Source organism: Bombina bombina, chromosome 2 (assembly GCF_027579735.1).
Source record: "Bombina bombina isolate aBomBom1 chromosome 2, aBomBom1.pri, whole genome shotgun sequence".
In the NCBI taxonomy this organism is placed as follows: domain Eukaryota; kingdom Metazoa; phylum Chordata; class Amphibia; order Anura; family Bombinatoridae; genus Bombina; species Bombina bombina.
In genome coordinates, this window is record NC_069500.1 from 410404592 (window position 1) to 410548770 (window position 144179).

Here is a 144179-nt window from a genome sequence, read left to right on the forward strand (position 1 = left end):
AAACAATGTATTGTGTTTAATCAGATCTATGATTACGGCACCTGCCGAAACGCGTAGGATCTGATGTTCCTGTGATATATTTTTTGTACACAGTATTGGCAATTTTAACTCCACGAGTGTCAAAGTTTGAAGTACTTTTATATTCATCCGACTGCAAGGCTATTTTTTCTAGAGGTAATCCACCTCCCTGGTGTTGACACCTGGTATGTGAAATGCTAACTGGGAGCACTGATTCTTAACCCATATTATTATTATTATTATTATCGGTTATTTGTAGAGCGCCAACAGATTCCGCAGCGCTATAAACAAAGGGGGAGTACAAAACAAAACAATTATAGGGTAGAGGGCCCTGCCAAGAGTTGCACTCTTGTAGTCAGCTCTTAAGAAGGTGATCTACAAACAGCTGGACTTTTAGGCTTACATGCTAAGGGGGTTCAGGAGATTGCAGTGGAGGAGAGGAACTGGTATAAAGAAAGGTTAGCGTAGGTTGTATGCGTCCCTGAACAGTAGAGTCTTTAGGGAGCACTTGAAGCTTTTAAAACTAGAAGAGAGTTTTGTGGAGCGAGGCAGAGAGTTCCACAAGATGGGAGCCAGTCTGGAGAAGTCCTGTAAACGGGAGTGTGATGAGGTGACAAGAGAGGAGGAGAGTTAGTAGGTCATGAGCAGAGCGAAGGGGACGGGAGAGTATCTGGAGACAAGGTCTGGGATGTAGGGGGGAGCAGTGCAGTTGAGGGCTTTGTATGTAAGAGTGAGAGTTTTGTGTTTGATCCTAGAGGCAAGAGGAAGCCATTGAAGGGATTGGCAGAGAGGCGCAGCAGATGAAGAGCGACGTGTAAGGAAGATGAGTCTGGCAGAGGCATTCATTATGGATTGTAAAGGAGCTAGGTGACAGGTGGGGAGACCAGAGAGTACAGAGTTGCAGTAATCAAGGCCGGAAAGAATGAGAGAGTGGATTAAAATCTTAGTTGTGTCTTGTGTAAGGAAGTGTCTAATTTTAGAGATGTTTTTAAGGTGGAAGTGGCAGGCTGTAGCCAAGGACTGAATGTGAGGAGTGAAGGAAAGATCTGAGTCAAATGTGACCCCAAGACATCGGGCATGCGGGGTAGGGGTAATGATGGAGTTGTCGACAGTTATAGAGATATTGGGGGTGGAGATTTTGGAATAAGGGGGGAAAATGAGGAGCTCAGTTTTTTAGAGATTTAGCTTGAGGTAGTGAGAGGACATCCAGGAAGATATGTGAGAAAGAGACAGTTAGTGACACGGGTTAGCAAGGAAGGAGATAGGTCTGGTGCAGAGAAGTAGATTTGGGTGTCATCGGCATACAAATGATATTGGAAACCGTGGGACTTAATTAGGTAACCTAGTGATGACGTATAGATTGAGAAGGGAAGGGGACCGAGGACAGAGCCTTGCGGTACTCCGACAGAAAGTGGTGACGGAGCAGAGGAGGCCCCAGAGAAGGCTACACTGAAGGTACGGTTTGACAGGTAGGAAGAGAGCCATGAAAGCTCTGTGTCACAGATGCCGAAGGATTGGAGGGTTTGGTGCAAAAGAGGGTGGTCAACAGTGTCAAAGGGTGTTGGCAGATCAAGGAGGATAAGCAGAGAGAAGTGGCCTTTTGATTTAGCTGTAAGTAGGTCATTGGTGACCTTAACAATAGCTGTCTCTGTGGAGTGATAGGGACGAAATCCAGATTGCAGCGGGTCAAGAAGGGAGTTTAACGTAAGGATATGGGATAGGCGTGCATATACTAGTTTTTCGAGAAGCTTTGAAGCAAGAGGGAGGAGGGAAATAGGGCGGTAGTTGGATGGGTGGTAGGATCAAAGGAAGGTTTTTTGAGGATAGGTATGACCAGTGCATGTTTCATCGATGAGGGAAATGTACCAGTTCTGAGGGAGAGGTTGGAAATGTGTGTTAGTATAGGGGTAAGGGTAGCAGAGAGAGAGGGGAGCAGCTGTGAGGGGATAGGGTCAAGGGGACAGGTAGTGAGGTGAGAGCGCAGTATAAGTGCCGAAACTTCTTCCTCAGTAACAGGGGAGAATGAACTAAGATTCAGGTTATGAGGGTTGTGGTTGAGTGAGAGTATTTGAGGGGGGGAGAGAATGGAATTATGTTGAGAGCTGATTTCATGTCTGATGGAGTCAATTTTGTTAATGAAGTGACTGGCAAAGTCTTGAGCTGACAGAGAAGTTGTATTAGGAAGTGGGGGAGGGCGGAGGAGAGTATTGAAAGTGGAGAACAGACGTTTTGGGTTTGAAGAAAGATTAGAGATAAGAGTAGAGAAGTAGTGTTGCTTGTGGAGATTAAGGGCAGAGTAGTAGGATTTCAAGATGAATTTGTAATGAAGAAAATCAGCTGAACTCCGTGATTTTCTCCAATGCCGTTCAGCAGTACGGGAACATCTGCGTAGGTACCGTGTCAGAGGAGTATGCCAGGGCTGGGGATGAGTGTGTGATTTCCGAGCAGTGGTAAGAGGGGCGAGATTGTCAAGGACGGATATAAGGGTGGAATTATAGTGGCAGATAGATTGTTCAGGGCAGGAAAAGGAGGAGAAGGATGAGAGGAGCGGTTTAAGGGAATTAGCAAGTTGTTGCTGATCTAAAGACCTAATGCTTCTGTGAAGTTTGGTTGGAGGAGTAGAAGGTGGGAGAGTTGTAGGAAGGGATGATATGTTGCAGGTAAGGAGATGGTGGTCAGAAAGAGGAAAAGGGGAGTTTGAGAAGTTTGAGAGAGTGCATCGATAGCTAAAGATCAGGTCAAGAGAGTGACCATCTTTGTGAGTGGGAGAATCAGTCCATTGTGACAGACCGAAAGAGGAAGTGAGTTGCAGAAGTTGTTTAGCAAATGAGGCAGTGGGATTGTTAAGGGGGATGTTGAAGTCGCCAAGAATGAGGGCAGGGGTGTCTGAGGAAAGGAAATAGGGTAGCTAGGCAGCCAAGTGATCTAGAAATTGAGTTGAGGAGCCAGGGGGTCGGTATATGACTGCAACACGTACAGAGAGATGGGAGAATAAGCGAATCATGTGGGTTTCGAATGAGGGAAAAGTGAGGGAAGAGATAGGATGTATTTGTTGAAAAGTGCAACAAGAGGAAAGTAAAATACCTACACCACCTCCTTGTCTATTACCAGACCTAGGAGTGTGGCTGAAGTGGAGACCCCCATGTGACAGAGCAACAGTGGATGCTGTGTCTAGGGGAGAGAGCCAGGTTTCTGTTATGGCCAGAAGGTTGAGGGAGCGGGAGATGAAGAGGTCATGTATAGAAGTGAGCTTGTTGCAAACAGAGCGAGAGTTCCAGAGTGCACAAGTGAAAGGGGTAGTGGCTTTAGATGCAAGAGGAATGTGAGTAAGGTGTGCAGCTGTTTTCCAGAAGGCTACCTGTAGTAAGTTAGAGGGCAATTGAAGCAGTTGAGTGAAAAAGTCTGTGTTTTTTTCTCTGTTTCCTGAGAGAGATTGTGTCTGAAGGAGAGAGATATATTGGTTAATGAAGGCCCAGAGAAAGTGTGTTAAAATGAGTGGGAGGGTACATTTATGGACATTTTAAGCTAAGGGTCAATCATGCAGAAACCAAAAAAGAAAAAAAAACATCAAAAAACAAAATATTACAGAGATAAGACAGACATACAAGGGGTGAAATAAAACCATTAAAACAAATACAGATAAATGGACAAGAGCTGCTTAAACTATGCAAATTATGACTAGCACAGCCTGTAATATATACATTTAAAATAAAAACAAAACAAAAGGGATTATCTCTAAATATACAAACACATACAATAAAACAACTTAGTAGGTAAAATATAATGAAGCTGTTTTCCAGAAGGCTACCTGTAGTAAGTTAGAGGGCAATTGAAGCAGTTGAGTGAAAAAGTCTGTTTTTTCTGTTTCCTGAGAGAGAATGTGTCTGTAGTAAGTTAAAGGGCAATTGAAGCAGTTGAGTGAAAAAGTCTGTGGTTTTTCTCTGTTTCCTGAGAGAGAATGTGTCTGTAGTAAGTTAGAGGGCAATTGAAAGGTGTTCAGTGGGGATTGAGTTAACTTCTAAGATTTTTAAACAAATTGTGATAAAACATTCTGCTTCATCCCAACTTAGTAATTATTAGTATACAAAGTAGCAAACTAAATATATACTCACTATTGTGGTGATGCTATTCAAAGTAAATACTAAAACTAGTGTAATACTGAGTTTAACTAGCTGTAATATGGGAGAATAATTGTAGCGTGGGAGAAAATGTAACAATCTCTCATTGTTACAAATTTACTCTAGTAATTCATTTGTATAAGTTATTGCTGCAAATAGCAGTCAAATTCCCAACTATAGATCTCTAACACATTACATGGTATTGAGCTCTTATAATAAAAGAGAAATACAATTCTACAATTTTCTTTGCAAAGTGGTATCTGTTATCAAAATCTTGATATTGCTAATTAAATACTATGACTGTTTTATATCACATCTATAGACCTAAATAGGTATTAACAGATGACCTATGTTAATATATTATTGTAGATGTTCTCAATAACTTTATATTTAAGCTGTTCCAGTGTATGCTTCACGCATAGAGTACTTTAATAAACTTTGCATTATTACTAACGTTGTGCATTAATTATAGCAAAATGTAGGTTATGAATATTTAAATTAGAGGATTTGATTATCTTTACATCTCCCCATGCCTATATGCATGTTCTGAGACACCTTCATAAGTGATGTTGTAAATAGCTCTCTGCTAGAAGTTTATAGCTGTGCAGAACAGGATGTGTTTACATTGCATAAGGTAGTTTGGCGGGTCTCTATTCATTATCGGAGAGTGTGTTTGTACTTAGTCTCTTAGCCGATATAGTTATAATAGGTGGCCATGATCCACGCCCATAGATCATCCGTAATGCTATTCTCCACACACTCCTTAAAGGGACAGTCAATCTCCAAAATTGTTGTTGTGTAAAAAGATAGATAATCCTTTTACTACCCATTACCCAATTTTGCACAGCCAACATGGTTATATTAATTTACTTTTTACCTCTGTGATTACCTTGTATCTAAGACTCTTCTGACAGCCCCCTAACCACATGGCTATTTATTTATTATCTATTGACTTGTATTTTAGCCAATTAGTGCAGTACCATACACAACTCGATGGGAAAGAGCACAATGTGAAAAGCTAATAAAAATGCATGTGATAAGAGGCTGTCTGTTGTGTATTTGAAACAGGCAGACATTTAGAGGTTTAAATATTATAAAGTGTATTAATATAACAATCTTGGTTTGCAAAGCTGGGGAATGGGTAATAAAGGTGTTATCTATCTTTTTAAACAATAACAATTTTGATGTAGACTGTCCCTTTAAAGGGATACTAAACCCAATTTTTTTTTCTTTCATGATTTGAATAGAGCATGCAGTTTTAAGATACTTTCTGATTTACTCTTATCAATTTTCGTTCTCTTGGTGTCTTTATTTGAAAAGCAGGAATGAAAGCTTAGGAGCCGGCCCATTTTAGGTTCAGCACCAGGGTAGCGCTTGCTGATTGGTGGCTAAAATGTAGCCACAAATCAGCAAGGGCTATCTAGGGTGCTGAACCAAAAATGGGCTGACTCCTAAGCTTTTATTCCTGCTTTTTCAAATAAAGATACCAAGAGACAAAGAAAAATTTATAATAGGAATACTTTTGAAAGCTGCTTAAAATTGCACGCTCTATCCGATTCATACAGGAAAAATCAAATAGACCCTCTCAATCAGTCATCATACACCCATCCACCTTTTTGAATAACTGCTAAAGTATCTAAGTCTAATAATTACGAGTCAAAGTCTTAGTGATTACTAAAAAGGGCTCCCATTCTCTCCTCCCCCCCCAAATATTCTTTATTGAGGAGGCAAATGCAAACAAGGACATAAACATCCAGATAAAAGTACAAAAGATATAACAAACAACATAAGTAATAGCAGTGGAGGCACCTCGGAGCACTTTATCACGTGAACCCCCTGAACCCCCTGAGAAAAAAAAAGAAGAAAAAAAAAAACATTTTTGGCTGAATAAATATCATTTCTTTCATGTAATTAGCAAGAGTCCATGAGCTAGTGACGTATGGGATATACATTCCTACCAGGAGGGGCAAAGTTTCCCAAACCTCAAAATGCCTATAAATACACCCCTCACCACACCCACAAATCAGTTTTACAAACTTTGCCTCCCGTGGAGGTGGTGAAGTAAGTTTGTGCTAGATTCTACATTGATATGCGCTTCGCAGCAGGCTGGAGCCCGGTTTTCCTCTGTGTGCAGTGAATGTCAGAGGGATGTGAAGAGAGTATTGCCTATTTGAATTCAATGGTCTCCTTCTACGGGATCTATTTCATAGGTTCTCTGTTATCGGTCGTAGAGATTCAGCTCTTACCTCCCTTTTCAGATCGACGATATACTCTTATATACCATTACCTCTACTGATTCTCGTTTCAGTACTGGTTTGGCTTTCTACTACATGTAGATGAGTGTCCTGGGGTAAGTAAGCCTTATTTTCTGTGTGACACTCTAAGCTATGGTTGGGCACTTTTATATACAGTTCTAAATATATGTGTTTAAACATTTATTTGCCTTGATTCAGGATGATCAATATTCCTTATTTCAGACAGTCAGTTTCATTATTTGGGATAATGCATATGAATAAAACATTTTTCTTACCTTAAAAATTGACTTTTCCCCCTGTGGGCTGTTAGGCTCGTGGGGGCTGAAAATGCTTCATTTTATTGCGTCATTCTTGGCGCGGACTTTTTTGGCACAAAAAATTTCTTTGTCATTTCCGGCGTCATACTTGTCGCCGGACGTTGTTCTGTTTGCATCATTTTTTTGACGTTTTGCGCCAAAAATGTCGGCGTCACCGGATGTGGCGTCATTCTTGGCCAAAAAGATGTGGGCATCATTATTGTCTCCACCTTTTTTCTCACATTATTTAAGTCTCATTTTTCATTTGCTTCTGGTTGCTAGAGGCTTGTTCATTGGCATTTTTTCCCATTCCTGAAACTGCCTTTTAAGGAATTTGATAGATTTTGCTTTATATGTTGTTTTTTCTCTTACATATTGCAAGATGTCTCAGATTGACCCTGGATCAGAAGCTACTTCTGGAAAAACGCTGCCTGGTGCTGGTTCTACCAAAGTTAAGTGTATCTGCTGTAAACTTGTGGTAACTGTCCCTCCGGCTGTAGTTTGTGATGAATGTCATGATAAGCTTGCTAATGCAGATAGTATTTCCGTTAGTAATATTCAATTACCTGTTGCTGTTCCATCAACATCTAATACTCAGGATGTTCCTGCTAATATAACAGATTTTGTTTCTAAATCTATTAGGAAGGCTATGTCTGTTATTCCTCCTTCCAGTAAACGTAAAAGGTCTTTTAAAACTTCACATTTTTCAGATGAATTTTTAAATGAACATCATCATTCTGATTTGTCGGTTTCTGATGATGATTTTTCTGGTTCAGAGGATTCTGTCTCAGATATTGACACTGATAAATCTTCATATTTATTTAAAATGGAATTTATTCGTTCTTTACTTAACAAAGTTTTAATCGCATTAGAAATGGAGGAATCTAGTCCTTTTGATACTAAATCAACTAAGCGTTTAAATTCGGTTTTTAAACCTCCTACAGTTATTCCGGAAGTTTTTCCTGTCTCTGATGCTATTTCTGAAGTAATTTCTAGGGAATGGAATAATCTGGGTAATTCATTTACTCCTTCTAAAAGTTTTAAGAAATTGTATCCTGTGCGATCTGACAGATTAGACTTTTGGGACAAAATCCCTAAAGTTGATGGGGCTATCTCTACTCTCGCTAAACGTACTACTATTCCTACGGCAGATAGTACTTCCTTTAAGGATCCTTTAGATAGGAAAATTGATTCCTTTCTAAGGAAAGCTTATTTATGTTCAGGTAATCTTCTTAGGCCTGCTATTTCTTTGGCTGATGTTGCGGCAGCTTCCACTTTTTGGTTGGAGGCTTTGGCACAACAAGTGTCAGATCATAATACTCATAGCATTGTTAAACTTCTTCAACATGCTAATAACTTTATTTGTGATGCCATCTTTGATATCATTAGAGTTGATGTCAGGTATATGTCTTTAGCTATTTTAGCTAGAAGAGCTTTATGGCTTAAAACTTGGAATGCAGATATGTCTTCTAAGTCAACTTTGCTTTCCCTTTCTTTCCAAGGTAATAACTTGTTTGGTTCCCAGTTGGATTCTATTATTTCAACTGTTACTGGGGGGAAAGGAACTTTTTTTTTGTTTTTGTTTTTTTCCTTAGGATAAAAAATCTAAAGGTAAATATAGGGCTGCTAATCGTTTTCGTTCCTTTCGTCAGAATAAGGAACAGAAGCCTGATCCTTCCCCTAAAGGAACAGTTTCTGTTTGGAAACCATCTCCAGTCTGGAATAAATCCAAGCCTTTCAGAAAGCAAAAGCCAGCTCCCAAGTCCACATGAAGGTGCGGCCCTCATTTCAGCACAGCTGGTAGGGGGCAGATTATGATTTTTCAAAGACATTTGGATCAATTCGATTCACAGTCTTTGGATTCAAAACATTGTTTCACAAGGGTACAGAATAGGTTTCAAGGTAAGGCCTCCTGCAAGAAGATTTTTTCTTTCTCGCATTCCAATAAACCCAGTGAAGGCTCAAGCATTTCTGAATTGTGTTTCAGATCTAGAGTTGGCTGGAGTAATTGTGCCAGTTCCAGTTCTGGAACAGGGTCTGTGGTTTTACTCCAATCTATTCATTGTACCAAAGGAGAATTCCTTCAGACCAGTTCTGGATCTAAAAAATTTGAATCGTTATGTAAGGATACCAACATTCAAAATGGTAACTATAAGGACTATTCTGCCTTTTGTTCAGCAAGGGCATTATATGTCCACAATAGATTTACAGGATGCATATCTGCATATTCCGATTCATCCAGATCATTATCAGTTTCTGAGATTCTCTTTTCTAGACAAGCATTACCAGTTTGTGGCTCTGCCGTTTGGCCTAGCAACAGCTCCAAGGATTTTTACAAAGGTTCTCGGTGCCCTTCTATCTGTTATCAGAGAACAGGGTATTGTGGCATTTCCTTATTTGGACGATATCTTGGTAATTGCTCAGTCTTCACATTTAGCAGAATTTCATACGAATCGACTTGTGTCATTTCTTCAAGAACATGGTTAAAGGATCAATTTACCAAAGAGTTAATTGATTCCTCAGACAAGGGTAACCTTTTTAGGTTTCCAAATAGATTCAGTGTCCATGACTTTGTCTCTGACGGACAAGAGACGTCTGAAATTGGTTTCAGCTTGTCGAAACCTTCAGTCTCAATCATTCCCTTCGGTAGCCTTATGCATGGAAATTCTAGGTCTTATGACTGCTGCATCGGACGCGATCCCCTTTGCTCGTTTTCACATGCAACCTCTTCAGCTTTGTATGCTGAACCAGTTGTGCAGGGATTATACAAAGATATCACAGTTAATATCTTTAAATCCGATTGTACGACACTCTCTGACGTGGCGGACAGATCACCATTGTTTATTTCAAGGGGCTTCTTTTGTTCTTCCAACCTGGACTGTGATCTCAACAGATGCGAGTCTGACAGGTTGGGGAGCTGTATGGGGGTCTCTGACAGCGCAAGGGGTTTGGGAATCTCAGGAGGCGAGATTACCAATCAACATTTTGGAACTCCGTGCGATTTTCAGAGCTCTTCAGTCCTGGCCTCTTCTGAAGAGAGAATCGTTCATTTGTTTTCAGACGGACAATGTCACAACCGTGGCATATGTCAATCATCAAGGGGGGACTCACAGTCCTCTGGCTATGAAAGAAGTATCTCGGATACTTGCTTGGGCGGAATCCAGCTCCTGTCTAATTTCTGCGGTTCACATCCCAGGTATAGACAATTGGGAAGCGGATTATCTCAGTTGCCAGATGTTACATCCGGGCGAATGGTCTCTTCACCCAGAGATATTTCTTCAGATTGTTCAAATCTGGGGACTTCCAGAAATAGATCTGATGGCCTCTCATCTAAACAAGAAACTTCCCAGGTATCTGTCCAGATCCCGGGATCCTCAGGCGGAGGCAGTGGATGCATTATCACTTCCTTGGAAGTATCATCCTGCCTATATCTTTCCGCCCCTAGTTCTTCTTCCAAGAGTGATCTCCAAGATTCTAAAAGAGCGTTCGTTTGTTCTGCTGGTGGCTCCAGCATGGCCTCACAGGTTTTGGTATGTGGATCTTGTCCGGATGGCTACTTGCCAACCTTGGACTCTTCCATTAAGACCAGACCTTCTATCGCAAGGTCCTTTTTTCCATCAGGATCTCAAATCATTAAATTTGAAGGTATGGAGATTGAACGCATAATTCTCAGTCATAGAGGTTTCTCTGACTCCGTAATTAATACTATGTTACAGGCTCGAAAATCTGTGTTTAGGAAGATATATTATCGAGTCTGGAAGACTTACATTTCTTGGTGCTCTTCTCATCAATTTTCCTGGCATTCTTTTAGAATTCCTAGAATTTTACAATTTCTTCAGGATGGTCTGGATAAAGGTTTGTCTGCAAGTTCTTTGAAAGGACACATTTCTGCTCTTTCTGTGCTGTTTCACAGAAAGATTGCTAATCTTCCTGATATTCATTGTTTTGTACAGGCTTTGGTTCGTATAAAACCTGTCATTAAGTCAATCTCTCCTCCTTGGAGCTTGAATTTGGTTCTGGGGGCTTTACAAGCTCCTCCGTTTGAACCTATGCATTCTTTGGATATTAAATTACTTTCTTGGAAAGTGTTGTTCCTTTTGGCCATCTCTTCTGCTAGAAGAGTTTCAGAGTTATCTGCTCTTTGTTGTGAATCTCCTTTTCTGATTTTTCATCAGGATAAGGCGGTGTTGCAGACTTCATTTAAATTTTTACCTTAAGTTGTGAATTCTAACAACATTAGTAGAGAAATTGTTGTTCCTTCATTGTGTCCTAATCCTAAGATTACAAAGGAGAGATCTTTACATTCTTTGGATGTAGTAAGAGCTTTGAAATATTATGTTGAAGCTACTAAAGATTTTAGAAAGACTTCTAGTCTATTTGTTATCTTTTCTGGGTCCAGAAAAGGTCAGAAGGCCTCCGCCATTTCTTTGGCATCTTGGTTAAAGTCTTTGATTGATCATGCTTATGTTGAGTCGGGTAAAACTCCGCCTCAAAGGATTACAGCTCATTCTACTAGGTCAGTTTCTACTTCCTGGGCGTTTAGGAATGAAGCTTTGGTTGATCAGATTTGCAAAGCAGCAACTTGGTCTTCTTTGCATACTTTTACTAAATTCTACCATTTTGATGTATTTTCTTCTTCTGAAGCAGTTTTTGGTAGAAAAGTACTTCAGGCAGCTGTTTCAGTTTGATTCTTCTGCTTATAATTTCAGTTTTTTTCATTATAAGATTAAAACTTATTTTGGGGTGTGGATTATTTTTTCAGCGGAATTGGCTGTCTTTATTTTATCCCTCCCTCTCTAGTGACTCTTGCATGGAAGTTCCACATCTTGGGTATTAATTATCCCATACGTCACTAGCTCATGGACTCTTGTTAATTACATGAAAGAAAACATAATTTATGTAAGAACTTACCTGATAAATTAATTTCTTTCATATTAGCAAGAGTCCATGAGGCCCACCCTTTTTTTGTGGTGGATATGATTTTTTTGTATAAAGCACAATTATTCCAATTCCTTATTTTTATGCTTTCGCACTTTTTTTCTTATCACCCCACTTCTTGGCTATTCGTTAAACTGATTTGTGGGTGTGGTGAGGGGTGTATTTATAGGCATTTTGAGGTTTGGGAAACTTTGCCCCTCCTGGTAGGAATGTATATCCCATACGTCACTAGCTCATGGACTCTTGCTAATATGAAAGAAATGAATTTATCAGGTACGTTCTTACATAAATTATGTTTTTTCCAATAGCCTGCCTATTGCTAAAATTATACTTATTCAGCAAAAAAGGTTCCAGTCCAGTTTTGTGATAGAAGTAAAAATGGCATTTTTTTAAATTTAATTTTTTATCACACCGCACGTGCGATAGATAGAAGTATAGGCTTCAAGTCCTCTGCACTTATTTCTAGGTGCCTGTTAACGCCGCGCCCAACCCAGCCCTATACCTTCTTAATCACACATCTTTTGATGTGCAAGTGAGAAGAACCAGCCTAAGCCTTCACTGTCGTGCTGACGAGGCTCCTCCTCCCACATGTGCGTGATGACGCATACCCCTCAACTGCCCACAGTCACTGTTCCATCAAAGCAGGAGCTGGAGTATGACTGTGAGGACGCTGAAGGAGGTCTCCACTGTGGTAATGACTGACAAACACAGAAGTCCGATCCTCCAGCATCAGGGGCAATGTGTGATGTGCTGTCTCAGTAGGTGATATCTGGGGCAGGGGCGCCATAATGATTGTGAGTAGCCGGTGGTTGAGGGCTCTTATTGCACTGTATTTGGGGATCCCAGCCACAGTGTCTTTATCCTGCCACAGTTGAGATAGCTCTGCTGGCCTGCTTTGTAACGCATCACTATTACTGTGGAGCACACTGGAGTGGCCTTTATATTATCCCCTATTGTTCGTCAGGGGTTTTTCTGCTTAGATGTCTTTACTGTGGCAAAGGGATCATGAGCTAGCAAATGCATAGAACTGAACGTGTCCTGGTGGCATGGCAGCAGCCCCAACATTGACATCACAAGGGGCTGCTCGGAGACAAGCTAAGAGTGCATTTGGGGAGGGGGCATTAATGCACACAGATCTAGAGCTCGCCACTTTACAGAGATTGTGGCACTATAGTAAGGTTAGGGAACCAAAAGGGGATTTTTGACATTAAAGTCAAGTGTAGACTTATACACTAGATAAATCAAATAGCAAATATATTTACATTACACTTTTATTAACAAATATGCTTGAAACAGACGTTACCAGAAGGGGGGGAGATAAAGTGAATCCAGGGTTAAGCAACCTCTGAACTAATTGTAAGTATACATTACAAAATCTAGAAAACCCCCACCGGTAATTAGACAAGTAAAATAGGGATGTTTATAGAAGGCTAATGAAGAATGGGATGGGTCACTTCCATAATTCAAATAGATAATAGCCAAATTCTATAGCACCCAAAATTAAAATAAGGGCTAGTGGACAGGGTGTAGCGTGTCTAATCAAATAATCACACAGGGTAGGGAAGTTAGCAAAAAGGTAGTTTCATACGCAAAAGGTAGGTACATTCAAACAGGCATACAAATGCTCAAGCTATGCGCTCAAAGGCGTCCTCCTACCTGCGTACTGCTCTGATTTAACAGAGTCAGCCGATTTCTAGCTAAAATCCCTATCAGATAGAGCTAGCTCACATACAATACAGTTTGTAGAAAACTTCTCATATACACGATGGAGGTATTATTATGTTCAATACAAACTGTCAACATTTATTCCTCTAGGTTAAGTTCAAGTAGATACATTAAATCAAAGTCAAAGATTACTGTGTAGCTTATAGCGTAATAGCATATAAAGCTTAACAAAAATGTTGCTGCTTGTTAACCTGGCATTAAAGCGTACTCCTAAATAACAGTTTTTTTGTATATCAGCATCCCCCCTATAGTTGCAAGTAAAGTGCAGGGTTATAGCGGTATTGAGTTATAGCGGTATTAGGTTTAAAAGCCGCTAATGTTAATTTAAAGTATGTGACCAGTTCAGTTAGACCACGCTTGTTCCACCCAAGGCCACGTCCACAAGCGTGGTCTAACTGAACTGGTCACATACTTTAAATTAACATTAGCGGCTTTTAAACCTAATACCGCTATAACTCAATACCGCTATAACCCTGCACTTTACTTGCAACTATAGGGGGGATGCTGATATACAAAAAAACTGTTATTTAGGAGTACGCTTTAATGCCAGGTTAACAAGCAGCAACATTTTTGTTAAGCTTTATATGCTATTACGCTATAAGCTACACAGTAATCTTTGACTTTGATTTAATGTATCTACTTGAACTTAACCTAGAGGAATAAATGTTGACAGTTTGTATTGAACATAATACCTCCATCGTGTATATGAGAAGTTTTCTACAAACTTTATTGTATGTGAGCTAGCTCTATCTGATAGGGATTTTAGCTAGAAATCGGCTGACTCTGTTAAATCAGAGCAGTACGCAGGTAGGAGGACGCCTTTGAGCGCATAGCTTGAGCATTTGTATGCCTGTTTGAATGTACCTACCTTTTGCGTATGAAACTACCTTTTTGCTAACTTCCCTACCCTGTGTGATTATTTGATTAGACACGCTACACCCTGTCCACTAGCCCTTATTTTAATTTTGGGTGCTATAGAATTTGGCTATTATCTATTTGAATTATGGAAGTGACCCATCCCATTCTTCATTAGCCTTCTATAAACATCCCTATTTTACTTGTCTAATTACCGGTGGGGGTTTTCTAGATTTTGTAATGTATACTTACAATTAGTTCAGAGGTTGCTTAACCCTGGATTCACTTTATCTCCCCCCTTCTGGTAACGTCTGTTTCAAGCATATTTGTTAATAAAAGTGTAATGTAAATATATTTGCTATTTGATTGTGGCACTATAGCCATAAATAGCTAACCAGTACTATTTATTGTAATTTACATAACAGTTTGAAATCAGTGACCAGGGGTGGTGAAAAAGATTTATAAAGGCTATTTTTATAGTTAGTGATGTAACAAAGCTGTCTTTATGTTGCAAACAATGTTTTAATTTTAAATTACTGAAAACCTGTATAGATCTTCCAAAATTTATCATCTATCCTTCAAAGGTTATTTTAGTTTCTTTCATGTAATTGGCAAGTCCATGAGCTAGTGACATATGGGATATACAATCCTACAAGGAGGTGCAAAATTTCCCAAAACCTCAAAATGCCTAAAAATACACCCCTCACCACACCCACAATTCAGTTTTATGGAGGTGGTGAAGAAAGTTTGTGCTAAGATTTCTACATTACAGTAAAGGGTAGGGAAAAGATGGGACAACAAGAGGGGTTTGTAGCACTAACATTCCTATTGAAGTCACACCATGTATCTAAACAATGGATAGAGTAATGTAATAGGGTAATAAAAACAGTAAAAGTTTATTTGGTCAATTTAAAAAACTGGTGGGGACCACACATTCCCCTACACACAAAACCGTGCAAAGATAGATAGTGAAATAAAAACAACCTTAATAAGCTACGCCAAAGAACATACCAAAGCCCTGTGGTGTATGCTCCCCTGTATTCCTGGCCGATAGCTGGATACGTCGGCTTCAGATGACAGGAGCACAACCCCAAGGCACAGAATTGGTACGTGTGGCTGGGTAAAAGAACAGATAGAATCCCTAAGTTACAAGGGACCTCGTGGGTTCAAAGAACCCAAAACAAACGCGTTTCGGCCGTGGAGCCGGCCTTTCTCAATGTTTACTGCAAAAAGTTATCAAGCCGAATGACCGAGAGCGGCTTCTCTTTAAATCCCATCAATGTCTTAGTTAGCCAATCCAAACCCTGTTCTTGACACACCTCTGTTATATGCCAATCAGGGTGTTGTGTTACGTAAAACCGCCTCCCTTGTATTAGGCATAATATGTCACACTACAGATCCGTGTTTATTTATTCAACAACTTATTACTTAGTTATAAGCACACATTCATAGGTAAGAAGATGAGAAGATCGAGATCGTAGTTTCGCCTAAATTCCTACACTTGTGTACATTATCTCCTCAGGATGCCGCAGTGTGTTTAGGATAGAGGTGTCAATCAGATACCTTATTCCTGATTGGTTTGACACAAAGACCGGTAGAGGTGTATAATTTAACACCCTCTTGTATACACGCCCCTTGTTATAACTGTACAATTATACAAGTGAGAATGCGTATGGGGCCAGCTGACTGAATGAGGAGGACCTATCAGCAGCTTTCTTCGACGAGGACGTAGACCGGAAGTGAGGCGGCACGGACCCACGGAGGTTCGTGGGTATAGAGAGCCTGGATTGCTGTTTATGGGGAAGCGTTGGTGACTTTGAAAAGGACACCGAAAAGTTACCGAATGAGACCCGGGTGTACATCATGGTAAGATACAACCCACGATAAGAGGTCTGCTCGGCTTCAAACCATTTAGTTAAACGCTACCCATAGTTTACATACACTATATGCTCTGTATTACAGCCTGCACTGGTCTAACTGTTTTCTTTATTGTACCGTGTTACCACCATATAAACGGTCACTTAATAGACTGCCTTACGCCTTGAGCTCTTTTTCTGGGAGACTTCTCTTGATTATTGTGGGTACACATTACTAATTTTCTCCCCTGAGGGCTCGGCGTTTCTAACACATACGCTTGCAGTGTTTACCGGCATCTGTCTCTTTCTTCTTTCATTGAGTGACTACACGTCATAGAGACACTACATTGCTTTACAATGGAAACGACTGACTTATTTTCACTAAAGACATTACAGGATATGGACATTGAGAGGCTTTCCTTGGAAGACACTTTCACTAAACAGATAGAGACTCTTTCAATAAGTGAGGTGTTTGTACAGATGGAAAAGACTTTACTTAAAGAATATAAAGCTTGGTGGGACAAACGTGCATTAGAGAAGTATCTCCTAATGGACTTAATACCTAGGGGCTTAAGGCTGAATAAATATCCAACCTTTCAAGTTGAAGACCAAGATTTCATCAAAGAATGGAATATGATTCTTAGTGATTGTTCCAAGAGACTTATGTGCCTTATTATTAAATTTAAGGAAATTCAATTGGTTAAAGTGAGAGAAGAAATGGTGAACATACAAGCCAATTTAAATGCTTATATTGAACATCCTAAATACACAGAATTTGATAAAATTTTGCAAGATACAGTTAAGAAGTTCAGGACAGAGCTAGATAACTACAAGCTCAGAAAGTATAATAGAGATCTCACGGATTATACCAATAATAGGGTTTACACCTGGCATAATCGCACAAATTCCTTAGATAATAGACACAGAAGGTCTAGATCTAGATCTAGGGTACCAAATATCAATTCAAGTGACAAACAGGATAAGAGAGTAACATTTTCAGACCCAGAGGTATCTGATGAGGAAAGACCCAGTTTAGCAGATAGTGATGCAAGTGACAATCAATCAGTAGCAAACACACAGGTGGTCATATCCACAATTCCCAAGGTTATCAGGCCTGAGCCAGTTGTCACCAGAAACTCCCTAAAAAATAAAGAATGTACTCAGCTGTCCATTTCTAGTGACCAAAGGGACTCAGATTTTCTGGGTAGCAACGACTCAGAACAGAGACCCTCTAGTCTCCCCACTAATCCCCTAAATAGACAGGATACACATCAGGGTTTTCAGAGTGCCCTAAGATCTACAGAAGGGGGAGGAAACGCAGAAAGAGGCACAAGAGGCAGGTGGGGAACAAAAAGAGGCAGAGGCAGAGGCAGAAGGAACAAATACACTCTTTAAAAATAATCAATTTGTCTTCTACAATTCTAACTGAACCAGAAACACAGGTCCTGAGTTTTGGATTGGGATATGTTCCAACAAGTGATTTTAATTTATTTGACACCATAGTAGACGTTAATAAAATGATAAGGGATTTAACCCTGAGAAAATTCTTTTGGAACAGATCCTCATCCAACACAACTCAGGAGGGTAATGACCTTGCCATAAACACTGACATAACACCTAACAACATCATTAGCAACCAGGAGATTACCGACCTAGTATCCTTTCAAGAAACCTGTGATGTGATGAGTTTACAGGATCTGTATGCAGAATCCTCACTAGACACACAGAACCTTAAGGCCTCACACGGAGGCTTTAAACCACGGTCAGTGTTCTATCCGACAAAGGAAAGGGGTCCTTTTTTGGAAGCTTTCCACAAAAGGATAGAGGAAGATTTAATATATCTTTCACTAAATCACAAAAGAACCTATCCTAATCTCACCATCTCGCAAAGAGAGGCTCTAAAAAATCTAAGTGTCAGACAAGATATAGTCATTAAAGACTCTGATAAGGGTGGGAGTATTGTTATCCTTGATAGATCTGATTATGTCTCAGAAGCACACAGGCAACTGTATGATGAGAATGTATACCAAAGATTGAGTAGTGATCCGACTGAGGATTACAAGAAACAGCTCTGGGACATGCTGGATGACGGACTGGAGGAGGGTACTCTTGATGCAGATACAGCAGAGTATCTATATGTCTCCCGTCCGGTGATGTCGGTCTTCCACCACCTACCCAAAGTACATAAATCTGTGGTAGCAGTGAAGGGAAGACCGATAGTCTCCGGGATAGGGTCTTTGTTTGAGCGACTTTCTAGTTGGGTTGAGTCCCTCCTCCAGTCTCTTGTCCTCCAGATACCGTCCTATCTAAAAGACTCAAAGCATCTCCTAAATTACTTACAACAGGTTAACTGGGATAGTAACTGCTCATGGCTCACCATAGATGTGGTGGGCCTTTATTCGGCCATACCCCACCAGGATGGCCTAAAGGCAGTGGAATTTTTTCTTACAAATCAGAGTAACTACGATGCCCCATTGATAGGATATATATAATGAGGGTTCTGGACTTTCTCCTGACTCACAATTATTTTAAGTTTGAGGGGGAATTCTTTCTGCAGAGACGTGGGACCGCCATGGGGGCCAAGTTTGCCCCATCATACGCCAACATTTTTATGGCGTGGTGGGAGCGGTCCCACGTCTATGCAGACAGTAACCCCTTCAAGGACCACATCAAAACATATAAAAGGTACATAGACGACCTTTTAGTAGTATGGACAGGTACTGAACAACAGATGAGAGACTTTGTTCAATACATTAACCGGAATGATCTTAATCTACAGTTTACCTTCCAACATGAAGTAGAACAAATTCCATACCTAGATCTTATTCTTATTGGTGACATGGAACTTGGTCAGGTGACAACCAGCCTTTACAGGAAACCGATTACCTCAAATACATTGTTACATGCACGCAGTAATCACCCCAAGCATACAGGCTTTGGTGTGGCCAAAGGGCAATTTATGCGTATGAAACGCAATTGCACGAATGAAATAGACTTTAAAAGAGAAAGTGAGATATTGAGTCTCAACTTTTTGAGAGAGGCTACTCAGTAAAAACTGTCAATAGGGCACTTACGGAGGTAAGTCGAATGGACAGAAGTAGTATGCTAGCCCATAACGTGAGCAAACAACATATTACTAGCTTTGATAGGTCACAACCACTTTTTGTCACAACATATAGTTCACAATATAAGCAAATTTGTGACATAATAAATAAACATCTCCCTATTTTGACAGCGGAAGATAGCCTCAAAGAATATGTTGGCAGAGGTTGCAAGTTTTCAGCACGAAGGGGCTGCACACTTGCTAACATTCTGTCTCCGAGCATGCTAAAGAAATCAACAGCTACCGGGAGTAGCTGGCTTAGTGTGAAAGGCCACTACAAATGCCACTTTTATAAGTGTATAGCTTGCGGCCACACAAGAGTTACTAAACATTTCCAATCGAAAGTCACCCAAAGAGTGTACAATCTATCTAACTGCACCAATTGTCGTTCCTCAAACGTGGTCTACCTGGTGGATTGCACCCAGTGCAACAGACAATATGTAGGATGCTCCACCAGAGAGGCCAGGACACGTATCAGAGAACACCTTAATAATATAGACAATGGTGCAGAGGTGTCTGATTTGGCGAGACATTTTATTAATGTTCATGGAAAAAATGTAAACAGTTTTTCTTGGCAAATCATTGAACAAGTGAGGACTCCTGAGAGAGGAGGAGATGTCACTAGTAGACTTCTGTACCGTGAGGCCTTCTGGATATTCCAGCTGAAAACCAGAAGGCCACATGGTTTTAACATAAATGGTGACATCATTAACTTTTGGCAGCGAGAGAAATAACAGCTTAGGGTACATAGCTGTCCCCCCATACATTTGACAGGTTAAGAGATTAGGACATCATATACGCATCAGACATACCAGATACTATACATACCTTTACTGTATTTCATTACCAATAAGCACCCATGGTAGATTTTGTACATACACATACTAGTTATTTTAAAGTGCAGTACTGGTGATATTTCATTATTAATACGAAAGATATGTTTTTATAGTCTTTTGTGTAATAATGCTCTGATTATATGTTATATGTTTTTTGTTGAATTTTTGGATATTTTTAATTCCAGCTCTGGCCTGAATGTAAACCTCTTTTTGGCTATTTACCGCAGCGCAGATAGTTCTATTTAGGACACCTATGGTCTGTATGCACATGGCTATTGCCAAACTGCCTCAATATATATGTAACATTACAGGTTAGTGAATTTTATTGGCAATACCTTTTTGGCAATGTTATTTTACCGCACTGTTTTATGTCCATCATAAATGATCACAAACCTTTCCCTGTCTTTATGCTCAGCTGAAAAAACTGTCTATACTAATGATAGCACTGAATCCCTTAATAAGCCGACAATGTCCATTTCCTGCTCTATTGTCATTACCTTTGAATACTGACAGCTGCCTTTAGCTCATGACCCTGGACACTGGCTATTTAAGCTGGCTGTTCCGGGTCATGAGTATGTCTATGAGTAAGGCTTGTATAGCCGAAACGCGTAAGACACTTTTGTCTGGGAGCTGTCATGCTCTGCTAACCCAAGATTTTAAAGTTTCCTAAATAAAGCTGACTTTTGAATTATTAGCGCCTTGAGTCCTGCCTGGTCTATTGCTTGCTTGAGAATGTGTATGTAACCTGATCACATATAATAAATTGTCAGTGTTAATATATGTTACAGATCAGCTTTACTAGGTTAGAAGCTTTAAGTGCAGTATTGAGCGTGTGCCCGTCTCCCCAACAGCAGGGCGCAAACCCCGCTTTTGTCTTTTATGTCATAACATGCTTCGGCGGATCCGTGATCACTCCATCAGATACACCTAAAGGCATCTAGTTAGTTTCAATTGAAACACCATGACATTCATGTGTATAATCAGCCCTCAGAGCAAATAATAATATACATTTGAGTGAAACATGGGAATCAGAATAGAATCAGAGTTAAACAGGTTGGCTTACAGTACCAATAAGAGGAAGTTTTCTAACCTTAATAAGGAATTTTTTTTTACCCTTAACAAATTACAAGGCAATCACCAATTGGTGATACGATCAGCGGACAAGGGGGGGTCAGTGGTGGTAATGGATAGGAATTTTTTTATCCAGGAAGCATTACGACAACTCACTGACCCCTCGCAGTATCAGGTATTGGATTTTAATCCTGTACACCGCTTCAAACGTGATTTGGCACAGTTATTGGATGATGGGAAGGAAGAAGGTTTTATAGATCAACCCACTTTTGATTTCTTAGTGGTGGATTGCCCAGTCACTCCCATCTTTAATTTTTTACCCAAGATACACAAGTCCCTTGTGGATGTCAAAGGAAGGCCAATCATCAGCGGTATTGGTTCTCTGTTTGAGCCCCTTTCCCAGTGGCTGGATGAAATCTTGCAGCCACTGGTAAAGGGCCTAAACAGCTATCTCAGAGATACCAAGCAACTACTGAATGAAATGGATAACTTTGTGTGGAAAGAGGGGTACAGTTGGCTTACAATTGATGTTGTGGCGCTGTACTCCTCCATTCCGCACAATAAGGGCCTTGAAGCACTAAATTTTTGTCTATTGAGGTTTACTAACTTCAGTCAGGGTTTCCGCAGATTTATTCTCAGAGTGACAGAATTTCTACTGACGCACAATGCCTTTGTTTTCGAGGGAGTTCATTACCTCCAAAGATGTGGGACAGCCATGGGGGCAAAATTTGCCCCTTCCTACGCCAACCTATTTATGGGTTGGTGGGAGCTGTCCCACATCTTTGGATGTGATGAACTCTGGAAATACAGAATAATTTACTATAGGAGGTACATTGACGACCTGCTAATGATTTGGTCTGGTACAGAAGAGGAAGCTCAGAGCTTTGTATCTATACTTAATGTTAACAGTATAGGCATAAAATTCATATATGAATTTAACAAAGTCAGTATTAACTACTTGGATGTCACTCTGACAGGTATTAGTGATAAGATCGTTAATACCAAAGTATACAGGAAACCCATCACAGGGAATACTCTCCTCCATGCCAGGAGCAATCATCCGAAAAGAGTCTTTAATTCTGTCCTTAAAGGGACCTATAACACCTTCAAAAAATCTTTTAAACTAACTTATACTGATAAATAATAACACACTACGCATGAATCTCTATTCTTGAGGGTCAGTTTACCTCAAACAGTTCAATTAGAGTGTCTTCAATCAAACTGCTGATCCAGCACTTGGTAAAACTATGTATGCCGCCATATTGCCACACAGGCACAGCAGTCATGTGATGAACATAGCATATACTTTTATTAATCAAGTCAGAGGATTATCAGAACACTCACTCACTGTGGAGCTGTGCGAGTGCTACATTAGCTGTATATATTATTATATTTATCTTATGTGCCTCATAAAAAAACATTCAGTTTGTGAAGGCATTATAATAAAAGCACTGCCACTTTTTTTTGCATTATAAATACATCTGCACTATTGTCTGCAGCACAGCTCCAGGAATGCACAGTCACACCTCCGTGAACGGTTGTAAATTATCTTAGCATACTACAGAGGGGAAGAAGGTGAGGGGGCATGTTCGTTGGAAGATAGCTCTGAAGTGAATAACTAATGTATGCACTGTTAGTTTTTCAGCTGCTAGTTACAACGGAACATACCTCCTCCCCCTCCAGGAATGCATATCTCCATGAACAGTTTGATTTCTCATAGCAAACTACGAGAGGGAGGGGGAGGAGGCATGTTCCGTTATAACTAGCAGCTGAAAAACTAACAGTGCATACATTAGTTATTCACTTCAGAGCTATCTTCCAACGAGCATGCCCCCTCACCTTCTTCCCCTCTGTAGTATGCTAAGATAATTTACAACCGTTCACGGAGGTGTGACTGTGCATTCCTGGAGCTGTGCTGCAGACAATAGTGCAGATGTATTTATAATGCAAAAAAAATGGCAGTACTTTTATTTTAATGCCTTCACAAACTGAATGTTTTTTTATGAGGCACATAAGATAAATATAATAATATATACAGCTAATGTAGCACTCGCACAGCTCCACAGTGAGTGAGTGTTCTGATAATTCCCCTCTAAACTGGATAAATAAGAATATGTTCATCACATGACTGCTGTGCCTATGAGTAAAACGTGCGTTACAATATGGCTGCAAACATAGCAGCATTGAGAGCAGTAACAGCATTCTATTTGACAACATTATTTTGAACAATACTGGGGGTAAACTGCCCAGAGTGCAAACACATCCTTGATTACTATATATGAATTATATTTATGTTTGACAGCAGAAGTTAGTTTGGAGAATTTGCAGCAGGTGTTTAGTGTCCCTTTAAAGGACAATTTATTAGACTCCGGAGAAACTGTACAACGGATGAGGAATATGGGAAGCAATCTCTTGAGCTGGAGGAGAGGTTCTGTGAGAGAGGCTACAAAAGGGAGCTTGTTAGCCATCATAGACTCAATATTGGGGTTAACCCAAGAAATATCTATCTTGAAAATAAAAATAAAGATAGGCAAGGCAAATTTGAGGGGGTTTCTTTCATCACCCAATACAGTCACCAATTCCATCAAATTTGTAATATTATTAGAAAACACTTTAACATTCTTAAAGCGGATGATGGATTGGTAAACATTGTTACAAAAGGGTGTAGATATGCCTTTAGACGTGGTACTAGTCTAAGCAACTTGCTTGCCCCCACACAACTTAAGAATGTAAGTAATGATGTTTCATCATGGATTACATTCAAAGGAACTTATAAATGTAATTTTGCACAGTGCATTGCTTGTGAATTTCTGCAACAGGGAGAAGGCTTTAGGAGCACCAGTACTGGAGAGATTTTCCGACACTCTTCTTGTCTAAATTGCAGAACTAAGTTCGCAATTTATTTATTAAGCTGCATAGAGTGTGGAATACAGTACACAGGGCTCACAACTAGGGAAACAAGAGAAAGGATTAGGGAACACGTTTCAAACATCAAAGTTGGTAAACTAACCACTCCCCTGGTCCAGCACTTTAAGACATGTCATAATACAAGCACTAAGACACTAAGATGGACCATTATAGAACAGGTTAAGCTGAATAAGAGAGGTGGGGAAAGGAAAGGTTGCTGGCAAAGAGAGAGGTGTTTTGGATACACAGACTCAGAACCAGAGTCCCTGAAGGTCTAAATTCTGAATTTGACCTGATAAATTTCTGGGAATGATATTCTGGCTCTGGGTCTGTGTATCCAAGATCCAATCCTAACTCATATGAGTACTTGTTGTACAACTTGCATACCTTTGTACTGTGCATATGTCGTTAAAAGTTATTGTGGGCAATGGTACAATCTATACAAATATGCATTTAAATATATGCATATATGCTTATTTACTCCTGAAACTTACTAATTGCACTCTGTGTAATCTGTTTCTCACTATTTTTAATTCTTGCATTACTAATATGACTTTCACCGTATTTGTTAATGTTTATCTAATGGATTCTATAAAATTGTTAGAATGTTTATCCACATTAATAACCTTAATAGTAACTGATTGTTTATGTGGTTTAGGTTTCACATAAATGTGTATGTCATACCATGTAATAGGTAATTGTTATCCTATTATATTATATGTGTTAAGAGAGTAGGGGTTAACTTCACTCTAGGTGTGGTTTTAATTATATTTTTAAACCAATCAGGTACCAGGAACCGGTTTATTAGACTGGTGAACACCTGAGACTGCAGCTACGATTACGGCTTCATCGCCGAAACATGTTAGCAGACAGTCACTAGAGTGAAGCTATCTCCACTCACTACTAAACTTGTGATTCCTGTATCCCTGGAGGGAACCAGTAATTTTACTTGCAATAAAGAAAAGAATATTTGTATTCACAACTGGCTGTCTGTGCACCTCATTTGAACTTTGTTGTCTTTATCCTGTGGAACCGAGGTTGCACCAGTTACCAGTGTGTTACATCTGCACATCTCAGCACACCGATCCTGGTCTTGGTGGTTGCAGGGGAACGCATAGCATTACCAAGGAGAAAGAAGTTCCGTGAACCGGAAGTCCAGTGACGTCACACGCCATCGTAGAGTGATCGAGCAGAGGAGACCGGAGCGGTCAGAGAGGGCGCCAAGTGCCGGACCGGCTCCGTGTGCACCTGGTTTGCACACAGAGGGTTGTTTTTCTGCTTTCCTACAGGTTAGGCTGGGTGACACTGGACATTGCGTGACCAAGAGGGGTGAGAGATTCATTTGATACTTAAAAGCATATCACCAGTTGTCTCAGGTGCCGACACATATTGACTGTTTTTGGATAGGGGTTTGTCTGCAAGTTCCTTGAAGGGACAAATCTCTGCTCTTTCTGTTTTATTTCACAGAAAGATTGCTAATCTTCCTGATATTCACTGTTTTGTACAGGCTTTAGTTCGTATTAAGCCTGTCATTAAATCAATTTCTCCTCCTTGGAGTCTTAATTTGGTTTTGAAGGCGTTACAGGCTCCTCCTTTTGAGCCTATGCATTCTTTGGATATTAAACTACTTTCTTGGAAAGTGTTGTTCCTTTTGGTTACCTCTTCTGCTAGAAGAGTTTCTGAGCTATCTGCTCTTTCTTGTGAATCTCCTTTTCTGATTTTTCATCAGGATAAGGCAGTTTTGCAGACTTCATTTGAATTTTTACCTAAGGTTGTGAATTCTAACAACATTAGTAGAGAAATTGTTGTCCCTTCCTTGTGTTCTAATCCTAAGAATCCCTTGGAAAGATCCTTACATTCTTTGGATGTGGTGAGAGCTTTGAAATATTGTGTTGAAGCTACTAAAGATTTCAGGAAGACTTCTAGTCTATTTGTTATATTTTCTGGTCCTAGGAAAGGTCAGAAGGCCTCTGCTATTTCCTTGGCCTCTTGGTTTAAAGCTTTTGATTCATCAAGCTTATTTGGAGTCGGGTCAAGCCCTGCCTCAGAGAATTACAGCTCATTCTACTAGATCAGTCTCCACTTCGTGGGCTTTTAAGAATGAAGCTTCAGTTGATCAGATTTGCAAAGCAGCGACTTGGTCCTCTTTGCATACATTTACTAAATTCTACCGTTTTGATGTATTTGCTTCTTCTGAAGCAGTTTTTGGTAGAAAAGTTCTTCAGGCAGCTGTTTCGGTTTGATTCTTCTGCTGATGTTTTAAGTTTTTCTTTTCTTCATGAGAATAACTTATATTTTGGGTTGTTGATTATTTTTCCAGCATTTGGCTGTTTATTTTTATCCCTCCCTCTCTAGTGACTCTTGTGTGGAGTTCCACATCTTGGGTATTGATATCCCATATGTCACTAGCTCATGCACTCTTGCCAATTGCATGAAAGAAAACATCATTTATGTAATAACTTACCTGATAAATTCATTTCTTTCATATTGGCAAGAGTCCATGAGGCCCACCCTTTTTATGGTGGTTATGATTTTTTTGTATAAAGCACAATTATTTCCAAATTCCTTTGTTGATGCTTTTTACTCCTTTCTTTATCACCCCACTACTTGGCTATTCGTTAAACTGAATTGTGGGTGTGGTGAGGGGTGTATTTATAGGCATTTTGAGGTTTGGGAAACTTTGCCCCTCCTGGTAGGATTGAATATACCATACGTCACTAGCTTATGGACTCTTGCCAATATGAAAGAAATTAATTTATTAGGTAAGTTCTTACATAAATTATGTTTTTCAGCCAATGATAGAGGTTTTATGGTATTTTAACTTGAATGAATATACAGTGTGTGTGTGTGTATATATATGTATGTATGTACGTGTATATATATATATATATATATATGTATGTATGTATGTACGTGTATATGTATATATATATATATATATGTGTGTGTATGTATATATATATATATATATATATATATATATATATATATACACACACACACACACACACACACACACACACACACACACACACACACACACACACAAACTATTTTACATAACTTGTCCCCCATTTGAATAACCCAATAGATAATAGATTATATGTACATGAAACACCACTTAAACAGTTTTTATAGTTCAAACAAGATAGCCAGAAAGGCATTGTTCATTTGAGGTGAGAGGGAAAACAAACACAGTGGCGCTGTACATTTTTTTTTTTTTTTTTAAAATATAGAATGTTCATCTTTCCTTTCCATTTTTTCACATTTGATAGATTTCATATGTCCATACGTGGTCGTGTGAGATACAAGAACTTCTCATATTACCTGCGCACCTTATCTATACTATAATTGCCTGTCTGCAGTTGCACACGCATCCTCAAAGGAATGTTGGCAGCGCGAGGCAGCGAACAGAATGTTGGCTGCGCGCGCAGCCAAAAGAATTCACCTTGATGCAACGAAGCTGCATCCAGGTGAATTCAAAAGATGGCAGGGTGGTGAAAGAATCCACCACCTGCGGTGGATTCTTTAACCACTTTGCCATTTTCTGAATCCACCGTGATGCAGCAAAGGCAAACGGAGCATTACAAAAAAAAAAAATAACCGTACGCAATAAGTAATAAAAAAAATAAACTAACTGCCCGCACAAAGTATTAAGAAAAAAAAAAAAACCTAATAAAATTATTAACCCCTAAATCTGCCAACCACAACATCGCAAACTACATAATACATCTATTAACCCCTAATCCGTCAACCCCCACAACGCATTAAACCTACTTTACCTAATAATTCCTTAACCGCCAACCCCCACAACGCAAAAAACTGATTTAATTACTAAGCCCCCTAACCTAACACCCCCTAAATTAACCCCTTAATTACAAAAAACCATTACAATTAAAATAAAAAAATTAAAAATTACATTACATTAATCTAAAATTACAAAAAATAAAAAAGGCTAACATTACAAAAAAAATTAATAAACACTATCCAAAATAAAAAAATTAAACCCTAATCCCTATGAAAATAAAAACACCCCCTAATCTAAGAATAAACTACCAATAGCCCTTAAAAGGGCTTTTTGTAGGGCATTGCCCTAAAGAAATCGGCTCTTTTACCTTAAAGTTAAACAAAATCCCCCCTAAAGGGGCATTTGTATGGGCAATGCCCTTAAAAGGGCATTCAGCTCTTTTTCACTGCCCTTAAAAGGGCATTCAGCTCTTTTTGAAATTGCCCAATGAACCCTACTCTAAAAAACAAAAAACAAAACAAAAATAAAACCAACCTAACACTAAAGCCCCAAATAGGTACTCACAGTTTCAGAAGTCGGACGGAGAAGGTCTTCTTCCATGCGGTCCATCATTTTCATTCACAGTGAAGGCGGCGCGGAGCAGAGGTCCGGATCGGTCTTCCCAGATGTGGCGATCCTCGGTGGTGGTGGTCATCTGTGGGGGCATCAGCGATCCTGCGTGGTCCCATGATTTGCGCATGTGCAATGCGTCATTTTTGCTAAAGGGGGATAATTCAGTAAGGAACTAAAAACAACCGCAACAAATGTCCAGGATACTGAGGTCAGGACTCTCTTGTGTAAACACATTGCAGCCCTATAACGGTGATAAGACCTGCTGTGGTTATGTCTCTGATATAATTTATCAATGAGCACACATTAGAAGCAGAATGAGACCTAACCACAGCTTCACCAGCAGCTTCACAAATCAAGAGGAACAGGAAACAAAGTTAGCAAAAAAAAGTAAAGAGGTGATTGGCCATAAGAAGCGGTAGGCACTTGGCCCGGGGCTGTGCACTGACAGACTTGGAACAGAGTCAGAGAGCAGAGTTTTCATATTTTGTGCGCCTAAACCTTTTCTTTAGTGATTTAGTTTTAGAGTGCTCTGTTTATCTTTCATTTTATGCTCTGCAGAGCCAGGGAGCAGCTCTAGGCATGAGCTTTATAATTAATGCAGTGCAGTTTACATATTTTGTATGTGTGTGAGTATCAGAGTGTTTTTGTGTGTGTCTGAGTGTGTTTTTAAGTGTGTGTGTCTGAGTGTTTTTGTCTGTGTGTCCCTGTGTTTGTGTGTGTTTACTTTCTGTCCATTGGAGAAGTTTGCCTTTTCTATTAAATTCTCTTTTTGCAGTAAAAAAAAAACATTACTGAGGGGTGGGGGTGACACCAAACCTAGTGACGCCATTGATTGTATGAGTTTTAAGCCACAGAATTAATAATTTGTCAGATCAATAACTCAGCCAAGTTCTTGTTTATTGATTTGTTGCTTTTTTTTAATTTATTTTAAAGCCAACCTAGAATACTAAAGGAAGCTTGTTTTTTTTAACGGTTTTACAAAGCTTGCCTTTACAAAACCATTTAACATTATTAACCATTTCTGCATTCTGCACACACTGGTCCGCTGCATACAAGAAATGCTATGATACTGATATAGAGCAGTTGTTTTTTGTTCCTTACTGAATTATCCTGCTTCAGCATAAATGGCGCATTTTGCATGCATAAATCGTGGGACCGCGTATGATCGACTAGTTTCATTTAGTGGACGTTGAGTACAAGATCAGGATGACGTCGGGTAGGAGGGCTCAGGTGGCCATCTCAAAATGATCGAAGATGGAACTAGTAAGTATTTTTACTTTCACACTATATCTATTAACATTGGGATACTATTTGCAGTACTAATCGTTGCAAACATTATGTAAATAAGTTGGACATTTTTTTTAAGGGCAGACCAGCCCATGAGAATAGACATCTCTCCAATGTTGTTAAACCCCAATTAATCGGCTAGTTCTCTATTCCACTCTGGGAGATGAATGTCCTGCAATATATGGTCCGGAAAGGCATCAACCCCCTGACGGCCTCTGCACGTTAAACTGGTCGAGTTGGACAATGACAGTGTCATGATCCGACCACATGCAAGGTAAGATTCTAGCATTCTGAAATCACTCTAGTCTCCAAGAATTACAAAATAAATAGTTGATTCTTAAGAATGACAGCTGGGGAGCTGAGTAGAAAGTGTGATCAGGGTGAAGGGGCCTTCAAATGTCATAAAGGCCAAACTGGGACATTAGCCTTCTGAAGTTAATGGACAATCCATCTTTTTTACTATCTTTTTTACTAACCTGGGTGCCTCTCAAATCCTTATGGGGGTCCAAAAGCATGTTTTAGTCTCTCCCCCCTTCAGGATATGGCCCTGTTTGACTCTATCCACCCTTCCCAAAAGTTTTCTGAGAAAGCTGACCTGGTTTGTATTGGGCAAGTATAGAGCCACCAATAGTTATAGAATGCTGTCTAGGTGGCATGCACAGATAATATAACGCGCAGCTGGGTCCTTTTCAGTATAAATTTGTTTGCAAGCTACCTGGTTGCCGATAAGGATAGTGACCCCTCTTATTTTTTTTAATGGTATGTGGATGAGATGGAAATAGGGTATGAGCGTGCCTGATATTTAGTCACCCTATCTTCTGTCCAGAATGACTCCTGCAAGTAGGCAATGTCAATTTTATGAGTCGCTAAATATTTCAAAAGCAGGCTCATTTTGGTGGGGGAATTCAATCCCTTCACGTTTAAGGTAACAGTATGCTGCTAAAAAAAAAGAGGGGGTAAGAAAGTGATAGAAGGGAAAAGGGGGGAGGGAGGCGAGGCGAGACCATTCTCCCTTTTTAATAATCACTGACTGGAATACACTGGAACAACTTAAAGTGAAGTTAAAGTTTGAACTACTGAAATACACTTAATAATTCGTCAATATTTTAATAAGCTGATCGCTACATTTTTATCCCCAATTTTTGTGAAATTTCAGAATAAAAACATATTTTATTGCCTACCGTCGCACATCTTTACTCCTCCCAACAGCTATTTCCTTATTTTCAAGTCCCACCCGCTCTATACGTGCCTCCAAAGTGCGTTTACGATCCTCCGATGAACTGCGCATGCGTGACTCTGAAATTCTCTCCCTAACGCACATGCAATAATCGTATACTCGTTTTCCCAAAGCGCATGCGTTATTCTGTCTGCCAATTTATTATTGAATTAATTAAAATTTTCATTCATTACTATGTTGTGCGCGAAAGAGAGGAGCTGCATTCTTGATATTTGCTAAATTAAATCGTAACTATTGTCAACAGTGATTTTAGTCTTTGAAACAGTGTCTCAATAATATCAAAGTGATTTTAGCGTTTTAATTCTATTATAGTTGATGCTCAATATGGTGTAAAATTGTTAGATTAAAAATTGAGAATATTATAAAACTTATAATCGGAAGGACATCGGTACTTGCTTGCAAATAACTATTTAGGTATTAGAGTGATGATGCGCTGTAACGTTTTTAAGCCGTCAGGATTTGTAGCCGTCTTTAGCAAGTCTATGACGTATTATGGGAATTCCATAATCAAACAAATAGGCATGCGCGAAATGAGTGCGGATGGAGTCAGAGCAGTACAAAAAAATCTGTGCGCATGCGCACATCATCATGGAGGCAGGTGACCAAACTTGGAGGAAAAAAAAACGGGTTGATTTAGCGGACCAAGAAAAAGTAAGTAAAAACGGCGAGTAAATATTTAATCATGAGATTTAAAAAAATCATGAATTTATTTTGGGCAACTAATATTATTCCAGTATCATAGCGAGGGAACTTTACCTTCACTTTAAATATAAGGTCATTGACAAAATCTCCAATAATAAATTAACATAGGTCATCTGTTAAGACCTATCTAAGTCTATAGATGTGATATAAAACAGTCAAAAGCTCAATACCATGTAATGTAAAAGATCTATAGTTGTGAATTAGACTGCTATTTGCAGCAATAACTTATACAAATGAATTACTACAGAGAAACAATGAGAGATTTGTTACATTTTTGGTACAATTTATTCTTATATTACAGCTAGTTGAACTACTAGCCACTAGATGGCAGTATTACACTAGTTTTTAGTATTTGCTTGGGAAAGCATCACCAAGATAGTACTGTATACAGAATAGCAAACTAAATATATACTAACAATTACCAAGTAGGGATGAAGTGGAGTGTTTTATCACAACAGGTTTAAATATCTTAGAAGGTCACTTAATCCCCATTGAACACCTGATATGAGAATGTCTAAGAATCAATATTTCAGAACATTGAATGAGACTGTTATAATTGAATATATCCAATTCGGGAGAATCATACTGTAGTATTATATCACCTACTGAATATTAGAGTCAACCTCTTTGTGAATGTTTTTAATTTTAAAACCCATTTTTAGGTCATTTTCCTAAGATTTTTTTTTGTTTTTCATTAACCATTCTAAGATTTAATTGATATCTAGAAGGACCTAGAGTGCTTGTAATAAACTATCCTGTTCCAGTATCTATGACTGGAAAATGTACATAGCTAGTTAATTGTGATACATAGCTGCTTGCTCTAAACAATAGTAATAGAAATTTATATGGGTAGATATGGAAATAACTACCTAACAATATAATAAGATCCTTCCTTGAATGATTAGTGTAGTGCCTGTGGCCCCTTCAGAAGCACAGATTGTTCTCTGCCCAGGACAGGATCCGAGACTTTCTGCATAGCCAGTGGAAAGCAGGTACCTCCTTGATGATTTATATAGGCCACCGCTGTGATTTTGTCCGACTGGAAGCAGAAACATTTTTCCTCCATCAATAGAGCTTGAAGAATCATCCAAAGTTTCAGAATGTTTATTGGTAACTTTGCCTTTAAAGGAGACCTAACTTCCTGTGCTCTTTGAAAATTCCAATCAGCCCCCCAGACTGGCATCAGTTGTGACTATGGCCCATGACGGATGAATAAAAGGTGCCCCAAGGGCCAAAGAAGGACTTTGTGTCCACCAAGATAGAGATTCTATGAAGGATGAATCCAGAGCATTTTATTTCTTCAAAAGTAGATAATTCTTTGACCATTGACTTGAGCATGTAAAGTTGAAGGGGACACAAGTAAAAGTGGGCAAAATGAACTGCGTCTGAAGTGGCTACCATAAGACCCACTACCTCCATGTACTGAGCTACAGACGGCAATAGAGTACTCTTCAGAAAGAGGCATGCTCTCTGAATGTTTAACCTGCGTGGTTCCATCAGGAACAGATGCATACAGACAATCTATTAAGACTCCTAAAATTTTTACCCTTGTAGCAGGATATGAGCTTTTGGGAACACTGATTTTCCAACCATGGTCTTGGAGAAATAATAAAACCTTGCGAGTATGAGTGATCGCTAATGAAAGAGAAGGAGCTTGCACTAATATGTCATCCAGATACAGTGCAATTGAAATACCCCGAGTTGTGATCACCGCTAACAGAGCACCTAGCACCTTTATAAAGATATGTGGATCTGTAGTCAAACCAAACGGAAGAGCAACAAACTGGTAATGTTTGTCCATAAATGCAAACCTCAGGAACTATAGCGATCCCTGTTGATGGGAATGTGCACGTATGCATCCTTGAGGTGTATAGTAGACATAAACTGACCTTGTTGAATCAAGGGCAAAATTGTGTGAATGGATTCCAACTTGAAAGTGGGAACCCTGACAAACATGTTCAATATCTTTAGGTCTGTCAGGTCTGTACGTCCTTTCCTTCTTTTGGACAATTAACAGATTGGAGTAAAACCCTTTACCCTCTTGAGATACAGGTACTGGGATAATTACCCCCATATTCTCTAATTCCTGAATGCAGATTAGAAAGGAAACCGCCTTTGACTGAAGTTTGGAAACATGAGACAGAAGGAATCATCCTTGAAGGAGGTCTGGACAGAAAGCCTATTCTGTAACCCTGTGAAATATTTCAAACCCAGGGGTCCTGGAAAGACCTGAACCAGGCCTCCTGAAAAAGGCTGTCTGCCCCTACTAGAAAAGAGTGTGGTTCAGGGGCCACACCTTCATGCTGATTTAATGGTGGTGTTGGAGTTTTTGGATTGCTTGATCTTTTACCATGAAGAACCAGGCTGACTTGGAGGTCTCAGGTTTCTGAGAAGGGTCTTCTGACCTCCTGAGGAGATAAAGGAACAAAGCTGAATCCGTAGTTCGTTCTTTCCTTTTGGATTCTTTATGCTGAGGCAGAAAAGATCTTTTCCCACCAGTAACTGTCTTAATGATAGAGTCCAAGTCTGAACCAAATATAATCTTCCCCTGATAGAAAAGAGTTATCAGTCTATTTTTATATATCATGTCTGCTGACCAGGATTTCAACCATAAGGATCTCCTTGTCAGCATTGCTATAGACATATTTTTGACATTGATCTTAAAGGACCATTAAACTTTACAAGTCAGCAATGCAAAAAAAGTTTAATTTTTGCAAGTGAAACATTATTGCAATATACATTTATTTATTTTGCAGGTTTTTGTTGTAAAATAATCTAAAAAATGTTTTTCACTTTCTCTCAGAGAAGCTTGGGTTGATACTTTAAGGCAATTTATGCAAGATTTTGTTTACTTTTCCCTCCCTAATCTTCTATGTTCTTATATGCTTTTGAAAGGTGGATTAATTATCAGTTTTACATCAACAATCATGATAGGCAAATCATTCTTTGCAATAGTAATGCATATAGATTTCTGCTCTTTCAGTTTTGTTCCACTTAAATATTTCTAATCTTCCTGATCATAGTTTTGTTCAGGCTTTAGTTCGTATTAAACCTGTTATCAAGCATATTTCTCCTGCATAGAATCTTAACCTAGTGTTAAGGGTGTTGCAGGCTCCTCCTTTTGAACCTAGGCATGAACTGGATATTAAACTACTTTCTTGGAAAGTGTTATTTATTTTGGCCGTTTCTTCTGCTAAGAGAGTTTATCTGCTCTTTCTTTTGAACCTCCTTATCTGATTTTTCATCAGGATAAGGCTGTTTTACAGATGTCATTTAAATTTTTGCCTTTGGTTGTTTCTTTAAATTACTTTAGCAGAGAGATTATTCCTTCTTTATGGCCTAATCCTAAGAGTGCTTCTGAAAGATCTTTGCATTATTTGGATGTTGTTAGGACATTGTAATATTATGTTGATGCTACTAAGGTTTTTAGACAAACTTCTATCTGTTTCCTCCGTTTGCTCTCCTTCCATGAGTATTTACTTGTATCAAATAGGAGAGAGTGTCGGTAATTTTAATAGCTCCTGCATGGTCACCCAGGATCTGGTATGCAGACCTAGTGAACATGTCATCTCTGCCTCCTTGGAGGCTGCCTCTGAGGGAAGGATCTTCTAACTTGGAGTCCTTTCTTCCATCCAAATCTTGTTTCTCTGAAACTGACTGCTTGGAGATTGAACGCTTAGTTTTGTCTAAGCGTGGTTTTTCTGAGTCGGTCATTGAGACCATGATCCAGGCTCGCAAGCCTGTTACTTGGAAAATTTACCATAAGGTATGGCATAAATACAAGGGCTACTCTTGGAGATTCCTAGAATTTTGTATTTTCTACAGGAAGGTCTGGAGAAGGGGTTGTCAGTCAGTACTCTGAAAGGTCAGATTTCTGCTTGATCTATTCTATTGCATAAGTGTTTGGCAGTTGTGCCAGATGTTCAATCTTTTTGTCAGGCCTTGGTCAGAATAAGGCCTATGTTTAAGTCTGTTACTCCTCCTTGGAGTCTTAACCTGGTTCTTAAGGTTTTGCAGCAGACTCCGTTTGAGCCATTGCATTCCATAGATATTAAATTATCTTGGAAGATTTTGTTTCTTGTTGCTATTTCTTCTGCAAGGAGAGTTTCGGAACTCTCTGCTTTGCAGTATCATTCTCCTTACCTTGGATGTGGTGCGTGCTTTAAAATTCTATTTACAGGCGACTAAGGATTTTTGCCTTCTGTCCTTTTTGTTTGTTTCTCGGTAAAGCATAAGGGTCAGAAGGCTACTGCTACTTCTCTTTCCTTTTGGTTGAGAAGTATGATTTGTTTTGCTTATGAGACTGCTGGACAGCAGCCTCCTGAGAGAGTTACAGCTCATTCCATTAGGATTGTCTCCTCTTCTTGGGCTTTCAGAAATAAAGCTTCTGTGGAACAGATTTGCAAGGCTGCAACTTGGTCCTCTCTCTCTGCACACTTTTTCAAAATTTTATAAATTTGATACTTTTGCCTCGGCTGAGGCCTCTTTTGGGAGGAAGGTTCTGCAGGCGGTGGTGCCTTCTGTTTAGGACTGCCGGTCTTGTTTTCCCTCCCTAGTCATCTGTGTCCTCTAGCTTGGGTATTGGTTCCCACTAGTAACTGATGATGTCATGGACCCACCATATCTTAGGAAAGACAACAAAATGTATGCTTATCTGATAAATTTCTCTTTCCAGATCTGTTGAGTCCACAACCCCACCCTTATATTTAAAGGGACACTAAACCCAAATTTTTTCTTTCATGATTCAGATAGAGCATGCAATTTTAAGCAACTTTCTAATTTACTCCTATTATCAATTTTTCTTCGTTCTCTTGCTATCTTTATTTAAAAAGCAACAATGTGATGCATAGGAGCCGGCCCATTTTTGGTTGAGAACCTGGGCTATGCTTGCTTATTGTTGGGTAAATGTAAGCCTCTAATAAGCAAGCGCTATCCGTGGTGCTGAACCTAAAATGGGCTGCTAAGATTTACATTCCTGCTTTTAAAATAAAGATAGCAAGAGAACGCAGAAAATTTGATAATAGGAGTAAATTAGAAAGTTGCTTAAAATTTCATGCTCTATCTGAATCATGAAATAAAAAAATTTGGGTTCAGTGTCCCTTTAAGACAGTTATTTTTGACTAAACCTCAGGCACCTCTACACCTTTGTGTTATTCCTTTTACCATTTCCCTCCAGTCGAATGACTGGGGATTATGGGTAGGGGAGTGATACTTAACAGCTTTGCTGTGGTACTCTTTGCCGCCTCCTGCTGACCTGGAGAGATATTCCTACTAGCAATTGATGAGCTTGTGGACTCACCATATCCGTAAAGAAATTTATCAGGTAAACATAAATTGTTTTTTAAAGTTAGTGTTGACTGTCCCTTTAAAACCCTTGTTTTTTTAAATAAAGTTTTATTTATATGTTATTGCTTTTTCTTGAGTTGCCTACTACCATTTGCAAATTATGAAAGTAGTAAATGAGTACAGCACCTGTTGGTTCCTTAAAGCAGGTTTTAGTTCTATATGATGCCCGTGGAGAAAGGGTTACTGCCACCCTTACAACAACATAGACAAATGGAATCCACAGCACCAATTAGGTAAAAGAAAATACCTTTATTTTCACATTACATGCGACGTTTCGGCCTTCACAGCCTTAATCATGCATACAAAACACTTAAGCCTCTGTCCACAGTATATAGGCTGATCAATTAAAACATTAATTACAAACAGATTTGACAAAATGTTTCACACAGAGCAATTACTCCCTCTAGTGTTAGTCATATTTTACTACATCCTATAAAATTTAACTCTCAAGTTACCAAAAATACAATTACTAGAGGAGTTTCCACTGAATGTACAAGTGTCATTAAAAACAAGAAAATATATAGGAACAAGTCTTACTGCAATCTTATATCTCTATAGTAACACGTCTAAAGTATATTACTGACACATTTTACCAATCTTACTGATAAACTTTACCTACGTGTTTAAGTGAACAAGTGACTTTACCTATGTGTTTAACTAAACCAAAACTAACTAAAAAAATTTTTGAAGAAAATATTTTTTGTTTTGAATTTTTACTTTGTTACATTTAGAGAAAGACAGAGAAATGTATTTCTCTATTTAACCCTTTAGGGTACATACAATCTAATTTATGGATCCAGTAAGTTCCTTAAATAAAAAGAAACTTACTGGATCCATAAATTAGATTGTATGTACCCTAAAGGGTTAAATAGAGAAATAGATTTCTCTGTCTTTCTCTAAATGTAACAAAGTAAAAAATTCAAAACAAAAAACATTTTCTTCAAAAAAATTTTTCGTTTTGGTTTAGTTAAACACATAGGTAAAGTAACTTGTTCACTTAAACACATAGGTAAAGTTTATCAGTAAAATACTTTAGAAGTGTTACTATAGAGATATAAGATTGCAGTAAGACTTGTTCCTATATATTTTCTTGTTTTTAATGACACTTGTACATTCAGTGGAAACTCCTCTAGTAATTGTATTTTTGGTAACTTGAGAGTTAAATTTTATAGGATGTAGTAAAATATGACTAACACTAGAGGGAGTAATTGCTCTGTGTGAAACATTTTGTCAAATCTGTTTGTAATTAATGTTTTAATTGATCAGCCTATATACTGTGGACAGAGGCTGAAGTGTTTTGTATGCATGATTAAGGCTGTGAAGGCCGAAACATCGCATGTAATGTGAAAATAAAGGTATTTTCTTTTACCTAATTGGTGCTGTGGATTCCATTTGCAAATTATGAACGAGTTTTGGAATGGCCCAGGCAGCTAGCTGGGTGATGGAGAGGAGCCACCACGCTGACACTGCACCACATGGGTGCTTGTTCTTATTCCTATCTTCCCCCTTTATTATCCCAAATACTACACCTTTTCTCTCTTTGCAGAATTTGTTTCTTCTATACTGTGACCCCTGTATGGTTGGAGAGTGCTGCCATTGGTGTATATTGGAGTTTAGAGACTGTTCAGAGGGTGTTTTCTGGGAGTGTTACACCTCTTAATTTATAATACTTTTTATTTGTTTGCATTAGGAATGGAGAATCTGATTTGCAGCTAAAAGAGGGGCCTATGGGATGTGTTGGAAGGTTACACATATCTGGTTTTTGAAATCCAAAATAATGTCTCTTGTGTACTACAATCATTATTTAATCACTAAAACTAGTCTGTTTTCATTTTACAGTCACAAGTAACTAAACTCTTAGGAGTTGTTATGAGCAAGCAGGTTTGTGGGTGATTGGAGGTTATTGTATCTATTGTATATATTTTCTATCATGATTCTAATCAGGTAGAAACCTATATACATACAGATGAAGAAAACAGTCATTTTAAAAAGTTTTTTTTATTCTTGTCATTTTAAGGACAAATATTTGATTACAAAACAAGCCCTTCTAGTTACATTTGCTATTTTTTTGGGAGAATTTGGCTCCTTACAAAGCCATTAAAGGACAACTCAATGCAGTAGAATTGCATAATTAACACGTGTATTATAAAAAGACAATGCAATAACACCTACTATGAATTTCACAAAAGCAGTAAAAAAAAGAATCTGTCCATTTTCTTTTCTCCTATTTTCTGTCCCACTGTATCATGTGACAGATATCAGCCAATCACAGACTAGTATAAATATACTCTGTGATCATGTGCACATGCTCAGTAGGATATTTCCCCCCTCTGAAAGTGTGAATATAAAAAGACTGTGCAAAATTGATAATGAAAGTAATTTGTAAGTTGTTTTAAAACTGCATGATCTTTTTGAATCCTAAAAGTTTATTTTGACTTGAATGTCCCTTTAACTTAAAAGTCTATCCCCTGAATACAGCCATCTCCAGTGCATCTTCCTTGTCTGAGTACTCCAGATGAGATGGATAGTTAGTGCAGTCATAGCGCCCACTTGTCCTGACGTGTTCAAGGAAGTCAGGGGAGCCCGGAAACAAGACATTGTCAGCTACCAACACCGAGCCTTTTCTCAACAAACCACACGTCTGTTTAGGATAAAAGAGACAAGGTTAAAGTGAAACAAACATAGAGGGAAATGTGTGACTTACAGAGCGACCATCATTTAAATATCAGGGCACTTTACAAATGCCCCTAGGCAATCAATACTTTATGTATGGCATACGTGTCTCATGCAGGTGTCAGTCATGTGACCATAGGCATTGGCTTTTTCAAGTAACCAAAAAACTAATAAGCATCAATAACTTTTCGGTCATTCCCTTTGTGGAGAAAAATGTTGGTTGGTAAATAAAAGCACTTTTTTGACCACTCAGTTTTAGAAAATATCATATTAAATGCCTAATCTTTCTATTATCACACCTTTACTACGGAATATACAGATTTAAAGCTAAGGAGCTACTAAGATGCTAAACTTAATGTGTTTACAAAAACACCTATTTGCTATAAATATGTTCTATTAGCACTTTATTGATAGCAGTGCGGCCTAATTAAAAAGGGTTTCAAGTTTTCATCTATTACATACAAAAAAAAGATTTTACAGGGACTTTTTTTTTTTTATTTAACCTGATGGAGTGTGTTTAATTGTTTGTAAACAGCTCTAAAATAGCTGCAATTGCCTGTAGAAACCTCCACCTACATTTACACCTACAAAATATGAATAACGTACTCACATTAGAAAAGGTATGTAAACAGGAGACACTAGCACTGATTAATCTCCTAGTGGAGAGGGACATTTTTCAATCTGAAACCGCTGGTTGTGCCCAGCCATAAATCACTTTTCAATACCTAACCATGATATAGATAGATAGATAGCATTAGAATGAGCTTGACCTGTTTATGGCCATGTTCTTGAGAAGAATGGGTGATGGTTTAAATGAGCAAAAACAGCTATTTCAAATACAAAAATAAACCTGATTTAATACTCTGCAGTAAGTATAACAAGTCATATTGAACACATTAAGGAGAAACACCTGTTACAGAAATAAGAATGTTAGAGAGGTTGAAAGTAATATAAAAGCAATGTGAAAAGAGCATACAGTACCTCCAGAAGTATAGTATCAGGTTTGTATCTATTCCCAAAATGATCAATGAACACAAAGTCAAGATGGTCCACATCATAATTAGTTTTCAAGTTGGGTATAATATTCTTAGAGGAGCCCTGCAGCATCTGCACCTGGAGAAGCACAGCATAAATGATTATTTATAAAGTGAATAAAAAAAAAGAAAACATGACCAGATCTGGAGTACATTAGCTTCTACATTTGACGATATTGTATAAAATTCTCTATCACAAGACAAATATTGAGATCAAAAGTTCGTTTAAAGGGACACTAAACCCAAATTTTATATTTCATGATTCAGACAGAGCATGCAATTTTAAGCAACTTTCTAATTTATTCCCATTATCATTTTTTCTTCATTCTCTTGCTATCTTTATTTGAAAAGCAAGAATGTAAGTTTAGAAGCCGGACTATTTTTGGTTCACAACCTGGGTTGTGCTTGCTAATTGGTGGCTAAATGCTGTCCAGTGTCCTGGACCAAAAATTGGCTAGCTCCTTAGCTTAGATGCCTTCTTTACAAATAAAGATAGAAAGAGAACAAAGAAAAATTGATAATTGGAGTAAATTAGAAAGTTGCTTAAAAGTGCATGCTCTATCTGAATCATGAAAGAAAAAAAATGGGTTTAGTGTCCCTTTAAGCTCCTCCAATGGCATAAATCTTTTGTCAGTTGAGCAGATATAGGGGGGTAGTTATCAAGCCGTCAACCTCAAATATGCTGGAATTCCGTAGCGTATTTGTGGCGAGGCTGATTCGCCTTAGTTATCAAAGGTTAGAGACCGGCAAAAGTAGAATTTTGTGACGTAAGCTTCGATCCGCCGGACTCAGTCCGACACAGATCGATTCTTACGTCACTCCAGATGTTCCGCACACAAGTGCGGCACAATCTGACTACTTTTGCTAGTTATCAAATAACTAGCAGGTACTCTCGGCACTTTTCCGGCCCAGCGTATCTGGTTTTCAATCTGCCGCCCTGGAGGCGGCGGATCCCATAAGAATCAATGGGAGTCTGACCATAGCGAAAGTTCAGGTTAGCTGCTGCCAGACAACCCATTGATTCCTATGGAAGATGTCTGCACCTAACACCCTAACATGTACCCAGAGTCTAAACACCCCTAATCTGCCCCCCTACACCGCCGCAACTAAATAAATGTATTACCCCCTAAACCGCCGCTCCCGGAGCCCACCGCCACTATAATAAACTGATTAACCCCTAAACCACCGCTCCCTGACCCCGCCGCAACTATAATATATGTATTAACCCCTAAACCTCCGCTCCCTGACCCCGCCGCAACTATAATATATGTATTAACCCCTAAACCGCCTCTCCCAGACCCCGCCGCCACCTACATGATACCTATTAACCCCTATCCTGACCCCCATACCGCCGCCCTCTATAATAAAGTTATTAACCCCTATCCTGCCGATCCCGGACCTCGCCGCAACCTATATTAAACTTATTAACCCCTAATCTGCCCCCCCACACCTATAATACATTTATTAACCCCTATACTGCCCCCCCACACCACCGCCACTGTAATAAAATTATTAACCCCTAAACCTACGTCTAACCCTAACAGCCCCCAACTTAAATATTAATTAAATAAATCTAAATAACATTTCTATTAACTAAATTAATCCTATTTAAAACTAAATACTTACCTATAAAATAAACCCTAAGATAGCTACAATATAAATAATAATTATATTGTAGCTATCTTAGGATTTATTTTTATTTTACAGGCAAATTTCAATTTATTTTAACTAGGTACAATAGCTATTAAATAGTTAATAACTATTTAATAGCTTACCTAGCTAAAATAAACAGAAATTTACCTGTAAAATAAATCCTAACCTAAGTTACAATTACACCTAATACTACACTATACTTTAATAAATTATTTCTATTTAAAACTAAATACTTACCTGTAAAATAAACCCTAAGATAGCTACAATGTAATTAATAATTACATTGTAGCTATTTTAGGATTTATATTTATTTTACAGGTAACTTTGTATTTATTTTAGCTAGTTAGAATAGTTATTAAATAGTTATTAACTATTTAATAACTACCTTGCTAAAAGAAATACAAAATTACCTGTAAAATAAATCCTAACCTAAGTTACAATGAAACCTAACACTACACTATCATTACATTAATTAAATAAATTAACTACAAATAACTACAATTAAATACAATTACATAAACTAACTAAAGTACAAAAAATAAAAAAAGCTAAGTTACAAAAAATAAAAAAATAAGTTACAAACATTTAAAAAATATTACAACAATTTTAAGCTAATTACACCTAATGTAAGCCCCCTAATAAAATAACAAAGCCCCCCAAAATAAAAAAATTCCCTACCCTATTCTAAATTATAAAAGTTCAAAGCTCTTTTACCTTACCAGCCCTTAAAAGGGCCTTTTGCGGGGCATGCCCCAAAGAATTCAGCTCTTTCGCCTGTAAAAGAAAAATACAACCCCCCCAACATTAAAACCCACCACCCACATACCCCTAATCTAACACAAACCCCCCTTAAATAAACCTAACACTACCCCCATGAAGATCATCCTACCTTGAATTGTCTACAGCCAGCTGACCCACCGATGGAACCAAAGAGGAGATCCGGAGCGGCAGAAGTGATCCTCCAAGGGGCGCTGAAGAAGTCTTCCATCCGATGAAGTCATCATCCAGGCGGCGCTGAAGAAGTCTTCCATCCGGGCGATGTCATCTTCCAAGCGGGGTCTTCAATCTTCTTTCTTCAGTATCCATCTTCATCCCGCCGATGCGGAACATCCTTCTTCCCCGACGGACTAACGAAGAAAGAAGGCTCCTAAGGGACGTCATCCAAGATGGCGTCACTTCAATTCCGATTGGCTGATAGGATTCTATCAGCAAATCGGAATTAAGGTAGGAAAAATCTGATTGGCTAATTGAATCAGCCAATCAGATTGAAGTTCAATCCGATTGGCTGATCCAATCAGCCAATCAGATTGAGCTCGCATTCTATTGGCTGTTCCGATCAGCCAATAGAATGCGAGCTCAATCAGCCAATCAGATTTTTCCTACCTTAATTCCGATTGGCTGATAGAATCCTATAAGCCAATCGGAATTGATGGGACGCCATCTTGGATGACGTCCCTTAAAGGAGCCTTCTTTCGTCGTTAGTCCGTCGGGGAAGAAGGATGTTCCGCGTCGGCGGGATGAAGATGGATCCTGAAGAAAGAAGATTGAAGACCCCGCTTGGAAGATGACATCGCCCGGATGGAAGACTTCTTCAGCGCCGCTTGGAAGATGACATCGCTCGGATGGAAGACTTCTTCAGCGCCGCCTGGATGATGACTTCATCGGATGGAAGACTTCTTCAGCGCCCCTTGGAGGATCACTTCTGCCGCTCCGGATCTCCTCTTCGGTTCCATCGGTGGGTCGGCTGGCTGAAGACAACTCAAGGTAGGATGATCTTCAGGGGGGTAGTGTTAGGTTTATTTAAGGGGGGTTTGGGTTAGATTAGGGGTATGTGGGTGGTGGGTTTTAATGTTGGGGGGGTTGTATTTTTCTTTTACTGGCAAAAGAGTTGAATTCTTTGGGGCATGCCCCACAAAAGGCCCTTTTAAGGGCTGGTAAGGTAAAAGAGCTTTGAACTTTTTTAATTTAGAATAGGGTAGGGAATTATTTTATTTTGGGGGGCTTTGTTATTTTATTAGGGGGCTTACATTAGGTGTAATTAGCTTAAAATTGTTGTAATATTTTTAAAATGTTTGTAACTTATTTTTTTTATTTTTTGTAACTTAGCTTTTTTTATTTTTTGTACTTTAGTTAGTTTATGTAATTGTATTTAATTGCATTGTAGATATCTTAGGGTTTATTTTATAGGTAAGTATTTAGTTTTAAATAGGAATAATTTATTTAATGATAGTGTAGTGTTAGGTGTAATTGTAGTTTTTATTTTACAGGTAATTTTCTCTTTATTTTAGCTAGGTAGCTATTAAATAGTTAATAACTATTTAATAGCTATTGTACTTAGTTAAAATAAATTGAAATTTGCCTGTAAAATAAATATAAATCCTAAGATAGCTACAATATAATTATTATTTATATTGTAGCTATATTAGGGTTTATTTTAAAAGTTAGTATTTAGTTTTAAATAGGATTAATTTAGTTAATAATAGAAATATTATTTAGATTTATTTAATTAATATTTAAGTTGGGGGGTGTAAGGGTTAGACTTAGGTTTAGGGGTTAATAATTTTATTACAGTGGCGGCGGTGTGGGGGGGCAGGATAGGGGTTAATACATTTATTATAGGTGGCGACGGTGTAGGGGGGGGCAGGATAGGGGTTAATAAATGTATTATAGGTGTAGGGGGGCAGATTAGGGGTTAATAAGTTTAATATTGGTTGCGGCGGGGTCCGGGAGCGGCGGTTTAGGGGTTAAACTATTTATTTAGTTGCGGCGAGGTCCGGGATCGGCAGGATAGGGGTTAATAACTTTATTATAGAGGGCGGCGGTATAGGGGGGGCAGGATAGGGGTTGCTAGGTATAATGTAGGTGTCGGCGGTGTCCGGGAGCGGCGGTTTAGGGGTTAATACATTTATAAGAGTTGCGGCGGGGTCTAGGAGCGGCGGTTTAGGGGTTAATAACTTTATTGAGTTGCGTGGGGCTCCAGGGGCGCCAGTATAGAGGGTAGAACAGTGTAGTTTAGTGTGGGTGCTTAGTGACAGGCTAGCAAGAAAGCTGCTAAAAAGCCGAAGAGCAGCGAGATCGGATGAGTGATATCTATCACAGTCCGCTGCTCATCGCCCCGTACTTGGTGCGCGGCTTTTTGACAGATTTATTGATAACTTAGGCGAAATTTTGCAGGTCCGCGGCGGCGATGGTAGGCGGGCTTATTGGGCCGGCGAAGGCAGGTAAGTTGACACGTTGATAACTAGGCCTCTTAGTCATTGCTTCCTGTTCGAACTCTAAGATACAGAAGTAGGCAAAGGTTCAAGATAATAATCCCTAGGGGCATATACAGATTCGAGATCAGTATCATAGGAACAGGCTTAAAAGGACATAAAACCCATTTTTTATTTCTTTTGTGATTCTGATAGAACATGCAGTTTTTAATAACTTTCCAATGTATTTCTATTATATAAGTTGTTTCGTTCTCTTTGTATCCTTTGTTAAAAAGTATACCTAGGCAGGATCAGAGGCTGCTGATTGGTGGCTTCACATATGCCTCTTGTCATTGGCTTTCAGCTAGCTCCCAGTAGTGCATTACTGCTTCTTCAAAAAAGGATACCAAGAGAATAAAGCACACTTAAATAATAGACGTAAATTGGAAAGTTGTTTAAAAATGTATGTTCTTTCTGAATCATGAAAGGAAAAAATTGGGTTTCATGTCCCTTTAAGTTTAGAATCAGAGCTCTCAAATGTAGATAGAATGCTGAATAAAAAAAGGAAGCAATCAAAAATACATCACCTGGACAAAAAATTGAACATTGTAGCTTCATCTAGGCTTAAAGGGATAGTCAACACCAGAATTGTTGTTGTTTAAAGAGATAGATAATCCCTTTATTACCCATTTTTGCATAACCAACACAGTTATAATAATACATGTTTTACCTCTGTAATTACCTTGTATCTAAGCATCTGCAAACTGCCCCTTATTTCTGTTCTTTTGACAGACTTGCATTTTAGCCAATCAGTGCTGACTCCTAGGTAACTTCACATGCATTAGCTCAATGTTTTCTATATGACAGACATGAACTAATTCTCTCTAGTGGTGAAAAACTGTCAAAATGCATTCAGATTAGAGGCGACCTTCAAGGTCTAAGAATTTAGCATATGAGTCTACCTAGGTTTAGCTTTCAACTAAGAATCTCGGGGTCACATTTGACTCAGATCTTTCATTCACTCCTAACATTCAGTTCTTGGCTAAAGCCTGCCGCGTCCAACTTAAAAACATCTCTAAAATTAGACACTTCCTTACACAAGACACAACTAAGATTTTAATCCACTCTCTCATTCTTTCCCGCCTTGATTACTGCAACTCTGTCCTCTCTGGTCTCCCCACCTGCCGCCTAGCTCTTTTACAATCCATAATGAATGCCTCTGCCAGACTCATCTTCTTTACACGTCGCTCTTCATCTGCTGCACCTCTCTGCCAATCCCTTCACTGGCTTCCTCTTGCCTCTAGGATCAAACACAAAACTCTCACTCTTACATACAAAGCCCTCAACTGCACTGCTCCCCCCTACATCTCAGACCTTGTCTCCAGATACTCTCCCTCCCGTCCCCTTCGCTCTGCTCATGACCTCCTACTCTCCTCCTCTCTTGTCACCTCATCACACTCCCGTTTACAGGACATCTCCAGACTGGCTCCCATCTTGTGGAACTCTCTGCCTCGCTCCACAAGACTCTCTTCTAGTTTTAAAAGCTTCAAGTGCTCCCTAAAGACTCTACTGTTCAGGGATGCATACAACCTACGCTAACCTTTCCTAATACCAGTTCCTCTCCTCCATTGCTATCCCCTGAACCCCCTTAGCATGTAAGCCTAAAAGTCCAGCTGTTTGTAGATCACCTTCTTAAGAGCTGACTACAACAGTGCAACTCTTGGCAGGGCCCTCTACCCATTTGATCCCTATAATTGTTTTCTTGTACTCCCCCTTTGCTTATAGCGCTGCAGAATCTGTTGGCGCTCTATAAATAACCGATAATAATAATAAGAATACCAAGAGAACAAAGCAAAATTGGTAAAAAAAGTAAATTAGAAAGTTGTTTCAAATTACATGCCCTGGTGCGGAGCCGGAAGCCGCCATGAGAGCAGCTTAAAACCGGAGCTCCGATGCACTAGATCAATAAACCTTACTGAATCCTTTAAATTCTACCCCATACCCTATAGAAATGTAGGGTATCGTCTTTTATATCACTCGGGGACCATACGAAGGTGGATATCTTATGACAGAGATAATTAAATCCTGAGATAAGAGCCGTCATTGGAACACTTGCCTACCTGCCCGCATATCATCCTGTGACCTGTGCTTGTCTTACGGTGACACTTGCCACCAGCTCCCTGGGGACCTGCTACTCAGCTTTTTACCAGCGGAAACAGCCGATCCGGCCACGCTGAGAGAAGACCGCATTTCAAAGTACTGAGGAGGTATTTGGGCCTACTAACACCACACAGGCCCCATACAGCTGACAAAACTCTAAATCTGTGGCACACAGCAGACCTTGAGTCTCCGGTACACCAGCACTCTAGGAGTTCTCACAACATCACTTTCAGGTATATGTCGCAAGCAGCTGTGTATATATAAAGTCAGCGCTATCACTATTAAAAACTAGTAACAATTTTAATTGCCTGCCTGCCCGCCCATAAAATTACCCCAAGGCTTGTACCTGCTCCCTGATAACGTCTTCACCACCCACTCCTTAAAACTCTGTTATTCAATTCAATATTGGTGGATACAGCTGTCCTGGGGAGAGGCCTGCAGTAAGAAAGTAAGGCAACTGGGCCTACCTTCAGTATACAAGCACTTCGCTGCTGACGCAGCTCCGCATTCCACAGCCTTTTCTAGGCCCTACAGTATATCACAAATATAAAATGGCTACCAGGAGAACATTAAAACCTGATAGGCCCTCCAAACAAAACTTTTCCAAAAACTTTACAATTTCATCTTTCCTGCAACCTACAGAGAACCTGCAAAGCTCGCCTACGGTTCATAAGAAACAGGACCAGGCCTCTGTCACGCTTACGCCAGAGCCAACCACTACTGCACTACAAGTTCCCATTACCACTCTTCAAGACTTACCCTCAAAAAAGGATATAGCGGATATAATCCGCATGTGTATGAGAAGAACTTGCCTCTGTAAAACAGGACCTCCATACTTTGAATTTCCAGGTAGAATCACTGGAAGCACATCAAGATACTATAACAGAAGATGTCAGACAACAGGAGAACCTGGTTGAAAACCAGAAAGAAACATTGGATTTTCTAGAGGAGAAAATCGAAGATTTAGAAAATAGGAGCAGGCATAAGAACATGCGGATAAGAGGAACCCCAGAGTCTGTTTTGTAGAGGGATTTCCCAGTTTATTTACAAGCCCTATTTTGCCATATGATAGATTCAACATCTACAACAGAAATTCCATGGGTAAGTGCACACAGGGCACTAGGACCGAAACCGCCAGATACCGCACCTCCTACATTATCCGCTTCAAAAATTTTCAAGACAAGGAGATGATTCTCTCACAATCGCGGAAAAAACAGCCTATTTGCTTTAGAGGTAATGGATTGTATTTCTTCCAAGATTTATCACCCAAAACACTGCAAAAATGAAAAGAATTCCATGCATTAACAACCACCCTGAGAAATAAACGGATACCCTATAGATGGGGTTTCCCCACCCATTTATCGACACTGCAAAATAACACCAGGATCATCTGTAAATCACCTGACGACATAGCAAGGTTTTGTAATACCTTGGGCATTGAATCTCTGGTGGAAATGCCTGAACAAAGGAAACAAACTTAGTCGAAGAGACCTAAAGTCCCTTCCAGTTCCTGGCAGACTGTTCATAATAATAAGAAAGGCAAACTTTCTGAGTCAAGATCACCACCTCACAACTCCTCGGCCCCTAGTTCCCCTAGCCCACCGGCCTCAGAACAATCTAGATCTTAAACCGGGACACTCTTATGACTTAGCCTCCTTCAGGGTGGCAAGTATACTTAATCCAGTTAATTGGTAGTTTTAACCTAATAATGTTATGTATATATATGTTTTCTTTTCAGAGCGGATCTAAGAGATGTACAACATGTCTGAAAAGCTGTGATACTGAAGCAGTATGCTTCCCTTTCTACCATGAAAAATACTGTCAAGTAATTACACATATACCTTTACCTTACCCGGAATAGGCTCCCATATGGGATACACTATACTTCTCATGTAGAATATCCTAGATATTAACCTGAGATGCTCTTCTGAATGAGCCCTCTTCAGGGTAGAAAGTATATCTGACCTAGTTTATTTGTAGTCTCTGGTCGATAATGTTACGCATGTAAGTTTTCCTTACTGTAATAATTTGAAGTTATTGAAGTATTATGTCCATCTTTCTACTATGACAATACGGTTAGACAGCAGGACAATATGCATGAGGAACAAGCTATAGTTTCCTTTTACTCTTTAAAAAAAGTGAATGAGAGGGACAAAGATAATTTGGAGATTGATCACATTTTTTCTCTAGACCGAAACCACTATGATTTACCAATGCTATTTGAGCATATGGAACATCTAATGCTTAAGGAAAAAAAGCTGAAATGGGACATTTGGACATTAGAAAAATATACTGCACTAAAAATGATACCAAGGGGCTTGCGTATCAACAAGTTTCCTACTTTTGAGACCGATGACAAAGAATTTATTGATATGTGGAACACTGTTTTGAGTGAATGCTCCTTGAGATTGATGAAATTACTGATTGGTCATAAAACACATATGTTGGTGAAGATTAGATCAGAAATTGATGAAGTGCAGTTATTATTGAATGGTTTCTGCAGTATGACTGACTACTCCAAATTTGATTCCTTGTTACAGAAGGTAATATCAGAAGCCAAAAGTGAATTGTTCAATACCAAACATACCACATTTTTGAGAGATAAATCTGATTATGATATTGGCAAGATATAAATCTGGAACAAGGGCCAAAGATTCCAATATAGGAGAAATCAGAATAAAAATAGAGGATTCAGGAGAGGCATAGCAGGACGACAAAGAGGTAGGGGTAGCAGAACAGTAACATTTTCAGACAGTGAGGCTGACTCGGGTGAGGAAGGAGCACAATCGGGCAATGAGGATAATTTCTCACAAGAACAAACAGTTAGGAATACAGAATATAATAGATTTATGGCGAGGGACAACACCGCACCCCCGAAAGTGAATGCATGGCAGGGTCCAAATAGAGCACATGCGATACAACAGCCAAAACCCTCAGGAGCATATACACAATCACATGGAAGATATCAACCTACACAAAATTATAGGTATTCACATGACCCCCCTAATGCTGGGGCCACAGGAACAATAGATGAAGAACGTGCCCAGTTGGAGCAGGTTTTTCTGGTGGACAAGAACACCAGAGAGGGAGGAGGAGGTGTGATAATCTAACAGACTATCCAACAGGGGAGGTACCCAATGAGACAAACTTGGGTACCATCCAAATACAAACCATCATAAATTTATCTGACCATAGACTCACTAGGGATGAAGAAAGGGTCCTTAGGCTAGGTCTAGGTTTTGTGCCCTCCACAAACTTCAACCTGTTTCGTACTATGTTGGATGTTAATAAATTTGTACGTAATGTAACTTTACGCAAACATTTTTCTTCTGTACAGACAGGCCCAGGAGTTAATTCTGATCAGGAAATTGAAGATAATAGGGGTTTTGCTTTTACAGAAATTTGTGATCTTATTGCCCTAAAGGATCTAGAGAGGGAGAGTACTACAGAACAAGATAGAGGAAGGTCAGTCATGAGTAAAAAAATATAAGAATCCATCAACCTTTTACCCCGTACACACTAGGGGTAATATAATCAAAACTTTTTACAAACGAGTAGAGAAGGATCTGAGAACACTTTCCAACACCCAACATCAGCCTAAACACAATTTGACAAAACAAGAACAATTAGCATTAATGAACTCAGGCCAAAATGAGAACATAGTCATCAAACAGGCTGACAAGGGGGGCTCAGTTGTACTCATGAACAGATCCCAATATGTTGATGAAGCATTAAGACAACTAGGGAACACTGAGAATTATGAAAAACTGAGTTACGATCCCACTAGAAACTTTCAGCGCCGACTTATGCACCTTTTGGATGGGGCATTGGAGCAGGGATTGATTGATTATGATACATTGAAATATCTATATGTAGAACACCCCGTGACTCCAATATTTCATCACCTACCAAAGGTGCATAAGTTGACAAGTAATGTGCAGGGCAGGCCTATCATAAGTGGAATAGGCTCTGTTAGAACACTTAGCCGAATGGCTGGATGACATCCTACAGCTTCTGGTAAAACTATTGCCTAGCTACATTAGGGACTCCAAACATGTCCTTAATGTGGTGGAACAGATTGAATGGACTCAAGATTCAGGATGGCTCACTGTGGATGTTGTTGCCCTTTATTCATCTATACCCCATGACATGGGATTAAAAGCGATCCACTATTTTTTGGTTAGGGAAACAGCATACAGTGAGACATTAAGAACATTTATAATGGAGGTTACTAAATTTCTGCTGATGCATTTTTTTTCCAGTTTGATAATGAGTTCTAGCTGCAGAGATGTGGGCCAACCTACGCCAACTTGTACATGGGTTGGTGGGAGCAGTCCCACATCTATGCACATAGTAATGTTTATAGACCATTTATTGGATTGTACTGTCATTTCATAGACTATCTACTACTTATCTGGAAAGGCAATAAAGAAAATGCAAGGGATTTTGTTGAGCTACTGAGCTGTAATGATCTAAATTTGAGCTTCACTTATGAATATAATAACTCTAGGGTACATTATTTGGATCTTGAGTTAAAAGGGTGGTCCTCAGGTGTTATTACTTCAGAAGTTTACAGGAAGCTGATCTCAGGCAATAGTCTCTTGCATGCCAAGAGCTGTCACCCACAACATGTCGCCTATTCAGTGGCCAAAGGACAGTTTGTCCGTTTAAAAAGGAATTGCACTCTGCCAAGTAGCTTTGAGAAGCATGCTGATACTTTACAAAACAGGTTGCTGGATAGGGGATATAGTTCAAGACTGATATAGAGAGCAAGACAAGAGGTCACTACTTTAGATAGAGATGCTCTCCTGAGAGAAGGTAACAGAAATGGTGAAATGTCAACTGATAAATTAACATTTGTAACTGACTATTCCATCCAGTATCAAGAGATATGCTGCATAGTTCGTAAACACTTCCAACTATTAGTGGTAGATGACTCTTTGGCAGACGGTCAGAAAAGGATGTAGGTTTTCTTACAGACATAATAGAACTGTGGGAAATATGATTTCACCATCACAGTTAAAGGGACCGGTGCCTGCAACAGAGTCATCTTCATGGCTAAGACTCAAGGGGACATTTAGATGTGGATACTCCAAATGTAAGGTGTGTGAACATGTACAGGTGGACACTACTTTCAGGTCATTTGTCACAGGGGAAATCTTTGATATTGCATGATGTTTGAACTGTCGTGCGACATACTGTATCTACCTACTCTGGTGCTCTCTTTGTAACCTACAGTATGTAGGGTTGACCACCAGGGAGGTAAGGTCTCGCATTTGTGAACATTTATCAACAATCAGTGTAGGCACAATCAGTACCCCCTGGTACACCACTTTGTTAAAAAACACAATAAAAATTGTGACTCCCTGAGATGGTCAATCATAGAGAAATTGAAACCACAAAAGGGGGGGGAGACAAATTTTAAATATTATCTCGACAAGTGTGTATAGGTGTAAATTGGGGTACACATATTTGAATTCTTATTGGTTGCCTGTTCAGAGCAGGGTGACCTTTCTCAGATGCACATATACACACACATGTAGATTGTATAGTGTATTGCTAGTGAAATAAATACCTGCATAGATATGTGCTCTTCCTTAAGATAATCCTCTAGGTGCCCAATTCTCTATAAAGTTAGTCCCCATATTTTGGACATTAGCCAGACTGGGCTATGATTTATTCTTAAGTGACTACAAGAAACATAAATAGAGTAAAGACTATAGATTATTATCAGGTTGAGGAGTGTATTAATTTCTAAAATTTATATCAGATTTAATTGAGTCAGATCCATGAAAAATAAAAAATAATAATTATAACAAGTGTTCATAATTTTATTCCAATGGCAAGTAAAATGTCTAGCCTTAGATTGTATTTATTTGTACTAGTGTTAGACTCCAGAACAGTTATATCATGTATCCCCTGTACATTTTTAAACTCCATGAAATTTTCTGTAACCAATCAGGGCCCAGTGTGGGCTTTTTAAACTCCAGTATGTATGGCCTAGGCTGAAACATGTTAGTGTCTTGTTTGTAAGGGGAATTTGTCCTTCCAACTTTTAATGAAGTTAAATAAAAGTTCAAGTTTTTATAACCTTGTTTACTGGCACCTTCCTTTTTTGTTTATATTTTGAAATTGCTAGACAGCCAGTAAACAGCCTGCACTGCCGTCTGATTTCACAGCAGTTTTTTGTAACAAACAGCAACTTTTTCTAAGGATCATCTTGTGATATCGGATCAACAAGTACACACCACGTACTGCTACGAGACAGCTGGAGGTGAGCTCCGTGAGAACCCCCATGTTGCAGAGCGCAAACGCAAGAAGGAGGCGCGGTCACTGAAGCAGTGACGTCACCGGCACCACGAGAAGCAGAGTGAACGCTCAACCGTGTCGTGTGGACGGACCGGAGTCCGGGAGCAGAACTACTGCAGAATGGTGAGGGTACCGGCATCTAAGTGACATTATACACAGTAACAAATCTTTGTTTGAGGGGTTCTGAAGAGGCTGTGGGGAGAGAGCAAGTTGGATGGACTGTTAATTACCGGAGGTTAATATGTTACAAGGAGTAACTAAATATAAACGCATCAATTGTTATTGACACTAGCCCACAAGTAACTGATATACATTGGCTCCATATGGTGTGTACTTGTAGGATATAAGCTGGACCTAACTGCTATCTATATACCATATACGTTTATTTGTTGACAGAGTGATTGTTGGATTTGGATACTCACAGACGAGCAGCTACTTTTTTGTGTCTGAGTGGACTATTGTTGTATTAAATACGGTTAGACGACCATATTTCTCCCTTTAATTTACCCGGCACAAATTCCCAGGTAGGATTCACTTTCAACCCATAATCATAACAGCTGATCTTTAGTGCGTTCACCCCGTCCTTCATTCCACTCTCAAATATGCCCTGTATTAGGATGAGAGACCCCTACCCCTGTTTTGTTAAACATATGTTCATGTTATTGTTCCCTTTTTATTGTTGTTACAAATGTTTTTGTTGGACCATGCTTATTTTGCAGGAATTATATGTAGGTTTTTCTACTGGTATAAGTGTTACACATACAGATCTATTATTTACTGAACCTTTCCACATTCTATCCAAACGTAACTATGGCTCAATTAACACATAACCACTCTCACCAATTAACTATAATGACTCAAAATACCCAAGGCCTCAATTCACCATTTAAACGTTCCAAGGCCCTCCTGGATATACATAAAAGAAAGGTAGATATCCTATTCCTCCAGGAAACCCACTTTAGACACAAAATGGAACCCAAATATTTTGGTAAACACTTTACACAATGCTTTCATAGCTCAGGGCCTAGGAAAAAAGCTGGTGTCGGCATCTTTTTTGCACAATATATCACTTTTCAGCTCTCTCAAGTAGTGAGAGATAGAGAGGGGAGGTTTTTGGGTCTTGTAGGTTTACTCTACGGTATACCGGTAACATTTATTAACATATATGCACCTAACAACAAACAAACTCCTTTTTTTTAAACATATGTTCACTCGCATTTTAGATATATCAAAAGGCCCCATAATCTTAGCAGGCAATTTTAATATACCCATACAGCCAGAGATTTATAGCTCAAACCCTAACATAAAAATAGTTAAGAAACCTGTCCATACACTATGGAATGGTCTGAGAGACTTAAATATGTATGATGCTTGGCGCTTACTCCATCCAGAGACTAGGGATTATACATTTTTTTCACACCCTAACAAGTCGTATAGTAGATTGGACTATATTTTTATAAATCAAAAAGGCTTACCAAATATATCTAACTGCACTATATCCCCCACACACTGGTCTGACCACTCCGCAGTTAAGCTTAGCTTGGCCTGGCTGAATATACCCACAGAACCATACACTTGGAAAATGGATGATTCCATTCTTGCTAATCCCAATAACATTGAAAACTTAATGAAGTCAATATCCAAATACTTTAACTTAAACTCCCCAACCATGAAAATTTGCTTTACATTATTGGAGGCACACAAATGTGTCCTGAGGGGGGAACTTATCAAATTAAAGGCTCAATATCAAAAAACACAAAGAGTCAGGTATATAGATCTCTCTAATACCTTCATCAAGTTAGAACATGCACACACAAAAAATCAGCTGGATACTCGCATCCTAGAACAACTATCTTCTGCCAGGAAATCCTTAGATGAATTTCTAAGTGTCGAATATCAGATATTGCGGAACAAAACAAATATTATGTTTTACTATGAAAATAATAGATCTGGGAAACTCCTGGCTAGAGCCTTAAAAAAGAAAAAAATGAAATCACACATTTATGAGCTACGCCCAGCAATCAACTCTTAACACAACCCCAGATATACTTAAAGCTTTTCATACTTACTACTCTCAATTATATAACCTTAACCCTACTACATCAACCCCCTTTGTCAAAACCAATATTATATCTTATCTTAATAAATGCCAGGTTCCACAATTGACTCCAGAACAAGCCCTTAACCTTTCAGTACTGATTACTGCTTTAGAAACCCTAGCAGCCATTAAAACGTTAAAGATAGGAAAGAGGCCAGATGGATTTTCCTCTAAATACTACTGGACAATCACCCCAATATTAACACCCCATCTTACAGCACTTTTTAATGCGACGAATGGGGATAATCCTTTCCCTCCCTCTATGTTAGAGGCTCACATCGTAGTACTTCCCAAACAACACTACTAAAATTATCAATATTATGGAATATGCAAAGGCTCACCAAATACCCTCTATCTTTGTCTCGATGGATGCAGAGAAAGCCTTTGATAGGCTTGACTGGCTTTTTCTGGAAGGCTCATTGCGAAGATTCGGCTTTGATTCAAAATTCATAGACAAAATATTCTCCTTTATACCATAAACCGAGCGTTAAGATTAGATTAAATGATTCCACCTCACAACCCTTCCCAATTTTTAATGGCACACGTCAGGGGTGTCCCCTTTCCCCCCTCCTATTTGTAATCGCAATGGAAATCTTAGCTTCTACAACTAGGCATACGCCTGATATCCATGGCATCACTATCTCCCAAAACAATTATAAAATGACCTTATACGCGGAAGACGTGTTCCTCACTCTAACTGACCCCTTGATATCAATCCCAGCCCTGATCGATACATTACAGGTATATGGCTCACTCTCAAACTTTAGCATCAATATTGACAAATCGGAGTTACTAGGTATTTCCCTCTCTGAAGAAGATCTCATGACCATACAACGACAATATCACTTCCGTACACAAACAAAGGCCATTAAATACTTAGGTGTTTATATTTCTCCATCTATAGATAACATGATTACCCTTAATCACGAATCACTATATCAACACATCCAATCATTGCTGTGCACTTTGAGTACTAAACCCCTTTCATGGATAGGACAAATTAATACCCTGAAAATGATGGCGCTTCCAAAAATTCTTTACCTATTTCAAGCCTTGCCCATCCCTCTTACAGATAAATAACTTCTGGAGTTTAAAAATAAATTTAACACTTTCTTGTGGCAACACAAGAGGCCCAGGGGGTGGCTACTACCACTTTGTTCCGTAATAAGGACCAAGGAGGGCTTGGAGCCCCAAATCTGACTTTTTATAGAATAGCTACATTCCTGAGCAGGATAGCAGATTGATGCAAACATGTGCACCAGAAAGAATGGGTAGGGCTGGAGCAAGATATTACACATAACGCACATCTAGGAAGTAATTGTTGGCTGCCCTCCAAACAGAGGAAAAAGCATGCTTTCCTCCCCACAATACTGAGAAAAACATTCAATATATGGGATAAATCCTTCAAAAATTTCAAAACCTTGTCTAGTGTACCATCCCCTTTAACTCCACTGATGGATAATTCTGATTTTCCACTCCTATCTTCCATCTGCCCAAATACCTTAAAGGGAGCGGTGCCTATCAAGTTTCTATTTCAAAACTCTAAACCCAAATTACAAGAAGACATTGTACAGCTTCTGGGAAATAAATTCCAAAATTGGCTTACCTACAATCAACTTTTACATTACCTATATCACCACCCCCATCACACCTTATTCACGCGCCAATTAACCGCTTTTGAAAGCATCTGTAATAATGAAATACCTAACAAAGGCATATTATCGCTCACATACAAAATCCTATTGACCTCATCAACACCTACATTACCTTCATACACGTTGGAATGGGAACAAGAAATAGGAGAAACTTTACAACAAAAAGACTGGCTTTCCATAATTTCAAACATGAGCAAATCGACCTCATCCATATCCACCTTAGAGATGAATATTAAACTTCTTAGCAGGTGGTATTACACACCTGCTAGCCTGTCGGCCATTCTCCCCAATTACCCGGCCGAGTGCTAAAGGGGATGCATAGAAAGAGGCACATTCACACATATCTGGTGGGAATGTCTGATAGCCCAAAACTTTTGGTCAAGAGTGAAAAAAGAAATTGATAAAGTACTATCTGTCTCCATCCCTTTAGATCTATGCATTTTCTTATTTAACAAACTACTTAAAATTGAATGTATATTAAAACATAAACTGCTCACTCTCATGATAAATTCCGGCAAAAGTCTAATACCATTGAATTGGAAAAAACACACCCTACCCCCTACATCAGAATGGAAGGATAGAGTTTCACATTTTCTTAAGCTTGAAAAATACCACTTCACTCAAATCAAACATTTAGAAGACTAGCACAACATCTGCTTCATATGGGAGGAATACATAAACACTAAGCATATGGAGATAAATAATGCTGAACTTCCTATCCTGTGAGACCTTGTAAATCTTGCTTATGGCCTACACACTTTTAAACACATATTAAGCTCTGAAAGCGCTACTATGCGTAATACTTCTAGATATTTTTGCAACTGACAAACCATACATTTTTCACACTAGGATTTCATAATCTCTAATAATCGAACTTCCTGCAAAACATGTGCCAAATGATAGAAAATGGCAATCATTCTGTTTTCAGTTCTTTTTCTCATTTAAGCTACAATACAAATGATTTTGTTTAGCGCACTTTTATTCCTGTATCTTTATATATGTGTTTGTATTGGCATCACACTTTATCAGATGAATGCATATCTGCCACTTCACCCCAAAGGCAGAACTTTTCTTCACTTTCTGCGATGAGATTTATTTTGTGAAATTTTTTCTGCAGGTCATTTTTAGATAAAATTCAATTTTAAATTAGACAGTTGCACTAAGGCACCAGTTCAATTGCAATGTGTTGGTTAACAGAAAAATAAAGCAATTTTTAATGTTTTATAATATAATTGCATTGCAAATTAGCGGCATACAAAAAAAGAAATTTAAAAATGGCTCTTGAATAAATCTGTTTCCTTTTCTCTTGGTCTAACATAAAAATGTAGTAATAAAAAGATGCAATGCTCATACTAACGTCTTACATTCAGAATAAACAGCTTTGCAGACTGGGAAAGGCTAGGGGGTGGGTTTGAAAAAATCTCTGAGAGAAAGTCAACAAGCAATGGGCTGCTGCTTTGCAGCGCTACTGCATATTTGACTGCTCACTTCAAACAGCACTTTGCTCTGGATGCACTTGGTTAAGAAAAACTTACACAGTGTAACCAGAGCACAGCTCTGTTTGAAGAGAACTGTCTAATGTGGAGCAGCACTACAAAGATCAAGCGCTAACTGTTCCTGCATGTGTCCTGTTCTTTCTGCAGACATGCTGCATTTTCTGCGATGACATCTCAGATCACTGTATGTTCTGCCTTGTGGCACTTCACAATCAGGATGTGTATAGACTTTCTTGGACTTGCCACCAAAAAAGAGCGAAACTTATTTATGTATAAAGTATTCCTCTTGAATGTATATATGACTGCCAAACAACTATTTTTTGTTATCTTTTGTTTGATCAATAAAAATTATTTAAAAAAAATAAAAATAAAATTACATGCCCTTTTTGAATCATGAAATTTTATTTTGAAATTGACTGTCCCTTTAACATAAAACCAGGAGTTGATGCAGAGGCTAGCCACATATCACTCTGAGTGAAGCCAGCCCCTTGCTTGCCCCAGTTCAGATATATGTTGCGTCAGCCCCTGTAGCAGTTCACCAATACTGGCTCTGCTACTTGGGACCTCTACAAGCAGATTGGTCATTCTGTAAAGTAGTGGCAGTGCTTAAAGCATCATTAAACAGTGTTTGAATTAAAATAAAAATTGCTTGTGAGCAAAAAATATGCAAAATAACGTATATGTGTAACAAAAATGATTTATCTGTTTTAACTCTAAACAAGCACTTTGAAGTTCCCTGCTAAGCCACTGTCTGCAAGATGCAAAGAGAGCTGCCATGTTTAAACCTAGTTTTCTCTGTGTATCCTGTCACATGATCTTCTCAGAGAAGCCCTCTACTGGACATGTGCTAAACAGTGATTTTCTGCTATCTGCAGGCGCATGTACATTTGCTAGAGTGTGTATGTTGTTGCTTAGCAACAGATTTCACAGCTATTTTAAGACTTGCCAATAAAACACACAAAAATACCAACAGCACCTTTTTATGAAAGGTGGATTAGAGCAAAAAAAAAAAAAAAAATCAACAAAATATCTAAATTCAAAAGATAAAAATCACAAATTATATGGTTATGATTGCTTTCAACTACCTTTCAGTAGGGGTGGCAGTTGGAATATATATTTATATTAGAGTGTGTTGGAGTTATGCACACACACTTATACGTATATAAGTGTATGCGCACACACATTAAGAGATCATTTTCATTTTTTGTTTTGCACCCCTTTTCAGTATAGGTGGTATTTGTAATTTTTAGGGTGGTGCATAGAAATGACTACAATATATACAGTAAATACTCCTAAAAACCTTTCTTGTTTCTGTTCTGCATTATAACAAAACGTCCATATGGTAGTCATTGCCTTGCAACACCTTATAAGTAGCAGTATTTTTTTGGCTATATGAAAGGGGGATAACTCTTGACAATGGTATAATGTTCAAATGTGAAGCATAAATCTACAATCAACATGCCATGCACAGCCTTAGTTAGAGGTAAAATTAATTATTTATTGGTATGCATTAAAACGGATAACTCACAGAGTAGCGGTTAGCTGGAAGCTACGTTTTCTGGCGCGTTTCGCGCTCACTCTCAAAGATTGGCTAGGACAGGTACACTCAGACTCACATACCTGTTTGGTCCTGCCCCTAGCCATGATGTATTGCGCTGTGTTTGCACACATCTTGAAGTGGGTTAAAACCATTTTTTGAATGTGCAGTAGCCCTAATGTTGCTTTGGGGAACTAAAACTATTAAGCTAAATAATAAAAAGAGAAACAACTTATTATAACGTTCATAGGTATTAAACTTTTTCTCTCAGCAACATATAGTGTAAATCACCAGCATCAGATCTTAATAAGGAAAATTAGTGTCTGATAACTTCCATATAAAAAGATCTTTATAGTTTTAGATCCCTAAAACAATATTAGGACGACTGCACATACAAAAAAAGGTTTTAACCCACTTCAAGATGTGGAAATAAATTCTGCAGATAGTAATCTCCATTGCACACTGTAATCAATATATTACTGTTAAGATGGGAAGTAGTTAGTTGTTAGTGCGCACGGCCACCACCGTCCAAGAATCTGATGAGTGGTGACGTACTGCCATTGGAATGCTACAAGGACGTGGAGCGCATGCGTGGTGCGTATTTCTTATCAGACAGCTGAGGGAATGTCACTTCCATTCGCTAGTCTGATAAGTTCGCTCTTCTGATAGAACACCAGCCCATTTACAGAGAGCTGTTACCAGTATGGCATAAAACTGAGACCACAACTGATTTATATTGATAGAGCAGTTTAGTTTGGTGACTACTAACCACATACTTTTTGCATTTATTTTAGTGTTTACTAACTACAAGCAATATCGGGTTTTCACATTTGTTTGTGCGCAAGTTAATTGTGCTCTTCTAACAAGTTGAAAGTAAATGCGAACGCCAAGGCCAAGTGTGTTTGTCCAAAGCTGTCATGCACAGTAGAGACTGCGCACAAGGACAAACACACCTGGCCTTCTAACTGTCTTCCTCCTAGCGTCGCGTGTGGTGGAGTGGGCATGGCCGACAGGTGCGGGTGTGCGGGGCCCGGCATGACGTGGACGGCGCCGGACGTGGCGCGGGTGGGGTCGACCGTGACGTGGGCGAGGCTGGGTGGAGCATGACACGGGTGGGCTGGGCGAGTGCACAGTGAGTGATTGAGACAGAGAGCTCTAAAATAAAGGGGATAGAGAGAGCAGAAGAGGGGGGATAAAGAGAGGGGGGAGAGAGACAGCAATAGAGAGGGGGATAGTGAGAAAAAGAGAGGGGGGAGAGTGCACAAAAGAGAAGAGGAAAGCACAAAAGAGAGAGGGGGAGAGAGCACAAGAGAGAGCACAAATAAATTGGATAGAGGGGGGAGAGCGCAAAAGAGAGGGGGGAGAGCGCGAAAGAGAGGGGGGAGAGAGCGCAAAAAAAAGGGGAGGGAGAGCACAAAAGAGGGGGAGAGAGCACAAAAGAGAGGGGGAAAGAGCACAAAAGAGAGGGGGAGAGAGACAGCAAAAGAGAGGGAGAGAGGCAGCAAAAGAGAGGGGGGAGAGCACAAGAGAGAGAGCACAAATAAAGGGGATAGAGAGAGCAGAAGAGGGGGGATAAAGAGAGGGGGGAGAGTATGAAAGAGAGGGGGGAGAGAGCGCAAAAGAGAGGGGAGGGAGAGCACAAAAGAGGGGGAAAGAGCACAAAAGAGAGGGGAAGAGAGACAGCAAAAGAGAGGGAGAGAGGCAGCAAAAGAGAGGGAAAGAGGCAGCAAAAGAGAGGGAGAGAGAGAGCAAATGAGAGGGGGGAAGAAAGAGAGCAAAAGAGAGGGAGAGAGACAGCAAAAGAGGGACAGAGGGGGCGGAGCCTATACTTGGAGCGGCAGGAAGTGTTTTGGAGGAGCTCCTGCATGTATTCTATAAATTTTGCTTTCTATTTTCAACTCAGAAGAGCTATTCTACCAAAGATTGTTTTTTAAAGGAAGCTAAGATTCTCTACCTAATATATTTGAGGTACAGGAGCGATCAACTGACACCCTGACCTATGTTATCCAAGTGAGCTGTGCACACTGCTTCTGAATAGCGTGGCTAGGGCTGCCGCATATATTTCCCCTTCAGGCCCCTGGGTCTAAAAGTACACAGATACGATTACTCTTACAATCCATTCGATACCAGCATTACCGAAGTATACATAATACCACCATAGTTATACAAGATAGACAACGGGAGAATTCAAAGCCGTTTCCACCAGCGTGCACCTACTAAAGATGGTGTCTGGCACTGAAAGGATACTTACAGCCGTGACAAGGCTGCTAAACGATCACCACAAGAAACTACAACAGACTTGGTCTACTGAGTGTAACAACCTCCGGGTGCTAGTTAGACAGGTGGGACACCACCATCTGACGCCAAGAGGCCCTTCAGAGCAAACTGACAAAACTACAAGTCCCAGAGGGCCTATCCTAAGTTTACCGATCCCACTACCTCAGGCCCAGGATGCGGTGAGCCTATCTGACAGAGTCCCTCTGGCAGTGGATGAATGCTCAGATGATGTCCCGGTCACAAGCGCGAGACAACTACAGGTCTCCTGGCTCCAGCGAACCGCGGCTGGGACATTGAGTGCAGCAGATGCCGTTGCTACCACAAGCTTAGAGATGGCCCATTACTCGCAACTCATGAGTAATACTGGTGAGATGTGCCGGGAGCGGTGCGGCCTGGGAGTTACAGCTGGGGAATGGTGGAAGTTTGGAAAGAGGCCCGCCTACCGAGAGATGAGTACCACTGGAGAGATGTGGGTCACGGTGGTGAAATCTTCTGTTGCGCACCATAGCCTCCCTTTGGAGAGAACGAGGCTTTGTTCGTGTGGACACACTTCACTTATGCCGGCCTTTTGACCCTGGGGGCTCTCAAGAGGGGAAGCGTAACATATCTGCTATGGGGTGAAGCTTACTTAGAGACACTGGGCCAGTTTATTTTGTTCGACCTTTTCTTTTGCTTGCCACTAGTTATAAGAGCTGGCTTATGTTTCAATCCCATTGTCAAGATATTTCCTCTTTCAAATTTGGATATAGCTTAAATATTTTTGATCTATATAATTACCCCCAACATGACTAATGCTGCAACCTTGTGTGTTCTACCAATCTTCATGGAACAGCGTGTACCTATGTTCTTGTGGCGCAGTTAGAACCTAGTATTATACAATATGAGGTTGATAGAAAGTACCCCTATGGTCGTATATAATACTAATAGCTTTTACTTTCTACGGCAGCCTGACTAGTATATTCCTATTTGATATAAATAATTCTGATATTTGGGATTTTATTGTAACTCATATGTTTACTTGTTATGCAATGTCTGGGTCCACTCATATGCTTTAATATCCCTAATAATCACATTTGCCAAACTCCTAAGCAATAGGTATTTTGCTAAGCCTGCAGCTATTTATATAACTGATATGTAATGATTAATGGTGTACTCCTGATGTAAGGTTTATACTATATTGGGGAATATATTTCTTTACTGTTTGTTGGTTATGCACAATGAGACATGTTGTATTTTAGTGTGTGAATGTACTAACAGCTTTTTAGTCTCATGCAATGCAATATATTTTAGATTACTGTACAAAATATGTTAAGAACATCCCTATTCTATTTGCAGATATAGTTGTCACCCACATTACGTTTAGAACGTTCAGACTACACACTATTTCATTCCTACTTATAATATAATGTCCAGACCCATGCTTTATATGTCTACAGTACGGAGATACAGTGGCTTTAGTTAGTTCTTTTGTTTTATATGTATTTCCCCTGGTAAGAGTGCTGAGATATAACATACGCTTGGACAGCATATCGCTAAGAACCACAAATAAGATTATATACCCCTATCATATTATGATTATAATCTCTATTATCTTGGCTCCACCCTTCCTTAGTTTTGGTTTACTAGATAAACATAGGAAAGCAGATTCCACAGAAATTTCCCTACTACTCATTTTCTAGTGGCTATAGATATCCCTATCCCTACTATAAATATAAATAACAAAAAGAGGATGTTACTGGCTTTGAATGTTAACCGGATATAATGCTCATATGTATTATATAATTCTATGTGTTTTTCGTTTTTTTTTTTTTTTTTTTATGTTCGGTTGGACTCCAATTGAAATTGTATGCACCATGCACCCGATCCCGTCTGATCTCGGAAGTTAAGCAGGGCCAGGCCTGGTCAGTACCTCAATGGGAAATTGTATGCACTTATATGCCTAAGATTATATGTACCAATTAATATGTGTTACTTTTTGTGTAACTTGCTTATGGAATGTTGTACCTTGAGTTGTTCACAGTGAAATTCCTCAATAAAAAAAAAAACGAGGGAGAGAGACAGCAAAATAGAGGGGGGAGAGAGAGAGCAAAAGAGAGGGGAGAAAGAGAGAGCAAAAGAGGGGGGAGAGAGAGCGCAAAAGAGGGAGAGAGACAGTTAAAATGTTGTTACAGTAAATAAAAGAAAATGGAGACAAATACTGTAAAAATAAATTTAACTTAATGTGGATGTAGATAGTTTTGGATCTACATCAGTAGATGATGCTGTATTGGCAATCTTGCATGCAGCTTTATCAAAAAATGAACGAATATCAGCTTGCTTTGAGGCCCTACGCCTCTTATGCAAAGTTAGGTTTTGCATAATGTGCAGCTGCATAACATGCTGAGAAGTGAAGAAGGGTTGCTGTTCTGCAAAACCTATTACAGTTTCAAATGCTTCAGTAGCTCTCTGCCAAGATACCTCACACCCATTGTCATAACTCTCTTCCGCCTCTGCAACATTAATTTGTCCACGATTCATAACTGCTTCTATGATGTCTTCTGTATTTAGTGTATGAGTTACTTGAATAGCTTCATCCACAACAAGCCAGTCGTCAAGTTCAACCCGAGAAAAATTCTTTTTTTCATTAGCATCATCAACTAACTAACACATTTCATCATAAACTTGGCTACTGGCAGCTGCACTGTTGTTTGGAACCCCACAAAGTCGACAGAGGAGCATTCTACAGACGTCACAGCTGGCCACAACTTTCTCCAAGATTTCCATAATGTTTCACTTCTCACAGAATCCCAAGCACAAGTAACAGTGTAGATGGCATCTTTCAGATGAAATTATTTTTGAAAGTCCAGATTAGAATTGTCCTATCAAAATAATCCATTTTACGCATGAAGTCATGCCTGTAAAACATTTTTACATTTTAAATTACTCCTTGATCCATTGGTTGGATCAGACTGTAACATTAGCTGGAAGATAATATACGAAAATGTTGTCATTAACAAGCTCTTCAGCAGGAGGATGGGTGCGACAGTTATTTAGGAGCAACAGAACTTTACTATCCTCTGGTATTCCTTTGTTACGTAAATTTTCTTTAACACTGGGAACAAACGAAGAATTAAACCACTTCTTAAAAATGTCTGCATTCATCCAAATGTTACTTTGTGCATGATAATCAACAGAGAGGTTACTTGTGCCTTTAAAGCACCTTGGTTTACCAAATTTATCAATCACACACAACTTTATTTTATGATTTCCCGATGCAGTTGCACAAACGAGCACAGTGATACGCTCTTTATTTAGCTTGAACCCGTGAGCTACCTTCTCATTAACACCAGCCAAAGTAGAATTAGGCAGACACTTCCACATTAAACCAGTCTCATCTGCATCATAAATCTGCTCTGGGGTCAGGCCATTTTCTGCAACCAATTTGCTAAACTCATCAGGAAATTAAGTTGCAGCTTCAAAATCAGCTGATTTCTGCTCACCTGACAAGTCCAGCTTACGGATGTCATGACGAACCTTGAATCGGGTAAGCTAGCCACTTGAAAATGAACACTTGCCTTTAATATTCATTCTCTCATGAAATTCTCTTGCTTTTTCCTGCAACATGGGTCCAGAAATACAACCACCCTCAGACCTTTTCAGCGAAAACCATTCATACAGGGCCTGGTCAAGCACTTCCATTCTTGGTGTATGAAGAGTATGACGCTTCTCTACACTCTTGTCACTCTCTGACTTAACATAAAACTCCTTTATTTTCTGAGACTGAGCATTAATGTCATAGATAGCTGACAAACCGATATTAAATTCCTCCATGAGCACTGCACGACTCTCACCTTTCTCAAGCCTCTTGTATATTTCCATCTTCTGCTTGAGGTTAAGCACTACGTGCTTGCGCTTACTTGGGACCTGTTTCGGCATACTATACTTTGGGATGGATGAGAGCACAATACAGTAGATGGTTGTTGGTGCCAGACGGGCTGATCTGAGTATTTTAAAAACTGCTGATCTACTGGGATTCTCACGCACAACCCTTTCTAGGGTTTACAGAGAATTGTCCAAAAAAGAGAAAATTTTAAGTGAGCGGCAGTTGTGTGGATGAAAATGCCTTGTTGATGTTAGAGGAGAATGGGCTGACTTGTTTGAGATGACAGAAAGGCAACAGTAACTCAAATAACCACTCGTTACAACCAAGGTATGCAGAATACCATCTCTGAATGCACAACACGTCGAACCTTGAAGCAGATGGGCTACAGCAGCAGAAAACCACACCGGTTGCCACTCCTGTCAGCTAAGAACAGGAAACTGAGGCTACAATTTGCACAGGCTCACCAAAATTGGACAATAGAAGATTGGAAAATTGTTGCAAGGTCTGATGAGTCTCGATTTCAGCTGCAAAATTCAGATGGTAGGGTCAGAATTTGGCGTAAACAACATGAAAGCATGGATCCATCCTTCCTTGTATCAACGGTTCAGGGTGGTGGTGTAATGGTGTGGGGGATATTTTCTTGGCACACTTTGGGCCCCTTAGTACCAATTGACCATTGTTTAAAAGCCACGGCCTACCTGAGTATTATTGCTGACCATGTACATCCCTTTATGAGTACAGTGTACCCATCTTCTGATGGCTACTTCCAGCAGGATAATGCACCATGTCACAAAGCTCAAATCATCTTAAACTGGTTTCTTGAACATGAAAATGAGTTCACTGTACTCCAATGGCCTCCACAGTCACTAGATCTCAATCCAATAGAGCACCTTTGGGATGTGGTGGAATGGGAGATTCACATCATGGATGTGCAGCCAGCAATATATATTATATATTATAATATTAAAATATATAGAATATGGACCAAAATGTCTGAGGAATCTTTTCAACACCTTGTTGAAACTATGCCTCAAAGAATTAAGGCAGTTCTGAAGGCAAAAGGGGGTCCAACCCAGTACTAGCAAGGTGTACCTAATAAAGTGGCCTGTAACTGTGTGTGTGTGTATGTACAGTGGATATATATATATATATATATATATATATATATATATATATATACATATTGTACCAAAAAAAACCATGAGATATATTTAGAAATATGTATTTATGAATAAATAGAACATATTGTGTTATGTGAAGAACATTGGAATGTGAGATTCATATTTTTATGTCATGTTTGAGAATATGTGTTCGCATTAGCGTGCAAGTGTTTTTGTTTTTTTAAAACTATTCTTTCTTCATTGACTTCTTTGGAGGAATAGGGTAATGTGCGCCCGATATTGTAAGTTTGGCTTTTTGCACACATTGGGCTAGCGCGTGCCATAAGTTTTTACTTTCAACTTGTAATATGAGCGCAACCTGACGCACGCAAAAAGTTTACTTCTAGCACAGTTAGCGTGCGAGCGAAAGTTCTAACTAGCTTTCCACTCGTAATCTGGCTCTAAATCAGTTATTTTTGTATTACCAATTAAGTGGTATATTTCAAAAGTTTGACATAAACAATAAAATAAACTGCTCTATAATGAAATTCATTTTTTTGGCTAACTGTCCTTAGTTTTATGTTGTTTTATGGACTGCTTAAAGGTTAGAAAAACAACAACAACAAAAATCCAGAAGTAGCACGTTTGGTGCCACTATTACAAAAAGATGCAGCCACACATTAGCTGATTCAACTGTGTCTTTTTTAAATGAATACATCTGCCATGTTATTTATGGTTAGCAAAATGTAATCCCTCATACAGTGTTTAATGAAATGTAACGCCTCTGCAATCATGATTAATTATTAATTTTCTCTAACTTTGCTGTAAAGTAATAATGCATGTTCCATGTTCCACTCTCTCAAATTTTGAATGTTAGCATTACTTTTTGCCTGCCCTGTCTGCATATTGCACAGTGATTGTTCAAAACAGTGCACAGCCTCATTTAACTCCACTTCTTAGACGTCAGAGTAGATCCCTGATTCTGCAGCCCCATACTCAGATCAGACCCCTGATCCTGCAACCTCTCTTTTAGACCCATGCACAAATCAAACCTCTTACCTTAAAGGAACAGTCTACTCCAGATATTTTATTGTTTAAAAAGATAGATAATCCCTTTATTACCCGTTCCCCAGTTTTGCATAACCAACACTGTTATATTAATATACTTTTTACCTCTGTGATTACCTTGTATCTAAGCCTCTGCAGACTTCCCCCTTATTTCTGTTCTTTTGACAGAAATGCATTTTAGCCAATCAGTGCTAACTCCCCCACAGGAGTGGGCACAATGTTATCTATAAGACACACATGAACTAGCGCTGTCTAGCTGTAAAAAAACCTGTCAAATGCACTGAGATAAGAGGCGGCCTTCAAGGGCTTAGAAATTAGCATATGAACCTAACTAGGTTTAGCTTTCAACAAAGAAAGAGAACAAAGCAAATTTGATGATAAAAGTAAATTGGAAAGTTGTTTAAAATTGCATGCCCTATCTAAATCATGAAAGTTTATTTTTGACTAAACAGAAACATTATTTGTAGCTTTGTTATACAATGTTGCAAAACACTGCAGCCATAGAGTACTAAAGACATGTGCACACAACTGAGCTCTTATGAGCCTATCTAGTTTTCTCTTCAATAAAGGATACTAAGAAAATGAAACAAATGTCATAACAGAAGTAAATTGGAAAGTTGATTTAAATTGCATGCTCTATCTGAATCATAAAAGTTTAATTTTGACTTTACTGTCCCTTTAACATTAATGTTCACACTGCAAACAGATAATAATACACTGGGTGCGGGGCAAATAAGATAACATTTTTAGCTAATATTTTATTAGTCAGTTGATGTGAAAGCTGTGTTTTTTAAACGCACTAAAATGGGATAGAGCTCTAGCGGGTACAGAGAATTCAATTTACCAACTGCATTACCTAAACTGTTTGCCTTCCTACAAAGAAAAAAAATATAACCGTAAAATGCATAATACCTCAGTTCACCTACTTTCTAGTTAACCTACCTTAGGTTGTTCGATAGCCCTGTTTATCTAAAAAGCACCTCCACTCTCTGTCACGCAGCGTGAAGTAGGGTGGCACAGCATGTTGTGTAAATCGCCTCTCACTGCCATGCTACCTGGTGGCTTAAAGGGACAGTCTAGTACAAAACTAAACTTTCATGATTGAGATGGGGCATTTTATTTTTAAACAACTTTCCAATTTACTTTTATCACCAAATTTGCTTTGTTCTCTTGGTATTCTTGGTTGAAAACTAGGAGGGTCTTATGCTAATTTCTTAGATCTTGAAGGCCGCCTCTTATCTGAATGCATTTTGACAGTTTTTCACCACTAGATGGTGTTATTTCATGTGTGTCATGCAGATAACATTGTGCCCACGCACTTGGCGTTACCTAGGAGTCAGCACTGATTGGCTAAAATGCATGTCTGTCAAAAGAAATAAGGGGACAGTTAGCAGAGGCTTAGATACAAGGTAATCACAGCGGTAAAAAGTGTATTAATATAACTGTTGGTTATGCAAAACTAGGGAATGGGTAATAAAGGGATTATCTATATTTTAAAAAAAAACACAATTCTGGTGTACTGTCCCTTTAATGCGGATGCGCAGAGGCTGAATAGAGCGTAACCTAGGGGTGGTGAGAAGATCTGCTCTAGCTCTGCTCGCACCCAGGGTCTGTAGAGTACATGGTGACAGACTCTTTCATGCAGGCGGCGGAAGGTGCAGAGGGGGGCACGTGCCAGGCCTGACCAGAACAGCACAGCAAGTTAAGCGTGCAGCATGCTGAGCGTGGCAAGCTTCTACTGGGTTGGTAGCTCCTTACACACCCTTACTCCATGTTTCCCTGCAACGGCCAAACATATGCACTGTAATAGGTAATACATTCTGCCCCTTAACACCATGTTTGATGGAATTAGCATCCACCGCTACTAGACTGGTATCACAGCTGCTCAGAGTGCACTGGTAAGGTGAATGAGCTCACAGTGCATAGTGGCCACACAGTAGGACTCTGCAAGTTGCACGGTCCCTGGCTGCACAGTGTGATACGTGCCCATCACCGGGTGGCCGGGAGAAAATCTCAATAACCATGTGTCACATGACAAAACCGTGTGACAGGCATTGTAGCAGGAGTACCAAGAAAACAAACAAAAACTGATTTTTAATCAAATATTGCATCATTTGATTTTTGCTTAAAGTGATGGTAAATCTTAGCATTTGTGAAACGCTAGGATTTACCATTGGAAGAAATAAAGGGAACTTCATGCTGAAAGCTTCTTTATTTGCTTGCAGCATTCACCGCACTGAGCTGCTAAGGCAGCCCACGGCAGAACGCTATTTGGCTGAGAGCTCAGTGCGACGAACGCTGCAAACAAATAAGAAACTTTCAGCATGAAGTATTTTATACTTCTTGACTGAAAATCCCGTTTATTTGTTCCAATGGTAAATCCCAGCGTTTCACAAATGCTAGAATTTACCATCACTTTAAGGAGTGTTTTAATCCTAGTCGTATGAAGACTCATTCTTGGAGTGCTTTTCACAAATAATGTTATATAATAACACTTAAAGGGCCATAATACCCAAATGTTTAAACACTTGAAAGTGATGCAGTATAGCTGTAAAAAGCTGACTAGAAAATATCTCCTGAACATCTCTATGTAAAAAAGAAAGATATTTTACCTAAAAAGTTCCTCAGTAGCCACCTCCTATTGTAAAGGATTTCTAAGCAGCATTTTAGTGTGTCTGTCCTGGGACATCTTAGGGGATGAGCATCGTGAACTCTCATATTATTTCACCAATCAGGTAAAGGAAGTTTACTATGAAATCTCATGAGAGATAAGTCAAATCTCATGAGATCACAGTAAGAGTTCATGACCTCACTGCTGATGCTGATTGGCTGCTGTTCATTTCTTCATTTATTTTTTATTTTTACCTGCAGCTGGGAGCAGGTGAAGTATAACTTTTTACACAGAACTTACTCTGCTGAGCTGAGGAGATTGTCAGCTTTTTACAGTTATACTGCATCAGTTTCAAGTGATTTAGCATATGAGTATTATGTCCCTTTAAGTGTTTTATGAAAATCTGGAAAATACCTTGTCCTGCACTCCAGCAAATTCAATCATCTGCTTGGCTACAGCAGCATAAGCCGGGTTCATCTCTATAGTGAATAAACGAGCTCCAGGTTTAAGCAGCCGAGATATCCGAATTGAAGAGTATCCACAGTATGTGCCCAGCTCCAGAAGCACAGATGGGTCAGTTTCCTTAACTGCATTATCCAGAATTAGTCCTGAAAGATACATTATTACACAGCTTATAAGATTATAGTAGTTAAGATCATTGCATAAAATATTATACCAATTGTCAACTGTTTTTCTAAAACATATGGCAGTATGATACCACTATACATGCTGTCCTGCACCAAGTAAATTCAGATGCTACATATGTTGTCAGTGTGCTCAGCATGTGTATGTAGTGCAAGCTGAGCATGGTAATGTGTTTGTGCTAGCTCGGGGCCAGGCCCTGACTGGCCATAGGGCATACTGGCTAAAATTAGACATTTCCTTACACAAGATACAACCAAGATTTTAATCCACTCTCTCATCCTTTTCCACCTCGACTACTGCAACTCCGTCCTCTCTAGTCTACCTAGCTGCCGCATAGCTCCTTTACAATCCATTATGAATGCCTCTGCCAGGCTCATCTTCCTTACTCATCGCTCTTCATCTGCTGCACCTCTCTGCCAATCCCTTCACTGGCTTCCTCTTGCCTCTAGGATTAAACATAAAATCCTCACTCTGACATATAAAGCTCTCAACTAGACATGTGCATGGCGAAAAAATTCGGTTCGGATTTTTTCCGAGTTTCGTTTCGGATCGATTCGAATTCGGAAAAATTTGAATCAATTTGTTTCGGATTCGAATAAATTCGGCTGGATTCGGTTCGATTCGGTTCGGAAATTCGGAATTTCGGTAAGTGTTAGGTGGGATGTACTGTGTATTAGACTAGTATTATGTACTGTATATTAGGTGTAACCCATAGCAGAGTGATATAACCTAATATACTGTACAATACTAGTGTAATCCATGGCCATCCGAATCTACCAAACTAATTCGGATTTATTCGGTAGATTCTGCGCTATTTTAATTCGGAAATTCGAATCGATCCAAATCCCGAATTTTACGAATTCGGCCGAATTTCCGAATCGATCCGAAATGAATCGCACATGTCTACTCCCAACTGCACTGCTCCCCCTACATCTCAGAACTTGTCTCTAGATACTCTCCCTCCCGTCCCCTTCGATCAGCTCAGGACCTCCTCCTCTCCTCCTCTCTTGTTACTTCCTCACATTCCCGTTTACAGGACTTCTCCAGACTGGCCCCCATCTTGTGGAATTCCCTGCCTCGCTCCATAAGACTCTCCCCTAGTTTTAACAGCTTCAATGACTCCCTAAAAACTCTACTATTCAGGGATGCATACAACCAACACTAACCTTTCCTAACTCCATTGCTTTCCCCTTTGAACCCCTTAGAATGTAAACCTATGGGTCCAGCTTACAGATCGCTTCATAAGAGCCGACTACAACAGTGAATCTCTCGGCAGGGCCCTCTACCCACTTGACCCCTACAAAAGCTATCCTGTACACGACTATGTTTACAGCGCTGCGGAATCTGTTGGCGCTCTACAAATACCTGATAATAATAATAATACTGGGCAAATGTCCAGTGGGCCACTGGGTCCATTATTCCTGCCCATCTGACTGCCCCCTTAGCTCCACCCACCAACATGGTCCGTTAGCTACGCCCACTGGCCCCTTAGTCCCGCTTACCTATTAATTACCCACACTCTGCCCTGCTGCACACACTGACTGCTGTAAGCCTGTAGCTCTTTCCAAAAAGTACTGTATTTTATATAAATATGCAGATTGCAGAGCAACACAAACTGCAGTAAGCATGTGACTTTTATATAAATATGCAGATTGCAGAACAACACAAACTGCAGTAAGCATGTGACTTTTATATAAATATGCAGATTGCAGAGCAACACAAAATGCAGTAAGCATGTGACTTTTTATATAAATATGCAGATTGCAGAGCAACACAAACTGCAGTAAGCATGTGACTTTTTATATAAATATGCAGACTGCAGAGCAACACAAACTGCAGTAAGCATGTGACTTTTATATAAATATGCAGATTTCAGAGAAACACAAACTGCAGTAAGCATGTGACTTTTTATATAAATATGCAGATTGCAGAGCAACACAAACTGCAGTAAGCATGTGACTTTTATATAAATATGCAGATTTCAGAGAAACACAAACTGCAGTAAGCATGTGACTTTTATATACATATGCAGATTGCAGAGCAACTCAAACTGCAGTAAGCATGTGACTTTTATATAAATATGCAGACTGCAGAGTAACACAAACTGCAGTAAGCATGTGACTTTTATATAAATATGCAGATTTCAGAGCAACACAAACTGCAGTAAGCATGTGACTTTTATATAAATATGCAGATTGCAGAGCAACACAAACTGCAGTAAGCATGTGACTTCTATATAAATATACTGATTTCAGAGCAACACAAACTGCAGTAAGCATGTGACTTTTATATACATATGCAGATTGCAGAGCAACACAAACTGCAGTAAGCATGTGACTTTTATATAAATATGCAGATTTCAGAGCAACACAAACTGCAGTAAGCATGTGACTTTTTATATAAATATGCAGATTTCAGAGCAACACAAACTGCAGAAAGCATGTGACTTTTATATAAATATGCAGATTTCAGAGCAACACAAACTGCAGTAAGCATGTGACTTTTTATATAAATATGCAGATTTCAGAGCAACACAAACTGCAGTAAGCATGTGACTTTTTATATAAATATGCAGATTTCAGAGCAACACAAACTGCAGAAAGCATGTGACTTTTTATATAAATATGCAGATTGCAGGGCAACACAAACTGCAGTAAGCATGTGACTTTTTATATAAATATGCAGATTGCAGGGCAACACAAACAGGTCATATGACACTGCTGGGATTGTAAATTCAGGTACAGCAGCTTCTTCTAGTAATATATTACAGCATGTCAGAGTTAGAACATCTGTTTTATATCAGCTGCAAAGTCAGGAGTATAATCCAGCACTCAAATCCCCAGTTAATGCATACCTCTGGAGGGTCACTGCAGAGACCCTAGCAATTCACAAAAATACAAGTCCAAAGAAGGTAGCATAAATCAGCAGAATATTTATTCCAGCAAAAAAGTATCAAAAGACATAGCAACGTTTCGGTAATGTTACCTTAATCATGCCATACAAACAAGTGTTACAATTCACCTTATATACACTGGTACCACTAGAAGGCACCATTACATTAGAAAATATTAACCCTTACTAGTACATTATATAGTTATCACATTTTGATACATAGTAATAAATACTTAGATATGCTAAATTAACAGGGTAATTTTTCATAGACTAGATTTAGATCAAATACAGTTAAAAATAATCATCCTCTGAGATGAAAGTGAAAAAAACAGATTATAACATATTTACAAAAAGACTGACAAATCACAATCTTTATTGAGACCAATTGGTTCTAAAGTATTGAGCTCATAAATCCAAAAACATTTGCGTTGCTTAAAGTGAATGTAAATTTTGATGCTTAAGTGCCCGGTTTTTAAAAATCCGAATAAAAACAGGGGCACTTTAATTCATCAAAATTTACATTTCACTCCTGTTGTGAAAATAAAACTTACCTTTTAATCTTAACAGCAGCTCCAGCTTCCTCCGGTCGTCGCAAGCCATTTCTGATGTCAGAAATTATGGATAGGTCATCCTCCAATCACAGTCTGATTCAACGCCGTGATTGGAGGAAGCCGTATTCCTCATTTTAGACCCAGGAAGAGGCTTTGCAACGGGTGGAGGAAGCTGGAGCTGCTGTGAAGATTAAAAGGTAATTTTTTTTTCACAACAGGAGTGAAATGTAAATTTTGATGAATTAAAGTGCCCCTGTTTTTAATTGAATTTTTAAAACCGGGCACTTTAGCATCAAAATTTACATTCACTTTAAGCAATAATTCTCTATCCCCTCCTCTACGTGGTTTAATTACATGGTCTATGATCTGAAATCTGTTATTATGAGAAGCATTGCAAAAATGGTTAGCTAATGGGGCAGAATCTTTATTTGTTCTGATATTACTTTTATGCTCAGTTATTCTGTCACAGATACACTGTGTTGTTTCTCCGATATAGGCCCGCCCACATGGGCATTTGATCATATATATAACATAAGTGGTATGGCATGTATAGTACCCTATCTTTCTATATAGTAATCACCTACTGGGTTAGCTTGCCTTGGCTCTTTAATAGTGCCGGTTGCACATATCGTATATACGTTTTACTAGTACAGTGATTGTTACTCTATGCGCGTGTAAATAGTGGTCTTTATGTTTATAAAGACACATTAACGTATATATTTTTGTTCTGGCAATAAATGTTGCAAGCAAGTTGAGATATCTTAGTTATTAACATTATGGTTACTATTGTAACATCTTTGACTCCTCTGCCAATGCACAATATGCATTAATACTGTATTGTAGCTACATTGTTGCTGTTCACTATGTATCTAGTAGCATTCAGTATAAACTAATATTATATTGTTAGTATCATTGTAACATGAAATTAACTTTTAAGTTGATCTGGTTTAACATGATATCTGTAATGTATCTTGGGTCCAATTTTCTCAACTTTTAAAGCACTAGGGTATGTAGTTTAGCACGCTAGGTAGTCACTATGTTTATCTGTGTATTTTATGTCAAATGTTAATAATTTTTTGATATTTTGTGTGAATTAAATATTAATTCTGTTATAAACATTATGTTTTTAGATTGTCTTGAAAAAGGCTAAAATTGTAGCCGAAACATTGACTGACACTTTATGATGAATTATATGCAATAAAGATATTTTCCATTTTCAAGTACTGTGAGTGCCCTTTCATTTGGAGAACTTTATGCATAACTTTTAAGGAAACACCAGGCACTGGATTAGCTATAGCTTAACAAATGTGTGTGTATATATATATATATATATATATATATATATATATATATATATATATATATATATATATATATATGACAAAAAAAAAAAATACTCGCTAATTAGTCTGAGATACACACCCACAGGATAAGAGGCGAGTATGATCGGTGCTAATAAAATCCTACAAGTCAGGGAACATCAAATAAGGAGCATCAAATATAGATGGTGTGGAACAGAGCAAACCACTACAGCAGTGCTTTCCAAACTGTGTGTCGGGACACACTAGTGTGTCGGCAGCAGTGTGTAGGTGTGTCCCTGCTTCAGCACAATTTTTTTAAATTTAAATGATTTTTTTTAAAATAGTTTTTTGGTTTCTGACTTCCACCTGCCTGCTACGCATATCACATGGTTGACACGTGATTGATACCTAGTGGGTCACAGATCATCTTAACCAATTGGCACAGCTCAGTGGGAACTGAAACTATTACCATTGGCTGATTTGGCGGCACATTGGCTCTTGACTGCACGTGTAGCCAGTGAGTGGGACAGCAGTGTGTTTGCAGCGCGGGCAGTAGTCATTCGGACTCACAGAGCTCTGAGAGTGGCAGCTTAAACGCTGAGCTGAAGTCAGAAGTCAGTGTGATTTTTTTGCAACTAGCTCCCAGTAGTGCATTGCTTCTCCTGCTCTTGATATATGGATAGGAAGTGGAAGCTTAAAAATGCTTGATGATGAAATGTGAGTGTCTTTATCTAATATTACACCAAATATTCCGAAATTGTGTTCATCCCATCAACCTCATACATACCATTAAAATAGTAAGTAGCTATTGGTGTTATTAAACTTTTTTTAATTCTTGCACATACATACTGTTACTTGTAAATGCATTTTGTTATTATATAATTTATGTATGTGTCCGTATTTTTTAAAACAAGTTAGTTTAACCTCCTTTTTGCTAGTACAACTGAATTATTGTGTCGCAAAATGATGTAGGTCTACAAAGTGTGTCACTTACATGAAAAGTTTGGAAAGCTCTGCACTACAGGCATAGTATATTACGGATCCAGGGCTGATAATGGCCATTATCAGATCTAAGATAGCCATTACTGTCTATAACATGTTGAGATGTTATATTGGTTTCACTGGTAAAAATAAATAATTGAAATGGGTATATATTTGTTTTTTGTTAAGTTGCCTAATAATTATGCACAGTAATAGTCACCTGCACACACAGATATCCCCCTAAAATAGCTATAACTAAAAACAAACTAAAAACTACTTCCAAAACTATTCAGCTTTGATATTAATGAGTTTTTTGGGTTCATTGAGAACATGGTTGTTGTTCAATAATAAAATTAATCCTCAAAAATACAACGTGCCTAATAATTCTGCACTCCCTGTATGTATGCATGCTGTGCATGTGTCTGTGTATATATATATATATATATATATATATATATACAGTATATATATGTATGCATGCTGTGCATGTGTCTGTGTATACATATATCTGCGTATACATATATCTGCATGCTGTGCATGTGACTGTGTATACAGGGTTGCCAGCTGTTCTCCATAAAAATACTGGGCAATCTGACTGTGACTGGGCATGATGGTAAGTAGGGCAATGCAATGCCCCCAAAAGCTTTACCTTAGCCCCTACTCTTGATCCGACAATGGATATTTTTCACAACTGAGCAGTCATTTTACCCCTTGGCTGCTACAAACATACAAATACAGACCACCTTGACTGTCAGTCACTTCTTTCTGCTCCATATTTGTAATGTGTCAAGGCATTTTACATTTAGCAAACACTCAGAGACTTTAAAAATGTAACATGTAACTGTCCAGTATTTTTGTGAAGATTTTACTGGACAGCCTGATAAAATACTGGACTGTCTAGTTGAATACTGGACACCTGGCAACCCTTTGTGTATGTGAATATGCATATCTGTAAGCTAGTAGTGTGTGTGTGTACATGTATATCTTTATGCTGTGCAGAGTGTGTGTACATGTATGTATGTATGCATGCATGTAGGTTGTAGACTGTGTATGTACCTATATCTGTATGTTGTCTAGTGTGTCTATTGTGTGTGTGAGTGCGTGCGCATGTATATGTGTATGCTGGACAGTGTTTGTGTTTTACGTGTGTATACTGCATAGTGTGTGTGCTGTGTAGTTACTGTGTTGTGTGTGTGTGTGTGTGTGTGTGTGTGAGAGAGATAGTGTAAATGCAGTGTAGTGTGTATACAGGTAGCCCTCAGTTTATGTCGGGGTTAGGTTCCAGAAGGAATGGTTGTAAATTGAAACCCAGTTTATAATGTAAGACAATGGGAAGTGAGGGAGTTAGGTTCCAGGCCCCTCTCAAAATTGTCATAAGTAACACCTAATACATTATTTTTAAAGCTTTGAAATGAAGACTTTACATGCTAAACAGCATTATTAACCTAATAAAATAATCACACAACACATACTTTACTTGCATTTTTCTGAAAACAGTTCTTTCTATGAATTCCAACCTGGACTGATTTATAGACAGGAAGATCTTGTTCCTTTGAAATCTGCTCGATAGCTCAGGTCTGGTTAAACTGATTAATTTCAGCTTGCTTGACTTGCATATCTTTGCTGCAACACAAGCGGACAGCTCCACCTACTGGCTTTTTTAATCAATGCACTGCTTCTCAATGCTTTTCAATAGCAGTCACATGACTGAAAAAAAGGTTGTTATTCTGAAACGGTGCAAATTGAACCGTTGTAAACCGAGGGCCAACTGTACTGCATATTGTGTGTGTGCGCGCGCATGTATATGTGTATGCTGGACAGTGTGTAAGTTTTACGTGTGCATACTGCATAGTGTGTGTGCTGTGTAGTGACTATGTTGTGTGTGTGTGTGAGAGAGTTAGTGTAAATGCAGTGTAGTGTGTAAACTGCATATTGTGTGTGCATGTGCATGTATATGTGTATGCTGGACAGTGTGTATGTTTTACGTGTGTATACTGCATAGTGTGTGTGCTGTGTAGTGACTATGTTGTGTGTGTGTGAGAGAGTTAGTGTAAATGCAGTGTAGTGTGTATACTGCATGTTGTGTGTGCATGTATATGTGTATGCTGGACAGTGTGTATTTTTTACGTGTGTATACTGCATTGTGTGTGTGCTGTTGAGTGACTGTGTTGTGTGTGTGTGTGTGAGAGATTTAGTGTAAATGCAGTGTAGTGTAGATATACTTTTTGCATATTTGTGTGTATGGATGTCTATTGTGCCAATATGTTTTCTAGTGTGAGTAAAGTGTATACTGCATAGTGTGTGTGCTGTGTAGTGACTATGTTGTGTGTGTGTGAGAGAGTTAGTGTAAATGCAGTGTAGTGTGTATACTGCATATTGTGTGTGCATGTATATGTGTATGCTGGACAGTGTGTATGTTTTACGTGTGTATACTGCATAGTATGTGTGCTGTGTAGTGACTATGTTGTGTGTGTGTGTGAGAGAGTTAGTGTAAATGCAGTGTAGTGTGTATACTGCATGTTGTGTGTGCATGTATATGTGTATGCTGGACAGTGTGTATTTTTTTACGTGTGTATACTGCATTGTGTGTGTGCTGTGTAGTGACTGTGTTGTGTGTGTGAGAGATTTAGTGTAAATGCAGTGTAGTGTAGATATACTTTTTGCATATTTGTGGGTATGGATGTCTATTGTGCCAATATGTTTTCTAGTGTGAGTAAAGTGTATGCTGTATAGTGTGGTATGTGTGTGTGTGGTGTGTATGCTTTATAGTTTGGTGAGTATGTGAAGAGTATTTAATGTATGTTTATTATATGCATAACATTTTAATTTTGCTTTTTCCCCTCTGTATTTCCTTACTCAGCCCATCTATGATGTGTACTTGTATGCTGGACAGCAGTATCAGTTAAAAGGATATAAAGGTCAAAACTGAAATGTGCATAGGTATTCTTCTATTTTTAAATAGAAGAATTTTTGCAATTCCATTAGAAAAAAGCCAATTCTAATAAACATTATTACAGTTTTTCAGCAGCATACACACATATGCTGTGAGGGCCTATGCCTTTACTGGCAGCTTTTTTTCATATATATCATTATATTATCTTTGTCATTTTTGGTGTATGGTCAAATAACAGATTGGGGTGGGGGCTGCTCTGCCTTAAAATGCCAGGGCCTTCTTGATAATAATCTTCAAGCCATCATTTTAGTGCAAAACAGTTGCACATTTGTAATAGAACATAAGTGCAATGGAAAGGGTTAACCAACCCTGCAACTGCCAGCAGTTTGTGATGTAGAGGGTTAAAGGGACAGTCAAGACAAAAATAAACTTTCATGAATCAGATAGGGCATGCAATTTTAAACAACTTTCCAATTTACTTTTAGCATCAAACTTCCTTTGTTCTCTTGGTATTTTTTGTTGAAAGCTAAACCTAGGTAGGCTCAAAAACTGATTTCTAAGCTGTTGAACCCCCTCTAAGCTCATTAATTTTGACAGTTTTTCACAGTTAGACAGCGTTAGTTCATGTGTGCCATATAGATAACATTGTACTTAATCCCATAGAGTTATTAATGAGTCGGCACTGATTGGCTAAAAGTCTGTCAAAAGAACTGAGAAAAGGGGGCAGTCTGCGGAGGCTTAGATACAATATAATCACAGAGGTACTAAGTGTAATAATATAACAGAGTTATGCAAATCTAAGGAATGGGTAATAAATGGATTATCTATCTTTTTAGATAATAACATTTTCCAAGTAGACTGTCCCTTTAACCAAACCTTCAGTTTTAAACAGGTTATCACAGCCCAGCTACTCCAAGCAAGTCTGTGACTTAGTTCAGTGGGTGCAAGGGATAACAAATACTCTTTAGTCTACAGTAGACCCAGAAAATGCCCAAATGCCTTTTTACTGCTATCTACACTTAAATATATCTGATGCCACCACTAGAATTATTAACGGCCAGATTACAAGTGGAGCGCTAAATTATTGTGCGCCTGCAAAAGGGCCAATTTACGGGCATGTGATAAATAACTAGCCATTACAAGTGGCAGGTTATTGCTACCGTGAGCTTGCGGTAACAATTAGCGCTCAAAAAATTAACCAGGAAGTCAGATCTCTGGTTATTATTTTAAATGCGCCCCAAATAACACATGAGGTCCCTTTTAAAAAAAAATAAATAAATTAGCATTTTTTATTTTGTTGTTTAAAAACAACTGTACTAAGAAGTTTTTGGGGGCTAAAGTTGGTGGGTGTGGGGTGTTAACAAACGGCACTAAAAAGTGCCTTTACATTGTGGTCTATACGGAATGTGTGTTCCCAGTAAATATATATGACTATGCTTATATACATTTATGTATTAATATGTGTATTTATACACATATTAACACATTAATATATATTCATATACATATTTATATTTGCTGCCGATCGCTGGGCTAATTCTCATGCCGTGTCTGACAGGTTCATAATAGCGGCCAGAGACTGATAGTCTTGCAATGAACTGAGTACAGCAAGAAAAATAAATTGCCTCTGATCCATAGGCGTCGCTACAGGGGGGAAAATTCTTTGCCCCCCCATGTGCCCCCCCCCTGCTGAATTAAACAAATTAGGCAGCCGCAAGGGCACCTAATTTGCAGACCGCATCTTTTTTTCTTAACGTTCCGATCTGTACAGTGCACACTGTTCCCTTTTTCCAGCAGACTAGAGCGCACACAAGCCTCTCTAAGGTGCGATCCTCAGCCCCAGACCCAGTACATTTTTATTTTATTGCCACTTGACTCAATTATGTATGTTTATAGTAGGTGAGCCAGGTGGCGGAAAATTATTTTTCCCGCAGTGACCTGGCTGCATTTGTGCCTAACATGGGTGCCTACCAAGACCGCATCTGTCGGAGCAGCAGTCACAGGAGCGGAAGTGGAACTAATGCAGGTGGAAGTGGTCACGTGCCTTGCACTGGGGCCCGGGCTGGGGGCAGACTCAGAAGAGCAGCTAAATGGAGCAGCTGTTAAACTCCTGTTCATGTTGGGGTTGTGAGATTTATATCGGACCCTTCAGGGGTGGGCTTGGCTCTCTACTGGCCTTCACAGTTGGAGGGGGCACTGCTGTGTGTGATGTGGACATTCAAAGTTGAAGTTGGAGGGAAGTGAATATCAGGCATCTTTAGGTTCGTTTCCGGCTGTAACAGGCAGACAGCAGGTAAGGTACTAGACACTGGCACCATACAATGCATAATACATTGCCTACTCATTTTTCTTTCAAATGAGTTGTGACATATAATATAGACCAGTGTTTTTCAACCAGTGTGCCGTGGCACACTAGTGTGCCGTGAGAGATCCTCAGGTGTGCCGCGGCAGACTGATAACAGTGTGACATATTTTTTAAACTTTGCTTGTTTTTTACTCCCAGTGCAGGGGTAGTTTGTAGGAGGCATGGCATAACAGCACAATACATACAGTATGTGTGTGTGTGTTTGTGTGTGTATATATATGCTGTATTAGGCTACAATGTGTGATTTTTTTTTAATTTTGGGATGGTGGTGTGCCACAGGATTTTTTAATGTAAAAAAGTGTGCCACGGCAAAAAAAAGGTTAAAAATCACTGATATAGACTGACACTCAGGAATATATATATAGGGTGATAGTCATCAAGCAGCCAATCAACAGGTCAGGAAATATATAAATAAGATGCCTGGTGGTTCCATATGATTTATTGCCATTTTAGATCCTCCTTTTTCTGCAGTATAGTGCAATGCATGGAAAAATGTAACTACTGAAAAATTCCCTGCAGACACAATTCCAACCATACATGATAATAAATATGTTTATTTTAGCAGGACATTTTTACATGTGTTGTACAAGTACTATATAATACAAAAAAAGTAGCAATCTATAAAGTGGGAGTAAATAGAAATAGAATAGTGACAGGAACTTTTTGCAAATATCCCCACTACAACTCCTATCTCATTGGGTTGCACATTTAAAAGGACTCAAATCAGCACAAAATATAAGCTCTGTCACAAATTAAATATTTTAGGATAGGAATATTAATAGTAAATGTTTTTGGGCAATATATAATATATATTATATATATGTCCTTTATTATATTATAATGATCATGTGTCCGTGTAAAATGTAACTAGCTTTTTTCTTTCAACATTTTGTAACTGTAAGGAGCATGCTCACTGCAGTGTTTGACTGAGGAGTTGGGGTTTAACCTACTGGGAAATATATATATATAACACAAAGGGGAAAACTGGACTCAACTGTCTAGTGTCTACCATGGGACATTTTTTTAAAATTTATATTGTACTGTATAATTTAAATATATTTATTTATAGTGTTAGATTTTGGGGGGGGGGGCAAAAAAAATCTTGCACCAGGAACCTTTGTTCATTAGGTCCGCCACTGAGCAGGCAGGTAGTCAAAGGGTGCCTTGCTAATATAATAAATAATAAATTTTCCTGGGTGATTACATTTTGGTTCCTAGACAACTGCACACCAAGTTATTTGTCTCCACTCAACTCAATTATGTAGCGCTGAGTTCCCAATAATTTTCTACCATATGCTTCTGCTCTCAGTCCTATTTAATGAATTAAAGCAGTGCTGGCAGGGCTGTTACCAGCAAATAGATTGATGCTTGAGAACTTAGGACTACATAAGTGCAGTGATATCAGCAAATGAGTTTATGTATATTTTTAAGTATTATATTTACATACATATTTAAGTATATTTTTAAGTATAGGTCAATATAAAAAGTGATGTATTAAAGAGGAACAAGGTTGAATTCACACATCATTGACGTCTGCACCTATTTCACTAAGATAGCTTCATAACTATGATATTCTTTGCTGCTATGGTTGATAGAGATGGCTGGAACACAACACAAAGCCACATGATTCAGTTTATTTAATGTCATCCCCAACAACTCAGGCTGGGTTATTTTTTTATATAACATATCAGTAACAGTGTCTATATGCCAAACATTGTAATTAAATCAATAAATATACACTCAAAGGCTTATAAAATGTGACTATCCACAACATGATTTTCACGGAGAAATGCCTTCTTCCATGTTAAATAAGCTCAGAGATCAGTACCTTTTTCTTCACCCTGGCCTGATTGATATCTTTAGGTTGGTGAGAGGGTGAGTGTGAGTGAGAGGGTTGCTGAGGGTGGGTGAGAGAGGGTTGCTTTGAGGGTGGATGTTAGATAGAGTTGGTGTTAGGGTGGATGTGAGAGAGTTGCTGTGAGGGTGGGTGTGTGAGAGGGAGAACACTCAGTCTGTTTATTGGTCTTCATTAGTGACATATTTAAAATAGATATTTACAGAGCCCTGGTGTTTGCTAGAATTCCTTTAAACTATATTGAAAAGCTTTTGAGAGTTTTCCTCTATTTCTCAGGTCTGAAGCAATACCTGAGTAAGAAAGGAAAACTGTGTTTTTTTTTTTTTCAGTTGTATGATTTAGTGGTGAAAATTATTATTGCCCCACCAGTTTTGACTGTGGTATCTTATGTGCCCCCCCTATATATTGTTCCTAGAGTCCTAGAGTCGCCACTGCTCTGATCTATAAAAGTTACTGAATTTAGATGTTCCCCTGACTTTACTGAAATAAGGTATGACCTCTTCAGTAATTCAAAGGAGTTCCCTTTTTAAACAAAAACAAACAAAAAAAACAAAAAAACAAGAACATATTTTAACTCACTACATCCCAGCATCCCAGATACTATTTACCTTAGGGTATTATCATGACAATACGATTAATAGCAGCAGTAGTAAATAATAAAAAAAAGCTATTTAAAAAAACATAAATTATGCTTACCTGATAATTTTCTTTTCTTCTGATGGGAAGAGTCCACAGCTGCATTCATTACTTTTGGGAATTCAGAACCTGGCCACCAGGAGGAGGCAAAGACACCCCAGCCAAAGGCTTCAAATACCTCAACCACTTCCCTCATCCCCCAGTAATTCTGCTAAGGGAACAAGGAACAGTAGGAGAAATATCAGGGTGAAAAAAGGTGCCAGAAGAAAAAAAATGTACTGCCGCCTCACAGATAAAACGCGGGCGGGAGCTGTGGACACTTCCCGTCAGAAGAAAATTATCAGGTAAGCATAATTTATGTTTTTCTTCTTAAACGGGAAGACTCCACAGCTGCATTCATTACTTTTGGGAAAACAATACCCAAGCTAGAGGACACTGAATGCAAACAAAGGGTGGGTACAAAAAGGCGGTCCCTTCGAAAGACACCACAGCCTGAAATTACCCTACACCCTATAAAAACTATAGACGACAAGGGAAAAAACGGAAGCCCAGGTAACTGCACATCAGTTACACAACCTGCAAGCCATGCTAGAGACCACTCAGACCCAGAGTCTGCTGAGCACAAGAGCCTCAGAGAAGCCAGCCCTGCAGCTCTCGACTCCCACGAAAAGAATCCTCAACCTAAAGGCCAAAAACCTCTATCTACCTCCGAGAGGTAGAATAGAGGACCACATAAGAGATCGAAAAGACCCACGGTTGCCACAGTACCACTGCCCAGGGAGACAAACTCCCTAGAAGGGCAAGGACCATAAAAATAAGTCCATACTCAGGAAAAACATCACTAAAATGACCAGAGGGTCACCCTCATATTCCTGACATGGCACTATACCACATATGGTGCTTCATAAAACCTCGAGTTCTCTATTGCATCATAGTCAAGTTGAAAACTGTCAGGCTAGACAAACATAAACAAGCAGAGACAGGATAACTGTCCTAGCAGCTAAAAAGAGCTCTCCAATAGAACACAGAGCCACCTGCAAAAAAGAACTCATGATGACCAATCTTCAGGCAGCAAAGCTGACCCTAAACCAACGTGGGACTCAACCCACCGAGTAGCGCCGGAAAAACTCAACAACAGCTCCCGACCATAAAATACCGGGCTCCAAGAAGTGACCCATCCCAGCAGCAGACGCCACCAGTAGAGAGATGGGCACCAATAGTCCTTCCACCGAAGAGGAGGACAGACTTAATAAATGTAAACAGTTAACACTGCATAGAGCAGACCAATCCCCGACCTTCCCTCCAGGGTAACGGTCCTAACCCAAAGGCTAGTAAAGACCGAAGACAAGAGTCCCAGACCTCTGGAAGAAAAGGATGGATCTACGAGGAAGCAAAACCCCAGAGTAGAACTCTGACTGCTACTAAAACTGGCATGCTACTATGAGTCATGACAGGAACTTTGCGTTAGGGTCCGAAAACCCCTACACTGCTGCCTTCCATAAGAAGGAACACTCCCCAAGGGAAGAAAGTACTCTGACCCTCAGCATCCTAATATCAGAATCCAGCTTATAGCTGGAGCCTTACCTGAGTTCAAACCCACAACCTCCTGCTTCAGGAATGGTGGAGCTAATCACTACTCCACATCTCCCGAGGGATGCAAGGAAGGGAAAAAACCCTACTAGGCAAGAAAAACAAGGACCCACGGGCCTTCACCGATATTGAGGTATCTCCAAATCAAGGAGAACACGCAAGAACCCATCCCCCACCCTAGGTGAGAAGAACAGGAACTAAAGCAATGGTAACCACCCTACCAATAGAGGCAAGACCCTTTGGCCAATATCGCCAGCCCAGTTGATACGACAACTGGAGTCTTCAAGTAAGCATCAGATGTCCCAGCAGACCAGTAGGGACCCGTCAGAGAGACCTTAAACTTAAGCCTCAGGCAGATATGAGTTTCCCATGAGATACAGAAAGGGACATGCAGGAGAACCAAACCCTAAGGTTAAGCAGAACTGTCCATGCCCGTTCCAGGCAAAAAGACATGGTCCCAAGCCAGAGTTCTCGAAAACGGAACCGATCGAAAGAACTAACCTCCTGAGGAACCCACAAGATGCCTCCTATGGTTAGGAGCGCACACAAGACAGTCTTCCACCATCTAAAGTCCTTAGACTTAAAGTAGAAAGGCAAAAGTCTGTAACTGACCTCGGACCTCCTACCCTCAAGCCCAAAGGCTAGATCTGGAATAAGGTCGAAGGATAGCACCCGAGTGTCTAAAGACCATGGATAACAAAAGGGTAGTTCTTATGTTGAGAAGACGACAGTCTCCAGAGATCCTTGCAGGATCGGTCTCCTGAAATCCTTGTAACAGGAATAACGCTGGGAGCCTCAGTGACAATCAGAATCCGACAGGATAATCAGCACCACGAGGGTGACATGAACCCAAGTAACAGAGGTGCGCTACCAGTACATTAAAACAAGAACGAAAAATGGAGACATCAAGGAGATTAGCTTCATCCCCAAACGTCTAATCCAGCTTGCCATCCAGCATCTAAGGCCTCGGATCCCTCAGCCCACTAGGACTGGAATCCTCAAGCACCATCAAAACATGCCTTAGTAGGACACAAAGATGTGCCAGCCTATAACGGAAGGCAAAATTATCCCTCGCTGGATCGATAAACAACCCCAGCCCCGAGGTTTGGGCCCCTGTAGCCTCAGAGGCCAAAGCTTCCCCAGGAGGCCGAACTGAATCAGGTGATCCCATGCCCGACGGGCCCTGGTTGACAGAACATGGACAGTATCTTAAAAATATTTTACTTGGAGATATAAATAAGCCAGTGCCATAGATATGGCCATGCGGAACTGTGCCGTAACCTCTGGAGGAAACAAGCCACCTTCCGGAGAAGGAGTAAAGGCCATAGGGACACCTGCTTGCATAGCAAAGGAAGATCCTGGGGCATGCCCCTCACAGGACATGGGATCCTCAGGGTGGATGGCTCAACGCACTCTAAGGTCCCTGATTCGGGAGAAGAGAGTACTCTAGAACGGCAATCGAAATATAACTGATGGGCATGGATAACCCAGGGCCATTTCATATTCATCACAAGATGCATTCTCCGTATCGGAGACATCCGTGTCTAAAAAATCAGAATCCTCCATAATCTTGGGATTACAAAAATGACAAACCCTAACTGGCACCCTTTTTACACCCCCCCAATGGCTGGGGCACTCACCACCTCCTGTGAACCAGACAACCCACAATCAGACTCTCTCTGTCACCACACAATCGGCATACAGATGTGGAAAACAACATAACCGCACCCGGTCACGAGGTGCACCGTGCCATTCACAAAAAAAGCGTGCAAATCTCAAGAGATCACGCCAATTGATAAGGTTGTTATGTTCCGAAAAGCCATGAGCCTAAGTATTACTACACATTAGCAGATAGAACCACATAACAAACATGATTAAAGTCCCCCCTGTTTAATAACCCCCCCTCAGGAGATATTAACCCATGATTCCTATTTTAAGATAAAAGGAGTCCCACTGGGACCCTACCTTCTCTCGTTAACATTACATTCACAGAATGAAATAAAATGAAACAATCTTACCGGAATCTATGCCGTGGAATAGGAACATGGCCCTTCAAGTGTGACAGATAGTAGCCTCGCTTCTGACATGGACATGAGTGAAATAAAGCAGGCAGCGAAACTCATCAACGCTGTTTGCCAAGGAGCAGTTAATATGAGTCGGGATGGTTTCGCAGAAAGACTCTCGCTGCATCTCCGGACTCTAACCTTCATCCATGCTCTCACTGATTGGCTGACAGGATTACTTAAATCTCCAGTCCCATTTCGAAGAGTACTACCTTCCATAAGAGACTATCTCAAACTTCTGACACTTCTCTGCCAACCTCCTGTGACGAAAGGCAAAGAATGACTGGGGGATGAGGGAAGTGGGGGGAGGTATTTGAAGCCTTTGGCTGGGGTGTCTTTGCCTCCTCCTGGTGGCCAGGTTCTGAATTCCCAAAAGTAATGAGTGCAGCTGTGGACTCTTCCCGTTTAAGAAGAAAATACAATAATGGTCAGAGATGTAACTTCAGATTTTTAACTACCTTTTTGGGCAAGGCTCAGTCATTAGAAAACTATGAAGGCAACTCCAATCTACCAGATTTCTGCAAACACCTTGAATAAAACCTGATCAAAGAGGTCTTCAAACAGATCTGAATAGAATGTTATATTGATTTAACCATATGTTTGTGCTGACCAACAACTCAGTTTGTTTTTGTTATGAACTTTTTTTTTTTACCTTTCTCGTCCCCCACATTCATGGCCCATTCCTTCTCCCTGCAATATTTGTCAATATTATCAACCACGCTCTGGGGGTCACCACGGACTGCATTCTGTAGAACAAACTGCAAAATCCGCTGTTCTTTGGTGCCAGCCATATTAACAATTCTGTAGTGGAAAAAAAAAACGAAACAAACAGTATCTTGGTCATGACTATTGTGCAACGACTACAAATATGTGCAAAGGTATAATGATAGGGGCATGTGATGTTAAAGGGACAGTCTACTCCAGAATTTTTATTGTTTAAAAAAATAGATAATCCCTTTATTACCCATTCTCCAGTTTTACGTAACCAACGCTGTTATATTAATATAAATTTTACCTGTGGGATTACATATCTAAGCCTCTGCAGAGTGTCACCTTATTTTAGCTATTTTGACAGACTTGCATTTTAGCTAATCAGTGCCCTCTCATGAGTAACTCCACGGGCGTGAGCACAATGTTAAATATATGGCACACATGAACTAACACACTTTAGCAGTGAAAAACTGTCTAATGCATTGAGATAAGAGTCAGCCTTCAAGGGCTTAGAAATAAGCATATGAGCCTATCTAGGTTTAGCTTTCAATTAAGAATAGCAAGAGAACAAAGCAAATTTGATGACAAAAGTATATTGGAAAGTTGTTTAGAATTGCATGTCCTATCTGAATCATGAAAGTTTAATTTTGACTGTCCCTTTAAATACTTTGTCTATGGTGCCTGAGGTTTTTAACCATAGTATAAGCAATATTTGGAATTGCAAATATTCTCTGATGTATAAAAAACGTTATATTTTGTATCCCTAAAGCTTGGGAAATGTATTTTGGAGCACAGATAACTGCTCCACAATGTTTTGCCAGTTTCCAGTTACACACGGAAATAAGGTCTTCCATTGTGAGATAATGAAATGTCTCCCAAGATGTTCTGCTGCCCAATTAATTCCTTTGTAGCCTTTACATGACTGATTTTTAAATCACACTAAACTGTTTTGCAAAATGACCTTTTCAATGTGTGAGAGTGAAACATTTTTCTTTTACCCAGGATAAGATGGAATGCGTAAGAGTTTTTTTTTTTTTTTTAATTATTTTAACTCTTTAAGGGTGTCTTTCAATGGAAATTGGTAAAAATACAAATATTTATGAGTCTGTTACACTGAACTAATTCAAGTCTAGTCCAGTAATGTTGTGCTGAACATAATGCTGACAAACCAATATATACAAGTTAATGACATTTATGTATTACTTTTATACACAGTTTTACTACAACAGAAGTTAAAAGCAAATTCAGAACTATAAGGGTTAATGTATTTAAACAAAACTAAAATGCTTATATAAACTTAACATATAGACACTTGGCACAGTGCCTGCGTTTTATTACAGGACGCCTGCACAAATACACTAGACTGATACTTCAGTGTAATACTCACAAGGTATGTGCTCCTTTGCCGTTTCTGAAAATGCAGCACTCAAATCACATGCAGTGTACTTCCTCCTCTGAGCACCGCCTACGTTGAGCAGTGACTAAGCAGAACAAGTAAATATTCCGTTCTCATTTACAGCACATTTCTGACAGAACAATAAAACTGTACCTATGGTATTCTAGATTCCGCCTATTGAGGGAGACATTGTCCATGTGGAAAGCTTTTAATAGAGGAATGCTTTTGTGCCGTGATTTTATATACAGTAAACTCTCAGTTAACCAGAACTCAAGCAACCAGAAGAAAAAAAAAATGTTGTACATTAAAATTAACACTAACTTTGCTCTGAAGCTTCCTTTCTCTATAGTGGGCTCTCAAAGGTGAAAGCAAGCCCTTATAATGCCACCAGACCCTACATAACTGCTCTTAAAAGTCACTGGGTGCCCGGGACTGAACAGAGGCGGCATTAATATTAATTAATAATTTGCTTTTATTTACTTATTTAAATATTAATATGAAGTAAATACAGCGTTTTTAGTATAGTATGGGTTACAGAACCTAGTTAGGCCTATTTTTTAATAGTAACTCTCAAGCAACCAGAAACCACACTTATCCGGAATCTACCAATCCCCATGGGTGCCGGTTAACTGTATATATATATACAGGTAGCCCTCAGTTTACGCCGGGGTTAGGTTCCAGAAGGAATGGTTGTAAATTGAAACCATTGTAAATTGAAATCTAGTTTATAATGTAAGTCAATGGGAAGTGAGGGAGATAGGTTCCAGGCCACTCTCAAAATTGTAATAAGTAACACCTAATACATTATTTTTAAAGCTTTGAAATGAAGACTTTAAATGCTAAACAGCATTATAAACCTAATAAAATAATCACACAACATAGAATATATAATTAATCTAAGTCAAATTAACAAAAACATCTGCTAAACAACATTATAAACCTAATAAAATAATCACACAACATAGACTTCACTTGCATTTTTATGCAAACAGTTCTTTCTATGCATTTCAATCTGGACTGATTTATAGACGGGAAGATCTTGTTCCTTTGAAATCTGCTCGATAGCTCAGGTCTGGTTAAACTGATTCATTTCAGCTTGCTTGGCTTTGCTGCAAAACTAGCGGACAGCTCCACCTACTGGCTATTTTTATAAATTAACTGCTTCTCAATGCTTTTCAATAGCAGTCACATGACTGGAAAAAAAGGTTGTTATTCTGAAACGGTGTAAATTGAACCGTTGTAAAACGAGGGCCACCTGTATATATATATATATATATATATATATATATATATATATATATATATATATATAGACATACTTATTTGTTCACTGCACTTGGGGACTAGTGTTGAGATCCCTAAATTGACACAATGTTTAGAATTATACAGGTACTTATAGTTAATCTAAACCAACACATTTGCTTTGAATTGTAATGAGACAACACTGTTATTGACACATAATGATTTGAAAATGATTCCCTGCTACATGTTTCATTCCTTGTTAAAAAATTATATAACTTTTTTTTTTATGCTTGTGTTGATATTTTTATTATAGCCACAATTAAAGCAAAAAGAGAAAGGGGGACAAAAACACCTAGGAGACAAAGATAATGGACATCTCTGTTCCACACAGTTTTAGGCTATCACATCTCTAGTTTGACACTAGAGGCTATTCTAGTGTCGCTATGCACCACCCTTAGCATTTGTACGGCCCTGGGCAACACAAAATTGTGGGGCATCTCATCCCAGCCCCTGTATGGCCCCCTGTCCCAATATTCAGTGGGTCCTATATAAAGAATAACACTATATATTACACCCCCAGATACCATAAACACTTCTTGATATACTAAATGCAGGACGCACATTGCACCTTCTCACACCCTTACTTCTGACAGTGCAGGGCCCCCCAAAGCATTAAATATTAAAACGATCAGTTTTTAACATGTAAACTGAGAATGCACAAAAATAATAAATAAAAAAGCAGAGAAAACAGCCAGGAAACGCTACTTTGTTTCCATCAATTCTAAGGTATAGAATATTTGAAAAAACATTCATTCACAATTCAGGTATATTTACATGGGGCAAATGCGTTAAAATATTAGATACCTGAATATTTGTAAATTGACTAATTGATTAGATTGGGCTCAGATTTTAAAAAAATAAAAAAAAAAAAATAATAATAACCCATCTGATAAGTACTGGAAAGCAATATACTCTATAATAAAGATGGGAAATTGATCCCCAAGGAGTGTTATCACTGATGGGTATCTATGCTAAAGATACAAGACTCCTGACTCAGTAAACCGGATCTGCAACTTCAAACAAGATCTGTGTCTGTACTTTTTAAATGGACATTTCAGACAAATGGGAAATGCACATCATTTTAATACAATTTTGAATAGAATCATTTTTGCATTATTGTTGTATTATCCTTCTGGTAAACGCTATCACTGTTTTGGTGTGAACTTCTCCTATAGAATTGCATGTGGGGTATATTTAGATGTGCTCCTTGCAACAGAATTTTAAACAGTGTGCAGATGCTGCCTTATCTTCTTTTAATAGTGACTTCATTTATATGATACAAGGAACCCCTGGCTTCTTGAGAAGACACATTATTTAACATGTTGATAATATGTTGCATGTGCCCGATAAAACCTCTAGTTAAAACAGGGTATAGTTTTTACTAGTGGTTTATTTGTTAATTTAGCACAAATATTCTTCTAAATTTTGTATGGAAACAGAGTTGGATGGGGCCTGAAAGTGCAGACTCTTTCAACCAGAGATAACTGAATCCTACTCCCTTTCAATCAGAGAGAACTGAATCCTAGGGGCCGATTTATTAAGAGTCGGACTTACATGATTGGCTGTAGCGATCATGTCTGCCCAACATCGCTGAATGCCGACAGCATACGCTGTCGGCATTTAACATTGCACAAGCCGTTTAACATTGCACAAGCATTTAATATTGCGTAACTGCTTGTGCAATGCCGCCCCCTGCAGATTTGCGTCCACTAGCAGGGGGTGTCAATCAACCCAATCGTATGCCTCAGAGGTGGCGTACGAATTAAGGAGCAGCGGTCTTAAGACCGCTGCTTCTTAACTCATGTTTCTAGCGAGCCTGAACGCTCACACAGAAACAGATGTATCTGGCCCCATTTGGGCCATGATAAATCGGCCCCCTAGTCTCTTTCAATCAGAGAGAACTGAATCCTAGTCTCTTTCAACCAGAGAATACTAAATCCTAGTCTCTTTCATTCAGAGTGAACTGAATTCTAGTCTCTTTCAATCAGAGAGAACTGAATCCTAGTCTCTTTCAACCAGAGAATACTAAATCCTAGTCTCTTTCATTCAGAGTGAACTGAATTCTAGTCTCTTTCAATCAGAGAGAACTGAATCCTAGTCTCTTTCAACCAGAGAATACTAAATCCTAGTCTCTTTCATTCAGAGTGAACTGAATTCTAGTCTCTTTCAATCATAGAGAACTGAATCCTAGTCTATTTCAGAGAGAACAGAATCCTAGTCTCTTTCAATCAGAGAGAACTGAATCCGAGGGGCCAATTTACCAAAGTGCGAGTGGACAGCATATTATCGGCGATTATCATTGCACAAGCAGTTCTTGTGAACTGCTTGTGCAATGCCACCCCCTGCAGATTTGCGGCCAATCGGCCACAAGCAGGGGGTGTCAATCAGCCCGATCGTATAGGATCGGGCGGATTGAAGACTGCAGCCTCAGAGTAGGCGGATAAGTTATGGAGCACCGGTCTTTAAACTGCTGCTTCATAACTGCTGTTTCCGGCGAGCTCCATTCGGGACATCAAGCTCCATTCGGCCCCCTAGTCTCTTTCAACCAGAGAGAACTGAATCCTAGTCTCTTTCAACCAGAGAGAACTGAATCCTAGTCTCTTTCAACCAGAGAGTACTGAATCCTAGTCTCTTTCAATCAGAGAGAACTGGATTACTCCAAAGTAATTTTGCCAGATTACGAGTGGAGCAATATCTTAACGTGCGCCCATAAAGAGGCAAATGTGCCCTTTTACGGGTGCACATTAAAGAACCAGCTATTACAAGTGGCTGGTTAATGCTCCCGTGAGCTTGCAGGTTCACTTTGCACTTAGCGCAATTAATCAGAGGTCAGACCTCTGGTTATTGAAAAAAGTGTGCCTCAATTGCGCCCACAATAAAGGGGACAGTAGTTAACATTAAAAAAAAATAGCATTTAAAAAAAAAAAGTTGAACAAAGCCGTTATAAAGGGTTTAAGTGAGGGGATGTGGGCTATAGAAAAAAATGGCACATAAAGTGCCTTTACATTGATGTCAATGGGGGACTTTAAATATATGTTTTTCTTTATTGCTGCCCTGCGCTGCACAATTTGCCCCCTGTGCTGCGCTAGGTGGTTTGCCATATCTTGCGGCATGAGAATGAGGCTCCCATTGGAGCCTATGGAAGCGCACTCTCATGAGCGCAAGGCTTCCAGGCAATGCGAACATGAGGTTAGCATTGCGTCTGACTTGTAATACTAGTGCAGATTTACGTGCGCTGGTTTTATTGAGTGGAGCGCAAATATTGCGCTTGTGAAAGCGCAATGTTGCACTCCACTTGTAATCTATGCTTAAATACATTACATGCACCTCCCTCTAAGAATGGAGGCCATCATATTGGAACCAAGGTTACACTGCGGGTATCTAAAGGAGACTTGCTGCACATGTGCAAACATCAGCCCTGGAATGCAGTGAACAATGTTAAAATAGCAGTATCCATGACTAGAAGACGATGGGGAATAACCTCAATACCTCAATACTATTGGCCACATTTATTAATCTTTGGGCCTCAGCGTTTCAGGCAAATGAGCCTGAAACACTAGTAAAGTAGCTGCGGATTTCAATAAATGGAGCCCTATGTTTAAAAATTTTATTTAAGGCTAGATTACAAGTGACACGCTTTTTAGTGCTCCCGCTCGAATGTAATCTTCACTAGTAATTTTTTGTGCAACTTGGATAGTATGTGTATTACAAGTTGAAAGTAAAAAGTTTGTGCGTGAGTGAAAACCAACATATACTAATCAAAGGACTTTGGATATCGCAACCGTGTTAACTTATTCTCCCCATAGACTTCAGAAGAAAAAAACCTAACACCTATAGCTTGCGCACTAACCAGACAGGAGTTATTTATATTTTACATTCCAATATTCTTAACATATAGGACACAAATCGCTTTACACATATTTTACATTCCTATGTTCTTAATCTTCACATAATATTATTTATTTATTTTTTATTATTAAATATTTCTATATATATGATTATCTTAATGGAAAATAGATATCTATACCTATTTAGCTATAGGAATAGATATACAGGTATAGTTATAAGCAGATATATTATTTACAATAAAAATATCGTTCCTGTATGTGAAATACATTGGAATGGGAAATATGTATAGTAAACATACAGTAAAACACACACAGAACTACATTTCACATGATGCTTAGGCCCTCTGCAGTCCAGTCAAGCATCATGGGAAATGTAGTTCTGAAACATCTGGAGTGCCAAGGTTTGCCATATACTATATACCTTTGAGTCCTTATAACACTTTTTGTAAACTATTTATATGAATAATTTTTATCAGATAGTGTTTATATGAGTGTAAATGTAATTTAAAAATTATTTTTGTTGTGTTAAGTGCAACTTTTTTTAATACACTACCTTTTTCGTGATATTTTCAGTTGCAGCAAGTTTAAATGGACAGTATAGCTTCCGCTTCTTCTGGAATCTGGATACTGGAGCAGGAATCAGATGCATGAGTGTCTCCGGTGGCTCAGCCCTCTCCAGCATGTCAAGTCTTAGTCGGGCTGGGAGGCAGCGGCAGATCGTCAGAGGAGGTGCAGTGCGAGGAGCTGTGAAAGCCTAGAGTGGCTGGAAGGAGGCTGCGGGCGCTGGGAGCAGGAGCCCTGGAGTCTAGTGGCGCAAAGTGCACAAGAGCATATGGGGCACATTCTGCCGCACAGAGAGCCCAAGCCAAAAACACAAAGCTCACTGGGTAAGGGGGCAGGCTGGGGGATACCATGCCGGCTATCAAGAAGGAGAGACCGGACTGAGAGGAACTAGCACTTGCAGCTTTTAATCAGCCTATGGACAGTATCCCGAGTTACCTTGCAGCTGCCATCCCGGTGGTAACCCAACACCAGCTGGCATATGAGCACCTTTTTGCACCCCATGCCCACAGCACTGTGCCTACCTAGGTTTGCATGAACCCAATCACCCCCCCCCCCCCCTGCCTGATGACCTGATGTTGGAGAGGTTTTTCTCTATTCCTGACTTCTAGGATTTGGAGTGCCTAGGGCAGCACAAAACCTAAATACGCCACTGGTTGCTAATTACTTTTTTTTACCAGTTGCAGAGTATAACATGTATGATAATTTGCTTTTTAAGGTTTATTTGTGTATATGAATTAGCTGGATTTGTGTTTTGAAGCCACAACCTATATAAAATACTAAAATGGATTGAGCTTGTATGTATAATCAGATCTTATTACTTTATCACACTGTGTACATATACATACTTATTTATCTTATATCTGTCCCTAAACTAAATACCAATACTTGGAAAGAACAATGGAAAATTAACATGTTATTACCTTATCTCTTCTATACTACACTGGGAGTGTAATTTCTTCTGTGGGGATACCACAGGCTAATTCAACCATTTCAAAATTCAAACATTTAAAATGCCAATATAAGGGTAAATGAAATATAGAGAGTCCTTGACTTACGACATATACGACTTGCGATGACTCGCGGTTCCAACGAACCTCGCTTCTGTGATTACATACATGTCATTTCCGTATTTCCATTTCTGTGACACTTCTTTACAGTACTGTACCCCAATCAAAGATGTGTGGCAAGAGGGGTCCTTCTGCTGGAAATGCTAATTCAGCAAAGAAGCCAAGAAAGGCTCTGAACCAGGACATACAAATGAGAATTTTTAATGCCTATGAAGGTAAAAAAAACAGGCTGTGTAATAGCAAGTGAGGAAGGACTATCACATTCTACAGTTTCCACAATTCTTAAAGATAAGACTAGGATTAGCGATGCAGTCAAGGGAGCGATTGGAATAAACTCAACAATTTTAACAAAAAAGAGGCAAGGGTCAATCCACGACATAGAGAAGCTTTTGATGGTCTGGATAGAGGACCAAATCCAGAAGAGGATTCCTATGAGCTTACTAACAATTTAAGTAAAAGCACGCAGCATTTTTAATCGTCTCAAGGAACATAAAGGAGAGGAGTACCTTGAGAATTTCAATGCCAGCAAAGGCTGGTTTCAGCGTTTCAAACACAGGTTTGGCCTACATAATGTGCGTGTGAGTGGGGAAGCTGCAAGCTCTGAAGTTGAGTAGAAAACTTCCATGATGTATATACACAAAGTTCAGGTGTATAAGTGCAGTATACTTACAAGTATAAATTTCTGGTGTCAGCGATGTCGAAAAAGGAAAAAAACAACAGTCCTTAGGTTTTAGGAACAGTGTTTAATATAAAACAGTTAATAAAAACAGCTCAACGCGTTTCAACGATACAATGCATGTTTCTCAAGAGCGAATAAAAGGCTTAAAATCATCTGATATCTTGCTGACACCAACAGTTTTAAATACACATTCAATATGTTCCAACTTCCGGTCTAACGGACGATGGACTCACAGATTAAACTTGTTTTCCCAAAAACAAAAAAGAAAGTTTTATTTTGAACCAATGAATAATATTTTTCTTAAAAATCTTTAGATTATTATTAATAATCCAATCTAATAATAAAATAGTGTTTACTGATATTGCAGCATTCTCATTGGGTGAAAATGAAACTCATTAACCTATTACAAAAAAAAAACAAAATTCAAAAAGGCAGTCGTTTCGGTCACATGTTGTCCATACAACCAATCGTATCATGGTTTGTCAAATCCAATGTTTACGTTTCAAAGACCGTACACATAGTAAAGGGCATCCAATGGAATTTCTGAAAAAACGCATTGCCCATTAATCTAGTTTAGATCACTTTCTAAAAACAGGAATACTAGAAATGTACTACAATATTAGCAAATGGATAAACAGCAGAATAAGTTAGATGTAACATTTGAAAAACAAGAATAATAGAAAACATACAGCAATATTAGCAAACAGACAAACAGCAAAATAAGTTTGATGAAACATTTGAGAAGTGTTATTTTTATAGTGTTCCATATATTAAGGTTCACTGTATACAAAAAATTATTCCTTAAGATATATAGCAATAATCATGAGTCTTAACTTTTTATAATTAATCTAGCATGTTGACATCAAAACAGACAAACTATTTTAAACTAGAATACAAAAATAATCCATAATAAAAAGTGCAATTATATTTTCATAAGAAAATAGTGAACTAGTCTCATTCTATTTCGTTATATAATTAATGTTCCATGAGTTTAGTGGGATGTGATCTATTGTGTTAATACTCAATAAACAATATTCAAAAAGAACAAAAAGGAACAGATTCGGTTCACTTGTAGTGCATTAATGTGCTATAGATATGTAATAAAACTTATTTTCTTATATAAAGTTAAATGACATTGTGCAAAAAGTGCTTGCTAGTGTTATTTGTGCAATTACATAAAGGCTGCGACCCTGTCTTTGTTCAGACCCCAATGGCCATACGTCCTCAGTATATGCAGGGGTAAAGTCGAGCGGGAACACACCACGCATGCGCACATGGCCCGACTCCTTATGGTCAGCTTAATGGACCCTCTGATGCAGCTTATTAACCTGATTGTGAGGAGTCGGGCCATATACGCATGTGCGGTGAGTGTTCTGCATGCATGCGCAATGAAGTCTATTACCCATAGAATTCCTCGACCCTTTGCTTCTACTTAAACAGCTGATTTTGCCAACAGCTGATGCCGCGTGACCGGAAGTGACGCAGGTCCAGACAAATTTTAGAACACCATCTGTGCTTTCATACTTCTGATAGAACAAACTGTTAACTTCTTTACTGCTTGAGAGGGTTGCTATTCAATATGTAGCAGATGTAAACCCTCTCTGGCAATCAAGGTGCTTAAACAGTGTGTTTTATATGTTTTTAATATATTTTTTTGTGCTCATTTTGTTGGCATACAAGAGGGATATATATATAAATACTTTATATACTTTTTTATTGTCTTTTACCCCACCTTACCCCCCCCCAGTTATTTGCTGAGTGTCCAGTATTTTTGTGGAGACACCTGGCAACCCTATTCAGCAGAAATAGGACTATTACACCTTAAAGTGATGATAAATCCTATTGTTTCATAAATGAAAGTCCCCTTTATTTGTTCCAAAGGTAAATCCTAGTGTTTCACAAATGCTAGGATTTACCACCACTTTAAGTGGGTGATACTCTGTTACAGAGAAGGAGTCTCATGCCCAAAAGCAACCATTCAACCCTTTATTGGTCTTAATTTGATTTAATTAACCAAAGTGTACAGCGTGGGTGTAAGTGTCTGTGTATCTGTGTATGTTTGTATGTGTATAAAACAATATTAATTGTCAGGGGGTGGAAGTCTTGGTGAGTTCCCATACTTTTTTTGTAGGACTTGACCCCTGAGTGTATGGATCCACCATAATTATCTCTTATTTAGTTCTTTATCTATTTGACCACCTCTCCAATGCAAGGTCACCTTTTCTATTCCTATCCATGTTAGATTGTTACCATCATACATGTGGCAGTTATTGCAATGTAGAGGTACCCCATGATCGTCATGTTTTTTTCTCAATCTTGTTTAGACGTTCTAGAATTCTGGTCTTTAAAAAAATGAGTGGTTTGTCCTAAGTATTGAATTTGACAGTTACATTGTAATAAATATATTACATTTTTGGTCTTGCAACTAATGAAGCTTTTGATATCATATGATTTACCAGTTACAGCAGTTGTGAATGTTTTGTGTTCTCTTTTGGTGTAGTTACACCCTTTACATCTCCCTTAAGTGTAAAAACCATTTAAGTTGGATATCTGTATAGGTTTTGTAGGGTTCATACCCTTAATAAGCGAGGGCACCAATTTTTGTTTAAAGTTTATATCTTTATGAAAGACTATTTGTGACTTTATTGGGATATGGATGTGCCAGGGCTTGTGAATTATCTTTTTGATATCCTTATATCCACTGTTGAAAGTGGTCACAAACCTAGGAAAAGGGGCTCTAGACTCATCTTTCTTTTCCTTGTCTCTTAAAAGAGTATCTCTGTTTTTATATTTGACTTCCATTCTCTTTTTTTCTGATCCTCAAAATCTTCCAATCTATCAAAATGTCTCCTTATTCTAGAGAATTGTCCCTTGGGTATAGCTCTTAGCCAAGAGGGGTGATGGTTACTGGCATGTCAAAAGTAAGTATTCATATCACATTTTTAAAAAAGGTTTTAGTGTGAACATGTTTATCTATTACAAAAATGGATAGATCCAGAAAAGTTATCTGTGTCTTGTTAAAGGGACACTGTACCCAAAATTTCTTTTGTGATTCAGATTGAGCATGAAATTTTATGCAACTTTCTAATTTACTCCTATTATCAAATTTTCTTCATTCTCTTGGTATCTTTATTTGAAATGCAAGAATGTAAGTTTAGATGCCGGCCCATTTTTGGTGAACAACCTGGGTTGTCCTTGCTGATTGGTGGATAAATTCATCCACCAATAAAAAAGTGCTGTCCAGAGTACTGAAACCAAAAAAAAGCTTAGATACCTTCTTTTTCAAATAATGATAGCAAGAGAACGAAGAAAAATTGATAATAGGAGTAAATTAGAAAGTTGCTTAAAATTGCATGCTCTTTCTGAATTACAAAAGAAAAAATTTGGGTTCAGTGTCCCTTTAATTTCTGGCATTAGAACAATAGACATATCATTGGAGTTTAAGTGAGAAATTAAATCAAGAAGATGTTGTTCCTCCCCCCTCCAAATGCACAACACATTATCGATGTATCTCTGTCATGTCACCAGGCTCGCCCCCAGTTGACCATGATCCCACACATAGGTGTGTTCAAAATAGTCCATATAGATGTGCATACATAACTGGGGGTGAACCTGGTGCCCATAGCGGTACCACCTGTCTGAAGGTACTGTACATTATTCAACCAAAAAAAAGTTATGGGTAAAAATATATTCAATAGCTTCAACTATAAATTCTAAAAGTGGGACGGCCAGTTCTGAGTCCTGTTCCAATTTCCATTTAACCGCCTCGATACCTTTTTGATGGTCTATAACAGAATAAAGAGATGTTACATCCATACTAACCCAACATAAATCATCTTGCCACTCTATAGCTTTTATGATTTTCAATACATGTATTGTGTCTTTAGTATATGATTTAGATGTTTAAGCATAGGGTTAAAGGAAAAAGTCAATGAATGCTGATAAATTAGATGTCAGTGAGTCTATGCCGCTTATGATGGGTCTCCCCAGTGGTCTTTCTAAACTCTTATGCACTTTTAGAAGAAAATAAAATGTTTTTTTTTTTTTATCTGTTTTATAGAGAAAATTATATTCATCCTCTATTATAGTATTCCTATCTAAATCTTTCAACAATTCGTCATTAAGTTCTCCTGTGAAAGGTATTTTAGGGTTCCCTTTAAGTATCCTATAAGTTTTCCCGTCTGATAATATCCTATTTGCCTCCTCCATATAGTATTCTCAATCCATGACGACAATACCCCCACCCTTGTTTGCTTCTTTGATCATAATATCCTCCCTCTTGTTTAGTGCTTTATAAATCTCAAATTCCTGTTAATTCAATTTGTATTTTTTGGGTTTTCATTCTATGTTCTATATATCTTTCAATATCAAATTCCCAAAGACCTCTATACTTGAGCCTTTACAATGCTTAGGGTAGAAGTTAAAATTGTTCTTAAATTTTTATCTCGGATTATCTTCTCTGTGAGTTTCAGAATTAATGCTAGAGATATATATGTCATACTAAAGCACCAACTAACACCTATATGCCTGGAAGAGGCGAAACCTAGCCTTCGCCTATTAGAGAGTGGTTGTACAGAAATAAAGTAACCAGGCGCCAACTAACGGAGGCTAGGTGTGAACGTGGAGATCTAAAAACAGTTAAAATTTAATAACATAAAAACAGATATAATATATATATATATATATATATATATATATATATATATATATATATAAAATATAGACAAATGCTAAAAACAATGTTGATAATGACAAAAAACCAAGCAATATGCACAATTCCTAGTTCATGGATCCATGAAGGTATAGAACTAAAACTTGTTACAGTAATAGTATACAAGGTACAAGATATGTGATTTAATAGATTACTATCTAAGGCTACAGGAGCTATTAATGAGGATAAAATGGTGCAGTGTTGTGCAAAAAAATGTGTCCAAATTCAGTGATGTGGCGTCCAAAACAAATCAAGTTGATATCTAAACACAGATAGATATCTGAAAACAGACAAGTTCAAATCGGATTATTCCAAATATGATCAATGTGGAAAAAAAAGTGAAAAAAAAACAAAAAAAATAGGTCAAATGTGTAAAACGTTTACAGGGGGTATCAGTCCACAGAGTGTTCAAAAAATTCAAAAAAATATATATATTAGTGAACAAAAATAATCCAAGTGATGTGTTGGAACCTTTGGTCCTGGTTCTCCTAGTAGAAAGGGGTGGAATCACAGGATAGGGAAAAAAACCATGGTGAAAACAAAAAATACAAAAAGGAAATAGGTTGAAAAAATATGTTGAAAAAACCTGTGGAAAGAAAAATACAAACAATGTGTAGCAGGTTCACAGATAATAACTCCCAATGGAAATGTGCTTACCAGTCTACGCGTTTCGGCCCCTCTAGGCCTTTATCAAGACTCTTAGCTGGTTTGTAACATATAGTATCTTTTTTGGAAAAAACGTTTAACAGAGAGATTTCTAATAAATGTATGTGTATTAATAAAAATCTGAAATGTATTCGCTCCCTGAGTTGGAATACATTTCTTTCATGTAATTGGCAAGAGTCCATGAGCTTGTGACGTATGGGATATACATTCCTACCAGGAGGGGCAAAGTTTCCCAAACCTCAAAATGCCTATAAATACACCCCTCACCACACCCACAATTCAGTTTTACAGACTTTGCCTCCCATAGAGGTGGTGAAGTAAGTTTGTGCTAGATTTCTACGTTGATATGCGCTTTGCAGCAGGCTGAAGCCCGGTTTTCCTCTCAGAGTGCAGTGAATGTCAGAGGGATGTGAAGAGAGTATTGCCTATTTGAATACCATGGTCTTCTTCTAGGGGATCTGTTTCATAGGTTCTCTGTTATCGGTCGTAGAGATTTCTTCTCCTACCTCCCTTTTCAGATCGACGATATACTCTTATATACCATTACCTCTACTGATTCTCGTTTCAGTACTGGTTTGGCTATCTACTATATGTAGATGAGTGTCTTAGGGTAAGTAAGTCTTATTTTATTCATGACACTCTAAGCTATGGTTGGGCACTTTATATGTAAAGTTCTAAATATATGTGTTTAAACTTATATTTGCCATGATTCAGGATAATCAGTATTCCTTCTTTCAGACTGTCAGTTTCATTTTTTGGGAAAATGCATATGAATTTATATTTTTCTTACCTTAAAATTTTCAATTGACTTTTTTTCTAAATTGCGGGCTGTTAGGCTCGCGGGTGCAGAAAATGCTTCAATTTATTGCGTCATTCTTGGCGCGAGACTTTTTTGGCGCAAAAATTTCGGCATTTCCGGTGTCATAGTTGACGCCGGAAGTTTTCACGTGGTTGCGTCATTTTTTACGTATGTGTGTTGGGGACGTTTTTGGGTGTCATTCTTGGCGCCAAAAAATGTGGGCGTCATACTTGGCACCAGTTTTTTTCACATTATTTCAGTCTCACTTTTTAGTTCCTTCTGGTTTCTAGAGGCTTGTTTTGTTTTGCATTTTTTCCCATTCCTGAAAACTGTCATTTAACCCCTTAATGACCACAATGTACCCTGTATGTCACTGGTCGTTAAGGGTTTTTTCCGGACATAATAGCACAAGTATAGCAAGAACACGCTATTAATGCACTCCCTCCAGCAGGCTTTGTGTAATAGAGCAGTCTCAACGCTGGTGGCAAGACCGCGCTATAAAACAATCAAGTCCCAAAAAAAGGCCAGTGACATACAGGGTACGTCGCTGGTCCTTAAGGGGTTAAGGAATTTGATAATTTTGCTTTATATGTTGTTTTTTCTATTACATATTGCAAGATGTCACTACCTGACCCTGGATCAGAATCTACTTCTGGAAAGACGCTGCCTGATGTTGGTTCTACCAAAGCTAAGTGCATTTGTTGTAAACTTTTGGTAACTGTTCCTCCAGCTGTAGTTTGTGTTAGTTGTCATGATAAACTATCTAACGCAGATAATATTTCCATTAGTAATAATCCATTACCTGTTGTTGTTCCTTCAACATCTAATGTTCAGGATGTTCCTGTTAATGTAAGAGAATTTGTTTCTAATTCTATTTGGAAGGCTCTGTCTGTTATTCCTCCTTCTAGTAAACGTAAAAGGTCTTTTAAAACTTCTCATATTTCAGATGAATTTTTAAATGACCGCCATCATTCTGACTTATCTATTCCTGATGAGGATCTATCTGGTTCAGACGATTCTGCCTCAGATATTGACACTGATACATTTTCATATTTGTTTAAGATGGAGTTTATTCGTTCTTTACTTAAAGAAGTGTTGATTGCATTAGATATGGAGGAGTCTAGTCCTCTTGATATTAAAACTAATAAGCGTTTAAATTCAGTTTTTAAACCTCATGTAGTTATTCCAGATGTTTTTCCAGTTCCTGATGCTATTTCAGAAGTAATTTCTAGGGAATGGAATAGTCTGGGTACTTCATTTACTCCTTCTCCAAGGTTTAAAAAATTGTACCCTTTGCCATCTGATAGTTGATGGGGCTATCTCTACTCTTGCTAAATGTACTACTATTCCTACGGCAGATAGTACTTCTTTTAAGGATCCTTTAGATAGGAAGCTTGAATCCTTTCTAAGGAAGGCTCATTTATGTTCAGGTAATCTTCTTAGACCTGCTATTTCTTTGGCTGATGTTGCTGCAGCTTCCACCTTCTGTTTGGAGGCTTTAGCGCAACAAGCGTCAGACCATAATGCTTATAGCATTGTTAAACTTCTTCAACATGCTAATAACTTTGTTTGTGATGCCATTTTTGTTATCATTAGAACTGATGTCAGGTATATGTCTTTAGCTATTTTAGCTAGAAGAGCTTTATGGCTTAAGTCTTGGAATGCAGATATGACTTCTAAGTCAACTTTACTTTCTCTTTCTTTCCAAGGTAATAAATTATTTGGTTCTCAGTTGGATTCAATAATTTCAACTGTTACTGGGGGGAAAGGAGCCTTTTTGCCTCAGGACAAAAAATCTAAAGGTAAATATAGGGCTGCTAATTTTTTTCGTTCCTTTTGTCAGAATAAGGAACAGAAGCCTGACCCTTCCCCTAAAGGAACAGTTTCCGTTTGGAAACCTTCTCCAGTCTGGAATAAATCCAAGCCTTTTAGAAAGTCAAAACCAGCTCCTAAATCCGCATGAAGGTGCGGCCCTCATTCCAGCACAGCTGGTAGGGGGCAGGTTATGATTTTTCAAAGATGTTTGGTACTTGCTCAGTCTTTACATTCTGCAGAATCTCATATTAATCAACTTGTGTTGTTTCTTCAAAGACATGGTTGGAGGATCAATTTACCAAAGAGTTCCTTGATTCCTCAGACAAGGGTAACCTTTTTGGGTTTCCAAATAGATTCAGTGTCCATGACTCTGTCTCTAACAGAAAAGAGACGTCTGAAATTGGTTTCAGCTTGTCGAAACCTTCAGTCTCATTCATTCCCTTCGGTAGCTTTGTGCCTGGAAATTCTAGGTCTCATGACTGCTGCATCGGACGCGATCCCTTTTGCTCGTTTTCACATGAGACCTCAACAGCTTTGTGTGCTGAACCAATGGTGCAGGGATTATACAAAGATATCACAATTAATATCCTTGAATCCCAATGTTCGATCTTCTCTGACTTGGTGGTTGGATCACCATCGTTTAATTCAAGGGGCCTCTTTTGTTCGTCCATCCTGGACTGTGATCTCAACAGATGCAAATTTTTCAGGTTGGGGAGCTGTATGGGGATCTCTGACAGCGCAGGGGGTTTGGGAATCTCAGGAGGCGAGATTACCAATCAACATTTTGGAACTCTGTGCGATTTTCAGAGCTCTTCAGTTCTGGCCTCTTCTGAAGAGAGAATCGTTTATTTGTTTTCAGACAGACAATGTCACAACCGTGGCGTATGTCAATCATCAAGGTGGGACTCACAGTCCTCAGGCTATGAAAGAAGTATCTCAGATACTTGTATGGGCGGAATCCAGCTCCTGTCTAATTTCTGCGGTTCACATCCCAGGTATAGACATCCGGGCGTATGGTCCCAGAGGTATTTCTTCAGATTGTTCAAATCTGGGGACATCCAGAAATAGATCTGATGGCTTCTCATCTAAACAAGAAACTTCCCAGGTATCTGTCCAGATCCAGGGATCCTCAATTGGAAGCGGTGGACGCGTTATCACTTCCTTGGAATTATCAACCTGCTTATATCTTTCCGCCTCTAGTTCTTCTTCCAAGAGTGATTTCCAAAATCCTAATGGAGCGTTCGTTTGTACTGCTGGTGGCTCCAGCATGGCCACACAGGTTTTGGTATGCGGATCTCGTTCGGATGGCAAGTTGCCAACCTTGGACACTTCCGTTAAGGCCAGACCTTCTATCTCAAGGCCCATTTTTCCATCAGGATCTCAAATCCTTAAATTTGAAGGTATGGAGATTGAACGCTTAATACTTAGTCATAGAGGTTTCTCTGACTCAGTGATTAATACTATGTTACAGGCTCGTAAATCTGTATCTAGAAAGATTTATTACCGAGTTTGGAAGTCTTACATTTCTTGGTGTTCTCATAAATTCTCTTGGCATTCTTTTAGAATTCCTAGAATTTTACAGTTTCTTCAGGATGGTTTGGAAAAAGGTTTGTCTGCAAGTTCCTTGAAAGGACCAATCTCTGCTCTTTCTGTTCTTTTTCACAGAAAGATTGCTAATCATCCTGATATTCATTGTTTTGTACAGGCTTTGGTTCGTATTAAGCCTGTCATTAAGTCAATTTCTCCTCATTGGAGTCTTAATTTGGTTCTGAGGGCTTTACAGGCTCATCCGTTTGAACCTATGCATTCTCTGGATATTAAATTACTTTCTTGGAAAGTTTTGTTCCTTTTGGCCATCTCTTCTGCTAGAAGAGTTTCTGAGTTATCTGCTCTTTCTTGCGAATCTCCTTTTCTGATTTTTCATCAGGATAAGGCGGTGTTGCGGACTTCATTTAATTTTTTACCTAAAGTTGTGAATTCTAACAACATTAGTAGAGAGATTTTTGTCCCTTCCTTGTGTCCTAATCCTAAGAATTCTCTGGAGAGATCTTTACATTCTTTGGATGTAGTAAAAGCTTTGAAATATTATGTTGGAGCTACTAAAGATTTCAGAAAGACTTCTAGTCTATTTGTTATCTTTTCTGGTTCCAGGAAAGGTCAGAAGGCTTCTGCCATTTCTTTGGCGTCTTGGTTAAAGTCTTTGATTCATCATGCTTATGTGGAGTCGGGTAAAACCCCGCCTCAAAGGATTACGGCTCATTCTACTAGGTCAGTTTCTACTTCCTGGGCTTTTAGGAATGAAGCTTCTGTTGATGAAATTTGCAAAGCAGCAACTTGGTCTTCTTTGCATACGTTTACTAAATTCTACCGTTTCAATGTTTTTTCTTCTTCTGAAGCAGTTTTTGGTAGAAAAGTACTTCAGGCAACTGTTTCAGTTTGATTCTTCTGCTTATAATTTCTGTTTTTTTCATTATGTGATTAAAACTTTTTGATTTGGGTTGTGGATTATTTTTTCAGCGGAATTGGCTGTCTTTATTTTTATCCCTCCCTCTCTAATGACTCTTGCGTGGAAGTTCCACATCTTGGGTATCTGCTATCCCATACGTCACTAGCTCATGGACTCTTGCTAATTACATGAAAGAAAACATAATTTATGTAAGAACTTACCTGATAAATTCATTTCTTTCATATTGGCAAGAGTCCACGAGGCCCACCCTTTTTGTGGTGGTTATGATTTTTTTGTATAAAGCAGAATTATTCCAATTCCTTGTTTGATGCTTTCGCTCCTTTCTTATCACCCCACTTCTTGGCTATTCGTTAAACTGAATTGTGGGTGTGGTGAGGGGTGTATTTATAGGCATTTTGAGGTTTGGGAAACTTTGCCCCTCCTGGTAGGAATGTATATCCCATACGTCAGTAGCTCATGGACTCTTGCCAATATGAAAGAAATTAATTTATCAGGTAAGTTCTTACATAAATTATGTTTTTAGACCTTCAGACAATAATGATTTTTCTTTGTCAGTGATCACTTTAGAAGATATATTATGCATCCCTACTCCCTTTGTCTCATCCTTTTTGTGTCTGTCCTATTGCCCCTCTTCCCCCCCTGAAGTGTATGGGGTTCTTTCTCTATTTCTCTGGCTTTGGGTCTCTACTAGCGGAGAGTATCTGTTTGGATGTATCCAATTTGGTGATGGTATGTGTCTGAAGTGTGTCTGATTTTGGTCTTTACCTGTTGGTATCCTTGTGAAAAGAATGTTGTTGCCTTCTAGATTATGTAGAGTGATCTGATTAATTTTTTTTTGTTTTCTTGATTTCATCTATCATTATCTCTATTGTGTCTATCGTGATTGCTATCATGACTATATTTGTGATCATAATGCTTAACTGTTTTTCAAATTTAGAATCATGTCTATTAGAATAATAGGTATTAACATGATGTGGTTCTTGATGTGTTTGTCTACTATAGACAGTTCTATTCAAATGTTGGGGTTCCTTATATGTGTATCTGTTTTGATATTTATGATCTTTATCATCTTCTTTATTGGTGGCCCTTTGCTGGTAATTTCCAGAATTTGATTTATTTCTTCCACTATATCTGGTTCCCGATTGAATTCCATTTCTGCCCCTGGATGTGTCAGAATAGTTATTATTGTTTTGGTGATACATTTACAAACCTTTTCTTTCATGTAATTGGCAAGAGTCCATGAGCTAGTGACGTATGGGATATACATTCCTACCAGGAGGGGCAAAGTTTCCCAAACCTCAAAATGCCTATAAATATACCCCCCACCACACCCACAATTCAGTTTTACTAACTTTGCCTCCTATGGAGGTGGTGAAGTAAGTTTGTGCTAGATTTCTACGTTGATATGCGCTTCTCAGCATGCTGAAGCCTGGTTCCTCTCAGAGTACAGTGAATGACAGAGGGATGTGAAGGGAGTATTACCTATTGAATACAATGGTCATCCTAACGGGGATCTATTTCATAGGTTCTCTGTTATCGGTTGTAGAGATTCATCTCCTACCTCCCTTTTCAGATCGAAAATATACTCTTATATACCATTACCTCTACTGATTCTCGTTTCAGTACTGGTTTGGCTATCTACTTTATGTAGATGAGTGTCTTTTGGTAAGTATGTTTTCTTTTATTTAAGACACTCTCAGCTATGGTTTGGCACTTTATATGTAAAGTTCTAAATATATGTTTGTACTTATATTTGCCATGATTCAGGTTAATCAGTATATTTCCTTCTTTCAGACTGTCAGTTTCATTTTGGGAAATGCATATAAAAAAATAAAAAAAATTCTTACCTGAAAATGTTCAAATTGACTCTCTTTTCTAAATTGTGGACTGTTTGGCTCGCGGGAGCGCAAAATGCTATAATTTATTGCGTCATTCTTGGCGCAAGACTTTTTTGGCACGAGAATTACGTTTGTTGACGTAATTTCGTCATTTCCGGCGTCTTAGTTGGCGCCGAGAGTTTTCACGTAGTTGCGTCATCTATGATGCTAAAGTTTGTTGCAGATGTTCTTGGAGCCAAAAAATATTTTGTCAGTTGTAGGCGTCATACTTGGCGCCAGATTTTTGACATTATTTAAGTCCTTATTTCGTTTTGCTTCTGGTTTCCAGAAGCTTATTCTGTTTGCATTTTTTCCATTCCTGAAACTGTCATATAAGGAAATTGATAATTTTGCTTTATATGTTATTTTTTCTATTAGGAACCTGTGGATGACAGATAGAAGAGGTGCCTCATGGGACAAGTATCATCTGGAACAACAGATGGTGACAGAACAAGCAGACCCCCCACAGAGTGTTACTCACAAGAGAGGCGGTACACACGTGTACCCAGACAGGCAGGACGGAACCAAAAGTCGCCCGTCAGACAAGCGTACGCTCGATACGCTGGAGGCAGACGTCACTCGGCAGGCAGCGTCAGAGTAAACCCAGCAGGGGAGCCAATGGGATCGATGGAAACTCGGCAAAACGGACCTCCGAGGAGATTATCAGGAACAAAACTCACAATTTCCTCAGCTCAGCAGAGTAAGGGAGCTTTTTTGCCTCAGGATAAAAAATCTAAGGGTAAATTTATGGCTGCTAACTGTTTTCGTTCCTTTCGTTAAAATAAGGAACAGAAACCTGACCCTTCCCCTAAGGGAACGGTTTCCAATTGGAAGCCTTCTCCAGTCTGGAATAAATCCAAGCCATTTAAAAAATCAAAATCAGCCCCCAAGTCCGCAGCTGGTAGAGGGAAGACTAAGATTTTACAAGGATGTTTGGATCAATTCAATCCAAAATCATTGGATTCAGAACATTGTTTCTCAATGGTACAGAATAGGTTTCAAAGTAAGACCGCCTGTGAGAAGTTTCTTTATCTCACGCATTCCAGTGAACCCAGTAAAGGCTCAGGCTTTCCGGAAGTGTGTTACAGACCTGGAGTTATCTGGGGTAATTGTTCAAGTTCCTTTTCAGGAACGGTGTCTGGGGTTTTATTCAAATCTGTTCATTCTTCCAAAGAAGGAGAATTCTTTCAGACCAGTTCTGGATCTAAAAATTTTGAATCGTTATGTAAGAATACCAACATTCAAGATGGTGACTATAAGGACTATTCTACCTTTTGTTCAGCAAGGGCATTGTATGTCCACAATAGACTTACAGGATGCATATCTTCATATTCCGATTCATCCAGATCACTATCAGTTCCTGAGATTCTTTTTTCTAGACAAGCATTACCAATTTGTTGCTCTTCCTTTTGACATAGCAACAGCTCCAAGGATTTTTTCAAAGGATCTCGGTACCCTACTCTCTGTAATCAGAGAGCAGGGTATGGCAGTGTTTCCTTATTTGGACGATATCTGGGTACTTGCTCAGTCTTTACATTCTGCAGAATCACACACAAATCAACTAGTGTTGTTTCTTCAAAGACATGGTTGGAGGATCAATTTACCAAAAAGTTCCTTGATTCCTCAGACAAGGGTAAACTTTTTAGGATTCCAAATAGATTCAGTATCCATGACTTTGTCTCTAACAGACAAAAGACGTCTGAAATTGGTTTCAGCTTGTTGGATCCTTCAGTTTCAATCATTCCCTTCAGTAGCTATGTGCATGGAGGTTTTAGGTCTCATGACTGCAGCATCGGACGCAATCTCCTTTGCTCGTTTTCACATGAGACCTCTTCAGCTTTGTATGCTGAGCCAATGGTGCAGAGATTATACAAAGATATCACAATTAATATCCTTAAATCCCAATATTCGACTATCTCTGACTTGGTGGTTAGATCACCATCGTTTAGTTCAAGGGGCCTCTTTTGTTCGTCCAGCCTGGACTGTGATCACAACAGATGCAAGTCTTTCAGGTTGGGGAGCTGTCTGGGGCTCTCTGACAGTGCAGGGGGTTTGGAAATCTCAAGAGGCGAAATTACCAATCAATATTTTGGAACTCCGTGCGATTCTCAGAGCTCTTCAGTTTTGGCTTCTTCTGAAGAGAGAACCGTTTATTTGTTTTCAGACAGACAATGTCACAACTGTGGCGTATGTCAATCATCAAGGTGGGACTCACAGTCCTCAAGCTATGAAAGAAGTATATTGGATACTTGCATGGGCGGAATCCAGCTCCTGTCTAATTTCTGCAGTCCATATCCCAAGTATAGACAATTGGGAAGCGGATTATCCCAGTCGCCAGACTTTACATCCAGGAGAGTGGTCTCTTCACCCAGATGTGTTTTTTCAGATTGTTCAGATGTGGGGGCTTCCAGAAATAGATCTGATGGCTTCTCATCTAAACCGAAAACTTCCCAGGTATCTGTCCAGGTCCAGGGATCCTCAGGCGGAAGCAGTGGATGCGTTGACACTTCCTTGGAGTTATCAACCTGCTTATATCTTTCCGCCTCTAGTTCTTCTTCCAAGAGTGATTCCCAAAATCATAATTGAGCTGGTGGCTCCAGCATGGCTACACAGGTTTTGGTATGCGGATCTTGTTCGGATGTGAAGTTGTCAACCTTGGCCACTTCCGTTAAGGCCAGACCTTCTATCTCAAGGCCCATTTTTCCATCAGGATCTCAAATCATTAAATTTGAAGGTATGGAGATTGAACGCTTAGTGCTTAGTCATAGAGGTTTTTCTGACTCAGTGATTAATACTATGTTGCAGGCTCGTAAATCTGTGTCTAGAAAGATTTATTATCGAGTTTGGAAGACTTACATTTCATGGTGTTCTTCTCATAAATTCTCTTGGCATTTTTTTAGAATTCCTAGAATTTTACAGTTTCTTCAGGATGGTTTAGATAAGGGTTTGTCTGCAAGTTCCTTAAAAGGACAAATCTCTGCTCTTTCTGTTCTGTTCCACAGAAAAATTGCTAATCTTCCTGATATTCATTGTTTTGTACAGGCTTTGGTTCGTATCAAGCCTGTCATTAAGTCAATCTTTCCTCCTTGGAGTCTTAATTTGGTTTTGAAGGCTTTACAGGCTCCTCCGTTTGAGCCTATGCATTCTCTGGACATTAAATTACTTTCTTGGAAAGTATTATTCCTTTTGGCTATCTTTTCTGCTAGAAGAGTTTCTGAATTATCTGCTCTTTCTTGTGAGTCTTTTCTGATTTTTCACCAGATAAGGCGGTTTTGCAGACGTCATTTAAATTTTTACCTAAAGTTGTGAATTCCAACAACATTAGTAGAGAAATTGTTGTCCCTTCGTTGTGTCCTAATACTAAGAATTCTCTGGAGAGATCTTTACATTCTTTGGATGTGGTAAGAGCTTTGAAATATTATGTTGAAGCTACTAAAGATTTTAGAAAGACTTCTAGTCTATTTGTTATCTTTTCTGGTTCTAGGAAAGGTCAGAAGGCTTCTGCCATTTCTTTGGCATCTTGGTTAAAGCTTTTGATTCATCATGCTTATTTGGAGTCGGGTAAATCCCCACCTCAGAGGATTACGGCTCATTCTACTAGGTAAGTTTCCACTTCCTGGACTTTTAAGAATGAAGCTTCTGTTGATCAGATTTGCAAAGCAGTAACTTGGTCTTTTACTAAATTCTACCATTTTGATGTTTCTCTTCTTCAGAAGCAGTTTTTGGTAGAAAAGTACTTCAGGCAGCTGTTTCAGTTTGATTCTTCTGCTTATAATTTCAGTTTTTTTTTTCCTTATTAAGATTAAAACTTTTTATTTGGGTTGTGGATTAATTTTTCAGCGGAATCGGCTGTCTTTATTTTTATCCCTCCCTCTCTAGTGACTCTTGCGTGGAGTTCCACATCTTGGGTATTGCTATCCCATACGTCACTAGCTCATGGACTCTTGCCAATTACATGAAAGAAAACATAATTTCTGTAAGAATTTACCTGATAAATTCATTTCTTTCATATTGGCAAGAGTCCATGAGACCCACCCTTTTTATGGTGGTTATGATTTTTTTGTATAAAGCACAATTATTCCAATTCCTTGTTGATGCTTTCGCTCCTTTCTTATCACCCCACTTCTTGGCTATTCATTAAACTGAATTGTGGATGTGGAGGGGGTGTATTTATAGGCATTTTGAGGTTTGGGAAACTTTGCCCCTCCTGGTAGGAATGTATATCCCATACGTCACTAGCTCATGGACTCTTGCCAATATGAAAGAAATGAATTTATCAGGTAAATTCTTACATAAATTATGTTTTTTATGTACATATTGTGTCCCTTCCCTAAAATCCTCACTATCTCTCAAGTTTTTATTATACTTGGAGTCACCAGTTTGTTCATCCAGATCTCTAGCTTTTTCTTTTATTTGTTCAAATGTATCTTTACATTTTTTATCACTTAAAAAGGGTTTAGATCTGTCTCCAATGCAAACATTTATTTTTAAAATATTTTAAGACTCACATCTTGCATTTCAAATAAGAGGCTAAATAGTTCTAGAGAGCACTTTTGCAGGGCTGTGTTCCATATCTACATAAATATATATATATTTTTTTACTTTATATTCTTTATTGAGGCTGTAAAATAGGCAGAACAGGCAAGCAATATCACAATTCCAGAAAAGAAAATAATATCAAAGTCACTGAGCTATACATAGTGAGCAATAATTACAATTCACCCAATTAGACAAGTAAGATAAACCTCAAGTTTTCTATTTAAGTGTATCCCCCTCAACATATGGAGTAATATACGATAAACTGTTTACCCACAATGATAGCTAGAGGCCACTCTTGGACCCCCTAGAAAGATTTTAAGACAGGATGGGGAGCTTTGGGGAAGAGATAATATAACAAAGTTGGCCACTTTTGGACCCTTGATATTATATGAAATGATAATTAATCATTTGAACTACCTCCTTGAAGGAGCTTCTTACTACTGGGCATGCTGACTCTATATATAATTAATCTTTATAAGGAGAGGGTTAACTGGGGTTGATGGCAATTTAGATGATCCGCCCTGGTGTAAGCTAGAGAATATCTCAGGTATGGTCTGGGAGCAAGTCACTTAGCTGTTCACGTAATGTACTGTCTTGGTCGCTGGCAGTGTAACAACAATTGCTGTGGTTGCAATAGGTGGAGAACTAGTATTAGAAACATATGCATGGTAGGTGACTCAGCTCTTTAAAAAAAATAAAAAAAATTGGGATATATGTACAAAATTTTCCAATTCTCACTAAGAAAGACAACGTGGGCAATACCAAGGCTATAATAAAGATACCTTGTTAGGGAGACTCCACAGAATACTGAGCGTATTATTTAAAGCTTAAAGCTGCGCATTGATAACGTTAGCTATAGGTATCGCTGCAAGTGTAAACAACATCCTATTCAAACCTAGGAAGTAACAACAACAGAGTTAAAAGACTTATTTACAGTGTAGGACTGATATATGACCCATACTGATATATGTGGAGCCCAGAGTAAATTGTAGTTATCATCCTATTAGAGTGTTAAGCATAGTTCTTAATTTACAGTGTTCGGATCCTCTTAGTGATCACAATTTTAACTGTGGCCAAGTCTATGTCCTCTGAGTGCAAAAAGGTATTGGTTACTGCGCTGTGAAACGATATTAAGCCTATGAAAAAAATAAGAGGACTCCCCAGCCTCTAAGCTTAAAATAGATAAAAAATAATAATAAATGATAACTTTAGTGAATTAATGTGTGATAACTATAGTGAATTAATATAAAAAGAGACCCAAAATAAGTATATAGCCCAACTGAGCTGATAAAGTGATCCAAAAGATTGTGCAAAATGTGCATAAATTTGGTACAACAGACCTTTAGTATAAACAATTTATTACAGAAGATAATCTGTAATAAATTGTTTATACTAAAGATCTGTTGTATCAAATGTATGTAGATTTTGCACATTCTTTTGGATCACTTTATCAGCTCAGTTGGGCTATATACTTATTTTGGGTCTCTTTTTATATTAATTCACTATAGTTATCACACATTAATTCACTAAAGTTATCATTTATTATTATTTTTTATCTATTTTAAGCTTTTGTTAGCGCCTATGTTTTAAGATTTATTTGGTACTTTTTTAAGGCCAAATTACTCTTACACCCTACACCTAATGTCTATGTCCTCAAATTCGAACAAAGTTTGTAACATTTAGCAGAGTAACACCCCATAAGGTTGCAGGCATTATGTCGCTACGCAGGCTTATAAGTCTACATCTGACTTGCCTACAAAATAATCTGCCATGCGACAACGAAGTGGGGATAAGTTTAGCCTACACCAGTTCTATACTGCTGACAGCGGCTTCTGTAAAAAATGCAGCCCACACTGCTAAGCCTCAGCAGCGGATGTAGCACCTCCACAGGCAAATCTGTCTCCCCTGATGTAGGCCCACAGGTCTCGGCTGGATCCTCCGGAGGAGTGAAGCAGGGCTGGAGATATGTACTTGCAGGTCTCAGATCACAAGTGTTAAAAACAGGTACCTTAATGATATCGGTCAGCAAAATTATCCGCGGGTCTAGACTGCTGCTCACACTCTGCTGTGGTGCCAGCAGCATAATAACTTTTGCAGTATTCTCCCCCTTGTGCTCAACGCCATTTAGTAATGCAGCTCTCTTCTCCAAGCTGACCGGGTGCTCCTTCAGTTCACCGGGGGGCTTACACAAAGTGGCTAGGTCACTGTTTGGGTAGATTTCACCATGGAGTCAAGTTTGTGAGCATTTGGTAGTTAAAGTCACAGAAGGTGTTTGGATCAGATACATTAGAGATTCGGCATGTAGTTCCTGTGAAACTTGCGACTCTTCTTTAGCTCTTGCACATATACCTTTTAGGGAGGCGTATTCCTCGTCAAGAATTGCGCAAACTTTATTGTAGTGAGAATCCAGCATGGCTGTGACTTCCCGAAGGATCCGTTTAGAGTCCAGCACCATATTGAAGAGACAGTGCGTGAGTTTTATGCAGATACGTTATGTCCCTTGTCCCTTTAGGTAGTAGTATTTCTGCTGGCAGGAGATATGTTACAAGCTATTCTCCTTTTTTTTTTTTTTGCAAGAATTATCAGTGTCTGTGCACTGCATACCCAGCTTACTAGTTACTGGGGGGGGGGTCTTGAGAAACTTTTACTGAAGTAACTGCCTTAGACCTCAATGCTCTGGATCGGTTTCCAAAGGTTATAGTATCATATATATAGTATCATCCGACTCAGCTTGATCTGTAAACTTTTAATATCAGGGTGTGGGTGTTGGGTGATCTTCTTGGCCACTGATAAAAGGCAGATTATCTGTGATTCCCTTGGAGAAACCGATATTGCTACCATTGAAGGTGCTGCCCAGAGACACACCCCATATCTGCACAAATATGTTATTGTCCGTCCCAAAAGCAGGGACTTTAAAAACTCTTAGGCCCCTAGAGGGGGTAGAGGGGGAAGAGGGGGAAGAGGACAGACACAGAAGGATGAGACAAAGGGATTAGGAATTCATAATATATCTTCTAAAGTGATCACTGACAAAGAAAAATCAATATTGTCTAAAGGTCTAAAATTTATTCCAACTCAGAGAGTGAATACATTTCAGCTTTTTATTGATTCACAGAAATTTATTAGAAATCTCACTGTTAATGGACCAGTTAACACAGTAGATTTGCATAATCAACAAATACAATATAACAAGACAATGCAATTGCACTTAGTCTGAACTTCAAATGAGTAGTAGATTTTTTTTCTGACAATTTTAAGTTATGCCTATTTCCACTCCCCCTGTACCATGTGACAGCCATCAGTCAATCACAAATACATACATGTACCATGTGACAGCCATCAGCCAATCACAAATGCATACACGCTTATTCTGTGAATTCTTGCACATGCTCAGTAGGAGCTGGTGACTCAAAAAGTTTAAATATAAAAAGACTGTGCACATTTTGTTAACGAAAGTAAATTGGAAAGTTGTTTAAAATTGCATGCTCTATATGAATAATGAAAGTTTAATTTTGACTTGTGTGTCCCTTTAAACATTTTTTTTGCTAAAAAAGATACTATATGTTACAAACCAGCTAATTCTGAAACTCACAGAGAGGAAAATCCGAGATTAAAGTTTAGGAACAATTCCAACTTCTACCCTAGTCATTTTTAAGGCTCAAAGATAGAAGTATTTGGGAAATTGATATTGAAAGATATAGAGAACATAGAATGAAAATACATCTTGAATAAACAGGAATTTGAGATTTATAAAGCACTAAACAAGAGGAAGGATATTATCATCAAAGAAGAAGACAAGGGTGGGGGTATTGTTGTCATGGATCAAGAATACTATATGGAGGAGGCAAATAGGATATTATCAGACGGGAAAACTTATACTTAAAGGGAACCCTAAAATACCTTTCACAAGAGAACTTAATGAAGTATTGTTAAAAGCTTTAGATAGGAACACTATAACAGAGGATGAATATAATTTTCTCTATAAAACAGATTTAAAAAAAAACATATTTTATTTTTTCAGAAAGTGCATAAGAGTTTAGAAAGACCACCGAGGAGACCCATAATAAGTGGCATAGACTCACTGACATCTAATTTATCGGCATTCATTGACTTTTTCCTTCAACCCTATGCTCAAACATCTAAATCATATCTTAAAGACACAAAACATGTATTGAAAATCATAAAAGATAGAGTGGCAAGATGATTTCTGTTGGGTTAGTATGGATGTAACATCTCTTTATTCCATTATAGACCATCAAAAAGGTATTGGGGCAGTTAAATGGAAATTGGGACAGGTTTTAGAACTGGCCTTCCCACTTTAAGAATTTATAGTTGAAGCTATTGAATATATTTTAACCCATAACTTTTTTTTTATTGAATAATGTACAGTACCTTCAGACATGTGGTACCGCTATGGGCACCAGGTTTGCACCCAGTTATGCTTACATCTATATGGACTATTTTGAACACATCTATGTGTGGGATCATGGTCAACTGGGGGCGAGCCTGGTGACATGGCGGAGGTACATTGATGATGTGATGTGCATTTGGAAGGGGGAAGAACAACATCTACTTGATTTCATTTATCACTTAAACTCCAATGATATGTCTATTGTTCCAATGCCAGAAATTAACAATACACAGATAACTTTTCTGGATCTCTCCATTTTTGTAATAGATAAAAAATGTTCACACCAAAACCTTTTTAAAAAAATGTGATATGAATACTTACATTAGACATGACAGTAACCATCACCCCTCTTGGCTAAGAGCTATATCCAAGGGACAATTCTCTAGAATAAGGAGAAATTGTGATAGATTGGAAGATTTTGAGGATCAATCAAATGTTTTAAAAAACAGGTTCCAACAAAAAGAATATGAGGAAAGTACTCTAGAAAAAGAGAAAATGGAAGTCAAACATAAAAACAGAGATACTCTTTTAAGAGACAAGGAAAATATAGATGAACATAGAGCCCCTTTTCCTAGGTTTGTGACCACTTTCAACAGTGGATATAAGGATATCAAAAAGATAATTCACAAGCACTGGCACATTTTAAAAGAGGACGAACACTTGAACAGCATTATCCTAATAAAGCCACAAATAGTCTTTCGCAAAGATATAAACTTTAAACAAAAATTGGCACCCTCGCTTATTAAGGGAATGAACCCTAAAAAACCTATACAGATATCCAACTTAAATGGTTTTTACACTTGTGGGAGATGTAAAGAGTACACAAAACATTCACATCTGCTGTAACTAGTAAATCATATGAGATCAAAAGCTTCATTAGTTGCAAGACCTAAAATGTTATATATTTATTATAATGTAACTGTCAAATTCAATACTTAGGACAAACCACTCGTTTTTTAAAGACCAGAATTCTAGAACATCTAAACAAGATTTAGAAGAAACATGACGATCATGGGGTACCTCTCCATTGCAATAACTGCCACATGTATGATGGTAACAATCTAACATGGATAGGAATAGAAAAGGTGACCTTGCATTGGAGAGGTGGCCAAATAGATAAAGAACTAAATAAGAGATAATTATGGTGGATCCATACACTGAGGACGTATGGCCATTGGGGTCTGAACAAAGACATTAGGGTTGCAGCCTTTATGTAATTGCACAAATAACACTAGCAACCACTTTTTGCATAATGTCAATTAACTTTATATAAGAAAGTAAGGTCTATTACATATCTATGGAAACTTCACAAATGGTTTATACAGACTGCGCAAAAAAGGGATATAAATGCTTAAAGATTTAAAGGGATAATTCTCCTAAATCCCCAGGACAAAATACATACAAGAAACGTTATATTAAATCAGAAAGCACCAGTTCAGGCAGAAATATCCAAAAAAAGAGAGCACAATATATAGAAAAATATATAAAGAATTTATTCTTCAACAAATGTTAAAAAGAGATCTAAAAAATATAATTGTACATATGTAAAAAATATAGAAAAATAGCAAATAAGGTCGTTTAGAATAGAATTTAAAATTGTACCTTATACAAGAATTCAAAGTGTAAAAAGTATATAAGATTGGCCAATCTCTAATATACAATAAAGAAATCTATAAAATCTCTTACTCTGACTAGCTTGTCACATAATATAAGAAACAGCTAAAATAATATGTCACAGTTTCCGTCTATAACATCTATAACAATCATAAAGAGTTCTACTTAGAATGCTAAGAACATATTAGCTAGTTCAACGGTGTAAAGCAATACAATCTTGTATCCTATTATTACGGGATTTAGTTGTGCTAAATCAGCACAGATGATTCCACACAAGTACAATGTGTACCCAAAATATTGGCAATGTCCGTGTTTCTTTACTTTTGGTGCAGTGCTTTTGGAAGGTAGTGTTCTTACAAATATGATACTACAGGTACCTGTCTGATGATCCTTCCTTTCTGATTAAAGAGTTCAACTTCTATCTGGGGGGTGCTGTCTTTGTAGTGAGGACCAATGCCTCCGTGAGCAAGTAGATACCTCCAAGTAGACCGATGTTTTTTGTTGCAGCTGATCTTGAAGCCTCGCAAACTCCCCAGCTACAAACACTTCTGTCTATTCCTGACTTTGCGCCTACTCCGGTTAGAGCGCTGATTGGTTTTTCAGTGGGGGAGGGTCTGGTTTGAGCCGTGGGGTGCCGGCTCTACAGCTGATCCTTTTTTTCTTTCTCTCAATGCACAGTAGGAGATCCGCAACGCGTTTCCGCTGAAAGTAACTTCAGCCTTTGTCAAGCTTGATCTCCTTTGATATGATTTTTGATAGACAATTATGTTCTCTTTATATGGTCTCAGTCCATATAAAGAGAACATAATTGTCTATAAGAGATATATAGACGATTTGTTCCTTATATGGAATGGAACCAGAGAAGATCTAATGAATTGTCTAGAGAGCATGAACACCAATAATCTAAATCTGAAATTCACTGCTGACATTAGCGCAAATGTAGTCCATTACTTAGATCTGGAAATTAATATAATTAATGAAAATCTATCAACCAAAACATATTTTAAGGAAGTAGACGCTTATAATTTCATCCATGAAAGTAGTTGTCACTTAAAAAAGTGGAAAGGAAACATACCTAAGGGCCAATTCCTAAGACTAAAAAGAAATTGCAAAGAAAAAGAAGACTTTGAAATTCAGTCAAAAATACTGAAAAATAAATTTATAGAAAGAGGATACTCGGAAGAGATCATAGAAACAGAAAGACAAAAAAATCATAAATCTAGACAGAAAAGATATTTTACAATGCAAACCAAAGAAAACTACCCCAATAAATAGTGAAGAAATGTTCCTACCCTTCATAACAGAGTATAGCGAAGATAGAGTTAAAGTAGAAAAAATAATAAAAACCCATTGGAAAATTCTTAAATCTGACCCTCACCTAGGAGAAAAACTCCCATATAAACCAAAATTTGTTTAGAAAAAAGCAAATAATCTTAAAAGTAAACTAGCGCCAACCTTCAAACACAAAAATAACAATACTATAAGAGGGATTCTAGGCGACAAACTACAAGGCTTTTACCCATTCATATCATGCAAAGCATGCAAACATTCAATTAAAACAAAAAGCTTTAAATCAAACATAACAATGAAAGAATACAAAATTAAGGAGACTATTAGATGCATGGACACTAATGTTATCTATCTTATTACATGTAAAAAATGTGAAAAACAGTATGTAGGAGAGACAGAGAGAACAGTAAAAGAAATAATTAGGGAACATCTTAACTCTATAGAGAACTCAGAAAAAGAACGCAATAAAGATCTCCCTGTCGCTAAACATTTCAGGATGTGTTGTAACAATAATTTAAAATATTTTAACTTTACAGCTAGAACTAAATTAAATGAGAAAAAGAGGGGTGGTAATTTATCTTATGCCCTCCTGCAAAAAGAAGCAAAATGGATATTTGAATTGCAAACCCTAAAGCCTAAAGGGTTAAACCTCGATTTCAACTTAAACTGTTTTTTAAAAACCTAATTATCCTTAAAAGAATATAAAACAAAAAATATTATTATTCATAAAAACAATAGTTGTCTGATTAGTTGAAATAGTTATACACAAATCAGTATTTACTGTATAATTTTAGAGAAATACCATTTATTATACCCCTTTTTTATAAATTACAAAGGACTATATCTTTTATTATTATGTGATTCTCAAGGTCCTTAAGAAAGAAAGTTCTTCTGTCTCTAAAAATGAGAATATTCACAATCATATTACATGAAATTTAGAACACTTAGATCTCTAACAACCGTTTGTTGAAAACACCCCCAAAAAAATCTTATACGATAATTCAATGTTACAAAAGTTTAGAGAAAACACTGATTTGCAAATAAACAATCAGAACCTAATTAACATATATAAGAACGAGTTAGCTAATTGGAAATAAGTCTTGAAAGGATAAAGATTAAGGGTGTAATCGCATCTCAGGACCTACTAGATCCACATTGGTTGAAACATTGATCCAATAAGAATGGAAGGAGGGCTATTTAAAGCCATGATTATCAAAGGAGATCAAGCTTGACAAAGGCTGAAGTTACTTTCAGCGGAAACGCGTTTCGGATCTCCTACTGTGCATTGAGAGAAAGAAAAAAAGGAACAGCTGTAGAGCCGGCACCCCACGGCTCAAACCAGACACTCCCCCACTGACAAACCAATCAGCGCTCTAACCGGAGTAGGCGCAAAGTCAGGAATAGACAGAAGTGTTTGTAGCTGGGGAGTTTGCGAGGCTTCAAGATCAGCTGCAACAAAAAACATCGGTCTACTTGGAGGTATCTACTTGCTCACGGAGGCATTGGTCCTCACTACAAAGACAGCACCCCCCAGATAGAAGTTGAACTCTTTAATCAGAAAGGAAGGATCATCAGACAGGTACCTGTAGTATCAAACATATTTGTAAGAACACTACCTTCCAAAAGCACTGCACCAAAAGTAAAGAAACACGGACATTGCCAATATTTTGGGTACACATTGTACTTGTGTGGAATCATCTGTGCTGATTTAGCGCAACTAAATCCCGTAATAATAGGATACAAGATTGTATCGCTTTACACCGTTGAACTAGCTAATATGTTCTTAGCATTCTAAGTAGAACTCTTTATGATTGTTATAGATGTTATAGACGGAAACTGTGACATATTATTTTAGCTGTTTCTTATATTATGTGACAAGCTAGTCAGAGTAAGAGATTTTATAGATTTCTTTATTGTATATTAGAGATTGGCCAATCTTATATACTTTTTACACTTTGAATTCTTGTATAAGGTACAATTTTAAATTCTATTCTAAACGACCTTATTTGATATTTTTCTATATTTTTTACATATGTACAATTTTATTTTTAGATCTCTTTTTAACATTTGTTGAAGAATAAATTCTTTATATATTTTTCTATATATTGTGCTCTCTTTTTTTGGATATTTCTGCCTGAACTGGCGCTTTCTGATGTAATAAAACGTTTCTTGTATCTATTACATATCTATAACACATTAATGCACTACAAGCAGGTGTTGAGTCCAGTGGGAATGCATGGGAATGGCGTTCCTGCACTATTTCTGCAGGGGGAACTGTGTTCCCTCTGCAAAAATAGTTCCTCTCACATTTTTATGTTATGCTTTTCTTAAGTAATATGCGTGCTTTAACTTATGATGATGTTGGTATTTATAGACATGGTGCAGGTGGGTGGAGTTAAAGTACGGGGTAATGAGACAGAGCTGTGCTTAGACATGAAGCAGGCATGGAGATTTCAGGCACCGCTGCTAATTGCAGCCTTCAATGTGGATGCCTCTTTTACAGCAACTAGCAGCGTTCCTGTGCTTCTCCAGATAGCCACATGGATTTGTCAGCACATCTGCTCCTTTTACCCTCCCGTTAACCCCCCTCTCTGTGCTGCTGCCCTCTCCTTGTCTGACACTTCATCTGACAGTCACTAGTCAAGTCAAGTCAAGAATACTTTATTAGCATGACATTATTACATGTGTTGCCAAAGTAATATGTTACAATAAAACAGATCAATAACAATTTATAAAGGAGGAGTATAGTGGTTAAATATGATTACAGTTCATTTAATCTGATTGGGGGTTCTGGTCATGTGACAGTCTGATACATATTTTGCTACTGTCCTTGTAGCTTTGTTTTTTTTTCTCCTAAGAGTACATATAGTCTTTCTTGTTCCAACATCTGTGGGAAGTCTGTTATTTCTTTCATTATTTTTGGGAAGTATTTATCCCTTAAGAGTTTGTATCTTGTACAGTTCAAGAGGAAGTGCGCTTCAGTCTCTATGTCCCCCTTGTCACACTGTGCACATTGTCTGTCTGCCCTGGGTCTCCATTTTGTCTGATATCTTCCAGTCTCTATTTCCAGCTGGTGGTCAGAGATTCTGTATTTAGTGAGTATCTGTCTGTGCTTTGGGTTGGTGACACTTGTGAGATACTCAGCTAGTTTGTACTCTCTTTGTAGTGACCTGTAACACTCCAGCTTGTTCTGTTGCCCTATCTGTTCCTCCCAGTGCCCAGTGTACCTATCATTTAGACCTGTTTGTAAGGTGTTTGGCGACACTCTCTCATGGGCTGTGCTTTTGCTGATGTGGTTTTGCAGGTCTGATCTATATTCTCTAAATGCTTTTGATCCTGGGTCACAGAGTGCTTGCTGGTAAAGTGCACTTGTGTCACTATTTGTGAGGTGACACCAGAATTTGTACACCCTTTTTTGCATTGATAGCAGCAATGGGAATCTTCCCAGCTCTGCTCTGCACCCATTGTTAGGGGTGCTTCTATGTACCCGCAGTGCATATTTACAGAATTGGAGATGTACAATTTCTGTGAGAGTTTTGTCCCATTCTCGGTAGTTCTGGATCAGTGTTGAGCCCCAGACCTCACAGCCATACAGCAAGATTGGTACAATGGTGCTTTCAAATACCTTAAGTAACAGTTCTGTAGGAGGATTTAGACTGGCTAGTGGCTTCTTGATTGCATGGAGGGCTCTAAGGGCTTTTTCTTGCAGTGTTTTGATGGCCAGTTTAAAGCTGCCTGATGCACTCAGTATAAGCCCAAGATAGGTATAATTTAATGAGTGCTCTACCTCTTTAGAAAACAATAGGAATTTGAGTTTTTGCTGGAGATTTTTGGGCTTTTTTTTTTTTTTTTTTTAAATCATGACTTTCGTTTTTTCCATATTCACTTACATTGCTCATGACTTAAAGTATGTCTAGTTTTTCTTGCAAACCCACTGTTGTGGGGGACAGGACGAGCAGGTCATCTGCATATAAGAGACAATGGATATCCTTCCCATTCAGGGATATACCTGGTGCTGTGCATTTCTCCAGTACTGTGGGCAGATCATTAATGTACAGGTTGAATAATGTGGGGCTGTGGCTGCATCCTTGTCCATTTTAGCTAATCTGGCTCTGCTCCTTTTCACCTCCTCTCAGTGCTGCTGCTGCCTTGTCTGATTACATCAGAAGTCTGTTTCAGCCAATCTGCTTTTTTTCCCCTTCCCCTTCCTCTCAGTGCTACTGCCTCCTCCTTGTCTGACTTCATCTCACTACACAGAGCGAGGGAAACAAAGCTGACACACACAAACTATCAAGGAGTTATCAGAAAGCACAGAGGAAAAATATTGTAAATAAGGGGCTGGGGATTTTTGTTTGAGAACAGTGTAAAAAGTAGCCTTTTTTATTTTTCATCCAAGGAATGTGTTCATTATCAAAAATAACACCTCCTTTATTTCACTCTGCTTATTCAGCAACTGTTGACTAATTTTAAGGATCCTGCTAAATATTTGAATCCCCCAAATTTAGATCCCAGTATGTGGTGGCATGTATATGTATGTGTGTAATTATACGTGCCTTTGTCTATGCATGTGTGGTTGAGTATGCATGTGAATCATAAATGTCTATAGGTGTTTGTGTGTGTCCATGTGAGTTCTTGTGGTTGTCCTGTTTATGTGTGCATGTGGGTGACCTGATATGTGTTTGCATGTGTCTGTATGAGCTTGTGTGTGGATTTTTCTATGTGTATTGTGACGAAAACCCTGGCTGCCCCGACTCAGTTGCTCCGCCAAATGGGTCCTGCTTCCTCCCTGCTGACTGCAGCTATGTAGCTGGCAAGTGACCACAGCCTGTATCCACCCCTGATGCCCGACAGCACCAATATTCAGGGTCCCACCCTGTGGCAGACTCCGGCTCTACCCAGACTAGGTAGCTCTGCCAGAGGGTCCTTCCTCTGCCTGGAACAGGCTACTATGTAGCCCAGGAAAGTGATTTTAGCTGGAGCCCACCCAAATAACTAGACATACTAGCATTCAGGTGAATCAGGAACTGATTTTATTGGAAAACACACACTATTTTATACACAAAGCTCATCTATGTCAGATACTGGACAATCGCACAATTTTCCTGTCCCCTCCAGACAGACCGGTGCCTCCATAGCAGCCATAGTCCCACAGAATCCCAGGACGCAGGGGTGATGGTTTCGGGGTGAACCCGGGGGAGTGGTGGCACTTCCAGGGTATCAATTTAAAGCTCTCATCCCCAGATACCACATCTAACAAAGCGGCATGATTCTTTACTGGCAACCCAGTAAAGATTGGGGGGTAGGGGTGCCTGAAACCCCCAGTTCCCACAGTAGCTCCCCTCCGGCAATTCTACCATCTCTTGTCCTCCCTAGGAGCTACCAATCCCCAAAAGAGCGGAGCTCTCAGACAAAGGGCCACTGGAACGACCAGGGTTAAAGGTAGTGGGTGTCCTGCTGTTCTGTGGCCGACTGGGAGTTCCAGGATCCTGGCCAGCCTGAGAGGGGTTAGGCGGGTGTCCGTTGTGAGATGGCTGGGAGTTCAAGGAGCCTGGCCAGCCTAGGAGAGTTTTCTAGTCAGAGGCCAGCTCTTCTCTGACAAAAACAAGCTTCCAGAGACTGCGGTTGCTTGGAGGAGCTCAAAACCACTGAGAAACAACAGGGGTGAGGTAGTAAAGGGGTGGGGGTTAGCCTTGGGGGTCTGGTATCCATGACATCTCCCCCCCCCCCAGTTTATCCCATCTCTCCTGGGCTTGGGACCTCCTGGGGGGTTCCTGCTGGCATTTATCCCCTGCGCCCTAGGCGCAGGGACAGTCACATGATGGAACGTCCTAAACAAGTTTGCCAAGGCAAGCTCCCAAAAAATGGTTCCCCCACAAGTTCCAGTGTCTTTAAGTTCCATGGCTACACTGCCTCCCTCTGTGACACTGTTTCTTTTTGGAGATAGAGAAACACAGAGAGGGAACTATTGAGTACCGGCTGGCCCACCCACAAACAAAGCCATTGCCGGGTTCCTGGCTGTATTCCCACCCCAGACTGTAGGTTGAGGTTGTTCTTTGGTGGGGCAGGCAAGACTCGGGTGCCCAAACTGGTGGCACCAAATGCAGGTGCTTGTATCCAACAAAGCAATTGCTGGTTTCCCAGCTGTAGGTGGAAGTTGCTCCTTGATGGGGCAGGCAAAACTCAGGTGTCCAAACTTGTGGCACCAACTGCATAAGCGGGTACCCCCCCTGGCCTGCCCCCTGTGAGAAATACTCCGGGATAAGAAAAGGGTAGAGACCCTGCCAAGCTACTGAGAAGAGAGACCATCTGTCTCTTCTCCCGAGAAGGAGATCTACTGCTGGGGAGGGAGGTCAGCTACCTCCGCTCCATGGGAAACTGCTCTGCCGCTGGGGAGAGAGACCGACTGTCTCCTCCCCCGGGAAGGGGTTCTGCCACTGAGGATAGTTATCGACATCCGTCTCTCCCTGCAAGGGGTTCTGTGTAAGGGGAGGGAGGATGACTACCTCTGCTCCCCGGGGATGACTCTGCCGCTGGGGAGAGAGACCAACTGTCTCCTCTCCCTGCTCCTGGCTCTGCCGCTAGGGAGAGAGACAGACTGTCTCCTCTCCCAGGGGGTTCTGTGTAAGGGGAGGGAGTATGACTACCTCCACTCCCAGGGGATGGCTCTGCCGCTGGGGAGAGAGACTGACTGTTTCTTCTCCCTGCTCCTGGCTCTGTCGCTGGGGAGACAGACCGACTGTCTCCTCTCCCAGGAAGGGTTTCTGTGTAAGGGGAGGGAAGACGACTACCTACGCTCCCAAGGGATGGCTCTGCCACTGGGGAGAGAGACCGACTGTCTCCTCTTCCTGCTCCTGGCTCTTCTGCTCGGGAGAGAGACCAACTGTCTCCTCTCCCAGGAAGGGGTTCTGCTTACGGGGAGGGAGAATGACTACTTCCGCTTCTAGGGGATGGCTCTGCCGCTGGGGAGAGAGACCGACTATCTCCTCTCCCAGGAAAGGGTTCTGTTGCAGTGGAGGGAGGATGACTACCTCCGCTCCCAGGGGATGGCTCTGCCGCTGCGGAGAGCGACAGACTGTCTCCTCTCCCTGTACCTGGCTCTTCCGCTGGGGAGAGAGACTGATAGTCTCCTCTCCCAGGAAGGTGTTCTGCTTACTGGGAGGGAGGACAACTATTTCTGCTCCCAGAGGATGTCTCTGCTGCTGGGAAGAGAGACCGACTGTCTGTTCTCCCTGCTCCTGGCTCTGCCACTGGGAGAGAGACTGACTGTCTCCTCTCCCAGGAAGGTGTTCTGCGTAATGGGAGGGAGGACAACTACCTCCTGTCCATGATTTTCCAGAGCTGCTGAAGGGGCTGGGCAGAGGCCGACGGATCTCTACCCTGTTGCCAGCACCTCTCTACCCTGTTGCCAGCATTTCTGCTGGGGTGGCTCCCTTGTCCAAGTCCATAAGCTTGGGGCCAGGCTGCTGATCTGTATCTAGCAGCTTGTCGTCGCTAATACTCTGTTGCCACTCATCTGAGGTCAACCTCCATGATTCCCAGAGTGCTGCACCACAGCTCTCTGCAGATTCCGTGGCATGCTGCTGAACTCCGTCTAGCAGCCTCTTGTATGCCTTTTCCAGTTCTCATTCTTGGAAAATAAGTGATACCATATCAGATACCAGCCAGGGTACCCTCGAGAGATCCAACAGCTACTCTCAGGAGATGCAAATGTTCTTTACTCTCAGTTTCTCCCAGCTCCCAAATTCTTGGTTCTCTGTCAACTTTTCCAATAGTAAGCCAGGGCCACCAAAGCCCTCTGTGGGGGAGCAATCCTCCAGCCATGGCCGCGCATGCATAGTGAGCCATCCGAGGGCCCGGTAGCCGTCCTTCACCTACATCTCTGCCTGGACCAGTCCATCTAGTTCTGATAGCCATTCCTCCATGGGCTGCTCTCCCAGGAAAGGCACTCGCAAGTCCCACTGGACCCAGTACCTCTCATCATCTGTGGGGAGGACCTTTCCATCACAATCCTTTTCTTGTTGAAGCCTCTCCCTCCATAGTTGCCGGGGGACAATGCTCCTCCAGCTCAGCTGGTCCTGTTCAGAACCAGGACCGTCTAGCTGGGTCAGCACCTCCTGTACTCTCTTTAGGAACTCGGCTTCCATAGTTACAGCTACTGTGGCCCTTCTCCTTTGTCAGCAGGAATCATGTGGAAGAAGCAGATCCCACTGCTGCCAGCCAATGTGATGGATACCCCGACTGGGTAGCTCCGCCAAACGGGTCCTGCTTCCTCCCTGCCGATTGCAGCTATGTAGCTGGCAAGTCACCACAGCCTGTAGCCACCCCTGATGCCCGACAGCTCCAGTATTCATGGTCCTTCCTCTGCCTAGAACAGGCTGCTATGTAGCCCAGGAAAGTAATTTTAGCTGGAGCCCACTCAAATAACTATACATACTAGCATTCAGGTGAAACAGGAACTGATTTTATTGGAAAACACACACTCTTTTATACACAAAGCTCATCTTGATCAGACACTGGACAATCCCACAATTTTCCCGCCACTCCAGACAGACTGGCGCCTCCATAGCAGCCATAGTCCCACAGAATCCCAGAACCCTGGGGTGACGGTTTCGGGGTAATCCCGGGGGGGTGGTGGCACTTCCAGGGTGTCATTTGATTGAGTAAAGATTGGGGGTAGGGTACCTGAAACCCCCAGTTCCCAAAGTAGCTCCCCTCCGGCAATTCTACCACCTCTTGTCCTCCTTAGGAGCTACCAATCCCCAAAAGAGTGGAACTCTGGGACAAAGGGCCACTGGAACGACCAGGGTTAAAGGTAGTTAGTGTCCTGCTGTTCTGTGGCCGACTGGGAGTTCCAGGAGCCCGGCCAGCATGAGAGGGGTTAGGCAGGTGTCTGTTGTGAGGCGGCCGACCGGGAGTTCCAGGAGCCCAGCCAGCCTAGGAGAGTTTTTCCGGTCAGAGGCCAGCTCTTCTCTGACAAAGTACTGGTGACAAAAACAAGCAACCAAAAGCTTCCAGAGACCGCGGTTGCTCTGAGGAGCCCAAAACCGCTGAGAAACAACAGGGGTGAGGTAGTAAGGGGGTGGGGATTAGCCTTGGGGGTCTGGTATCCTTGACATGTATGTATACATATGCATGCATATGTGCGGATATCTGTGGCTTCTGTGGGTTTCTCTTTGTCTGATTGTTGTACTGGTTTTGTATATGTAGGTGTCTGTGTAAACACGTGGTTGCTTGTGGGTGCCTTTTATACCTGTGTATGCAGGTGCTATGTATGTTTGTATACTTTTCTGTGAGTACTGTGCCTGTTTGTGTATTTGCTTTTCAAGCATGGGTTTCAGCTGTTATTTAGTATGGGTATATAACTGACAGATATTTTAAACTATAAGTCTGGTCTGAACTCTCATATGTACATATAACAGGTATGTCAGCACCATAGCTATGATGTTCTGGATTTATTTAGTGCAGATGTATAGATTTTTTCTTCTTCCAACCATATTTTTTTTTTTTTATTCCTTTTTGGTTTTGGGGGCAAATATTACTACCTGTGATTTCATTTCCTGTGATGTCACATTTGCATAATTAATTATACTAATTGTCAAAGATGGTATTTTTTAGCAAACAAGAGTAGCAACCCTAGCTTCAAGATGTTACTGTACACATCCTTTACAGGAGGGGAAGAAACAGCAGTTTATTTTGTGCTGTTCTGTGCACAAATGCCTTCACCTGCTATGCCACTGTCATTATTTATTTTAGTATAGTACTGCAAGAAGTGTAGTAATATTTCCCTTTGTAAGTGATGGGTGGGTCATAAGATCCAACTGGTAACTGTGATGCACTCTGTTGTCAGAATGATTTGAGCAAGACTTTGTGTGTTGTGTGTCTATGTATATATGACGTGTGTTCTCAGTTGCATGTTATTTGTGTATATGTGTGCATTTTGTGTGTATTGTGTGTGTATATATATATATATATATATAAAGTGTTATTTTTGCAGTATCCGTCACCCCTACTCTTACAAGTGATGTTATGGTTGGTGAACAGAGCCACATCATAGAGTGAGTCAGCTGGTGCTGAGGACTGAAGGATCAGTACCAGCAGAAGTGGCAGGCAGTGAGCTGGGCTGATTACCCTTTGGAGTGCAGTTATCCAAATACATTTCATTATCATAAGGAACCCACACTAACAGTGCAAGATCATGTAGTGGAAACACATGTGATTTGATTTTATATTTCAGTTTTTAGGTCTTTTTTTTAACTTTTTACTTTTTGGGAGATAGAGAAACACAGAAGGGGAACAAAAACAAAATAAAAATGGAAGGGGAAATTAAAAAAAAAAAAAAAAAACACAATGGGGTAGAGAGTGTAACATGTAAATGGAGATAAAAATACAAAGTGGGGAAAGAGCCAGAATGTGAAAGAGAATTGCATAAAAGAGGAGAATAAAAGTTAGAGTGACACACACTCAAAGGGGTAAAAAATATATTACTATGTAGTACTGACACTGATCCAGCCAGCATTGCTCTGTGTATTTGAGAGTGTTTCTATGTGTGTGTGTGTGTGTGTGTGTGTGTGTATGTGTATGTGTGCAAGAGAGTGTATCTGAATGGGTGTGTGTGTGAGACAGAGAGCATCTGAGTGTGTGTGTGTGAAAGAGAGCATGTCTAAGTGTGTGTGTGAGTATATCAGTGTGTGTGTGAGACTGTATCTGAGCGCCTGTGAGAGAGAGAGTGTATCTGAGCGTGTGTGAGAGAGAGAGTGTATCTGAGCGTGTGTGAGAGAGTGTATCTGAGTGTGTGTGTGCGCATGATAGAGTAATTGAGTGTGTGTATGAGAGAGAGTGTATCTTAGCGTGTGAGAGTGTATCTGAGCATGTGTGAGAGAGTATTTGAGTGTGTGTGAGAGAGAGTATCTGAGCGTGTGTGTGTGTATCTCTGAGCATGTGTGAAAGAGTATTTGAGTGGGTGCGTGATAGTATTTTTGTATGTGTGCGAGAGTGTATCTGAGTGTGTGTGTGTCTGTGAGAGTATTTAAGTGTGTGTGAGAGTATTTGAGTGTGTGTGTGTGAGAGAGAGAGTGTGTCAGTGGAGGCTCCTCCAGTTGTGCACAATCACACGTGAACCCCCCTGGGGGCAAAAAAAAAAAAAATCATCCAAAAAAAAAATTGTTTAATTTTTAAAATTTTTTTTTTTTTTTTATTAGTGTGTGTGTGTTTATTTTGTATGCTCTGTTTTTTGTTATTTTTGTTAGCCACTAGCTGCCTCAGCACCGGTACAGTCAGTGTCAGTACTACCACACACCATTTACCATAATAACCATATAGTCTAAGTCAACTGCACTGTCTTGAAAAGTTGAAGCAGGAGGGAGCTAGGACCCAGGCGGACCGACGCTGACGTCACCAGCGTAGAGAGTGAGACCGCATCAGTCAGTCTCTAGCGTCTCCTCCTCGGGCTGCTCTCACTGCGCGAGTGCACGCACTGTGCACACCAGTCCACTGTCATACTGATCGCACGTGCGATCAAGCAAAACCCTATCCTGCACAGTGATCTCTATGTATCACTGTGCAGGCGTTGCTCCTCCCAGCCCGGCACTGGTAATTGAGCCCTATTCGCACAGGCTGAAGTGTGCGAGCTGACTTCAGCCTGTGCTCTGGCTCCTCCCAGTCTGCCTGTCATGGGTGAGTCTCGCCTCTGATACGCTACTATCACGTGACCGCCCCCACAAGCCTCCTCCCCCTCAACGACACGAAAATCTCAAAGAGGAGATAGCCGTTAAGCGGATAGGAGCCTTGTTAGCTCTGAGTCTGTTTTGTTGCCTCAAAAAAACGATGTAGGCAGCCCTTGCTGGCTGCAGACGTGGTGTGCTGACAGTGAGTCCAGGACTCCTGACAGAAATAATTACAGACTTACTTTCTTTACTAAGTTATATATAATAATTTATAGTATAGAATACTATAGTTAGCTTAAGCTGCCTTAGTAGTGGGTGGGCACTGGGCAGTGGGCCTTATTTTGCTTCAGGCCTGCAGCTGCTGAGCCTGAGCTTATTAGTTTAGTTTAAACTTTTAAACTAACTGTAGTTAGTTAACTAAATTAAATTTACTAAATTAAATTTACACAACAGAGTTGAGATTACTTAGTACTAGTAGAGACTAGAGAGTCAGTGAGACAGACACCAGTGTGTGTGAGAAAAAAAAGTTCATTTTGTGTTTTAACTTAACTTTTAGAGTACTTAGGTAGAGTGGGAGTTCTCTCTTAAAACAATTGGCTTTAGTCAGTAAGTTTAGTGGAGTAATTTGGGAATAATAAAATAATTTTTTTGTCAGCAGATTAGAAGTTTTGCAAAACATATTTTTTTTTTTTTTTTTTTTTTACAAATACAGAAAGCAGTTAACTGCTGTGCTGCTGTTGATACTACTAGTTGTTAACCGTTGACAGCTGTCACGGTTGTTTACCATTAAACATTAATACATTTAATTTAAGTATTTTAGCAGATTAATTAGCAGATTGCAATTAGAAGTTTTGCAAAAAAAAGAACAAAGTTTTTTTTCACAAAAAAAAGCAGTTAACTGCTGTGCTGCTTTTGATACTACTAGTTGTTGACCGTTGACGGCTGTCACGGTTGCTTACCATTAATACATTTAATTTAAGTATTTTGGCAGATTAATTAGCTGATTGCAATTAGAAGTTTTGCAAAAAAAGAACAACGTTTTTTTTCACAAAAAAAGCAGTTAACTGCTGTACTGCTGTTGATACTACTAGTTGTTGACCGTTGACGGCTGTCACGGTTGTTTACCATTAAACATTAATACATTTAATTTAAGTATTTTAGCAGATTAATTAGCAGATTGCAATTAGAAGTTTTGCAAAAAAGAACAAAGTTTTTTTTCACACAAAAAGCAGTTAACTGCTGTGCTGCTTTTGATACTAGTAGTTGTTGACCGTTGACGGCTGTCACGGTTGTTTACCATTAAACATTAATACATTTAATTTAAGTATTTTAGCAGATTAATTAGCAGATTGCAATTAGAAGTTTTGCAAAAAAAGAACAAAGTTTTTTTTCACAAAAAAAGCAGTTAACTGCTGTGCTGCTGTTGATACTACTAGTTGTTGACCGTTGACGGCTGTCACGGTTGCTTACCATTAATACATTTAAGTATTTTAGAAGAATAATTAATTATCAGATTGCAATTAGCAGTTTTGCAAAAAAAGGTAAAATTATTTTTACAAAAAAAACTGCTGTGCTGCTGCTGATACTAAAATTAGGCAGTAAACCGGCATATTTAACATTTTATATTTTATATATAGTGAACTATATTATTATAATTATTATAAGATATTACCTAATAGTTGTAGTTGATATTTTCTAACAGCTGCCTGCAATATATTTTATAACAACCAGCACCGCAAAACTACTTGCCGTTGCCTACTAGTGTTGTAGATTTTCTAACAGCTGCAGAGCTACATAAAGTACCTACAAGTTATATATTACATAACAACCGCCAAACTATTAAACTATTACTGCAAGTTGAGTTGTATATTTTCTAATAGCTGCAGAGCTACCTACCTACAAGTTATATATTACATAACAACCACAAAACTATTAAACTTTTAATATATTTTCTAACAGCTGCAGAGCTACCTACCTACAAGTTATATATTACATAACAACCGCCAAACTATTAAACTATTACTTCAAGTTGAGTTGTATATTTTCTAACAGCTGCAGAGCAGCAGACCTACCTATCTACAAGTTATATATTACATAACAACCACAAACCTATTAAACTTTTAATATATTTTCAAACAGCTGCAGAGCTACCTACCTACAAGTTATATATTACATAACAACCGCCAAACTATTAAACTATTACTTTAAGTTGAGTTGTATATTTTCTAACAGCTGCAGAGCTACCTACCTACAAGTTATATATTAGATAAGAGCAAAGGACTGTTCTTTGTGTGTAAACTAACAGTTAAGATGGCACTTAGTAAAATTAGTGTGTCTGAGCTAAAGCAATTACATTTTTTCAACGTTGCCCATTGAAAGAAAAATGGAAATTAAAATGCTCAGGCCAACACCTATGCTTAACCTTACCCAGGTGACAAAATGTAAAACTAGAGATTACAAAAGAGAATTCAAACCCGAGGTATATGATAAATATCCATGGATTTGTGGTTGTGAATTATCTAACAGGCTCTTTTGTTTTTATTGTCTCCTGTTTGCAAAACAAAGTGGGGATTCAAGCTGGGTGAGTTATGGGGTCGCCGATTTATCACATTTAAGTCAAAAAACCAATAAACATAATTGCTCCCAATCACATTTAAACTCCACATTAGAGTTTAATTTGCTAGGAAGGGTTGATATTCGGCAACAACTTGACAGTGCATATCGTTTGAATATTAAAAGACATAATGAGCAAGTAACCAAAAATCGCTATGTTCTTTCCAAAATAATTAATTGTATTTTATTTTGCGGCGCATTTGAGCTTGCACTTCGAGGACATGACGAACGCGATGATTCATTAAATCCAGGCATTTTCAGAGGTCTTATAAACTTCTCAGCAGAGCTTGATGCATCTCTAAAAGAACATCTCGCTAGTGCCACTGTTTTTAAAGGAACGTCAAAAGAAATTCAAAACGATTTATTAGACTGTATGCTTACTGTTTGCCAGAACCAAATAAAGAAGGAAATCTCAAATGCAAGTTTTGTAGCAGTGATAGCAGATGAAACTACTGATGTTTCATCTGCCTTCCAATTGGTTGTTGTTTTTAGATACATTATAGGTAACGGACAACCGGTTGAGAGATTCTGGGAATTCACTAATCCAGCTGGACATGATGCAGAATCTTTAGCTACGTGTATTCAAGCTACTTTGGAAAAAGTTATAGACAACCCAGAGAAACTGATATCGCAGAGTTACGACAGTGCAAACGTGATGAGTGGTCAGCATGCAGGTGTTCAGGCTATAATTAAACGTACCTACAAGAATGCACATTTTGTGCATTGCTATGCACATCAGCTCAATTTAATTGTCAGCCAAGCAAGCAGTCAAAATCAACAAGTTCGATTATTTTATTCAAATCTAAGTGACATTACTAACTTTTTTAGTAACTCGGCACAAAGGATAGCTATTCTAGATGAAACTGTTAGAAGAAGGATACCTCATGGTTCAGCCACCAGGTGGAATTTCAAGAGTCGAACCGTCAATACAGTTTTTGAAAACAGGGAACAGTTAATTGAATGCATGGAAAAAATAGAGTCAACATCGAAAAAAGAAATAGCTATAAATCAAGCGGGGGCTATTCAGCGTATGTTACAAGACTCGGTATTCGTGTTTTGGCTTACAGTTTTTCACAATATTATGCCACATGTAGATGTGTTATACAACCAACTTCAGAAAACACAAACAGATGCGGCACTTATTCGAAAACATATTAACACTTTCCAGCAGACAATGGAAAACGAAAGGAATAGAATGGACACAGTGACCATGACGATATCAGAAACAGAGGAAACATCTAGGAAAAGGAAGAGAGAAAATAGTCACATTGCTCAGACTGTGGCAGCTAAAGAGATATGCGATGTTATCACAAATCAAGTAAAAGATAGATTTTCTTTTATAACTCACTACTCGGCTGTTTCTCTCCTCCAAGCGGAAAAATTTGCGGATTACGAGAAAAATTTTCCAAATCAGCTTCTTGAACAAACATCAGCGGTTTATCACACATTACAGAAAGATCGCCTGAAAACTGAACTAGGAGTAATTTACAGAAGACCAGATTTCCGAAATATGAATGGTGCCATCAGTCTTCTACAGTTTGTAATAGAAAATAACTTGGACAGTACTTTCTCGGAGACCTACAAACTGTTGCAAATTATTTCGACTATTCCCGTGACAACTGCTGAGGCTGAGAGATGTTTCTCAACTTTAAAACGAGTTAAGACATTTCTAAGGAGCACCATGACTGAGGAAAGACTGACTGCTCTAGCCATGCTCACAATTGAAAAACAATAGATCAATGACATGCCTACATTCACCGAAAATGTTATTGATTTATTTGCCTCAAAAAAAGACAGGCGGATTGACTTAATTTACAAAAATTGTACTTGAGTTATCAACATTCTGTTTTAATCTTTACTGTTGAAGTTAATTATTAAGCACTAGTGTAATAGAAATAATCTTTTGTAGAAAGTAAAATGTGGATGTATTTATCTTCATGTTGCCAAGGCCTTTGGCTGCATTGCCTAATATCGAACACTGGGGGCTGGGGCAACAGTAATTGAAATGTGGTTGTATTTCTCTATAAAGTGGAAGGTTCTTTAAATCCAGGAATATATATGTTTTCATAAATGTACATTCAACATTCTTATTATTTTGCAGCTTTAATTAATCATTTGGTTAATATATATATATATGTTATTATATAATTTAACTGAGCACCATCATGTATATTTTAAGACTAGACATGGGCAGGTAGTGTAGGCTCCTCCATTTGTGCACTGTCGCACGTGAACATGGCTGTACTGAAGAGTATGCATTCATAGATTTAAGATGTCTGGGTCCACTATGAGGAACACAGTGAGCAATGCATGGTGAGGATATGGAAGACCACAGGCACAGTTCTTGTTAAGGCCAGAAGTGGCAGGGCAAGTAAAATATCAGAGAGGGCCAGAGGCAAAGGCAAAGGATGGTGAGAACGGTCAAAAACAGCCCACAGACCACCTCCAAAGACCTGTACTACTGGGAATATTGTTGAGGGTCTCATGGATTCCACTCAATATCAGCAGATACTTGAGAATAATGTTGAGGAATCAGTCACAAACTTCAGTTGAAGTTACCCCCAGGCCGGGGCTGGATATTTCAAGAAGACGATGACCAAAAACACTGCTGGTTCAAATGGGTGGGGGGGGGACTTTCACAAAGGGGTGTGGCTTTTAAAATGGGTGTGGCTTGTTAAAGGGGTGTGTTTTTTAAAAAGGGGCGTGGTTTTTCAAAGGGGCGTGTCTTTCTAATAGGGGGAGGGTCTTGTGCCCCCCATCCTAAAAATTCACCAGCCGCCACTGGAGTGTGTGTGTGTGTGAGAGAGAATCTGAGCATGTGTGAGAGAGTATTTGAGTGTGTGAATATTTTTGTATGTGTGCAAGAGTGTACCTGAGTGTGTGTATGTGAGAGAGTATCTGAGTGTGTGTGTGTGTGAGAGAGAGAGTGTATCTGAGTGTGTGTGTGTGTGAGAGAGAGTATCTGAGTGTGTGTGTGAGAGAGTATATAAGAGTGTGTATGAGAGAGTATCTGAGCAAGTGTGAGAGAGTGTATTTGAGTGTGTGTGTGTGTGTGAGAGAGTATCTGAATGTGTGTGTGTGAGAGAGTATATCAGAGTGTGTATGAGAGAGTATCTGAGCAAGTGTGAGAGAGTGTATGTGTGTGTGTGTGTGTGAGAGAGAGAGAGAGAGTGTAACAGTGTGTGTGTGTGTGTGTTTGAGAGAGTATTTGAGTGTGTATGTGTGAGAGAGTATTTGAGTGTGTGTGAGAGTATTTGAGTGTGTGTGTATTTTTGTATGTGTACAAGAGTGTATATGTGTGTGTGTGTGACAGAGAGAGTACCTGAGTGCGTGTGTGTGTGTGAGAGAGAGTATAATGAGCATGTGTGTGAGAGAGTATATCAGAGTGTGTATGAGAGAGTATCTGAGCAAGTGTGAGAGAGTGTATGTGTGTGTGTGTGAGAGAGAGAGAGAGAGAGAGTGTAACAGTGTGTGTGTGTGTGTTTGAGAGAGTATTTGAGTGTGTATGTGTGAGAGAGTATTTGAGTGTGTATGTGTGAGAGAGTATTTGAGTGTGTGTGTATTTTTGTATGTGTACAAGAGTGTATATGTGTGTGTGTGTGACAGAGAGAGTACCTGAGTGCGTGTGTGTGTGAGAGAGAGTATATGAGCGTGTGTGTGAGAGAGAGAGTATCTGAGTGTGTGTGTGAGAGTGTATCTGAGTGTGCGAGTGAGAGAGTGTATCTGAGTGTGTGTGTGTGTGTGTGTGTGTGAGACAGAGTATCTAAATGTGTGTGTGTGAGAGAGTGTATCTGAATTTGTGTGTGTTTGAGAGAGTATATCAGAGTGTGTATGAGAGAGTATTTGAGTGTGTGTAAGTGAATGTATCTGAGTGTGTGTGTGTGTGAGAGTATATCAGAGTGTGTATGAGAGAGTATTTGAGTGTGTGTGTAAGATAGTGTATCTGAGCGTGTGTGAGAGAGTGTATTCGAGTGTGTGTGTGAGAGAGAGAGTATATCAGAGTGTGTATGATAGAGTATTTGAGTGTGTGTATGAGAGTGTATCCAAGCGTGTGTGAGAGAGTATATTTAAGTGTGTGTGTGTAACAGAGTATCTGAGTGGGTGTGTGTGAGAGAGTGTATCTGAGTTTGTGAGAGAGAGTATCGGAGTCTGTGTGAGTATTTTTGTATGTGTGCATGTGAGAGAGAGTGTATCCGAGCGTGTGTGAGAGGGTATATTTAAGTGTGTGTGTGTAACAGAGTATCTGAGTGTGTGTGTGTGTGAGAGACTGTATCTGAGTGTGTGAGAGAGAGTATCGGAGTCTGTGTGAGTATTTTTGTATGTGTGCATGTGAGAGAGAGTGTATCTGTGTGTGTGTGTGTGTGAGAGAGAGTGTATCTGAGTGTGTGTGTGTGTGTGTGTGAGAGAGTGTATCTGAGTGTGTGTGAGAGAGAGTGTATCTGAGTGTGTGTGTGTGAGAGAGAGATAGTGTGTATCTGAGTGTGTGAGAGTATCTGAGTCTGTGTGTGAGAGAGAGTATTTTTGTATGTGTACATGTGTGAGTGTGTATTTCTGTGTGTGTGAGAGACAAAGTGTGTTTCTCTGCGTCTGGGGGAGAGAGTGTTTCTCCGGGTGTGTTTGTAAGAGAGATAGTGTATCTGTGTGTGTGTGTGAGTTTATTTGTATCTGAGACAGTGTTATTACTGTGAGAGTGTGTTTGTGTGTGTGTAAGAGACTGTGTTTCTGTGTGTGTGTGTCTGTGACATATAAATGATGTATCAATTATGAGGGGTGTTGAAACATTGGTGAGTTCCCACACTTTTTTTTTTGTAGGACTTGAATCTGTTCCTTTTTGTTCTTTTTGAGTATTGTTTATCGAGTATGATCATAATAGATCACATCCAACTAAATCTCATGGGACATTAATTATATAAGGAAATAGAATGAGACTAGTTCACTATTTTCGTATGAAAATATAATTGCACTTTTTATTATGATTATTTTTGTATTCTAGTTTAAAATAGTTTGTCCGTTTTGATGTCAACGGGCTAGATTATTATAAAAAGTTTAGACTCATGATTATTGCTATATATCTTCAGGAATATTTTTTTGTATACAGTGAACTTTAATATATGGAACGCTATAAAAATAACACATCTCAAATGTTTCATCAAACTTATTTTGTTGTTTATTTGTTCACTAATATTGCTGTATGTTTTCTATTATTCTTGTTTTTCAAATGTTACATCAAACTTATTCTGCTGTTTATCCTTTTGCTAATATTGTTGTACATTTCTAGTATTCCTGTTTTAAGAAAGGGATCTGAACTAGATGAATTTGCAACGCTGTTTTTTCGGAAATTCCATTGGATGACCTTTACCATGTGACCGGACTTTGAAAAGTAAACATTGGATTTGACAAGCCATGATACGATTGGTTGCACAGACAACATGTGACCGTAACGATGATGGTCTGGACCTAATTGAGGACTTTAAACCAAATTTTTTTGAGGTTTTGTAATAGGTTAATGAGTTTCATTATCATCCAATGAGAATGCTGCAATATTGGTAAACACTATTTTTTTATTAGATTGGATTATTAATAATAATCTAAAGATTTTTAAGAAAAATATTATTCATTGGTTGGAAATAAAATCTGTGAGTTAGACCGGAAGTTGGAACATATCGAATGTGTATTTAAAGCTGTTGGTGTCAGCAAGATGTCACTTTTATTCGCTCTTGAGAAAGATGCATTGTAGCGTTGAAACATGTTGAGCTGTTTTTATGAGCTGTTTTATATTAAACACTGTTCCTAAGACCTAAGGACTATTGTTTTTTCCTTTTTTTGAAATTTCTGACACCAGAAATTTATACTTGTGAGTATACTGCACTTATACACCTGAATTTTGTGTATATACATCATAGAAGTTTTCTACTCCTAGTGCACCTGTGAAATTCTACTACCTCAAGGGTCATGAGGATCCTATTTGCAAAGAAAGAGCCCCCTAAATCTGCGCCACCTACTACCAAATCCATATCCTACTTACAGTCTCATTGTTAGAGATTGGGGAAAGGCAGCGGTTGTACTTTAAGGGGAGTATTTTGTTGTACCATTGCTTACACCCTGTTTTGTTATTCCATCTTGAAACTGTATATTGTATATTGTATTTTAAGCTCTGACGTTGATCCTGCTGACATTTTTTAGGAAAAGCTAGACAAGATTTATTATTATTATTATTTATTTATAAAGCGCAAACAGATTTCGCAGCGCTGTCCATGAGTACAAAGATAAAAAGTATTGTACAATACAATATAAGACACCGGACAAAATTAAACAAACGAATACAGGGGGAATTGAGGGCCCTGTTCCCGTGGGAACTTACAATCTAGATGGGTAGGAGGGTGAGAAACAGGAGGTGGGAATCATAGCAGATGAGGGAAATCATAGCAGATTTTTAATGGGAATAAAACGGGCCTGTTTTGGAAAAGAATGCCAGAACGCACTTACATCCACAAAGAGGCAAAGGTGACGCCTGGTTTTAAGGCATTCAAAGACAGACTTACATTTCTACTTGGAGGTAATGCAGTCAGATTTAAATTAAAGCTATTCTTCATGTATCATGCTGAGAATCCCTGAGCATTCAATAACATCAACAAACATGCACTCCCGGTCTATTATAGGAGTAACCGTAAGGCCTGGATGACCATTGTGTTATGCAAAGACTGTTTTTAAAAACATTTATCCCAGAGGTTTGAGCATACT

General features: G+C 39.1%; 1 protein-coding gene across 1 annotated transcript; it reads right to left on the reverse strand.

Annotated features, from left to right (window-relative positions):
- Positions 1 to 38889: 38889 nt before the first annotated feature.
- On the reverse strand, positions 38890 to 91653 carry LOC128648935 (catechol O-methyltransferase). The gene is made up of 5 exons (XM_053701915.1): positions 91505 to 91653; positions 90059 to 90207; positions 72049 to 72242; positions 40565 to 40696; positions 38890 to 39551 (listed from the first exon to the last, which is right to left on the reverse strand). Exons 2-5 carry the CDS (start codon positions 90195 to 90197, stop codon positions 39372 to 39374), a joined length of 645 nt encoding a protein of 214 aa, XP_053557890.1. The 5' UTR covers positions 90198 to 90207; positions 91505 to 91653; the 3' UTR covers positions 38890 to 39371.
- Positions 91654 to 144179: the final 52526 nt, after the last annotated feature.

Excerpts from the sequence above, each read along its gene's own strand:
- LOC128648935 (XM_053701915.1), bottom strand. The coding sequence starts at position 90,197 with ATGGCTGGCACCAAAGAACAGCGGATTTTGCAGTTTGTTCTACAGAAT. Across the intron at positions 40,697-72,048 it reads TTGCTGGAGTGCAGGACAAG|GTGCAGATGCTGCAGGGCTC; the intron begins GTATTTTCCAGA and ends GTGCTTCTCCAG. Across the intron at positions 39,552-40,564 it reads CTGATACTATACTTCTGGAG|ACGTGTGGTTTGTTGAGAAA; the intron begins GTACTGTATGCT and ends TATCCTAAACAG.